A 144,179-nucleotide genomic window follows, 5' to 3' on the forward strand; every position below is an offset into this window, starting at 1 on the left:
AGTTTTCCCATGATGCTGTGCACTGTAGGACTGATGTTCCATAAATTGGCTTTTCCATATGACTAAAATTCTCTCCAGACAGGAAGATGGATGATGGATGTGGAGGCTTCGCTCTGCGTACAGTCTGTCTGAGCTGCTCAGTGGGAGGAGCAGACATGACTTACATTGACTGGACTCCCGGCTACTCCATTAGCATTCCCGAGGGGATACCAACAGATTCACTCCACTCGCCATACCAGTGCCACTTTGTTCTTTCATACTGTAGTGCCATCTTTGTAGTCTTTGAACCTACTAGACCCTTTTAAGCGATATGAAAACAGGGATAGAAGATTATGAAGTTAATCGTCTAATTGAGGCAAAACAAAGCAGAAAGCAAACACCCTCGAGGTTCGCTTTCATCCTCTGCTATCTCCCACCATGATCCCATCACTGTGCATGTCTAACACGGCTACTTCAAATGCCAGAGAGAGGCTTTGAACACGTCTGTTGTGGTGTCAGAAATAGTTGTAACAGAGCCTGGGAATTTGCACAGCGATTGTAGTCGCTCGGGGAGTTTGTGGGACTGTCAATGAGGCTGATTTGGATTCATGGGTGCTGCAGAGAAGCTGTTTCAGTCTGAAGCAAGAGAGCAGATAAATCTTTACCCTGGGGTAAATTTAATTATCGTGAATGAGCTGGAGAGATACAAGAAACAGCCGGTGATCTCATTTCTGGAATGTGTGTTTTCTACATTACTTGACTCATCAGTGACCAAAAGTGTCCCTTTATGTTGCACATTTCTCTCCTCCATTAATCCCTTTAAATTGATTCAGAGGAACCACTAAACCTGCACTGCGTTCAGTGTGGCTGTTAAGCTGAAATGGAGAGGAGGAATGAATATTTAATTGCGGATGTTAAAAAGATGATGCTGTGATAAAGGAGATGCTTTGCATGGTCAGCGATCATTCAAATACCTGCTCTGACCTTGTGACCTTTAAGTACATCCTGTACAGGACACGGTGCGATGCTATGGATTTTTTGCACACGCACTTTTAGCTGTTTATTTAGCATGGTTGCACTTTTATTTTGGGCATTTTCATTGCATTTTGATGCATTTACTGAATGCAATCACATTTTCAATCTGTTGCCTCTGTATATAAAGAGTTTACTTGCAACACAGGGGCGCATGGAATAAATCGCTAAGATTTCAGAGATCATTATCGTGTGTGTGTTTGTGTTTTGTCCTGTGGTTTAACAAATTAATATCCTGTGGTTTACATTGCTCCCAGACCAGAGGAGGTGATCGGCAATACACACAAAGGGATAATTCACAGCCACTCTTTTATTAGGAGGCAGTGGGAGCGCATTAGAGGTGCCCTCATCCTTATGCTGTCTCAGGGGACGCTGAATAAATGGGATGCTGTACTAACAATGAAAAACCATAGGGACTATTTTTTGCTGCAGTACGCAAGACAAAATGTCCTTTTCCTGCAATGTGGAGATTTTTTAAGGGTGCAGACTGGGAATGAAATCTTCAGTTATAGTAACTAGAAAAAACCAGGAGAAGATGGGGCAGGTTGACACGCGGCTGTCAGGATATAATGAAGTGCGGGGACACTTGATATGCTCGGGCTCGTGGTGCCAAATCCTTAGAGGAGCAATAATTACTGTAAGAGCCACTTCCTCCTAATGATGATAGTGAAGCAGCTGTGAACCCCCAGCTCTTTGCGATCATCACTCAAATGTGTGTGGTGTGGTGTGGTGTGGTGGGGGCTGGCTAAAAATGTCATGCAATTATTTTACTGAGCGATTTTTCCTGGGTGTCCTTCAGGGTGGCAAGGTTAAATGGAAATCCTGATCCAGAGCGGTCCTCTGGTTTAAGGCAAGCGCTGGTTTGGATTTTAATGGAGGACCAGGTGCTTTATCTTGCTGGTTATAACAATGATTATTAATTAGACTACTTTATGGTCAACAAACCTTATGTGTTTGCTTTTCTATTAATAAAAAGTAACACAATCAATCAAACATAGCAGTGGAAGGGTAATTTATTATCGTCACCCGAAGAATTTTTAATCTCAGCCAGCTAATTGAATTTCCATTGTTGATTGAACACTGTGTAATTGCACCCAACGCTGACCTTTGACCCTATTGGCGTGTCACCTGGCTTGAAGATAATGTATGAGTCAGTGAGGGATTGACTTTAAATTTTACAGACTACAGTGTGTCAATACATGGGGAGAACTACTTTTGAGGGCTGAGGGTGAACGCTGAAGCCGCTGCGTCGAGCACCGTGTAGCCTAGTCTGCGCATGGGGCGCCCGCTCCACTGAAGGTGCTAAACAAGCGCCCCATTCTTTACTTTTCTTTTATACAATGCCTCAAAGTGGAACTAATGGGGCTTTTATATATTCACTATGCAATGGGAAATGCTGCTGGCCTTGGAGGAAGTGTTGATTTACTACTGTGGCTGTAAGCTAATTAGCCTGACATGCTACTGTTTGCGGCTAGCACAGACACACGGTTTAACATCAATTCCTTGTACTTTCACTCTTTAATTGTGGTTTTAGAGGGTAAAGAAAGGGGGGAAGCACCATCCATACTCTAAACTACTTAATGTTTTGGTTATGGAATTGTTTTTCGTAACTATTGCTACAGCAGAAGCAGCTTTATCTAGTGTCGTGAAGTATTATGTTGTCACCTCGTTCCAGACCTCTAAATATGTCAAATATTCCAGGTTTTTTCACATAGCCAGTCTTGCACACCTTTCAAGGTGTTTATAAGATTGCAGGGAATAATATGACGTGGTAAGAACTAAATCAATAAGCTTTGTTATCCTTTTCAGTAGCCATATGCTAACTGGCTAACAAGCTAACAAGCACATGAATGATGCTCATATGCCCTGAACCAGGCATTATCAAGTCAAGTACATAGGTTTGTAGACCTGGAGTTGTAAAAGTTACGGCTTCAGTGAGATTGTAGGAATTTTAAAGGTTATGATGCTTTCATGTATTAGAAGAACAGTGGTTCTTATATGCCTGTACCGAGCATCTTCTCAAATAAACGTTTCTGCCCAAACTGTTTGGCTGCACTCAGTGTTTCCTCTCTGAGAGTTTCTGAGAAAACACTCGTCTTGTTCACAGTTCACTGCCCTCCCCTCGGTGCTCCTCTTCCTCCTCTTGTTTCTCTCCCCTTTCCCTCCCCTCTTCTCCCCATGCCTCTCCCATTAGGAGTCCGTGCAGCTACCGCTCAGGTTGACCGGGCACTGCTTGTCCAGTTCATTCCTATGTGCAGCTACATCATTTCTGCAAGAAGCTTTAATGTAATGTAGTCTTTAGTTTGTAATATACAAACTGTGATGTATAAGAAGCTGAGAAAAGTTCCTTGTGAATGTTTGAAGTGGACCTGAGCTTGGCCATTTGTGTTGGAAAGTTTTAGCCTCCAAATGGTTGGAATTAGCTGATAATTATTCTAAACAAAGAAGTCCTTCAGTTCACTTACTTACATGAGGGGCTGGATTGTGATGTTATTCCACCTGTTACACAATCATGATGTCATGGATGTGTAATTTGGAAAAAGTGACTCCCACTCAAACCCCAATCCTCTTTATTACTATGACATGTTGTCTGTTCCTTGTGCCAAATCAATATACTGGATGTGTTTGTCTCTGTGAACAGTCAGACATCTGCTTGAGCTATTCACTGTATTCAGACAGTGTCCATTTTTCTCTGATGTCACTCTAAGGATATGGAGGCTCAAAAAGTGTCATATTTGTTGGACTGCTGTGTTCCAGGTTGTAAGTTGTATAAACATAAGGTGTTTGACAAGTGGGTAGTGAAATTCTTGAAGGTCATCAAGACGCATTTTCTGGTTAAATGACCTATTAAATACCTAATTAGCTAGCAAGAGCTAATGTTAGCATTCAACACTTTCAACTGTCAGCCCTATCTTCTTAGCTTAGTCTTTCCTGTCATATCTTGTGTTAGATGGTAATGTTAGCATTTAGCCACTCCCTATCTAATAAATGAGCTAGGAAGAGGCTAAATGCTAACATTAGCTGTTGTCTGACGGTAGCTAATGTGTAATTAAAAATGTGGTTTAAACTTGAAATACAGTCAAATGTAACTCCATGTAGCTTTTTCTATTCATAGCCTTTTCAGTTGGTGATCAAACTGTTAGCTGTTAAATGATAATGATTTATTCCATACATTTATTCGAATTACAACCAGAACACACTAGCACACTAGCTTACTTGCAACTAGCTTAGTTTTCTACCCTGAGAGTGAAAATGGCTGCCATATGAATAGTGCAAATGTTCTGCCTGCATCTGCGGTTTGATTTAGTTTCACTTTTTGAAATTAACTCAAGAAAGGAAAGTGACTAGTTTAGTCATTTAAAGTTTTACATGTAACTAAATCACTTGAAGATGTTCAAGTATGGCAGCCGTGACCACAGTTAAATAACCTATTTGAAAGGTCATTAGCTACCAAGAGCTAATGCTAGCATTCAACACTTTAAAGATAACATTACCGTTAGCTTAGCTTAGAATCTTCTTAGCTTAGTCTTTCCTGTCATATCTTGTGTCAGATGTTAGCATTTAGCCACTCCCTAGCTAATAATGGGGCTAGAGGCTGAATGCTAACATTAGCTGTTGTCTGATGGTAGCTAATGTGTTATTAAAAATGTTGTTTAAACTTGAAATATGACCCATTGTACCTCCAGATTTTCTCTACCTTTTTTGCATTTAGTTTCACTTTTTCATCACCAATTCAGTTTTGTTTTTAAAGCAAATTAAACAATATGGTTATTTTCAGTTGTCAGTTCTTCAGGCTCACTAAATCACTTGAAGATGTTCAAATACGGCAGCCATGACCAGAGCAGGTCCAACAACTATCACTCCCACTTGTTAGTCAAGGCTGCAAGTTGTTTGCATGCAAACAAGGTCTATATTGAGGACAGGCACTGCTGGTGAATGAGGCTTCTGTTCGCTTTAATATAACAGCTGACAGCTTCTGCTCAGGGACCTTTTCTTTTAGGAGGGCCGCAGGAAAAGCAGCTTGGTTGTGAAATTCAAAAATCAAGATTTACGAGGCTTTGATGATTTTATGATACAATAAAAGAAAAATATGGATTATTTCTGTAAAAGCTACAGTCATGACACAGTGTTTCCTTGAGCTGCAGTTTTATGGTCCCATTGATATGCCTGCTTGTGCTTTTCCAGGTTTCATAAAATATTGAACAACGTGGTTTTTGTATAATGCTCCCAACGTGTACCTTCAGAATGAAAGGGGAAAATCGGCACTTAAAGTTTAGATATTTTAGGCTTGTTTGGTCCTGATTTAAAGGATAAAACCTGCATTAAGAAAGGCAGATGGTACTGGAAATATAAAGCAGAGGGAGGCTGGTGTTGTTTGGTTCTGCTGACCTCACTGACTGAGCTGCTCTGTCTCTGGATAGCAGATGTTCACTCGGAGTGTGTGTGTCTTCATTTCATAGGGGAGTTGAGGCCTGAGTAGCCGGTCAGGGTCAGCCTGGGTCTTAAGCTCTTCATTTAGCAGCTTGCCAGGAGACGCTGCCGAGCTGAAAGAATGTGTGAACACTGCCCAGTTTGTGATTTAAAGGCTGCCCGGGGTTTTTGCCTCGGCCGCTGTGATACTATTTATACCGGTAGCTGTCCTGTCGGGGCTGAATGAGCTGGGAAACATCAGCAGATTTTTCATCCCAAAGCCCAGAAAAAAAAACGTAAGCACTGTGGGAGCAGAGGCTTTTGTTTTTTCAAGCTCCTGTTCACAAAAATTCAAGCATGAGAGAGAGTCTTTACAAGTCTCAGGCAGCGCCAAATGAAAGAATGTTTTCTCTCTCTTCTGCCTTTTCCCAGCAGGATTTTGGAAGATAAAACTCTTTTATAATCACATTTATTCTTGGCTTTGGCGTACGAAAAACAACTAAACATATTCTCACATAATGCAGTAGCTTTGATGTGCACACACACACACACACACACACACACACACACACACACAGACACAGACACACAGTTGATAGTGCTCTATTAATTATTGGTCTAATTAGCCTTTTTATCTGATGCATTATTATTGCACACTATCAGGACGCATTACTATCATCAGTGCTAATCCAATTCACATAAGTCTGGATCCTTTTCCTCTCTTTATCAGATGTTGTAAATGTTGTCTTTTTTAACATTTGCTCAGACTTATAAGGGATTTAACGTTAATCTTTACAACTAATCTTTCTAAGCAACGCATACAGACCAAACGCTATTGGTGCTTTCACACGTTCACATAATAGAAAAACACACATTCCAGACATTTTGCTGACAAACACTCTCTTGACCACACTTCCACTCTGATACTGCATAATTTTCTCACAGCTGGATGCTTCTCCCAACTCCACCTTAAGAAAGAAACTACTGGTGGTGCCATAATGAAGATGCTGCTTTTAAGTGCCGTCGGAATTATTTAGATTACACACAGCCTGTACTGCACTAGATTGACCCAGTCCTCAAATGTGTGGCTAGTAGATTTCTGAAATGTGTACAATCATTCTGATTCTGATTTGGGTGTATATTTCCTTTATTTATTTATTTATTTAAGCATTTGTTAATTATTATGAGATTCAACTTGGTTCAACCTTTAAAACATTATTGTCTTCTTCAGTACATTGCAACAGAAAGTTAGACTGAGCTGCTTGAATTTGGAAGTGCAATAGCAACCCATAAGTTACCATTAAAAAATAACTATTTTGTTTTTTTCTACCTAAAGTGTGAAATGCAGAGAGATACTTTCATGTATGTCTATTATTAACAAAAGAACACTGCCTTTTACCTACTGCTGCTAACTTACTCCATCAATGAACAAGTGACATGGGCACAGAGAATCATTGAGAAAGAGGGTAGTCAAGAAAAAAATCCAAACGTGTTTATATGCACTGCAATAGTTTCATACTATAAAACCACAATTATATGCTGTTTGTCAGTACTTCTGAAAGGGAAGTGTATCCCCTTTAAGACACACCACTATAAGACTTAAACTTAACCACAGGATTTAAAAGTTATGGAAAACGGAACTTTTAAAAAAAGTCGGTTTTCTCTGTTATGTTGATTTGTTGTATAACCCAGGAGTCGAGTACCAAACTTTTTGTGATGCTAGCTGAAAAATCCTGCTAACTAGCGTTTAAGCTACTGATATACCATATTTCCTACATAAAAAACTGGCACTGTTTGACGGTGTTTTAGAGATACCAAAAAGTAAAAGCTTTTTACAGTTTAAATTTGCATTATTATATATAACATACCTCACTTAAGCCTCTTTTCATGCGCTGGTAAGTATTAGTTTGTCAATTGACAGTGTACTCTTTTGACTGGTAAAGCAGCTGAAGGCTTGAATGCAACACATAACGTACAGAACTTAAAAGTTTCCGAGGAGTCTGTGAAGGCAGCATGAGTTCACGCCTTCCATGAATCCTGATTGGCCAGCTGGTGTTCCCCATTGGCTGCTGCGCGTCCATTGAATCCCCTCCTCTACCTTTGTCAATTTCTTGCGCTCCCGTTGAAACGCTTGGTTGTTGTTTCCCCGGGCGAGGAGGAGGAAGAAGTTGTTCACCCCGCTCAGTCGGAGGATTGGGAACACCGAGAGAGGATAAAGGACTCAAACCAAGGAAGCTTTACTTTCTTCTGTTACCAGAGGACGACCTTTGAACGTGAATGGAAAGGGAGTAGTGGGTTGAAAGCCAGGAGGGATATAACCTACCCATCACCTTGTTGGAGCTCCGCGCGGCAACTCCTCAACCCCGCGTGTAACACCGCTGTATGTGGATTGAGTTAGGAGCTCGCGAGGGAATGACATAAACATACCCAGAGATGGTTTACTACTACACGCAGGGACCTTCAGAGACATTACTCTTTCTGCTGCTGTGAACTTTTGCTGTGCTTAAACTGAACGTGGGATTACAGAAAGTGTTTCTTCTTCTTCTTATCAGCAAAGGGATTAATTATGCCGGACCAAATAACCGTTTCAGAGTTTGTGGCAGAGACGAATGAAGATTATAAATCGCCTACTGCCTCTAACTTCACCACCAGGATGTCCCACTGCAGGAACACAGTGACTGCTCTGGAGGAGGTGAGTGACTCTGATGGGACTGATTGTAATCCCTATAAACCCTAATATGAGCAAAATAAGAACTATATTTTCTTTAATATTCCCATGGTTCTTAAATAACACTTTATCTTTATTTGTAAAGATTTATGTCAGCTCAAATGGGTAACCTCAGTCCAATTTTTAAAGAAAAGCCATTGTTTATCAATGTATTTATAACTGTTCTCTGTCTGTATTGCGCCATTATACAGTAGTTTTCATCAACAAGTTCTATTTGTTCTCTCCTCTCAACAATTAGCCTGGAGCAAGTCAAGGCAGTTATGTTTTAAAGCTCAAAATCATATAGTTGCCTCAAAGTCGATAACACTCTATTGAAAATACCATCCCTTCTATCTGAGCCCCCTAATCTGGATGAGGAAAAACTACAAAAAAAGACCCCTAAATGGGGTTAACAAGAGGAAACAGGAGGAATCCCTCATCCAGGACAAACAAACATGCAACAAAAACATGAGAAACACAATGGCAGTATAGAGTAAACAAAGTCCAGACATCAACAGTGGCAAGTTAGAAAAAAAGGACCATCTTCTATCTCACTCTTGGTCATCTTTTCGGCTAAATGATCACTTTCATAGTGAAAGAGGAAAAGAGTCGTCTGCATCCCCTGTCTGTGCACAGAGAGCACTTTGTGTTCTTCCTTTGCAGGTCATCAGGAGGAAGGACACTTCCGCTTTGTTCCCTGACAGCCCAGCACGCCTCCCTCCCTCTCTTGTTATAGTTTCCCTACTTTGTGTGCTGAATGGCAGAGCCTCGCCCTGCCTGATGGTAAAAATAGAATTTCCCACATGAGCATTTTAGTGTATTATGTGTGTTAGTGTGTCTCTGCCCGCTAAGTTTGGACACACTTGCAGATGTGGATTATGGATTGGTTAAAGTTGTCATCTATAAGGGAATTGTAACAGGAAATCTTGCACCCTGTTTTTTTATTATAGTAACAACGTCTGAGTCCATAATATGTGCAGAGCAGAGAGAGGTAGTTGCCGTCTTATGTCGGCTTTACTCCAGCTTTATTTTTAACCTGCGTTTGTATGGGGCTGAGCCAGGCAGCCAGACATACACCTGCTCAGGCTGACAGGTGCTTCACTCCAGCATCAGACGCCTTGTTAGGCTCTGTTGTGTTCAAACCACGGCTGCTGCTGGATTAAAAACAGCAACTACTCTGCTGTTTTGAATGTTTTCATCACTAGAGCCTAATTTGGCTTTTCTTAAGCAAACAATTGTGTGGATTTTAATCCTTTTTTAAATAACACTTCTGCACACATCTGTAGGTAATCAGCTATTTTAGGCTTGTAATGTTCAGTTGATCAAACTCAGCACTTTCATTTCAGAGACAAGCCGCTGTTGAAGCTGCTGCATTGTTGCTGCAGGGACGTGGAGTAGCGCGTTGTTGTTTCACATTGACCTCCCCACGCTCGGGCTCAGGAAACACAAGGCCTTTATTGTTGGGCCAACAAGTCCTCGCTCACTTTGGTCTGTTTGACCAATTAAACGCGGCAGTGGACGGGGAACACTTCCACTTATTGTCCGCAGGCCTTCCTGGAATCTCAAACACATGCACGCAAACATATATAGGCATCCACAAATATAGTGTTTATTAAGTTGAAAAAAATCTGCCCTTTTATATTCAGGATACAGTCTCGGAAAATCGGAATGACTCTTTCACCCTTGAGATTAATAATACATGGGCATATCAGACTTTGCTGTTTTCAGCATTGTGCTGAGTTTTGAACATTGTGCTGATTCTGACTTTCTCTGGATCTGCAGTTTGTTGTATAAGCACTCACTTTTAGCTTTTACCCTCAAACTGACAGCTGAGGACAGGCTGATTGCAGCAGCACTGTGTCCTGTAATGCTACAGTGGGCTGGTATATCATTTCACAAGATGCCATGTTTTGTGAATGGGCACCTCTGGGTTATTATAATGGGCTGTCTGCTTTGTTGCTGACTTTTGCACAAAACCTCCCCTTTGCCAAGTGTTCCTTTTGTTGTTTTCAGGACACAAGTATTCTTTAGAAATGGTCTTTAACACTGTGCTTGTGCTTGCTTGAGAATATGCATCTTACAGCATATTTTACAAGTGCAAAAAAGTAAATAACAGAAGAGTAGGACTGTATCTCCACCGCTTACTTAACTTTGTGGGACTCGTGATGGAAAGATTGACAGTGCGACAAGTGCGCTTGAGGCAGTTTATCACACTTGAACTATCTCTGGAGCAACAAAGGACTTTATAATATGTTGTCTGTTCTTCTCCCTAAGACCAGTAAACAGAGTTTGATGTGTTAAATCAAAGCCTCCCATTTGGCACCCTCTAAATCACTAATATCCTCTGTTTGATTTACTTACACTGTTTCAACACAAGTTTACTTTTTATGTGGTTGCAAATTGTCGTCAAAGGAGACGAGTAATTCATTAGTAGAGGGGTGATTAATGTGTAAATCTGTTGTTCCAGATGGCTTAAGTACAGCTTTATAGCCTGGACAAATGACATATAAGTTCTGCCCCCAAGTGTTGTTCACAGTAAGAAGATAAGAGATAAACGCATACACATTTTATGTACTGTGTTTTTTATGGGCGGCCTGGTAATTCCCATTTCTGGCAGTGAGTTCCTAAAATCAATAACTAAGATCAACAATGTAATGGATAAAAACACAGTACAAAGTACAGCATTTTTTCTGTTCAGTCTACAGTGTAGTTTTAATCTGTATGTTCAATACTTAATTGTCAATTTAACTGTTTAAAGCTACTTTGAAGACCTGTAGTGCTGTCGTCAGTTTCTTCATTGCTAATTCTCTTTAAAGACGCGCCTCTCCATCTCTGTATTTCAGAGCATCTCACTTCAAATGTATATAATAGAGAGCGACTAGTCCTTTTGTATTTCTAAATTGAGCTTGCATTACTTTAAAATAGCTAACGCACTTACATCCTCATCGTCTTAAAAGACCTTTTAGATCAGGTTGTTTATAGGGAGCCTTTAACACATTCACGGGAGAGGAGGCTACTCGAGCACTCAGACGTTTTAAGGAAATGGCTGCACAAATTTTGCATAATTACTTCTTTCTAAACTTAATGGCATCTGACACAGCCTTAATTAGGCTAGTAGTTTTAAACTGCTGGCTATTAAGAGGCCATTCAGAGAGCTTATGCGTGTGTCTGTGTGCTCGCATGTTTGTGTGTGTGTTGTTAAAACCACAGCAATAAAACCTGTTTATCCAGTAAGAGGATGTTGGGATTTGTGTCCTGACCCCCCTTTATGTTCTTGTAAAACACGGCTTTTCTTGCTCACCACTTGTTTTGACTTTCCTCTGGCAAGCCCAGACATAAAGAAGGATTTCCAGGATCTGGTTTCCTCTTAAAAGTTGCATTCAAAATTTTCTGAATTGCAAGTTATGACCACTCTCGTACGCTGGGAAGCACTGGGAAAATTCAAGTCCAAAGTCCAAAATGCAAATACACTGCAGTGTTGCAGGATACATACAATTGTACTGAAAACACCCATTTTTTTTCATCAAGTAAACCTCTTCCACACCCAGACAATTGTATCCTCAACTTTCTGCCTCAAAACATGACCTTGCAAGTTTCCTTTGAAAGAAGCGTCAGGCCCCGAGGGCAGAGCTGACCTCTGTGTTAAGTATTGATCTCTATAAAAATGCCCCAGTGCTTTTGTCTCACTAAAGAGAAACTCCTGAGGATGTCTGTCTGGCACACACTGCAGTCGTCTTAAGTCTATTTTTGCATCTCGGACTGCTTTTATGCCCCAGTTCCTGAATCCTGGCGGGCAGAGAGAGTGATTCCTGAAACGATGCAATCAATAGTTGTCTCCTGTAACAGATTTCAAGGGCACCCACTTCCAGCTCAAGTATAAAGACAGAAGGTTTACTTTTTGTTAAGCTTTAACCAACTGAATACAAAGGTATGCATTGGATACAACTCATTCTATAGCCTGTAGGATTGCAGAGTATTATCGCTTGTAGCTTTAAAGAGCCGTCACTACTTGACATTCAAGACATGCTTTTGTGTCGTCAGCAGTGAAGCCCTTTGATCACTCTGTCAGCCGCATATATAGTTTCTCAGACAGACATACAATATGTTTCATGACTTTACGGCTGCTTTGTAATTTACAATTGCTTGACAGGTAGAGTGCCCACTTGTTATGCAGGCTTGGACGTTCCCTGCTATTGTTGCTTGAATACCAATATCCTCAAGTTGATTTAGATCGTCCTGGCCCATAAGAAAAGTTCTGCACTGGTTCTATATTTACTTGATGTTAATTTTCATAGGGACAGGTCTATAGCGTCCACCCAAATGCCACATACCACTGCAATCATAAGGTAAGAGAATTTGCAACACGTGTCCCTAGAAGTGCCTTTGTACAAATACACAAAGCACAACAAAGGCACCCGAAACTGCACAGTTCAGAACAGTACTTCAGCGCAAAGCACCATAAAATCTTCCTGAAAGGCAACCTGTCTGTTAGATCACTGTTGAGTTCCCTTTCCTTTTCAAACAGGGAAAGATACATTGAAAGTGTGTATTTTGGAGAAAGGAAAGTGCTTCAATTCCTTTTTGAAACCCAGGGGACTTATCAAGAAACTCAAAGTCACTGTGCACCTAATTGGCCTGGTCATAAGGCCATCTTAGAACAAGTTCTGCATTTGCACATTTAATAGAATGTCAAGATTTATGACATTTGATGTCTTCAGTCCTTGTACTGGTGGGATTATTGGCGTTCTGTCAAATTCTAATTACATGTTTGGTTGTACAACATTTTATGTAGCCTAATTTGAACTGTTTGAGATCAACAATTTGGTACCTCTTGACTATCATACGCCCAATTAATCATCAACCAAACAAATCTGATGCCTGTATCCCTTGAGAGAAACCTTAGCAGCTACATGCCCACCCATCCACTCGGCCTCTCCCTCCATCCTTTCTCCCATTGTCCAGTTTATTCATTTTTCGCCAATGAATAACGGTTATTTATAGCCTAGTCAGCTTTTCATGGGCCAGTTCTTGTGTTGAGGGGGGTTGGGGGAGACTCAGTCCTGAGGGCTTGCATCATTACTCTTCAGTCTGGCAATTATTTCATCCAACAGAGGGTCCATCATGCTGGCATGCCGGCTATGCAGTCTTAAGGCATGTCTACTCGCTGCTTGATTTTGCTGAGAGATTATTAGGTGGTACCTCTGGGAATGGTGATGGTATTCACGGCATCCACAGGCAACTGTTAGCCCTGGCTGTGCAGGCCTTACGTCTGGTTCTCACAGGCTGTTTTAGTTTTCCTAGATGGTAAACAACAAGGTAATGGGACTTAGATTCTCGATTAACTCTTGAGTGTTAGAAAAGCAGTTGAAGAGTCCCTGCTGTGAGCGTCTTAAGGGTCTCATCTCTTTATAGCACCTCTTAGCTTAATCTCTCGATGTTTGGGTTTGTGCTTTACCTTCACGTGAACCCTTACCTTCTCTTAACATAAGATGTTGTCTCATATAATTTCCACCTGCCTCGGTGGCTAAACTTCTGTCTTAACATACCTGTTTGTTGCAGAACAAAACACTTGCTCTCGACAGCTGCTCTCTGCTGAAACGTCTCATTTAATTTGCAACAATTCATTGCTGATATTTTAACATCCCATGGCAAGTGCGCTCTCGTAACTCTTCTGCATGTGTCAGTCTGCCAGCTTGTGTTGATGTTGTTGTAGTTCCCGGGCCAGGGGAAAGCCTACCCTGGTTCCCCCCACCCCATTCCACGCAAGGATGGCGGGAATGGCTGTGACCTGGCAGGGGGCAACAGCTGCCTCTCTGCAACAGGTGGCCTGGAGGAAAGTTTTAACAAGGCTTCAGACAGAAGGATTATCAATGCAGAGACAAGCCACATCTAATAGCTTTAGAGAAATACACGGGTGGATCTATGAGCTCTCACGCACACATGGCCTTAATGTGCAGACTGGCCCAAGTGAGCAGTGCAAACCCCCTGACACTCTGGCCGGTCTTCAGCTCACCACCTAAGAAGCTTAATGCTTCCTATAATTGAAATGGGATTTCTGGCAGGATCACTGCTATAATGTCTCCTCCCTTCAGCCTCACTCTACATCTACTGTCTCCGCTGTCCCTTGACTTTGCCTTACTGTAGTTAATCCATGGGAGTAGCGCAAGTCCATTGAAGCGAAGCCAAGTACAACCATTCTTCCCAATCCTTAGGGAGAACTTTGGTTTTTTGGAAAGATTTTTCTCACACGGTCCTTAAATGATAATCAAGTAAGTGTCTTCGTTTGGGTCTTGGACAATCTCGGAACTGACCGGCTATCGTATGATGATATAGCCTTTGGTAGTAACAGTCAATTATTTGGGGCTTATGGCATAGCCAGTGGTTACGATAAATGGCATCCAGCCAAGTCTTGCTTTTCTGTGCACTCGTCACAGTTTGCGGAGTTTGACGACTTCTTAGCAGGGATGTTATCTGTACTTGCGTTCAGTTGTCTGTTTATAGAGATTATTTAGAAGCTGAAGAGTCATCAGATGCCTTATGGGTTTCAGTATTGTGTTACAGATGATCGTTTGGCTTCTTTTGCTCTTTGAGTGTTTTCCTGCATGAAACCAATGCTTGCAGAAACGCTAGTGGATAATACTACTCGGACTACAAATGGAAACCAGATCGCTTCTGACTCTAAAAATCACATCACTTACCTACAGACTCTGCATGCAGGTATCAATTTATAGAAGCCAGGTCTTGGATAATAGTGGACCAGAACTTTGTAGTTGGGCCCAGGCATCATGTAATCATATTGCTAGCTACAAAGCTGTGCTAACCTGGCCAGCAGTGTTTAATTATCAATTAAAACCTGGTAAGATAAGAAACCTTGAACTACTTGGCAGCCTTTTGAATTTATTTATGCGTTTTCCAAGAAGTGAACAGTAATTGAACTATAGTTGGTTAATAAGCGTACAGTTCTTTGGTTTTAAGGACCCACTGAACAGAAACATTTTGACCTAATATTTGTCCTTAACAGTTCAGGACAACATGTACCACAACACACCTAGTTCGGAATTCTTACTTTCTGTTTCATTGGTGGATCACTCTAATCCTGGTCATAGGAAAGTCCTCCTGTCCTGTGTTCTCTGATGTGTTACCCATTGGATCTTTGTTTGAAATTATCCAGCCTCCAGGGCTGGGTAGAACGGGTCTGTGTTATCATCCACAGACAGGCTCTGACCTGGCCCTCATTATGATGCGGCAGCCCTCCCCGTGGATCTACTGGGGCCGAAGGTCACGGTCCTGTCCCCATCGATTCAAAGCCACGATCTCTCATATTCCCTGATAGGATTGGACTGTTTGGATATGATGAGTTTTCTCACTCTCCTCTATTCTCTTGAGTATAGATGGTGGGATATTGGATTGATGTGATTGGCAATTTTTTCGGTTCTGGTAGATTTGTTTGGTTTGGAGGAGTCTTGTTTGCGCTGAAATGATCATGAAACGTCCAGCAGACTGGAGAAGATTGAGCTGAAAGGGGAGACTGGCTGCTCTGTGTCCCACACAGAGGTTAAGGGTTGGACACTGGGGGCACTGGGGGTAAATGGGAACTTAAAGCTCACATCATCCATCAGAGTGTCCCGGCCCAGATTGTGCGAGACGTCTCCTGTTGACGGCTTTTGTTCCCTGACAGGCCTTGCCTCTTCATTAATGAACTCCACCATTGATTTGTAGTCGTGGCCACTCTGCTCTGCTTGGGGCCAGGGTTGGGGTGGGAGGGGTGAATCCTCACAGTTGTGTTATCCTGCTGTCACTTTCACTCAGGGAACGGAGCGGGACTTCTCTTTTGGGAAAATGTTTTAACATGAACCCCTTGGCGGTTTTCGCGGGAGTTTATGTCCAATAGCTTTTGACTAAACTAGATCAGTTGTACTGTATGACGCCGCAAGAAGACATTTTCATTATCATGTTATTTAGGTTGTTTGCTACATGTTAGGATTCCAAATGCTCTGATAATTCCAGACCCTTTCTGTCTTTTGCACAATATATTAGGACTTTGCAAGAGTTGTAGCCCTGAAAACACTTTAATATTTCAAATGAAACTTGATCTAATGTTCCTTATGGAGGTTTTATCTGCAGCGACTGTTGGTAAAGATCTCCTTAAGTCAAAAACCCTTCTGATTGTCTTGGTTTTTTGGAGGGCTGGGTTTATCTCGAACAAAACTCTTTATTCTCCAACTTCTCAATGACTCCAAAAGGACTTGGACTTTTTGTTCTTTGCTAAGTGTGCTCTGCAGCCCAAAATAAAACAGTCATACTTTCTGTAGTGTTTTACTGCAGCGTTTTCCAGGAGAAAGGAGGTAATTTTCCCTCTTTCTCTCTCAGGCATCATCACTCTTTATAGAACTGTGCGGTGACTTTTTGGCACCTTGCTTCTGGCACTTCTGCTTTGACACCATGAAGTTGACACATACGTCTCTGTGAAAAGAGCCAAAGAGGAGCTCCAAGGTGAAGTCAGAGGACTTTTTTCTCTCCTCAAAGCGCAGCACATTTGGTCCTTATTTCCCAGCCCCTCCTTCCAGCTTGGTTTTTATCAGTCTCCTGCCAGTTTATGGACTTCATTAAAGACTACCCTCAAAGTCAAGAAGACCATTTTAACAGGTTTTAAACATGGCGCCATTGGGTCTCCACTGGCTTTTATTCATTGTGTTTTTGGTCGCCTTAAATTTGAAAGACCGGTTCTTGTGCTTACTCCTCACTTACTCCTCCTTTTTTTATGTTTTTTAAGGGTGGTTGAGGAAATGCTGGAAGTACATTTGAAACTTGGTTATTAAAAGGTTTGGGCTCGGAAAAGTCGCTATAGTATTCTCACCCTCAGACAACACGGCCCTCTGGGAAAACCAAACGGAAACGAAGGTTCTGCCTGAAATTCTCACCTTGTAAAATGTGAAACGCCCTGAACAACTTCAGCAGTTAACATGAAAGTTTGTTTTCTCTAACACCTTAAGGACTCCAGTTGATGTTGTCATCCCAGTGTGATTTCTGGCAGCAGGCAGCCGAGGCTCTGGTCCAACAGCGGCCTTTGTAGCGCTCACCGAGGAGCCGTAAAGCACCAAGTGTCCTCGTGCTAAAATACCAGGAGGCTTTTAGGTTGATGGGATGTTTGAATAACTCTCAGTAAGGCGGAAAAACCTGCACAGAAACAGAAAGAAATCCTATCCTATTGAAGTGTGTTGTCTCATGCAACTCTCTTTGCTTTGTGGTGCAGTGTGTACCTTAGCCTGCGTGTTTGTGTGTTAATGAGCTCGTGTCAGACGGTCTTATGACATAGTAAAAAAGCCCCCTCCCCCTCCCTTTCATTCTGTCCAACACTCCCACTGAACTTGCATGCTGGAGTTTTCCACGCTTCCCCCGGGGCGGCTGACTACACACATCTCAGCTGTCTGAGAGAACAGAGAAACCCTGCAGCCGTGGCCTGTTAGCGTCCGGCTCCATGGAGCCCACTTCTGTCCAAATATTGACTCGGCATGGAGAAAAGTTGTGAATGAAACACTTCAAGGAGTGTTTTACGATTTTTTTTTAAACAGTGGATTTGTACTTCTGAGTCCATTGAGTGAATTCAGCCTGTAGTGAGAGTGGGTCTTGCAGTGGTTTAGCAGATGACTTGGTTGTAATAGAACCCTGACTCGAGCACATCTTCCTCGAAGATCAGCCGCCTCTTTGATGCCTAGAGGGTGGAACTGTATATCTGACATATGTTTTGAATGAGTCACAGCTTTTCCTCTGTGGATGTTGAGGTAGAAAGAGAGTGCTCTTCCTGTGTTTACGCTGACTGTTCCACATGTGGAGCTGTAGACAGCAGACCTGTGTCTGGTCAGCAGTACGTATACACCGCCAGGCAACCACTTTGACGCCACACCTGCAGAAAAGCTGACGTGTCTCGTTCTGCACTGTAGCCAACAAGACCGCCTCCCCACTTTATGTTTTATTTATTTTTTTGCAAGAGATATTCCAAAGATTGCTTTCAGATGACCTTAAACAGCTTTTGGTAGCCATATGGGAGAACAAGATTACAGTATTTTATGCTGGTCTTTTATGTGTAACACCCAGCAGTGATGATATGTGCTTTGGCTATGCTGGCAAGGGTTAGTTGGGCAACAACCTTGAACGTCTCTGTGATGTACTGTGCCTTGAAAGGATAACTTCGGGATTTTTCAACCTAGACCCTACTTTCCCATGTGTTTGTGTGTAAGTGACTAGTGGAGACAACAGTTATTGAAATCAATCTAGTATTTAGGGAGGGAGCACCGGCCGGCAGCCGCGAAATTAGATACAACGTAACTAAACGGGGCACCGGGCATACCCCAATACACAGCCACTAAAAGCGCTTGTTTTTTCTTCTGACAGGCTCAGATCGTTATAATAAGTGTCTGACAACACTGTGGCAGCCATGCTACTTTACCTTATGCTCTCTGTTGTTGTCTGTAACCAAGTCTCGCTCACGGAGAAGTCTGGCGCTGCAATCTCGCGCGAGACTGTAGTTGTTGCAGGAAGAAGGAGAGAGGAGTGAGAGAAGACGAAGAGGAAGAGAGGATCTTCAGCCATGACAATCTTTTAGACAGCACTGAGCAACGCTTTCTGTACTCCTACACAACAAACAGCACTTCTCCCTCTTCGTCTTCTCTCGCTCCTCTCTCTTTCCTGCAACAACTACGGTTCAGGCTGAAACGAACGGGTTCGTACAGCAAAGGTGGTTACAGCTGTTTTAAATAGCCAAGCAAAAAGCCTGCAGTCATAAAGGGGGCAAGAGGTGATGAATAAAAAAGCATTGTGATAACATTAAGGCAATCTCATTTGTGCAGTTGAGTTGTGTGCGAAAAAGGGCACAATTATCTATTATTCAGAAAAATTGTTGTAAATTCCAATGCCACCAAGATATGGGGGTAAAGGGGTTACAGATGCTGTTGGATGATCTGACAACACCTTTGTAGGCAAACCAAACAAACAATGATATAACTACTGTTAACACCATGATGCACTGCTGGTGGTCTGACCTATTAACATTTCACATCTCATCTATGACATTGTGGCGTGATGCTTTGCATCTGAAAGAACGGAAATGGTGAATGTGTCACCGCCAGTGGCAGTTATTGATCTGCCAATTGATCAAACAGGAAAATGGATTAGACGCGTCTCGCTGAGAGATCCTGTTTCGCTTTATTATGCTTCTCCAAACAGCACGGGCCGAACACGCAGCGGTGGTGACGTGAAAGATTAAGATTATGTCATGTCTTAAAGCCAGCTCTTTTTAATTATGCTCCTACTGTTTGAGTACATGTGAGTTGCACAAGCCATAGCCATTTTTACACTCTCTTAGATGTTTTAGGAGTTTCTTCTGAGGAGTGTTTGTTTTTATTGTGCAACATCTGGTACAGTCATGAAACTTTGTTTACAACCCACCACAGCCATCTCAGACAGTCGACCGTCACAAGCATCAAATAAATTGGATAATCCCAGACTGCCGCCTTCTTATTGGCTGACTTTCAACAGTGTGTGTAAGACTGTTTCCTCGCATGACCGTCGCAGGCGGGGGACTTAAAGGGTTAGGAGAGGTTGGTAGACAAGTTATAAAGAGATCTGTTTGTGTGTGTGTAATTTAAGAAGTGTGTGGTGATGACAAAAGCAATACTACAGACAGGGAGGACTGCTTGGATTGTGTTTTGTTAAAATTGAACATGTGTGTGTGCTTGTGTGGGGATGGGGCCTCTGAGGAGTGCAGGACAGCGTCTTTCCAGGCAGACATGCTGTCATCAGCAGATAGTTAGTCTGCAGGAACAATGGGGCCGGGTCTTTGTCCCGTCTGTCAGTCACTCCAGCGTGCAATCATCCAGGAATGTTTTTCTTCTTCAGGCGGCCGAGTAAGACGCAAAGAGCACTGCGATACAACTGGCCTGTTAGCCGGACTCATATTTCATGTAGTCAGCGGCGTCTTGACATCCTCCCTGTCCCTCACGTGTTCATGGGAGGTGTATTTTTTTTCTTAAAGATATTTGTTAGAAAATAGAAGTGTTCGTTCTCTCAGTATTTGAAGGTTCTGACCTCTCACACACAAAAACACTTCCCTTCACTTCTGTTTTTAGTCAAATTTAGACTGAAATGATTATTCCATTTTCCAACTTGATTAGTTGATCATGAAAAAATGTATTGGCAATAATTTTTTATTTTTTTTTGTAAACAAATTATTTTCTGTTAAAGTGTTAACTAGGGGTGGGACAAAATATCGATATCGACAGCAATATATCGTCACGCAATACATGCTCATGACATGAACGAGGGTAACGTGAACGGATATTAATTGGCCAAAGTAGAAGTTAATCAGATATCGTGATGTTCCGTTATATGATTGTATTATAATATATCAATAATTGCAGAATCACTGTATCGAGATATTATCGTTATTTTTCAACCTCAGTCCTATCATGGTATTATGGGGAGCTAACGCCATTATGGTACAAAAAAATTAAGTTTCGCTCTGTGCCTTTGGAGGACGATATCCGCTTCTCCAATGGGCCCTGGAAAACCTCCGCCAGACTACGTAAAACATGTAGTCAGGGAGCTTGCTAAACTACATTTCCTCAATCGAAGTCGCCCGCCTCCGATGTCATGTCTCGTTCAAAATCGTCAGGTTTGAAATGCAGACCTGAAGATTTTATAGACGAGCCACCGTATTCTCGTAGTATTTCAGATTGTTTCCAGAGCATTGCCTGCAGCGATCAATGTCCTTGACTGGAAAACAGTAGTATTTCACTCCAGCAGCTCTCGCTGGGCCGTTCCTTTCAGAGGGAGGGGCGCAATGCATGCTGGGTGTTGTAAGAATGTAGAATGGGCAAAACCACAAGCTGTTTGTACAACTTTCTCCACAGCTATGGCGCCAATTTTAAATATTATTGCTTCTATTGATTACAGAGAACACCTGCTTTGACTGACAGTGCCTTTTTCCAGGGGTGAACTGCTCCTTTAAGATCCATTTGTCTGCATTTGGTGGCAGTGCTCTCACCAGGAAACAAGTACACTTTTTAGGGAAACAAATTTCCTGACCTTCTTGGGTCTCCAGAATTAGCTTTGCATTCTTCTTTAGTTGCAGCCATAATAAGGCATTTCCATGTTTTATGAGGACAATGGCTGCACCACGAGGAGACTTTGTGACCCTGTTTGGTGAATTTTCTCTTCTTGCGTTGGTTTCGAAGCATGCCGGATGCATTTGCTCTGGTTGTAGTCAAACTTTGTGCTTGCCAGCTGAGACAGCACTCAAAAATGCTAGCTTATGCAGAAATCAGGCACCTATTTTGTGGCTCTAGTGTGCTTACACAGGTTGTTTCTGTGTAACTGCCAAGCCAACAGGATGTGGTTATGAAGCCTGAGGAGAGACTCACTTCTTCAGGATTCACATCATTTAATTTTGCTTTACATTCTCTTAATGTCTGTCTTTCTTAGTTAGATGGAACAACTTTTTATGAAGTCCAAAGGGGTATATACTCAGGATGGAAAGATTGTCCGCTGCATCTGATTTCAAAGCGTCCATCTGAGGATCCGCAACTTTAATTAGGTTTACAGTATCTTCTTTCCCTCCCTATCTGTAGATATTATCTATCTATTCTGAGCTCACAGAGTATCAATAACCCGACACATTACTCTACCATTCAGGAAATGCACGACTATAAGTGAATGGATCCCTGTAGGAACGACCCCCGTGACCCTACAGTGTTGTTATAGTCTCTGTAGATTGGCTGCAGCAGATGGTGCCAGATTGTAATCACAATAATGATGATAAGGATGATGATGTCATGCATTAAGAAGAGGATTAATTCATTTCCTCAGTTTAGGTCCCTCCTCCTCCTGCTGCTGCTCCTGTCGGGCTGCAGGAAGGGAGAAAAAAAAGAAGCGGCTCTGGTTAGTTTACTAGAGCTGCTATCAGGAGAGGAAAACGCTGACATTGCAGCAACGTCGTATGAAGTGTGCTTGTGTAGCAGCTCCACACTCGAGCCTCGGCCTATTGTGTGAGGGTTCAGCTCTGATCCTGCGCTGCTCAAACAGCACACAGCGGTGGAATTCCCCCTCTTACTGTACAGAGTTTTAGGGTTAAAAGTGACTACTTTAAAGCGGCCTTTGCTACAGACAAGAGGGCTCACACGTACAGTACGTCGGCCTGGTGCTTTGAGAAGAGTCACCCTGAAGAGCTCGGCAGAGTGGAAATGTGTGAAAGTGATTGAAGAGTCCTGTGTGTGTGCGTGTGAATGATTTAGAGCTGTGTTTTTGTTGTGTTCAGCTGGGATTGGTTTATTACCCCGCCTTGTCTCACCCCTTTCCCTGTCAGACCCCTCTTTACATATTGAAAGGGTCTGCTGGAGCGTGATACTGCCTGATTGGTGTGTGTGTGTGTGTTCGTGTGTGAGAGAGGGCGAGACAGACCTTTGGTTGACTGAAGCTGTGATGTCCATGTCCGTGTGTGTGTGTGTAAGGCTGCGGCTGGTCAGCTTGATTCAACCAAGCGCTTAGATCTTACCGTGAGAGTTGTATTCACGGAAAGACTGTTGATAGCTTTACCGACTTATACTCAGAGGAAATGATGAAAAAAATCTTATAAGACCTTTCAAGAGCCACCGTCTGCATTTTGTTGTTATATGGAGCTGTTAGTGCCTCCTCTATTTGCTTTTATACATTGCATTGTGGGACAATGGTGAATACCCAATAGAACAGGCAGATTTGGTGCATACTGACTTTTTTGAGTGTACTTGATTTAGTCATTTTCCAGGTGTTAAAACATCAAGCATCATGTAAGCGTCAAACCTGCTTCTAGTTATTACGGCTGGGTATTGATAGGGATTTCTCAATTCGATTTGATTCCTATTCACAAGGTACGGATTCGATTCGATTCGATATCGACTTGGTTAGGGGTATTTCAATTACAGTATCAATGCACCTCTAACCTGGTGCATTATCAACATTTTTAATTTTTAAGAATTAGAATTAAGAATTAACCCCAATTTAACATGTCAAACACACAGCAGTCAAAACAACATTAACAATTTTATGAATTAGACAGCTTATGAACTTTTTTTCTAGTTTCAGATTTTCAGTCTGTACATCTGGCTCATGGTTTTGATTAAACGAACTGGGCTTCAGCTTGTGCAAGATTTGGCCACGAGATCTCAGTGCGAAGAACAAAACCACACAAGGCTAAGAGATGCACCATAACGTTGTTTACCAACCGAAACACCACAAGAAGAAGAAGAAGATATGGGGAAAGGCATATAGTACAACAACATGCTGGAAATACACTCTCGGCCAAAGCCGACGCTAACAGAGAGGAACATAAACATCAGTGCAAAACTAACTGACATATTCATGGACGCACACACGATAAAAAGAGTCCGTCGGCGATCACTGATGTCTCCGTAGTAGGTGCAGTAAACAAGTCCGGGCATGTCTCTCTCACTACCGTGTTTCGAGGGATGCGCTGAGTCATGGTACGTTCAGGAGCGCTCAGAAACGTGAGTGATCAGACATGTTTTTACACATATTTTTAAAGATCGATCTGGGGATTTATTAATCGATAATGGGTAATTCAAATGAGAATCGAATTTTTAAACCCAGCCGTGGTTATTATGTTAAAATTGGTTTAACTCTGAGAGCTGCAAAATGTCACATCTCATCTGGTGTAGTAACACTGTTCTATGCAAAGATAACGTTCCTGTTAACACAGTTCAAGACACTCATTCTAGGTAGCTTCACCAATAACTTTATTAACCAAATAATTTTTTTGGGGGAAAATTAAGTTGTTACATTTTTGACACATCACAAGGCTGCCTTTAATTATATTATAAGGATTCAATTGAACAGAGGGTCATCAGGTTGTAAACCAACCAATGATGAAGGGTTGCACAGTTGCAGTGTGCTATGGTCGCAGTTGGAAGAACATGTTAAGAAACGCAGTTTCATGTTAATGGACCCGAACACGTAGCTGCCATCTGACTGCGTTGATGCAGCATATGCACCAAAAGCTTTGGTCACAAAGTGAACAGATTGCTATAAATCTCATGTCCATTTGGCTCGTCTTCCTCCACAGAAACATTAACGCTGCTGCCAGGAGGTCCAGCTGAGAGGGTCGGAGAGCTGCGTTTCTATTTACCTCCTCTTTGTATGTAGAAGTGAAGTATGATACCATGCTTTAAGCCTGGACGGCACATTACATTGATTTTGTTACAAGCTTTGACTTCAGTAGCTCACCCTTGTTTGACCTCACATCCACCACACCAAACACATTAACAGCATCTAAAAATCAATCAATAAATGATGATTCAAGGATGTTTTACAGGCTCATTTTACGACTGTTTCCTGCAACACGGAAGCTGTTTTTCTCTGAAATGGATATTTTATTCTATCAAGATTTTTGAGCCTGATAATCCTACGCTCAAGGTTGAACGCAGAGAGCAGCAGCAGAAATGCCTTTTAGTGAAAGCTTTGACCACTGGCAGAAGATGTCTAAAAGTCTGTCTGTGTTTGGATGGTTTGACGGTGTAAGCAGAGATAGTACTCTGCTTAATAGGACATCTGTATTCCTCTCATTCTTTGACTCTGCGTCTGTTTTGAAAGTACCTGTCTAACAGTATGCAAACACGCCGGGATGTGTGGGGTCTGAGCTCCAGTCAGGGAGTCTGTCTGAGCCAGACGCAGCTAATGGGATGATGACATATGTAACAGATGAGTCATTTAACAGGAGTTGAAGGAACTGGAACCGCAGCGCTGTTAGTCCTACTTTTACTCAGAGGAACAAGACGCTTCTGGTCGGCTTCTTTTAATTTGCACAATTTCCAGTGTAAAAGGCGTTACTTATTTTGAGCACTTCTTTGGGCAATTTAGTTTATGATCACTTTTATATTTGTTTGTTTTTAGCTAAAGCTTCAGGTCAGGGCCTTATGCGTATGTGAATGTTACTTAAAGGTATGAAAGCTTAAGAAGTTATAAAGCTACAAACATGAATGTAACCAACCAGGAAATCGAACTATTCCACTTCCTAAAAATGAGGTGCCAGCCACACTAAGAAGTAGGGGTGGGAATCGCTGGGTAACTCTCGATACGATACGCGATACGTTGCTCACGATAACGATAATATCACGATACAGCGATTCTGCGATAATTAATATATTGCAAGACAATCATATAACGATACATCACGATATCTGATTAACTGAAGAATACAAAATGCCTCTAAAAAGGTGAAGTGCAGAATGAATGTATTATTCGCCGCAAATTGGCAGGGAGATCCGTTTAGAGCGCTGAATTTTAAAGAAATTAAAATATCGCTATTTTGCGCCAGCGATACGATAATTGTATCACACCAGTCGGGATGACGATATATCGCAATATTTTGTCCCACCGCTGCTAAGAAGTGTTGCATTGATGCAACAGAAGTTTGACAGAGATTGGTGCCATCCATTTCTTCTTTTAATATCTTGAATATTGTAGAGCAACATGCCTTGCAGTGGAGAGCTGGCTAGACAGATCAAGGTTTGCCCTCAGAAACAGAATTCTTATTACAGTGATTAATGATTGTTAAGGCCTTTTCATTTTTACTTGTCACTGTAGGTCAAACACTGGTGTCAGTGAAAACATTAACATTGTTTCCATTCTATTTAAGTGTCATAAATTAGCATCTGAATGTGACTGAGTATTGGTCTCTACTTTTCCAACTTGTGAAAAACTCAACTCAACATCAAAGCTCAGACAAATGCCGGTGCATTTTTTCTCTTGTGGTACAAGTCACTAAATGCGGTTATTTGTTTCAACATTCACCTCAGTCAGTAAATGGGTGGCTTGTGGTGTGTGATGTAGCACCGATGCTTGTTTTCCCTAATAAGGCTGATATTTCATAAAATGTGTAAAGGGGGACATCAAACCACAAGAAAAGCTTGTGGATGGCTTGGTTTCATAGCTTTACCCCTCAAAATCGAGACAAAATCTGCACAGTAGGATACATGTTCAACTTTGTACAACCAATATACACTCGAATATAAAAAAAATTGCCATTTTCTCCCCTCTCTGCTGAGGCCGCACAGTGTAAAAGTTCAGGCTAAAAGGCTGACTGGATCTCCCTCATAGCTGGCCTTTATGAGCTGCTCCGACCCAGCTCTGACAGAAGAGTTAAAGAGCACAGCGTCCTCGTCTCTGCTCCTCTTTTGTTCTCCTCATCTCTCTACCACAGCACTTAACATATCCGTCATTTTCCCTTCAAAGTCACTTATTCCTTTCTGTCTCTTAGTAATCCCGGGGGTCATATTTCACACTCACATAAAGGGAACAAAATGCTGAGCGGTTCTTCCGTTTTGCGACATCAAAGTGCTCTTTGCTTTAATATTAACACAACACTGATTTATAGATTTAATACGTTTCATCCTCACATCCAGTGGTGTTGGAAAGAGGACAGAATGGGTGTGTACAGTATGGGTGCAGTTGAATGGGCGCCATTGTGTGTTTTTGTTTTCAGAGGGTCCAGGGGATCTGATACGTGTCAGTCAGCTGGGGAGCAGTGAGGGAAAAGTGGCGCCGGCTTTGGCCCGGTTGGGCGGACGTACTTAATAAAGCCCCTAAAAACTCATTTCCCCAAAATCCCCCTCATCCCCAGAGACTCCCTCACTCATCACGGGTACAGTGCTGCATTGTCTCTGCTGACTTTCACTGTTTGCTCCTGTGGTAGTCTGGGGCTCAGTGCATGTGAAGTGTGTGAGGTTTGTGTGTGTGTGTGTGTGTGTGTGTGTGTGTGTGCACCTCTCAGAAAGATTGTCCTTCAAGTAAGAGACCTCAGATGCTCGCTGCTCCTGTCCTACAAGCTATTATACTGATAAACACACACACACACTAACACAATAACCGACGAGGGAGCGCAGGTCTATTCTTAGCTCTGCCTTGAATAATTCATTACTAGCAGCCAGAGTGCAGTGTCACACACACACACACACACACACACACACACACACACACACACACACACACACACACACACACAAACTGTACCCACCACATGGAGGCATTCAGGGCGTGGAAAAGAAAAGCAGGAAGACCAAACAATATAATTCAACTCTGTGTGACCTTAAGAGTGACAGCGGAGTTGAATGGACATCTCTGTGGGAGTGTTCGAACATTATGAACTCTTTATCCTTTTACACGGTTAGCTACCTAGCAACATTTAGGTGGATTAGCATCAGAAACATGGCAAAAAGCTTGGATAGCAGTGACGCAGCTGTGCAAGAATTACAGCTCCAATATTGACATGTGCATTTAATCAACATAATTAATGTTAAGTAAGACTAGTGACCGCTTCTGAAGCTTCTGTGCCAGCTAACATAATGTTGCAGGACATACGGTATGTGTCACTCATAACTAATTGGTAAGACAAAACACTCCCCTCTCTCAACAGGACAGCGGCTAAAATGAATGTCAGGCCCATTGAGTGAACAAGCTATACTGTATAGTCATGCAGGCATTCCTGTTATATTGTACATGCTGTTTTCCATGTTTTTACACGTTCACATGTCAGATGCTCAGCTGAGGGACTTGTGTCCTCTGAATGTTCTTTCAGAGCCCCAGAATACATCAAAGTAGTTAATTAAAGTGCTCTAAGTTGAAGATGAATACTCAGCGTCTCCCTCTTTGTGTGTCTCTTTAAGGCTCTGGATGTGGACCGCAGTGTTTTGTACAAGATGAAGAAGTCTGTGAAGGCCATCTACACGTCCGGTCTCGGTGAGTCCTCCTGTCCGTCCTTTATGTTGGGATTTTCATGTCCTCCTCTTACCACTCTTGCTTCAGTGACTAGCCTTCAAAGATGCTTGATATTACAATTTACAGCGAGTTCTTTTGGCTGGAAACTACTACTACTAACTTTAAAAGTGACTATGCAACAACTTTTTGTTCTGCGATATTTGTTGCGTAAAAAAAAACAAACATGAAATTATCCCAGATAGCTGCAGTGTGTTTATGTACATATACAATTAATCATCATACTTTTCTCAAGTCTATTTTCCTCCAACAAAACAACCCCCCCTTTATACATACTCTTTGTTCAAAGACTCTGACACATGCATGAAAAAGTAGAGAGCGTTCAGGTAGAGCGCTGCATTTGTTTTGTGGGCTATATTTGCGTTACTTATACGGTGTGTCATCTACCGTTTGATGTTCAAATATATGTTTTATCAGCGTGACCAGCTCGGTGATGGTAACTTTTGGAAACAAAATCTCACTGTGTCCTTCCTGTCGGCACACACATCCTCACGCCGTGTGTGCGCTGCAGGTGTAGCCGCTACAAGTAAACACTCCGCGGCACGTCTACTCCGTTACAAGCCGGTATGTGTAGCCACATCGTTAACGATCATGGTGATACACACACTGAATAGCTCCCACGCAAAGAAAAAAGTCTGACTCGATCATCTGTCCGACATTATCTGTGACAGCAGCAGCATCACGTGCTTGTTTACAGTTTACAGGCAGGTGACACACAGACTCTGCATGCACAGCGGTCACTTTACTCTGTGCTCTGTGTTGCACTTTGCTTCACTTTCGCACATCCTGCGTTGTGACTATGGCACATGCGCACATTGTTTAAACAATTTACTGTGCAACCCTGTATCTTATAATTAGTTATATTATTTTAAGTAGAAATGTTTGGGGTTTTTCTTAGTGGCTGGATAGACTAAGGAAGCAATTTCAATACAATTTTTGGTGTTTTAATGTCTTAGTTTTTTCTGTTTACACAATTACTATTATTATTTCCCACTGCCTTTTAGACAGATGTAGGCAGGGGATTTTGTGTGTCTGTGTGTGTGTTATTACCGTGCTCATTGAGGCTGTCTGTGCCAGTGTTGGGTGTTTCCAGTGTCTTTTGTTTGGCCTGCCTGACAGAACCCCGCTGAGAGAGAGAGAGAGAGAGAGAGAGAGAGAGGGAGAGAGACCTCTGAACAATGTGCTGAGCGGTCTTTTTTTTCCGAACAGTGTGGGCTCTGTTCAGACCACAGGGACAGCTGTCTGATCCAGACCCCCAGAGGAACAGCTGGGGAGGGGTGCGCGCTGTGTTTGTGTGTGGGTGCTGAGGCATGGAGACACCCATGTTCTCACTTCACCTCACTGTTTAACATGCATCTACACATATACATGTTGCCTTTGTACTGCTGCCAGACTCTTTGTCATCCAGAGACATTAAAGGCGTGTGATTGTGTGTTCAGGTGTGCATTTTAGGAGAGAATTCCCACAATGCTCAGCTGAACAAAGTGAATACCCCTGTTGTTTTTAATCACCTTCATTTGAATCTGTGTGGTTGATTCAAGCAGGGGTTGAGGTTTGCAGGTGTTTGAGGCAGTGGAAACATGTTTTTATTATGAGCTGTGGGAAATATTAGGAAGACGCAACCAGGCGTATGCATGCTCTGAAGTGATTTCTATCTGTGTTTCCAACAGAAACACTGTTTTATCTGTGAATGCTGTCGTTTCTGTTCCTGCAGGGGACGATCACATTAACTGAGGTCAACTTGACCTCAGTGATTCTGCAGACTCTGATCTGTTTTCAATACGAGATGACTCCATGAAGCTCTCTGTGCCTGTGTCAACCCTGTATCTCTAAGATAAAGACATGGGTTCAAAAATAATGTTGATAATATAGTCTTCTGTTTTACCCTCATTGCTACCAATACTGAATGAAGGCTGACTCCCGAGTTCTCCTCTGCTCTACAGAGTGTTTCAACATCACACGAGGCTAAAGGAGAGAGAATATTGGACCTCCGTTTATCAGACGGCTGGAAAAATGATTCCAAGAAATGTCTTCAGCTGCGCCATTTATGACAGATGTGAAAATAGCAACTGTTTCATAGGATGATAATTTGAAAGTGTTGTCTCTAAACTGTGTTCGGCTTCTCCATGTTGCACATGTTGATGACGTCATAGTGTTGCATTGCGTGTGTGTCAAACCTGAGAAAATCGGACATGATCTCGCCACAGATGATCGTTGTTTGCATGTTTCTGTTTAAGTTGATCTAAAGTAAAAGCCTTTATAGGCATATAAATTATATCACAAGAAGTAAAATGACCAATGTAGAAACTGACCAACCATTCGGAGTCCTAAGTGCACGTAATCAATGAGTCGTAATCAGTACATTTAGTCTGGACCTTTTAAATCAAACATCAGATTAATTACATCTAGTTTCAGCATCATGCACTTGAAAATGCACAGTAACAGTGTAAAGTAGTAAAGTGCTAAACTTGCAAACGCACTGATAATAAAATGAATACTTCTAATGATATAATATCATCTAGGGGTATGAATCGCAGGGTAACTCACGATGCGACATGCGACACGTGGCCCACGCTAACGATAATGTCACGATACAGCGATTCTGTGCTAATTTATATATTGCAAGATAATCATATCTATGATACATCACGATATCTGATTAACTGAAGAATAAAAAATGGCCCTAAAAAGGTGAAGTGCAGTTCTTTTGTCCCATCCCTATTATCATCAATATATTTTTTTTCAAGATGTTAAACAATGTGAATAAATTCAGGTAAGATTTCACACTAAATTGTATTGCGGACATTAAAATGAAACTGTGACTGTAGATGCTGTCATGTAGAGAAGCAGTTGTGTTACAGTATCTAAAGCAGATCTATGATATTGGAGGGAATATGTGAAAGCAGAAAGTTGCATTCATATTCTTCAGAGAGGATGCTGGGAAAAGCCTGAATACTAATACACACAACAGGGAGCCCAAACACTGACTGCCCTAAGAGTACACTCCTGGTTTGACTGACTGTCGAGCACACAGATATTTTAGGCTGACTCGAGGAATACTAATGATAAGGATGTGGATGGGGGAAGATGGAGGTTTTATTAACAATAGTGAAGAAAAATAAACAAACAAAAAAAAGAGAGAAACAAAGGGGCTGAGCCAGCACTACAGTATAAGCTGGTACCGGAGTGTAAGGAAAAAGAGGTGGAAACGAGAGAGAAAGAAAACTGCAGGGAAAGCTGCACAGCCCAGTGTTGCTGCAGGCACCTGACAGGTTGTCAGCTTGTGGGTTTTGATGAATAAACCAGCAGCAGCATCTCGAATCCCCCCCGAAGAACCTGGAGCTGATGGAGCAGAGCTGTAAGGACGGGCCTGCCAGAGAGCGGCTCAATGCAGACGAGTGAACGCTGTGCACCCGCTGCTGTACCTCTATAGTAGGCAGGAGGGCTGCATAGAGCTGCTGAATATTGCAGAACTGGGCCTGCGTTGCATCAGGAAAATGCTGCATTCAATGGAGTCTGATCCTGTAATGTCCTTCAGGTCGTGTATTTCTCTCCTGGTAGCCAGGTATTAAAGAAAATAAGACTCCCACAATCACTAATGTGATTAATCTGGGTGGATGTCAGAGGAAAAAGACTAAAGGAGACAAAGAAATAAAGAAGCACAAAAGAATGTGTAATGAAAATGTAAGACACAGTCACCTCTATTTGTACAGGACTGTTTGATGCTTTGGAAAATAGAATTAGTTGCTTTTTTCCCAGAGATAGATTAGAAGATTGATGCCACTCACATGTCTTATTTCTAGTGGTAACTGTGGCAACTTGTAGCGTAGCGTAGCTTAGCACAAAGACAGGCAGCTGAAGCGCTCATTTAGACATTATATCCCGTTCTAAAGAGTATTTTCGGACTGTTTCTTGGCTGGATTAGTGACCCAATGAGGTTTAGCGATTTTTTTTTTTTACCTTTGTTTGAGCCCAATGTTGCCAGTCTTCATGCTAAGCTAAGCTGAATCCATCTATGAAGCAATTTGAATCTTAATCTCTAGGATCTCTTATTGTATCAAAGTAGTTTAAACTAACAATCTTGATGATTTCAGTTTCATTCTCTTGGGCGCCCCCTCATGGTGCTAGTATACTTCCCAGTTTAACCAGACGTCTACGGTTGGCTCCCTTTGTCACGATTGTAACTCTTGATTTTCCTCGCTGATGGTCGCTTTCCTTTTTAGACTGTTTGCCTTCACCTGAGCGTCAAATTGAAGTTGTATCTGTAGTCATCTATCTTTTCTTTGTTTGTTCAGCCATAGTAGATTACTGTTTACTCGCAACACTTGCAGAGACCGGAAAAGCAGCCGCTTAGCTCCGCCTACCCTCTCTGGCAGACCAACCACTACTGGCTGATGGAAAACGCGTCACTAACTGGGCGCCGCTTGTGATTTTTTTCGCGAATGTTGCGAATGTAGTAGTGTCACTTTGATACTTATATCACAGAGATTCTTGCCACATTGTTCTTACTGCTCTGTGACTTTTATTAACTATTAATGTGACTCAATTTATTTTGCAACTCATTGGGGGGGGCTTTGCTGCAGCTGCAGACACACAAACAACACTGTGGAAATCTATCAATATTACGCTATCAATTGGCAAATATGTCAATTATTATAATTTTTTTGTTGTACACACAGATGTGAAGAAAAGTAAAAAGGTGTGTTCCGGACCTGTTTCCCCTTTTTTGCGATGTTGAAACATAAAAATAACACCTTCCTGTAGTTTACCTAAAATAAGTTTGGTGTTGGAGTTGATCTAATCCCCACCCATCCAAAGTGGCAAAGCAGCTTTTTACTTCATGTTGAAATAGTTGTTTTAACTGTCACAGAAACTGAATGCAGTGTTACACAGGTGGGAGGCAGACAGCGTGTCATACTCACCCAGCTCCTACTTTCACAAGTTTCAAGGTAGATAAATATACTACTGAATGACTTGTTGTTATTACCCTTCCACAGATATTTTACAGTAATTTATAAGAGTCTGAGTCCGATCATGTTTGAATGTGTCCCCATGTTTTAACGTTCCAGATGGATGTAGTGTCAGGAAGAGGTAAATTAAATTTTTGTTCATTATCCACCGATTTTGGATATTTAACCAGCTTGTAACCATATAAAGAATGGTATCCAACCCTTCATATATACAGTGCATACACTATTTGACAGTGGTTTCAGTCTTTCATAAGTAATCCTCAGCAGAAAAGCAAATAAGAGCGTTCCCCAAAATGTCAAACTGTTCCTTTAATAATTTCCTCTCTTTCCTTTTTGCTGTCTTACGTCCTATAAATCTTTGTTCCTGTCGTCTGTGGATTAAAGTTACTTAAACTCCCCTCCCTCAGTGGCCATATATTTCTAAGCGACCGCCGAGTCCGGTGGTGTTTTCACTGAGTCCGTGGAGAGATGTGGGATTGATCTGAGGTCGGCCTCACATTGTGTCAGCGAGCGAACGCAGCGTCAGCAGAGCAGGCCCGATGGAGCCGAGTGTGAGGGAATGAGTGTGGGAGAGACCGAGAGAGGAAGCAGAGGCCGGTCTGGTATCTGGTGATTAAACTCTATGTGTGTGTTTACTGCGTGTGTGTGTTTGTGTGTGTGTGACATAGTGAGATAGAAGGAAGCTGCAAAACAAGCCTTTGGGATGTTAGGTAATCCTCAGCAGACGCCTGTAAGCTGTACATTATGTCTTTTCTGTGTGTGTTTAAGAGGGTAGATACAGTAAAGGATGTTGTGCAGAGTAACAGGCTGTTTGTGTCTGTGTGTTGAACAGAATAATGTCCTCTGTGCGCCAGAGAACACAAGGTCATCATTTCCTGAGGTCAACACACACACCATTTACCGTCATGCCACCTCAAGCATTTATCTGAACCATAAACTGTTTTATATTTAGCTTCTTTTAGACGTTGTAAAGCCCACACACACAGTTTAAAAGGTTTAAAAGAAAATGTTAATTTGAAAGAGTCTATAACTGTAGTAGTAGTTGGTTATGCTGAATGTATGCACGATGGTTGCAGACATTCATGTTGCATGACGTGGTTTTTAAACTAACATGGTTCAAAGGCTCAAACATTGCTACAGAGAGAGTCGCAGTGAGGAAAATAAGACGACTATTAAAAGTGCTTGAATTACAGTATTTTATTGTTTAATTTTATTGTTTATTCTAAAAGCCAGAAATGACAATTATTTAGTTAAATGACGAATGTGAATGACTGTGTGTTGGAATTGGTTGTACAGAATAGGCCCCAACATGTTGCATTTTTTTAATCTGTTTAAGCAGCAGTAGGTTTGATATGTTTCTACATTTACCTCCGTATCTTCTGATAGTGGATATGGAATATTTTGTGCTTCTCTCATGTATTTGCATTAATTTATCTGACGTGAGCTTTGATTTCTCAAACTATTTATTTATTTACTATTTATTTTACAGAAGGCAATTTTTTTTACACTTCGGGGGAATAAATACAGGTTTGGCTCGGTTGGTGGAGCGGGCGCTGCATGTGCGGAGGCTACGGTCCTCGACGTGCTGATCGCAGATTCCATAGGTGAAGAAACTCCCGCTCACTGTCTCGCTTGTTGCTGTTAATATTTATTTAATATAATCAACGTTTCGGTCGACATCAGGTTGTGAGTCCAGCATCTCCGTGCCTTACCATATATAGGCATAAGAGAGCTGCCTAATTACACAATGAGCCAACCAGAGGACCCCACACATTCGGGTTGATTCCAAACATCTCCTTGGTGATGAAACCTGGACGAACTGCTGCCGCTCCCATGATGCAACTGCTGATCGTTCAGTGCATGTCTTCCCCCGTTCTCTGCTCCCCATGTTTCCTGTCTCTCTTCAGCTGTCAGCTTAAGAAAAAAAAAAAGTAGTGCCACAAGAGGGCTGCGAGATAAACTTTTGGTGTCACAGGGTGATTAAAAACTGGAGGAAAATGGTTAAAACATATTTTACCTACTTTTAATTGTCCGATCCACGTGTTTTCTATTGTACTGATGATGAGAGGTCATAATAACAAATTGTTTAGTTCTCAGGTTAAAAAAAAGTCTGGAACCACCGATCCAGGTTATTTCAGAATCAAGAGAGGATGTTCTTCTTGAATAATAGTTCACAAAAAAGGCATAAAACAGTTTCTGAATGTCTTTTTAACAGGTTTAAACCACACTAAGCTCGTGTGCCTCCAGGAAATCCCCTGAACACCAGTTTTATATTTCATCAACAGTGAATTAGCAGCTTCTGTTGACACTATAAACTACAAAAGAGCCCGCCTCTGTCCTCCTGTCTTACTCTCCATTGCTACCCATAAACTGGTTCAGCGTGTCGCACGTCCTTTGAGGTTCAAAGCCGCTCTCTGCTACAGTCTGCATGTGTGATGTGTTGAGGTCATGTTACAACAAATACTCATGTAGTCACCGAGCAGCCCAGGGGGGGCGTTCGGCCTCTCATGTGCCACTTCAAAACCAGCAGCAGGCCACCGCCCTGTCGGCTCTGAGGCCCGGCGGAGACGCAGCCACACAGCTGGAGCTGACGTGTGAAGAGTGCGGCGAGGGTCAGTGTGCGACACATTTCAATGCTTTCACTGTCTTTATTGTGTGTTCTGTCGATTACTCGTTGTATAAGCAGTGTTAGAAAATAGAGTCACAGGTTTCTAGTGGCCTCAATGACTCCCCACAAAAAGGCCCACTTCGTTCAAACTGGGATTCGAACCATAAACCTTCTAAGTGTGAGGCAACAGCACAAACCACTGCACCACCATGCCCAGAATTGATTCAGCACTTACAAAACATAAAATCCTGATGCTCCAGTGCATCAACATTTTCTTACACCCCTATTAGAAGCTATTTAACGCCCTCATTTTCCACTTGTGCTCTGAGTCTCGGAGGAGTTTTATCATCCAGCTTCTCTTTTGTAGGTAGTGACTCAGAAGCTTTCAGCTCCCCTTTTAATAACATGATGGATATCTCTGCAGCCAGACATGAGCTAACCCAGCCTCATCTATAAACCTGACACATCTGTGAACCTGTTATCTCTGTGTGCGTGTGTGTGTGCGTGTGTGACTCAGATAAAAAGCTGAGTCATGATGTGGCAGCAGGTGTGCGTCCTCATATTTTTACACCCCTCCTCTCTCATTTTTCCTGAGTCCCTCCCTCAAACGCACCTCTGTCTCCATCACATCGCTTAGCGAGTGTCGTCATAGCAACAGTCACCAGTGCCCCATCCCTCTCTTTCCCAGTGGCATTAGCTGTTTTCAGCTGCCTGGTGTACCGTGAAGTGTATTAAGTGGAGTCATCCAGGCCGAACCCCGGGGTAGATCAGGTCGTCTTTAGACACGCAAGGAGTCTTTGGTCACGGCCAGTTTAAGGCTCTTCCTCTGACTGGTAACTGACTGATGGTTTGTTCAGTTTGGGGGCCAACATGGTGTACTTTTCTTTTCTCCTTCCTCTCCATCTGCAACTTAACGTCCCCTTTTAATCTCTCTCTGCCTCCCTGAAGGCGTCGTTATCATCTCTCTCAGGACAATCGTTATTTAAATACGTATCAAGATGTTGTTTTACCCCTGGTTTTTCTTTTGTGAATTGAAACACAAATAAAGATAAAAAATGTGCGTCCATTCACAGCTAATGGTGAAAGAGATTTCAAGATCATTGCTATTACACATCTGCATGAAGGGAAATAATTGTAACCGCTCACATCGCTCCTCTTTTTCTCATTTACATTCTTACATGCTTCTCTGCTGTATGATTGTGTGAAGCTGGGTGATAATTAACCTTTTTTTTTTTTCATTTTTCACAGATTTTTTTTTTATGTAAAATGTTTGTCATGCTTATTGCGGTATATAATTATATTATATATTTTTTAATGCACGTTCGACCAAAAGCCCAAAGAGAGTAGAGGACAGAGACAGAAAAAAGCAGCTTTTCTTCGCACTGGAGAAGCTTCAACCGACACTGTTTTTGCTTAAAGCTCCTGTTATTGGCTGACTGCCGGGGTCAGGTCTGTATCTGACTGACTGACTGAGTAAGAGACTGACTGATTGAGTGACGGTACTTTCACAGCCGTAGAGAGAGATCATAATGGCGGGTCATGGAGCATATTGGACCTCCACTGACGCGACTCTCTTGCTCATCCTGCTTTCTTTAACAGCCATATGTATCACTCTTGTTGCCCTGGGAAATGTTAACAAAGGCAGCGTGCAGTTAATCGCGTCGTCTGACACCTACCCACCAGCCAGCAGTTTCAGGCATTAAAAATAACTATATAGAAATAATCAATCTTTTCGCTGACGGTCTGGTTTGCTTTTGTAGCTCATATAGAGTAATCATGATTAATTTTAGTCTGTTTCATAACCAGCGAAAAACTCCTCTCTTTAAAATGACTTAATGGCTTAATAATTCAATTATCAAAACTGCTCCAAAATAACTTTCTGTTGACGTATTAATTGATTTAACAAATAATTTCAGCCGTAGTCAGTGCTTGTGATCAACACGCAAAGATGGAAACAGTCCTGCCTTCATCGTGAGTCGCAAGCTTCAGGGTTTCCTGCAGCGATTTATGACTCACCTGGAATAAAAAGCGCTGATGCCCTTAATATGTCAGTAGAAGTTTTTAGACCGAGTGTTATGAAACATAATATTGGGCTTATAAAACTTTGGGGGAAATGAGCAGCAGCACTCCAGAACATATTATTGCACAGGCCATTGATTTAATGAGCTGACTGCAGAAACTCTCTTTATAAAAATCCAAAAACGGCTTCGGTAAGAGGAGGACTAAATGATCTAGGTGATTGACTTTGTATTTTCACTTTGCATAAATAAATCAGAGCAGGAGGTTGCAACGTCTGGAAAATAAAGTCAAACGGCCTTATTCTCTTTGGAAAAACTGTAATGGAGAGACTGACTGGCAGGAGCGGTGGATCTTTGCTCCCTGAAAGACTACTATGCATTATTAATACTGAGCTGTGAGAGACCTGAGTGTGACTCCCTCTACCTGTCAAAGCTGACCTCTGTGTGTTTGTGTTTTCCAGCCCACGTAGAGAACGAGGAGCAGTACACCCAGGCCCTGGAGAAGTTTGGAGAAAACTGCGTGTACCGAGACGATCCCGACCTGGGTTCAGCTTTCCTCAAGTTCTCCGTCTTCACCAAGGAGCTCACTGCGCTCTTCAAAAACCTGGTGAGTCTACGCAGCGTGTTTAAAGTGTGTATTTGTGAGGTAAAATCTTCAGGGACAAAGACAGATTTCCATCCTGTCCCTAATTGTCTCAATCCCCTGGAGTCTCTCTGTGTGTGTTCTCTAAGCTCCGGCTGGAACCTGAAGCCCTCAGGAGGTAGCTCCAGTTTTCCACTGAGACGGCCAAAGAGCCACCAAATATCTGCTGGATCTAAACCAGCCTCATCCCGCTCAGGTTTTTGTATGGAGGCCGAGGCTTTATTGGAATAATCTGACACTATCATGTGTGGTCCGTCGCCGCGCCTGGACACTGTATCGACTCACGCAGAGACCAGGAGCTGGAGATGCTGTATTAGTGTTATCTCAACACCTTTTATTAAAGAAATATGAGCTGCAGCCAGAGCTGGATGTGAAGATGTAATCTCTTAAAGCCTCCTGGATAATGTGCAGCTTTACAAACTGAGCCTGGCCTCATAAAAACAGGGGAGTTACTTGTCCCCTGATGGATGGTTTAAGCCTTTAAATAACATGAAAATAACGCCGCTCAGAGTGCAAACTTAAACTGAAGTTAATTCATCGCTTCAGTAGGGGCTATTTTCTAAATTCCCTTACTTTATTTAGCTCATCGTGCCTCTTAATAGCAACATTTACTGACTTAAAAAAAGAAGGAAACTCAAGCCCCTCTATAATTGGACAAACTGCACACACACCCAAACAACACACGAAACTCCAAAAGGATTACGCCACAGTGGCGTCGGGCAGCTTTAAATCCTCTGATATAACCTTCCAACTCTTATCTGTCTCTCTCCTCACCCTCCTCCAGTTCCAAAACATGAACAACATCATCACGTTTCCTCTGGACAGCCTGCTGAAAGGAGACATGAAGGGCGTCAAAGGGGTAAGGAAAGGAAGCTGCATGACCTCATGTTACTCTGCCACTGAACAGGAAGTGTAATACAAGTGGATGAATGGAGTTTAGCGCTGTGCTGAATCATGCCTGAGCTTGAAGAAAGAGACAATTTTCGGATATAACAAGATTGATAACAAGCTGCTTGAATCTGCCTCTGGTCACTTTCCACATGGTAACTTGATGAGGGCATTAGGTGTGCTTATGTTTTCATGTGGAGTCTTGGATCAGTCAGTGTTTGTTCAAGTTTTGGCCAAAGTGTGCAATCACTCAACAGAACACGTGAAAAAAGAGTGAGTATGTAGCCTACAATAACTCATGGTTTTACAAGAAGCATCTGTGTGAACCACTAAAGCCACTTTTACTAAATGATTGCTGAGTTCATGGTCCTATCAATGAGTATGTGTATTAAACCAACAACATGTCAGGCCATGTCCACATGTACACAAGTATTTGTCAAAGCTTTTTCTCTGCGTTTTGGCCTTTTGTTCACACACAAACGCCGTTTAGATCACTGAAAACTTATCTTTTGTAAAACTCTGGCCAGGGCGAAGACTTTTAGAAACTCAGTTTCCACGGAGACGTGTTGACGGGTTAAATGGCGTTTTTGGCTCGTGACGTCAGGCTGTGCGCCGTTATCTCCTTTTTGAGGCGTCACAAATGAGGCGACATGCCTTGCAAAATGACGGACGTGACAAAAACAGAGACACTTCTGACCCTACTAACAGGACTTTTTACATGTTTACACTTTATGTGTGCAGTTACTCGTCCACTTTATTGAGGAACAGAGGCGTCGGGATGCACTACTAGATTTTTTCAGACTTTTGACTGGTCGTAATTCTTCTTTTTCTTCTTTGCATGACCGGGTTATATCGCCACCTGTTGGTGTGGCATTCTCATGACAGCATTTCTGTTTTGTTTTTGCGTTTTTGTTTGGACGGGGATTTTTTTTATAACCGTGCTTGTGTGGACATTTTTTTTTTTTTTTAATGGAGGGAACCCCCGTGTACGTGTAGACCTCGTTACCCAAACCGGAATCGTCTAAGAAGGTTGGAAAGTTTTTTGAATGCTCTTTCCAATATTGAAGTGTCTTTTGGAATGCTCCAATTTTTTAAGACCTTACATTGAAAAACATGTGTTTACTGTTTTCTTACGATAAAAAAATAGTTCCTGAATATTAAGGGAACTATTTTCCGCTGGTGCAAAGTGGCATTTAGTGCAGCACAACTGTCAATGCTAGTTTTCTACAGTTACTTTCCCACCCAGCGCCCGCACTGTGTGAGCAGCAAATGTACTTGCACCCATCTGTGCGCCTAAGGCTGTGTTGGCCTTAAAATGAGTTGTGTTCAGGGTCATTGCTGCTGCATGGCTCACAGGCTTTAAACTTTTCACACCAGCAGATTCGTTTCCTCAGCAAAAAAACATTTACATCTTCAGCTTGCTGAATCCGACATTTAGATAGCAATGCGCCAGGTGCAGGTGCATATTTTTATGCCTTTATTTGAGCTGACAGATGGGAGATCACAGGAAACAAGGGGAGAGAAAGATGAGGAATCATATTCAACTATCTCAGGTTTTCATGGTACTTTCAATCTGAAGGCCACCAGGTTGCCCCTAATGTAGACTAAATGGAGATAGACAACACGAACTGTTTCGATCAGAGAAGAAGTAAACAAACAGACAAATCTGACCCGACATTAATGCCAGAACATTTCCAATACTTACTGCTACAGACGCATTTCCATCTGCACCTAAAAAGTATTGAAGTTCAATAAAGAGCCCTGTCCTGTACACTAATGCAGCCCATTAGTGAGTCAGCCAGCCGGTCATGTGTCTCACCAAACGGACTGAACGCAGACAGACACTCGTTAACGGGCCCTGCAGCTCCGTAATGAAATCAGCACTCGTTACTGTCCGCAGCGCTCCGTGACCTTTCACTCCGCGGGCACATGATTGGCTGCTGTTTTCACCGAGGTATGATGCAATTAAAGCAGCTCTATAATGAGGCCGGTCGCCATAGAAACTTTGGTTGTCCCCATGACCCTTGGCTCGGGCTCGACTTCTGAACTGTCCTTTTGCTCTTTTGCACGCCTCTCAAGTGTTTTCTTTTCACCCTCTTTCTCCTCCATGATTTCCTCTCTTTGTCTCCTCGTCTCCCTCTTAACTCCACGTCTATCCCCCCCGTCTCCCTCACCCCCTCACCCCCCTGTCTGGCAGCCAGTCACATCTGTAATGCTTACCCTCTTATTGCTCATTAGCTTTCCGATGCTTCTCATTACCCCAATGACACGGGGCTAATGAGCGGCTGGTTATTTTATACCTCCGGACACACACACACATTTACACACACTCACGTAAATGTCACCACTGTCGTAATTGAGCCGTAATAAAGAAAATAGGTCAAGAGTCATCCAGAAATGTCATCAGGGTTACACCCATCAAGCGACCTGTTGCTCACCTCCGCAGCCCAAAGGCAGATCCCTCGTCCCTCCCTCCCCCTTCATCCTCCTTCCTCCTCCTCCTCTGTCATTATCCTGCTTCTCCTCTGCTGTCCTCTCCCGGGGGAAGTACCTGTTAGGCGAGGGGAAAGCAGGAAGAAGTCCAGACCTGCATGACAGGCTGTTAAGACTGCAGGGAGAGAAGGAAAGAGATGAGCTAATGAGTCGATGCTGGTGTCCAGAAAGAGGAAGAGAGATGTTTTTAACATGACAAGAGACACAAATAAGTCCAGATATTGATAGAAAATGTGCGTTCCATGATCCAGAAATGAAAATAAGATTTATAAATGATGATATATGAGTTATTTACGGCGTTTTCCAATACAAAAACAAGAAGAACAACCCATATGAGAACATTTTTATAGATATATACAGCTTTAATAAATGTCATCGGCATGTAAAAACACTAGTATAGTCTGTTAATTTAAAGATGCTGTAATTAAAGCCCCCAAAACACCAGAATATTACAAGTAAAACATGCATTCCACCAGCACTTAAACGCATCATGCATTTTTTAGTTGAGAAAACAGTCTCTGCACAATCCACACGTGTCAGCCGAATCATGCAGACACATTCATTGAAATTTAAATAGATGCTAAACTAAGGCAACTTTGTTCCATGGAGCACACAGGGGGCAGGAAAACACGTTTAGAGGTGTGATAGGCTGCAAAAATAGCCAACTCTTTAAATTCACTCCTTATTTTCTTTCACCGATAAAAAGTGCAATTTAATATCTCAAAGTTCTCCACAGTTACTGCGGCTGTGTGTCAGCTATGATAGTAACAGGTCCTTTGATCTGATTTAACTCCCGACTTAATGGTTTTCTGGTGGCCGTTGTTCCCCTCTGAGCTTGTTAATATTCTGCCAGCGCTGTCTTTGGCGATGAGTGCGTCGATGAACTTACCCCGAGGGAGGCTGCCGCTAATGGCTCTGTGATTAGAGGGCTACAACCTGGCAACCTGTCACTGCTGTTGCTCAGATAAAAACCTACATTTTCCACCTCATATAACTCCATTTCACTAAAGAGGGAATTAAGACTTCATACGTAAAAGGTGACCTTGTCATTTTTAGGCTGGCTTAGTTCTTGCCTTTTAATTTCTGTGCTTTCTGAAGTGTAGTCTTTTAGGGCTTAGTGTTTTGAAAGAACTGAAAAGGAGTCTTTGTCTGAGGAGGTTTTGGGATACAGTCAGAGCAGTACGAGCAAGAAAAAGTCTGGGGTGGGGTCCCTGGAGGCCCCAGTAGTGTTATTACTGAAGATAAACACACAGACACTCTCCACTCGGTGGAAAATGGAAAGTGCTGAGACAACAGCACCGATCTGCTAACAGCCAACTTTCAGAGGCATGATGTCATGCCTGCAGCCGACCCCCTCATCCTCTGCTTATTGACCGCTCTGTTTTTTCTAACCCACCGTGAGTCATATCAGCTCATCACTATTCAGCTACAGTGTCCGGACAGAATCGGCAGAGTTTGTTAAAGTGAGAGCAGAGAGGTCTGTGGTCGTGCTGCACCCGCTCTTATTGTGGTATCTTTTTTCTATATTTCAGACTAGAGCAGAATAATTATAAAGGCTTCCTCATTTGTTTGCAAACTACCTAAGAGATGTCTGTCTGTCTTCTTTGGTATTCTGCCTCAATTCCTAATGTGACCAAGGTGGAGGGAATTGCATTAGAGGAGCAATTTGCCCCTGGAAAAAGCCACTGTCAGTCAAAGATGGTGTTCTCTGTAATCGATAGAAGCAATAATAATTGAAATTGGCGCCATAGCTGTGGAGAAAGTTGTACAAACAGCTTGTGGTTTCGTCCTTTCTACATTCCTACAACACCCAGCATGCATTGCGCCCCTCCCTCTGAAAGGAGCAGCCCAGTGAGAGACGCTGGAGTTAAATACTACTGTTCTCCAATCAAGGACATTGATCGATGCAGGCAATGGCTCAGAGCGGTACAAAATCTGAAATACTACGAGAATGTACCGGTGGATCATCTAAAAACTCTTCAGGTCTGCAGTCTACATTTCAAACCTGACGATTTTGAACGAGACATGACATCGGAGGCGGGCGTCCTAGATTGAGGAAATGTAGTTCAGTGAACTCCCTGGCCTCCGCCAGATGACGCGTTGTACATAGTCTGGCGGAGGTTTTCCAGGGCCCACTGGAGAAGCGGGTAGCGTCCTCCAAAGGCACAGAGCGAAATTGCATTTATTTCCTACCATAATGACGTTAGCTCCCCATAATAGCATGATAGGACTGAGGTTGAAAATTGTCAAACTGGCTCTTTTAATAGTTTGTGGCATGAAAAAGGACCTGTTTTTGTCTTGTGGATTATCCAAATTAAAGCTTAAAACTGTGAGGCTGCGCTGATTGTTTTCAGTGTAATAGCAAACTTAACCTCTTTGACTTTTCGGCTGTTTGTTTGACAACACACTAACATTTTTCTCTTCACTTTATTGGCCAAGTGGTTAACTGATTATTCAAGAGAGAACCTGGCAGACAATAATCAGTGGTTTCAGCAGTCCAAGATAAGGATGCTAAACATCTGCCTATCATCCAATATAGTGTTTCACAGACGTCACCTGACACAGCGTCTGTGATGGTCACCATCTCCTGACAGCACTAAGCTTCTCCACCCTGGTGTAATTCTTTCTATGACAGTAGGCCTTTAATATGCATTCCTCTGCATACATGTAAGCATGTCATGGAAAGCAGATAAATGGTTGTGTCAGGTGGAACTGAGTTCTCAGTTTGTCTGCGTCCTTCCTGATCACCAAGTCATGAGAGACGGCAAGCCATGATTGGTAGGGGTCTTCAACAACAATGAAGGACACATTGACCTCCCTGAAAGACAAAAATATTCTGTAGTCTGATCTTATCTTACCACAGGCTCTGTTTATGTGAACAGAAGTTGTTGTTTATTTAGCTGTTAAAAAGCTTTGACCTGCTCAAATCCTTCCATTGCTTTATATTCAGTGGAGGCTGAATGGTCTGAAAACGAACGTAAGTTTTCTTTGTGCCTAAACATCACCAGTTAAGTCAGAAATGTTAATGTGTACCAGCGCTACAGAACCAAACGAAACTCAGCCTTCGCTGCTGTCGACCAGGTTGTACATTCATTACCGAGGTGGGAAAAGGTGTGAGGAATGTGAAACAGGAAGTGCTATTCCTGGACATGTGTGGCTGCAGGTAGTAGGAGGTGGTAAGTTTGAAAAAGGAGGCCCTTGTCAAGGGCATGACATTCCTCCTCCGTCCTCTGGATTCAGACGAGGAATCAGGGCGCGGAGAGCTCTCTGCTCTCTCAGGGAGTGTGCTGCCCCGAGCTTTGGCCTATTCTGCCCTGCCTCTCTCTGCCCGGCCGTGCCTGTGTCTGGTATTTTTAGCCATTGTTACCATTTTTCTCCTCTCCCTGGCTCTGACATTTCCTTCCGCTAACCCGCTCTTTTCTCCCTGGCTCTCTCTTGACCTGCAGCTTGCTCTTTTAGTGGCTGCTTCCTCTTTTGCGTTTAGTCATGGGCTCGCTCTTTCACTTTGGTTTCGGCTTCTTTTGTACTTTTATAGTCTTTTATGTCCTCTTTCCTCTGGTGGTTTCTGGCCTCGAGCTGGTCGGCTGAATGTCTGAGTGCTCCTCGGCTCGGCCCAGTGAACCAGAGCGTGATACTGAGGGCTGACAGGTTGAGCCTGCCCCTCCTCTGCTGTTGAAGCGGAGGTCAACACGGTCCTTTCTGGCGCTTGAACAATGAACTGAAGCCATACGACATCTGTCCACCTGAGCATCACTTAAAAACCATGATTCAACAGGTGCTTACTGTAGTGTAAGGGGAACAGTTGAGATTTTTTGTTGTTTCCTCACATTCTGGCTCTCATATTCGTCACAATTAGTTCTGCTGATTTGTGTGTTTTAGGGAATGACACGGCCAGTTGCACCCACTGATGTCTACTTTTGTTTGCTCTAATCGCCGTTTAATCATCACTGCTGTAAACCGATCGTGTTTAATCAAGCGCGCGGCTCAAGCAGCTGTTGAAAGTAAAACTATGAGGATGAGAAATCAGCACTGCGTGTTGGCGCTGTTAGAGGAAACCACATTACTTATGCCAGATACAATAACATGGTGCTTTATACTCTCCCCAAAAACCCTTAACTGTAACTTCGCCCAGCTCCCTGCTGAGACGGCTGAGGACTCCTCTGCATCTGTGAGGAGGATGATTCATCTGACTGATTCACACACACCTGCGAATGCACGCACGCACACGCACATACACAAACTGCAATAAAGTAGCTTTGTTCTTATTTCTGAACATGTGACATCTTGGTGAGTCATTGCTCCTCTAAATGGTTTCTCTGTACAAATTCCAGCATGCAGGCACCATGTGTGTGTCAGGTGTTTTTCTGTGTCTCTTACTTGGATCTTTTATTTTACCAACAAGATTTAATGTTTCAGGAGTTAGATCTATACCACTTTTGTGTTAGTTAATAGCCGCTTAGCCTAGCCGCTTAGCCTGGCTCTTTCCAAGGGAAGCAAAATCAGCCAACCAACAACTGTACAGCTCACAAAGTCACTGGTCCAGCAAATAATGTCTCATAAAACTACCAATTATACATAGTGTACCATCAGGATGTGGACAGGTGAAAAAGGAGATGGAACATGTTAATTGGGGAGCTTTGGCAGTGCTGCTATGTGGGTTTTGCTGCTTTTGGACTAGCGCTGCTGGCTACTTCTATTGTTAGGGTGAACTAAGCTTATCAGCTGCTGGCTTCAGCTTCAATTTTACAGGAGAGTCATGTAGTATCGATCTCCTTATCTAATTGTTTGGCATGTTCCCACAATGTCAAACTATTCCTGCAACAGTTTGGCCTGTTAAGATTTGAAAACATTTAGGTAGGGGTTGGACAAAATGTCGGCAATATATGGTCGCCCTGACTCGTGTAATAAAATTATCGATAGGCTGGCGCCAAATATCGATATTGTAATTTAAAAATATATGGCGCTCTAAACAGATTTGCCTGCAATTTTGACTCACTACTTCATGATTCCTCGCAGTGATGCTCATGACATAAATGAGGGTAATGTGAATGGCAACTGATTAGGGATAGACCGATTATCGGCGCCGATATTTGGCATTTTGACGCATATCGGCATCTGCCTTTTTTCCGATGGCCGATGAGAGATCAATTTAAAACTGGGTTATTTTGGCTCTTATGCAGCCGCGCCTCTCTGTCTGCAGTCACTACTCTGTCTCCAGCATTGTCCCACCTACAGCACTGATTGGTTACACGCAGAGCCATGGCACAGGTAACAGTCAATCAGCAGTGAAAGCTGTGCATGCAGAGTGCTCACACACACGGCGGAGAGGAGAAAAAGTTCATTTCTTGCTAATTTTATTTAACTTTGTTTTATTAACTTTATAAAACTTCAGGAAGTTATTGATTTATTTATTTATTTAAATTTTCAGTTAACTTTATAAGAGATGCTGCTGACCCTGGGAACTCCCTGCGCTTTTTGTTTGTTTGTTTAATAAACATATGCTTAAAGGCATTTAAACAAAGTTAAGTGTTGGAGTTTGTATTATTCAAAATTTTGACGCTAATATTTTCACTTTTACTGCAAATCAGCTCCAAATATCGTTTATCGGCCTCCTTGACTACTAATGATTGGTATCGGTATCGGCCCTGAAAAAAACGTATCGGTCTATCTCTCCAACTGATTGGCTGCAGAAGAAACTGCCAGAAGTTATTTGTTTCTACAGTTGTTCTGTAGTTCTGTAAATTGAATTTACAGACTGAAAACACACACTTTGTTTCATCTCAGTTTGTGTCAAATTCTGTGATACTGACACCAGATTGCAGAGAATAAATACATTATTCCTGCACATTTCCTTTTTAGAGGCATGTTGTATTCTTCAGTTAATCAGATATCGTGATGTATCGTTATGTGATCGTCTTGCAATATATCAATTATTATACAACAGTTAGTTCTGACCAAGTAATCTGATTGGACAAGAGGCATTCCATGAGTGCTGATATAGAGAACAACATCACTGGGACTTTTCAATCTGTGTATCACTCCGCCTCAGCCAGGTGTTCTGAATACTGTTAATTAACGATACAGCAGAACGTGTATGTCTACATTAATCAAGCTGGTACCTCTGAATCACACAGCAGACTCTTATTTCACTGGTTGCTTTATAAATTAAATCAAGCATAAATATACAGCATACAAAGTAGCTGATCTGTGGTAACCTGGAGACACCGAGTGCAAAAGAATGTTCGGGTTGCTTGGCAACAAAAGTCCACTTTCAGTTAAGTTGTGGAACTAGTTCAGTTGGTGGAGCAAAAAAACAATCTGTTGTTGATTGTTACTTTTTACTACAATTTGCCGCTTGTTTAACTGTTGTATAAAAGCAATATTACACTGGAGGTTGTGATGTTATACTGAATATCATCACGGCTGTGATTCAGTTGTAGATAATCACCTTAATCGCAGAATCACTGTTTTGTTATATTATTGTTATCATGGGCCATTAAGCGTATCGTGAGTTACTGCCGCCCCTACATTTAAGTATTCCACTTACAATGATATAAAGCCGAAAAAGAAAGAGCAAATTGTTACATGCATGAAGCTGGAAACAAACAAATGTAATTCTTGACCCTGAAAAACGGCATTCGACTAAACAATCTCAACTAAAAGTCAGTTACGATTGAAAGTTAAACCAATAATTTCTGCATTATTTCTATTGTTTAACATTTATCTTCTTTGTGTTGTTTTTTGTAGGATCTGAAAAAGCCTTTCGACAAAGCCTGGAAGGACTACGAAACAAAAGTGTAAGACACCTGATAAGTTTACCCAACAGCTCTTATATCATTGTCTATAGATAAAACCAGTCATGTGATAGTTAATTGTATTATAATTGTTCGACATGCTGATCCAGTTATTACACCTTGTGTTTATAAAGCCCTTCATGTCAGTTGATATGTTAAATGAAATGTGCAGTATGTGTCTGTCTGTCTCCACTAACCGCTCTCCCCTCTAACCTCCCCTCTTATCTGTCAACACATCCATGATAATGTGAATAACCAGCCCTCACCATCACCTCCACTCCTCCACACTGACACATTGTGACTGTGCATGCTGGGAACACATGATTTTTTATAGCACTTTCATATATTTTACAAGCTGCAAAGGACATTCTTTACTGAAAGGGTAATACATCTCCTCTCCCGACCGTTTCGATCGGACAGTACGGGCTTTGTACTGACATCGAGAGCTCGGCCGGATGCTATGTGACTGTTCCTGACCATCCCGAGTTATTCCTATGATTTGACTCTATTGATGGCCAACGAGAAGCCATCAATAGAGTTCAGTTTTCTGCCTGATTGGGGAAACAACCCAAAAGACCTGACATGTCTCTGATCTCTCTGCTGTCATTAAACAATATGCCTGTTTTCAAAGTCAAAGACACAGAGAGATTTATTATTTCAATCTTTACGTAGTAAGGATTTCTAATTTCCTTATTTGGTTTGCAAGCTCTTTGCATCTTTGAATTGTGTTTTCAGTCTGCAGGTTAGTTTCACTTTCAATGCTGTTAATTCAGGAAGTGTTTATCCTGAAATCAGACCTTTTTTACTAAATTAAGATACAGAATTTATCTGTGAAAACTCAAATTACAGCATCTTTGTCTTTACTTCCTCATTGGTAAATCCCTTCCTGGACTGACAGCAGTGAAAGTGAATCCTCAGCCGAGTCATCAGACGAACAACTGTCAGTTTGGCTGTCGTCCAAGCAGCCGGGCTCACATGTGTCTCTCTATTAGCCACAGCCCTGATGATGCTGTAATGCTGTCAGGGCTGTAGATTCATGTGCTGACAAAGGCCAGCAGTGTTACTCTCAATTACATTTAACTTGGTTTGTTCACACTGACAAAAAGACCAGTTTCCAACCAAAACTAAAGGCTACTATTTGTGTCTTTGTTTGTAACCTTGGTAACAAACGAAAAGAACAAATAGATCACAGCCAGAGTTGATGTCATTCAACTAAAAAACTTAGTGTGAATTGCAGCATATAACACCACCAGTGTGAACACTCCAAACGTTTTATTTCAAGTATCCGGCCCGCCTGATGAATAATATTGACAGAACAACCACAGCCTGAAGTAGCTGCGGTGTAAAGTGTGAGACGCAGGCAGGATGTGTTGTCATAATAAGGAGGAAAACTCAAACAACTTTACGTGAGGGACGCTACATATTAATTGTGCAACAGCAAGAATAGGGGAGAATTTCAGGTTTTCCCTTCCTGTATAAAGTGGTGCAACATCATGAGTCATAAAATAAACAGAGTTACATGATAGATGAGAAGGAACAGCTCGACTTTTAGCAAAGAATGCGTTTTGTTTTAAAGTTAGATGAGAAAATAGAAAACATTCATATTTGTTTGATAAAAGTAAAAAGCTACATCCAGGAGATGTTAGCTTAACTTTGACTGCAGACCAAAATAAGACCAGCTCCACTGGTTGCAAAAAGAAGTGATGTTTGTCTTTAAAAAATACAGTCGCATTAAAAAGACAACAAAGCAAGTTTAAGGCATGAAAACCTTTAACAAGTGGCGACCATGGCAATCTGTAAATCAGTATAGAGCAGAGCAATGCCTTTCTACTCTCTCGCCCATGTGTGGTCACTTCTGGCTCCAAAAAAACAAGATGGCAGTAAAGGCTTCAAAACATTAGTTGACAGACCAGTGGATAACTTTATAAAGGCTACGTCCAAACAAAGTGACAAAGCGTCCCAAACATCCCCCGCACATCGCTTAAGTCAACTTATTCCTTACAGGCCAATGCAAAAGCTCAAGTCTATTTCTTTGTCGGCCTGGCTGCTGGTTAAACAGATTATACAGTTGCACATGAGGAAGGGAAGCCTGTCTTCGTGCGCATGAGCAGCTCTCGAATGGCTCGTCGACATTAACATCGTCTCTCTCTGAGAGGGAACAAAGTGCTGCATCCTTTTTGTAGGAATATGCTGTCAGAAACAGCATATGGAAAAGAATGCCCTGTTGCATGGATTGGATGCCTCCCCTCCCCTCCGCGTGTGTGTGTTTTCCTGATTGCCTGTGTGAGATCGTGTATGCAGAGATTATGGTGTTAGTGAAAAATCAGCCCTGAATACTGACTGTCAGGCAGCGTGGCATGTAAACACTACATAACCCGTAATCAAAACCTTTAACCACTAATGCCATTTGCTCATCATCCCTCTAAAGCACTAAACCCACACTAACCTTTAACATCTTTACATATCAATACCTACACATATCAAAATAACTCTTGTACATCAGTTAGAAATTATATGGTATAGAAGTAGCTTAGACCGCCTCAGTCAGCGAGAGACTGCTGAGTTTAGTATCTCGCTCTGGCTGACATCTGCTCCATGTACTCTTTTTAACAACCATCATCAGTGAGAAAAAACAAGTGTTAGATTTTGGAGGATTATATCATTAGCATAAAGCTTGTTAGCAAATCTCTGATTGAGCATCGTGCAGTTTAACTCCTCTCTTGGTGATTCTGCTTTAAGAAGTTCAAACAACACTTAACGCTACTTTAGTGGAATCAATGCAGCTTCTGTGCGATTAGCCAGATGTTTCTCCTTCACAAATGTCGTGCTTATTTCTGTAGGTTGTACATCTGGAAGTGCAACACTAGAAAAACTGTCTGTTGTCTTGTGTGGACCCATTGTATTTAAACCAATCCTTAACATCCATTAACAGCAACATGATTTTGCGATGATAAAGATGTTGTATTGGCAGTGTTAGAGGAAGACAATTGATTATGTGAGTCTTGGCTTAAATGCAAAGATTGCATCACCCAACAACATAACTTATTATATGACTTCTTATGAAAACACTGCTCACCACCCGGAGGCTAAAATGAAACTACACAGACACTCCACATTTCTTCTCTTATAGCTAAACTAACCATCTTTAACCTGTAACCATTTAATAAATAGAAAACACAACAAGGCCACACTTTATTCTCCCAGACAGCATTAGGGCTGATTTTACACAATACCATGCTGTTTATGTTGCTGTAATGTATGTGCCGAGTGCTCTTTGACCCCTGTGATATCACTTGCCCGCCAGCACCAAGATAGAGAAGGAGAAGAAGGAGCACGCGAGGCAGCACGGGATGATCAGGACTGAAATCAGCGGGGCGGAAATCGCTGAAGAGATGGAGAAGGAGAGGAGATTCTTCCAGCTGCAGATGTGTGAGGTCAGTCGGACCTGTGATTGGGAGTTAGATCACAGCTTGTTTTAGTGTGTTTGCTAATCAGTTGATTCAAAATGAACACGTAAATATGCAGCAGAAAAGATGAGACCAAGAAGGCTGATCCATACCTCTTTATTAGAAGGTGTTTTCCTTTGAAGTGTCAGGATACGAGATGAAAGGGGTGTATGTGTTTTAAGATTGAGCTCAGGGTTGCCTCTCGCTGCGCCTGAACTTTGTCTCACCCTGTCTGACTGAATCTGTATTCAATATATTTACAGTATCTCCTCAAAGTCAACGAGATCAAGATCAAGAAGGGGGTGGACCTGCTGCAGAACCTCATCAAGTACTTCCACGCACAGTGCAAGTAAGACGCACACAACCTGCACACATCAAAAGTGTGATTATAGTAGATTACATTTTAGTTCATTATAGTTGCTTTTATCTGTGATTTTTCCAGTGTTGTGACCTTAAAAGTGTCCCTCTATACAACTTGTATATAACTGCAGATCCAGCCATGTGATGCTAATGTGCTCTTTTTGTATTAATGTCATCTACTTCCTGTTCAGTTTCTTTCAGGACGGCCTGAAGGCCGTGGACAACCTGAAACCTTCCATAGAAAAACTGGCCACAGATCTGCACACGGTGAGAAAAACCAGCAGCCCTGCTATCTCGTCTCTAACTTACATTTCTATCGTATATGCATCATCTCTTCTCCGCTCTTCAGATAAAGCAGGTGCAGGATGAGGAGAGGAAACAGCTCACTCAGTTACGGGACGTCCTCAAGACGGCGCTACAGGTGGAGCAGAAGGAGGTAACACACACACAAGTACGCAAACATACGGTGCTGTCAATGTCAAAGAATGCATTAGTCATATATCACATTATATATATATACAGTATATATTTGATTTGACTCTATCAGGGCATGATCAACACGAACTATGCATTAGATTCAAGAGCACATCTGTAACTAAACCTCTGAGTTGTTTCCTTCTTTCTTCACGCATGCTATTTTCCATTTTCTTCCCGAATGAGTGGACGTGATTTTTAACTGGCGTCTGGCCGGCTTTCAGTGAACTAATCAATGTGTTATCCTCGGTCTCACCTGAAGATTGTTTTCTTCTTTCCCTCTCTGCCTCCGTCTTTTGTGAAACAAGTCTAGGAGAGTAAGTCGACGTCTTAAAAAGCCCTTCTCTGTGGTTGTATTTTGTTTTTTATTGTGGTGTTGTAGTTGTCGTGCTCGGTCATTCGTTTGTTTTCTGTTCTTTTACAGCAGCATGTTTCACCCATTTCCTCGCGCTTTGCCGAATTTTAGATGAGCTCTTCTTTTTAAATGACTTCCAATTGTAAGAGCTGGAGCTGCATTCCTGCTCCCCCGAGATTATCCTGTTTGCAGCGTGTGTGTCTGCTGATAACAGCACACACCAATAAAGCCATTAAAGCCTTCAGAAGACTCCCTCCCTCTTTCTAGTAGTGTTTGCAGAGAGGAAATGACATCACTGATGCACACAACTGCCCTTTGCTTGGTTTCATTAACACATATTCAAAATATATGTTATAACTGCACCTGGCTCATAATAATTTCGGCCACCTGCTGTTTCCCATGAGGTGGAAAAGCTCTTCTCATCCCCATGTGTACAACACTGTTCAGGCAGCAGTCGTCCTCTTGTTGCCCGTACTTGCTTCAAATTCTCATCGGAGCAAGAGAGAAAAAGCCGAGTGCAAATCCGAGCCATTTAACGCCTCAGCGGCTCCCACTAGATTGCTATTTGGATTTGCAAATCCTACATGCAGCGCCTGCTTTTTATTCTGCTCTTCATTTGCATTAAGGCTCTGATTTCTATTTGTCTGTGATTGTTTTCTCAGGAATCACAGGTGCGGCAGAGCACCACCTACAGCCTGCACCAGCCACAGGGTAACAAAGAGCACGGCACGGAGCGCAGCGGCTACCTTTACAAGAAAAGTGACGGGTGAGCCGTTCGCAATGATTGATAAAGATTAGTTGTGGTACTGAAGAAGGTGAAATTAATACTAGTTTACTTTAAATAACTATTGCAGATGCAAGTATTGTTTTGTACGGTGTTCTAAATGTGTTATAAATACAGTGACATTTTTTTTGTCATTTTGATTTAATGTACATAATAACTTATCTTTTATTAGTTTTTATTATTCTATAAAATGTCAGAAAATAGTAAAATAGCCCATCAAAAATTCCCAGAGCCCAGGTGATGCGTTCAAATGTCTTTCCAAACCGCAAAGATTTTAAATTTACATGATATAAAAAAAGAGAAAAGCAGATAATCCTCGTGTTGGAGAAGCTGGAACTGGAGAAAAATTCACGTTAATCAAAACATCAATTAAGGAACTATTTGTTTCAGCTCTAAAATAAATGATGCATCATTTTAAACATAGATGTGACTGCACTGCTCATCCTGCATCATTACTAATGCATGTGTTCTGTAAAATAACATGTGATCATGATAAATATTTCAGCAGCAGTGTGTGCTGCCGCTGTGTGTGTGTGACATACTAATCACTGTCCTCTCTCTGCGCAGGTTGAGGAAAGTGTGGCAGAAGAGGAAGTGCACAGCCAAGAACGGATACCTCACCATCTCACACGGCACAGTCAGTAAACACTTTTGTTTCCGAACCCTGTAAAGACTGTGAAATATACACGACAGGATCGATGTGTTTGCTCTGAAATACAAGACTTTAACTCTAAAGTGCAGGTGCTTGCGAACAGACCTCACAGCAGTTACAGCGTCCTGGCTAAAGGCCTTCTCCACAGTCGATCAATATCTTCACCAGTTAGCCATGAATATGTTCGCAGACGACAGCAGAGAGCACAGGCGGAGTTCACATCTTAGCATTCCTCTCACATTACCTCAACTAGCTTAAACTCCTACCATCGCCGTTCATCTCACACGTAGCAGCTCAGATGTTTCATTTGGCTTCAACACAACACGCTCGCTCATTGTCGTTGTTATTCCTCTCCCTCTCCTTCTTTCTCTGTTCTTCCTCTCTCTCTCTCACAGGCTAACCGGCCGCCAGCTAAACTCAACCTGCTCACCTGCCAGGTGAAACACAATCCTGAGGAGAAGAGAAGCTTTGACCTCATATCCCGTAAGTCCAGCTCTCTCTGCCTTCAGTTTACCTCCTTTTTTCTTTTATATTACGCCTTCCTTATCTTGTCTGCTCACCGTTAGCCTCCCCTTTTTCCCTCTCCAATCTGTGAACGCTGCACTTAAATGCCTCTTTTTAATCAGCTGCATTCATCCACGACACAGCAGGCAGAGATTTGTTCTGCAACAGCGGGGATTTTAAATGGTTTTTCTGTTCTCTGTTATTATTTCAAATACACATTAACACATTAAGCATATCTCAATCTAGCTTCCAGTCTCAAACCTAGAATAAAAACACAGCAAGAAAAGAGACGTTACAGCTGGAAATTGATTCGTCAGTCCCTGTTAATGTGATTTTGAAGGCTTTTGTTTGTCCCTTAATAGTCCAAGAAAATTAGTGACAGAACCTGTCAATTAAATGTAGCTAATTAGATGTTTTTTAGGGGGAATTTAAGTGTTTTTATTACCAAGTTGGCAGTAGAGACATGACAGGAAGTGATTGGGAGAAAAAGAGAAAGGACATGACATGCAGAAAACATTTGGCCATTTTTCCACACACAAGACGTACTAGCACAGAGCTGGAGAGGCTGGACTTTTGTCACTGGAGGCATAGCTGAAGTAGCTTTGGATACAGTGGGTTAAAAATAGTTCCCAGTCTCCCCGGTTATTACTGAGTGATTCACATCTGAAGACAAAAATAAAAGCTTTTTGTTGTTGTGTGTTCAGCAGTGTGCCCTCAGTCTGACCCGTCAGTGAGACACTTTAATGCCCTCTGTAAGGAGACGCTCTGAGCTCTTTACTCCGTCACAACAGTGCTTTTATTCATGTCCTCTTCTTTTTACTCTCTTCTGTTGTGTCATTCTTTTTTTTGCTTGTTTCAGACGACAGAACGTACCACTTCCAGGCCGAGGACGACCAGGACTGTCAGATGTAAGTTCCTATTCCTTCCTTCCTTCTTTCTGTATGTGTGTGTGTTTTCTTAGTGCATCCTGTTTACAACCTCAGTCACTTTCCACGCTCTTACTACCTCACACCCAGTCAGACGCCTGGCCTCGTCTGTCATTATTCTCATTTTCATCCTCTCCTCCAGCTGGATCTCGGTGCTGCAGAACAGTAAGGAGGAGGCGTTGAATCAGGCCTTTAAAGGGGACCAGCATGTCGGGGAGAACAACATCGTGCAGGAGCTGACCAAGGCGATCCTGGGAGAGGTGAAGAGGATGACGGGGAATGACGTGTGCTGTGACTGCGGAGCACCAAGTGAGTGACAGTAACAGAATCCTGATTTATGATTGCCAGCAGAGAATGAAAACGCGTCATAAATCGTTGAATGAGGTAACACAGTGGTGATTGAGCCTGTGGCCCACTGATGAAAGCCTTTGCATTTGCAGTATATAGTATTATTACAGACTGGGTGTCTGTGGCGACATTCACGGAAAAAATCACAAGCGGCGCCCAGTTAGTGACGCGTTATCCATCACCCAGCAGTGGTTGGTCTGCCAGAGAGGGAAGGAGGAGCTAAGCAGCTGCTTTTCCGCTCTCTGCAAGTGTTGCGTGTAAACAGTAATCTACTATGGCTGAACAATTAAAGAAAAGATCGATGACTAAATTGGACGCTCAGATGAAGGCAAACAGTCTAAAAAGGAAAGCGACCGTCAGCGAGGAAAATCAGCCGTAACAGAGGGAGCCAACCGTGGAAGTCTGGTTAAATTGTGTAAAAAGTGTCCTCCCGCAATTACCGTTTATCGCCATAAGGTGGTGCCAAAGAGAACGAAACTGAAATCTTAGAGATAAGAACTTTAAGGAAACCTCAATAAGCCCTATATTTCCAACATTTCAGACTTCTGGTACTTTTTAATGCAAAGAAATAACAGAATCCACATTGTTTTCTAATGACATCCATGTTAACTTCTTGATTCTTATAACTGACAACCAGGTAAAGTTTTAAGTAGTAAACTAAAAGCAAGATAATTCTTCAAATCAAGACGAAACATACTTTTAAAATTGGTCCTTGCCATAATTGGGTGTTGGAAATGGAGATGTCTGGATTTTGTGGCACGATCTGCATGATCCAGGGATTTTTAGCATTTGTGAGCATGTTTATCCTCCCAATGTTATTCACAAGTATTTGTATGTAATCTGCGGTTTAGCAGAGATGTCAGAAGTGATGCTCTTTTTGGTTGGATTATGTACTTTATGTGATGGCAACTGGTATGTAATTAACTCAGACACTGTAATAATATTTGCATTTCTAAATTTAGGGAGGTGCTGTTTGTGTTTTATGCAAGATCGCACAGCAGCTGTATTTTCAGTTATTATTCAAATCTCCCGACATGGTGACAGGATCATTTAGGATCTAACCATGATTATCCACAGCTTTGAGGTTCGAGTCACATTTCATTTATGGCAAGAAATCCCAGGAATCCTAGAAATCCCAGAAGTATATGTGATACAGTCTCAGGAAGTATTGACTTTAAAGTCAGGGGGAAATCCTTAAAACCTTCATCTTCACTTCCTGACTTTGTTTAATGATAATTCCTACAACATGTACGCAAACATTTAAAGCAGGTTTGAGGGAAGGAAATCAGTCTAAAAATGTGTGGCATGCTTCTGCAGAATGTGTTAGCGGTGATGTCAATGCATACTTATGAGCTGAAACATGTTAAACCTCTGCTCTGGTCCTCTCGCAGACTGCACCCTCTGAGTTTAGGGAGAATCCGTTTTTCCTCGATGTATGCATAGCCCAAATACTTTCTCTGAAATCCTGTGAAATCCCTCCTGCAGGCGTGTGTGTACATTCACGTGCTGTACATAGCGTACACATACAGTATACACACTGAGTTTCCAGGCCAGACTTAGTTACAGTTCGGCTTGGTCACTTTCCTCTGACATTGTGTGCTGCTTGATAGTAAAAAGCCCTCCAGGCTGCCATTAAATTTCCAGAGCTCACAGCTCTGCACAAGGACACATCAAAGTCGGCTCATGTGCTGCAGAAATGACTTTTACTTTAGTGTTTTTTTGCCAGAGGACTGCTTGTCGTCCATATTCATTTCTCCCTCTTCTCCCTTGTGAGTCGTTTACCTCCTCTTGACTTTCCTTATCTTTTTTCTCAGACCCAACATGGCTGTCGACCAACCTGGGCATCCTCACCTGTATTGAATGTTCGGGGATCCACAGGGAGCTGGGAGTCCACTACTCCAGGATCCAGTCCCTCACGCTGGACGTACTCAGCACCTCAGAGCTCTTGGTAAATCACCTCCTTCATTGTCCGTCTTCTTGCTGAATCTCCTCACGGCTCCTGTTTTTTTACGCAGTTTTAGTCATTTAATTGTATTGATTTTTGGTACAAATCAGTTAATAGAGAGTTGAAGGCAGGGTAAAACTGAAGGAGAGGACCGGTGGGAGCAGATAGAGCACGGAGGAAAGGAAACAAGGACGGTAAATGAAGAGTAGCGTCCTCCAAGACCTCTGGAAGTCTCCACGCTCAGAATAGCTCAGATTTTTGTTTGGCTTTCCTAATCACAGTTCGGTGCAGAGATTTACCGCCTGTGGGACGTTCTGGATTAAATGCTTCCAATCTTTGTGTAAAGACGCCACTCATGTTAGCCACAATCAGACGGGCGTTGTGCAGTTTATGAGGCTCCACACGCACAGTTAAACAACCCGTACCGCATCCTAATGGAGGTGTGAGTTAAACTAGCAAAGATGATGACATTTAAATGAGTGATCGTGGTTCTGTAAAAGCCGGATATTACTAGAGTTAATATGTGTGTGTGTTTGTGTCTATGTCTGTGTGTGTGTGCTTCGCAGCTGGCCAAGAATGTGGGGAATGCAGGCTTTAATGAAATCATGGAGGCTTGTTTAAATGCTGAAAATGTGGTGAAACCCAACCCAGGCAGTGACATGTAAGTCAGCCCTCCACCGTCTCTCCTGCACACTCCATCTCTCCCCCATTCATCTTTCCATTGACTCCCTTCATTCTGACTGTATGATTAGCAAATTACCAATATGATTAACTTTCTAGATATTTTACAAATTTGCAGATTGATCGCTAATGTTCTTTGCAGAGCTGCTAAACTTTTTTTCCTCACATGAAAGAGTTAATTTCACAAGGAAGGATTCTTAAAATAGAGCACACAGCCGTGACTTCCTCTCTACATCTCCCACCAGGCAGGCGAGGAAAGACTTCATCACAGCCAAATACACCGAGAAACGTTTCGCCAGGAAGAAGTGTCCTGACGCGACGTCGCGGCTCCACACGCTGTGCGACGCAGTCAAAGCCCGAGACATCTTCTCCCTCATCCAGGTCTACGCCGAGGGAGTCGACCTCATGGAGCCCATACCCCTCGCCAATGGACACGTCAGTATACGGACTATTTAACTCAAAGTCTGTCCTTTAGTGGTGACTTTGAAACTTTCTCCCAGTAGCTTCTCCAACAGGAGTTTGACTTCATAACACATTGTTGCATCCTTTCTTCTTCTCCTATTATTCTTGCCACGTATTCCCAGAGGTATCGTGCGAGTGATTCATCTTTTTTTTATTGCAGGAACACGGGGAGACGGCCCTTCATCTGGCAGTCAGACTGGTGGATAGAACGTCTCTTCACATCGTCGACTTCCTCACTCAGAACAGGTGAGACAAAACAACAGAGGAGCACAAAGGAATTACCCTCACTTAAGTTATTTGTCACTTAAAGAATGAATTATGCAGGAATGTGTCTCGACTGTCCATCCGACTGTGCAGCAGGTATTGAATGCACCACCAGACCAGATGTGTGACTCCTTAACCGTTCCAAATTCTGCTTTCTTTGTTCTACTTTTCAAATATTCAATAAAACTGGTGTTTAAATATTTCCATATATAACACAGGGGATATAACTTCTTTAAAATATTCTGGCCTTGGCTGAGGATACTAGATATTTAGGCGGGCTTTACGGCTGGACGTGAGAAACCAAAGCTTCATTATTCAGCGTTGGGATTAAACGTTCTCCCCTCTCTGTCTGTGTCCCTCTGCAGCTTGAATCTGGACAAGCAGACGGTGAAAGGCAGCACAGCGCTGCACTACTGCTGCCTGACCGACAACAGCGAGTGTCTGAAACTGCTGCTGAGGGGGAAGGCCTCCATAGAGATCGGTAAGCAAACACCAGCAGCGAGTGTGGTGCATTCACTGTCACTCTCTTTCTTTATTCTTTTCTCTTAAGTTCTAATATCGATCAATTCTGAGTTTATTTATGTTTCAAGGGCTCTGCACTCCCAGGGTGTTACGCCACTCCAATATCCTCTATTAACACGAGAAGGAAAGGGGTTTTAAGCCATATTTAGCCGTATTTATTCCCCTGGTAGATCAACCACCTAGACCTTAAAGCTCACTGATGTTATTCTGCTTGAAACCTACGTCCCCAAACTTGCAGGCAGGAAGGTTCTGGTCTTTAGACAGTAGCCCTTTTTTACACCGCGGTTCCACCTCAGCGCCGTAACGCAGCTCCGCCATCATGCAGCCTCTGCCATTTTTCATTGGACTAAGCAACGACTAAGAATGCTAACCCTACCCGGAAGCAAATGTGCACGAGGTGTAAACGAACAGCTTATGCTTCAAATACACACACGGCGCTGTTCCGCCTCTGTTACTACCTCAGACGCCGGCTCAGATGCGACTTCGCTCCACCATTACACCTCTGTGCCTTCTACATAGAAGACGGAACGTAAGGTGCAATAATCCTGCCTTGAACTGGCAGTGTAAAGAGTGCTATTGACACATTTCCCCAGTTGCTGGATGGATTTTCGCCTGCATTTGAAACATCTCCCTTTGTTTGCTATTAAAACTAATCTTTCCTATCAAGGCATTTAAATCTGGAATTTAAGTTTAATCTCATACATTATCTATAGTTTTTTTAAAGAGTGAAAAAGGTCTAGTACAATGTTTCAATATGTTTCAATGCAGATTAACATGTTTAGCAATTTTCTAATCAGAAAAAAAACAATTTAGGAAAATAAATCTTATTTTTCTGCCCTTTTTTGGTTTGTTTTAAGTTAGAAAACATCTTAAAATATTAGATTAAGAACAGGTTAACATATTGAGACTACACTGCAAAATATAACACAGAAATGTCTTCATAAAGTTTGTATACACTATATTTAATATACAATCACCATGACACCCTACCTACCTACTGTACTGTTAGCATTTTTATGCATCAGTGAAAATAATCCTGCAATATAACACTATGGATGGGGATATTCTACAAACAGGTACTCATACCTTTAAACTAGGTATAAATTGATTGAGTGTTTTTACATTGTTGTAGTATTGCTTGCACTGTGTAAACAATCTACATACCTTTTCCACCACTGCCTCCCACACATTTTTCTCCCCTCACTCATCCTCACTCGCCCTCAGACACACACACACACACACACACACACACACACATACACACCGCTTGGTTCAACTCTTTCAGGTTTGGTTCCCAGAGGTGCGGGCTGTGCCAACAGACCATAGCAACTCTTTCTCACAACACTAATCTTGCTGCTCGGCTCTGACATCAACAAAACAGGCAGATAAAAGATACAGTCAGGAGGAGGACAGAGGGAAACTAGAGAGCTGTATACTGTGGGAAACGCTCTAATTACACATTTCTCATGTCGCAGTGAAAAGGGAGGAGAGAAAATGGCCTGTGTGTTTGTGCTCATGTGGCTTGTGGATCCAACAGTGATTATATGTTTCTGTTGTTTTCCCCTCCAGCTAATGAGGCCGGGGAGACTCCGCTGGATATCGCTCGCAGGCTCAAACACCTACAGTGCGAGGAGCTGGTGAGCGCACCATGTTTAGACTTCTGCATCCAAACATATATCTCTTCCTGAAGCCACGTTAGAGCCGTCAGTCATCTGTGTTTATATACGCGTGTGTGTTTGTTTGTGTCTGCAGTTGAACCAAGCGCTGGCAGGGAAATTCAACGCCCACGTCCACGTTGAATATGAGTGGTGCCTGCAGCACGAAGACTTGGATGAGAGTGATGAAGATCTGGATGAGAAGGTGAGAGACGCCTCTGTCAGCAGAAGTTTACTCAGTGATGTGCAGTTAGGCGAAATAAAGAGAATGATCAAACAAACAAAAAGGATGTATTTAAAATAAGAGAGGGTGATGAAACTTAAAGAAAAACCATTGTTTTGTTACTAATAAACAAAACATTTTTCCTCCTGAAACAGAAAGCTGAATGTATTATTCCTTTTGAACTTCCAAAGCCGTTCTCTTGGCACAGAAAGCAGTCCTGCTGCCTCACAGAAAGTACAGAGAACACTGAACTCGTAGTGTAGATAAAGCACTGTACTCCAACTTACTGCGCGTTATTTTTGTGTAATTTTCTTCAGTCAAACTGGAAGTTTTTGGAAGTTTGTGAATAAAATACATAAGATTGGGAGTAAGCAGCAGTGGGGTCGAGTACACTGAGCGTTGATAGTTCAGTTTTGTTTTGTTTTTTTATCTGTAGTTTGATTCAACCTGAGCCATTAGAGTTGCTTCTGGATTGGATGCTCAGTGTGGAAAGTGCTGTGATAGGCAGGTTATAAAATCCATTTAAATCCCATGGGGCTATTTTAAGAGAATGACTGTAGCAACTGGTATCGCAGTAGCTAAATATGAACATCCTCAAGTTGGAAAAAATTATAAGTTGACTAAGTTATTCAGGTAACAAAGTTGTCCTTGTTGTCCTGATGACTTAACCCCGAATTGCCCCCAGGGGATTAATTAAGTAATTCTGATTCTGAATAGACTTCTAAAATTTACATAGTACACAGTAAAGTGAAATCAAACTCACAAACCGAATTGAGTTTTTATGCTCGATCATAAAGTAAAATGTATCTAAGTGCTTACGTTTTCTAAAGAATCAGGAGCTCCTAAAAGCTGCTGAAAGGAAGAACCCTTTCGATTTGTTACTAATAAATTAAAGTTGGTTTGATTAGACGTGAGCTCAAACAAAGCTATCATGATACCAGTGTCTAAAGTGACTACAGTTTCATAATTACCTGCTTTTGAATCTTATATGTTCTTATATAATCTTATGTTATAGGAATGCACTCAAATTAAGTGTTTGTCGCGAATTACAGAATAACTCATAATTAAAGTCATAATCTCGAAGATCTCAATTTCGTTCTCTTTGGTGGCACCTGTGGTGATAAACGGGAATTGCAGGAGCACACTGGCCAGATATCCAGACAGTGTTGCATGTGTGACGTCCACGGTTGGCTCCGGTTGTAACTCTTGATTTTCCTGGCTGACGGTCGCTTTCCTTTTTAGACTGTTTGCTTCATCTGAGCGTCCAATTTGTTTCTTTTTCTTTGGATTTTCACTTATTTTTGAAGTTGTATCTGTAGTCATCGATCATTTCTTTGTTTGTTCAGCCATAGTAGATTATTGTTTCCTCAAAACACTTACAGAGACCGAAAAAGCAGCCGCTTAGCTCCGCCTACCCCCTCTGGCAGACCAACCCCTGCTGGCTAATGGGAAACGTTTCATTAACTGGGCGCTGCTTGAGATTGTCTGTAATTCTGCAAATGCAAAGGCAAAGGCTTTCATCAGTGGGCCATAGGCTCAATCACCATTGTGTTACCACATTCTTAATGAACATACAGTTCAGAGATCAAACCCGATAAACCCAGTGACCTAATGCATTCTCTCATTACCTTCTTTACATGTTTGCTGTACCCTTTCACTGGCCCACACTGACCCTCTCTGTCCTCCTGCTCCCCTGCAGCCAAGCCCTCATCGCAGAGACGAGCGTCCGGTCAGCTGCTACACGCCGGGCAGCAACTCCCACCTGCAGACCGGTCTGTGCTCCGCGAGCCGGGACGCTGTCGGCCTCACCAAGGACAAACAACGCGCCTACATTCCCAACCTGGTCAACAATGAGACTTACGGCACCATCCTAAACACCAACAATCAGCCTGCCACCACGTCTGCTCCACCGCTACCGCCAAGGAACCTGGGTAACGATCAGAACTAGAAGAACAGATCATTTTATGACATTGTTAAAGCTTATATGGAAGAAGAGATGAAAAAGATGTTAATCATGATCCAGATAAACCAGATAACCTTTGTGACCTAACTCTGAGCTCTTTGCCTGCCTTTAGGTAGCAATAATTATTACTAATGCCGCAGAGGATCAACCTCATTTAGGTCTCCAGTATCTGTGAACGGCCCCGCCTGATTTGGCCCTGATTCAATGGTTTCTAAGGGCTTTGTGTTAATTACTACACAGGTCTTATTGACTCTCTGACCTGTTTCAGCACCACAGATGTCTCTACCTACCGGTGCAGAGAATGTCACATTGAAGACAGATGGAGAGGCAGCGGAAGTTGTTGACCTCCTTTTAAGTCCAAATAATCTCAAATCTGAAGGGTAGATTTTCACTGACGTTGTTTTGGGATACAGTTACATGAAAAAAGTGCTTAAAAACTTGTGATCTAAACCCTTTAAAGATATTTTCTGTGTAAGTGTAATCTTCATTATAGCTTGACAGGCATACAGACAGTCATTTTTTTGATAACATTAGTGGCCGTCTGGAGTGCAGCCAACAGAGCGGAGGAGAAACGACCAGCTGTGTCGCCCACCTCGCCTCACCGCAGCCCTGACATTCTGCACATTCCCACAGTCTCCTCATTAACTGTCGCTCTCAATTACACTCAGATGGAAACAGCTTGACTTTTAAAACAGACGCTGGTGCTAGAAAAGTGCAGCAAACTCTCCTCTGTCATCTCAAGACCTGTCTCTTCCTCTGCTCCTCTTTCTCAGCTCAGCTATCGGGTCTGGGAGGGATGACTCAGTCGTCAGCGTCCAGCAGCTGGAAGGCCGGTAATTTAGACCTGGTTGGCCGACAGAGGTCGTCATCAGACCCCCCCAACATGCACCCTCCTGTCCCCCCCTTGAGACTCACTTCAACTGGAGGTATGACCCTAAACAGACCCATTCATAATCATCAAACTAGCTCATTGCTACTGAAAGAACACACACCATTTAGGCTGTCCAGGGTTTGCTTAGATGTGACTTTAAAGCTAACCCTCTGTGTGCTGCAGGTCTGGGTCTTGCTCCCGTGGCGAAGATGGAGGCCATGAGCATCCAGTCCAAATCCAGCCAGGGACCACTTGGCTCCAGAGCGGCGCCGCCTAAATCCCCTGCTGGGTAAATCTGCAACTATAAATCCATTGTAAACGTATAAAGAGCCAAGTCTGCAGTTCAGAGCTGTTTCTGCAGCTTCATTAGCTGCACAGGAAAACAATAGATTCTTATAATTCACTACAAACACACAGAAACATCCAGCACTACCCCGGGGCTGTGTATCTTGCTGTTTCTGGATGCTTGTCTTGTAATGTGGTGTTTTTTTCCGCCTAAGATAAATGAGTCTACATGGCTGCTGCTTAGCCGCTTCATTAGCTTCCAGGCTAAAGCTCCGCGTCGAGCCAGACGAGCAATAACTCTCCTCCACAGCCGCCCTTTAGTCTCTTTATCTCCCACAGGGCTGGTAGTGCTGTAATAAATCTATATCAGAGCTGCTGAGAGTCTGGACAGTTTTCTGTCAGATGTCTCTCTTCATCTTTCTGCTGAGAGAGTGCAGTGTTTTAGATTCTTTTTTGTTTTGCAGCAATGATAAAAGCTTCAGCAGAGGACCTCTGAATCGAACGCAGTCTATCGAGAGACCAAGTGAGTAAACAGATAAGAGCGAGTGCTCTGAAAGTAACCCTCCAGTTGTTTTTCCATCTGTCCGCTCCCGTTTCTTCTGGAAAGTTTTGTTGTCGTTGTGATATAATTTCCTCTTCCTGTTCCAGCTAAGGAAGTGCCCGGATGCCCCCAGAACTCCATAGGTCAGTCCCTGGCTCCGGCCCCCATGCCGAGGAAGGCCTACCCGGTGAGTCCCTCGCTCTTCCTCTCATTATCACACGCAGATCGTTGATTGTAAATTTAGTCATTTTGTTGCGTGGTCACTGGCTGCTGATGCACCAAGTCATGTTTTCTGTTACGAGTGTGTAATTCCCTCCAGTACGCTGCGGGTCGACCCATTGTCTCAATGTTTCCAGCGTCTTCTCACGCTGTAAATTTCCTTCCTGCACTCGAACAGGCAAAGAGCTTCTTTCTCAGACTTTGGAGAGAAGCTGTTTGGCCTTCTTTAGGATTTGTAAAGTGGAAAGAGGGGATTAATTTAAAACCCTCTTGCCTTGAATTGTTAAAAACAATTGTTTCAGTTAATTGTTTCTCAGTCTGTGGAGAACGTTGGGATTATAACAACATTTATTTTTGCTTTCTGTCTGTTGTCTCACAGCCTGTGCTGCACCAGTTATATATTATCACTGGACAAATCAGTGGTTTTAAAGGTGTTTTAGCTGCTGCTTTTCTACCATGTCTATTGTGAAATTCAGATTAAATCAGACACACTTTTGCAATATTTTGGATGAGTTTCACGATTTACTTGCAGACATTTTTTTCCAAATGTAGTTTTCAACCTTTCCTGTTTCATGTTTCTAACTTCAGATAGCTTTAATAGCAGTACAGATGAAAATATTCATACAAGAGACATCATCTGGAACAATTCTGTTCTTTCTGATTTGAGGTACAATGAAGCGTTTTGGTCACAGCAAGAGTCATTTTGAAGACAGAAAGGTCATCTTGGGCTCAAATTGAAGCTTATGAATTTTATTAGAATTTTATAGTTATTTTTAAATAAATAAATGTGATAAAAATCATCTTTTTTTTAATGAGAATTGGTCAATTTGTAATTTTTTGTCTTTTTGAAGATCTTGTGGGTAATTTTTAGGGATGCATGATATTGGATTTTTTGCCAATAACTCGATATTTTCCAACACTTTTTGCCAATTTCGATCCCGATATATTAGGCATGTTTTTTACCACCTAATTGCAAAGAACATCAAGTCTCCCCTGTAGTGGAATTGATATCATGCCTACTCTTATTGTAATGGCCAAAAACTGCCATACCGCAGACATCTTGCACCTTCTTCACGCTTGATGGAAGAGGCGTGCGCGCACACTCGTGCCGAGTTAATGTCGTAGCATAATGTGAAGCTTTTTTAGGGAATCATCGAGCATTTAGGCAGAATTAAAGCGTTGTTTTATCGGCAGAAAAATGACGATGCCGAGATCATTTTCAAGCCATAATCTGCAGATACCGATAACGTGCCGATAATATTGCGCATCACTGGTAATATTCTAAATATAATGGTAGTGAGCCCCTAAATCTTATTTTGTTACTTTCCATAAGTGTCAGGATACTTCCTGCCAAATGTAATACCTGTAAGACTGTTTATGCGATTGCAGTACCTTCATATGTGCACTGATATCATGTAGCCAAAAGCATCGTTCAAAAAAGGGTTTTTTTGGGCCCCTGAGACCAAACGGCCCCGAGTTGGGAGTGGTCCCAGGGAATAAGCTAACACAAAATAATAGTGGGAAAAAAAGGTAGCAAAAAACATCCGGAGGGAGTCGCTTTATTTACTGAAGGAATAAAAATGTGATGCCAAAATGTTAATGGCTTCAAGGCCAAAAATAACAAATCAATCTGCCTCAATGGATTTTACAATCTTAACAACTACACCCTTTGTTCTCAGAAGCTCTGTGCAGAAACAGAAAAACTCTTAAATTAGGGGTTATAAAAGGAACAATCCTAATTTGCCTCAGTTCCCACTCAGATTGTAAGAAGTAACATGCAATGTAAGAAGGCTGAATGCACCATGAGTGTGTTGCTGCATTTAACACACACAGTTTTCTTCCACTTCTGCACAAACTTGACTAAACCTGTTTATTTGCTTCGTTTCTTCTCTCAGAAGCAGAGGCCGAAGCGAGTAAAAGCGATCTACAACTGTGTAGCCGACAACCCGGACGAGCTGACCTTCTCTGAGGGCGAGGTGATCGTGGTGGACGGAGAGGAGGACCAGGAGTGGTGGGTCAGTATCTCTGAGATATGTTCTGATACTGTAGCACAAAGCGCTCCCAGTCCACCTCGTGTCCCATTTTTCACCCAGTCGATGTCAGTGCACTCGGTCACCATGGTGGCCAAAGCAAAAAGCCATGATCTCATTCCGGCCGATATTCCCCCTCCTCCTCTTTTTCCGCCTGCTGCTGCTTCCTCTGTGGAGCCTCTTGTGTGACCCTCGACCAGCTGCAGCTTGTTTTCCTGCGAGCCACCTCTGCAGATATGACCGTATTTAGTCAGTCTCTGTTTCTGTGGCCCTGCGCGGACCCTGAAGTCCCCCGAGGTCCCCGCCATGCTTCCTCTATGTCCTGCATTCATCTGCGTTATCACTCTTTGAGCGTTTTGAAATAATCAAAATGAAAACACAGTGAGGAGGCAGCATGAGGAGGCAGCGTGAGGAGGGGAGGAGGTCAGCTGGAGTGAGTGTCTCTGTGGTGATGTAGCCGGATGTTAAGCTCGACTTTTAGCTGGAACTTTTTATGTGTCAAGCTACCACGCTTTGTTTTGAATTCATTAGCTTAAAAATATGTAACTTCAGAAAAGAATAATAAATTCCAGTCGGATGTTTTGTTGCCTGTAGTAGCAGTGTTTATATCTCTGCTGTGGTTCCACTTCAGACTGTATCCACAACATTACTCTGTATTTACTTCCTCAGTAGTGTCGTCATTTGTCCCTGTTAGCCTCATATAAACATGTTGGAGCACAAAACATGTCCTAGCTTTTTATTTTCAGGTGTAGACGACCTTTAAATCACTTAAACGGACATATAAAGTACTGTCTTCAGGTAATATTATAATGTAGAATGTTATTTAGATATTCATGGTGTTTTAGCCCCTCTTAGTCCACTCTACTCTACGTGCTCCTTTAGGTGGTGGTTAGAAGAGCTGATCTCCTGGTTCAGTTTAGAGTCCAGATTTGAGTCCATTTTTTTGGACTGAAGATAAACCTACATCGGATAAAATATTATAAAATGTTAATGTAATAAAACAGTTCTCAAATTATTTTTCACGATACCATTATCAGTGTTACCCCCACGATACTGCACGAAATGTGGTGTCTGGTCGCGTCAAGTGTGCCAATCAATCGACCCATTAGCCCCCAAAAAATCTGGTTTTGATCTAATTTGTGTGACAAAAATGAACGTTTACAGTGATGCAAAAAGAGAATGTAATCTTAGTCAACCCTAGCACAATTTCAGAACTTATCGCCAGCTAACGATATAGTCTCTGGGAGCAACGGTGAACGGTTTAGCCAGCGTTTAGCGATAATAACTATCAGCCACTTCCAGTCCTCAAGAGGAGAAGAAAACTACTTCTAAAGTGCTTGTTTGGAGGTCAGATCGATCATTTCTGATGCATTCAAGGAAGTCGGGAAATCTAAACGTTGAACAGTTTTGGTAAAACAGCGTCAAGCAAATATGTCTCACGTTGAGATTTTTGATCTAGAACAGATCGTTAGCTGCAGATGTCTGTTTATAGAGATTAATAAGAAGGGAAATCGTTGTAAGCCTACTTTTGCTCCCCACACAGTTTTTCCTGCATACGCCGCAGCCTGCTGATGTGTGATTGGTCAATACCACTCGGATTACAAGCGTAGCACAAACGGAAACCAGAACCAGACATCTGGTCGCTTGTAAATAGAGATTAACACTAGCATAATATCAGTGTTCTTCACAAATAATACTGATATCAGAGGAATGCACGGTATCGGCCTAAACTCAAATCTCTGCATCTGAATCGGTATCAGGAAGAAAAAATAATATTGGAACATCTCTACAAATTCAATACAATTATTTTTATACCCAACATAAACAGCCATCATACTTTTAGTGTAACGAACTAAACTGAACGAGTTTCTGTAAGTTGTAAAATTTCAACTAGTTAGACACTAAAAAAACACTATATTTATTGCAAATGTTCACATATTCACTGCTGAACTGGCAGATAAATCTTTTTATAACCCAGCCCTTGTTCTTGGTGGTGTTTTAGTTTTGTGTTTGCGCTCTAGGTGACTTATTTTTTTATACAAGTGTTTCAGTTTCATTAGAACAAACCAACCCATCCTCACCTCTGTCTTCCTCCCTCACAGCTGGGCCACATCGAGGGCGATCCGATGAGACGAGGAGCCTTCCCCGTCACTTTTGTTCACTTCATTGCCGACTGAACCCTTGTCATCTCCGGGTCTCGGGAAGCGTCACTGTGTCTCTGCGTCCCTCCTCCTCCACCTGTCTCTGTCTGAGCCAGCCAGCAACTCATCCACCGTCGTCCTCGTGTCATCCTCCTCACTGGCGTCATCAGCGAGTCACTGCTGGATCATCACCTCTGCTGCAACTATTCTGGGTGTAACTGTGGCAGCTCTTTTTGGTGAAGTCTGGGTGTCATACGTTGCAAGGACTCTTGGGACTGTTTGAAGTTTGAATGCTTGCTGTTGATGTTTCTGACAAAGACTTAAGAATCGAAGATTGTAGTAAATGACCTCTCGCAATAAATGCACTTTCCTTGTCTTCATCCTCGTTACAACATGAGACGACATGTGACATAATGAAGGTTATATGTACAGTATTCATTTCCTCCTAGCCTTGTACAGACAATACTAAGGACTACAGCGATGTATTTAAGTTACTAACAACTATAAATGTGAACATGCTTACTTTCCACCCCCGTGCATGAGCGATTTAAGATGCCTATCTGCTTTTAGGTGCCACTGCTCAACTCTAAACTAGGCCTCCTGTGCGGAGGTTGTCCTAATGGTGCTACAGTAACCCTGACATATGCTAAAAGCTGCAACAAAAGGAGCGCTTTGCTGTCCCTGTTTCACTCACAGACTGCCATTAAAAGGAGGGGAATGTAAAAAAATATTGTTCAGGATTATATTGAACTTCAGCACTGCAGTTCTTCCTCCTGTGCTGTTTTGATGAAGCCGACTGGAGCGAGTAATTACCTTCATGCCGAGTCTGACGCCTCGGGCTGCCGTCGCCTGTCATCTGCCTTATTAGAGGAATAGGTGTGTGTTGTGTGCGTGCGTTTGTCGTCTGTACAGAATAAGCTGAGAATAAAAGAATATTGAAGTAAGTGGAAGTGTGATGAAAAGCAGGAGGGAGCTCTGTGACTTTTGTTGCTTCCTCCCGCCTATTAGAGCACTCAGACTGTGACAGGTTGATTCTTTTTCTCACAAATGAGCTGAATTTAGTCTCCATCTTTGACGCTCTCTGCACCCAGAGAGAGAAAAGCTTCACCCTCTCCCACAGGGTCCTATAATGAAAGAAGTATAAATGTAATTAACTTCATTTTGGTTGCAGAGCAACTTTCCTTTCTGTTCATAATGTTGATATTGAGGCATTTAACCTGAAACCGAGAACCTTCCATGGATTCGTGAATGACAAGAAGAGACGTGTTTGTAGCTCGCGTGCTCTCTTCATCGTGTTTCATATGAACTCACTGGAAACGGGAAGATTTAATAATCTATTTGTGTAAATAGTTTTGTTTTGTTGATATTTAAATGTTTAAAAAAGGAGCTAACCTGGTCATTAAATGTGTTTTAATGCGCTGAGGTGACGAGCAGCTACAGACCACCTCAGCTGGACCTGTGCGTGTGCTGAAAACACAGACACACACACACAACTGGGAAAATAACTAATTCATTCTCTTTAAGTGTCTGTGGTTCACTGCATCGACTCTTTAACTCTTATGTGCAAGCCAATGGGAAAATGAAACTGGAACAATAAAATATGAAATAATAAGAGGTCTGTGGTGTGTTTCTTACAACAAAAAAGAATCTATTATTAATGCTTACTTTTACTAAATCAAATAGAGATAATAAACAGAATTATTTGACTGGTGTGATTCTTATCAAATTAAAAGATGTATCAAGAGCTCCCTCTGGTGGAGGATATTTCAGACAGTCTGCACTGCAGTGTAAAAATATAAATTGTGCTGTATATTGGGGGAATACTAATGAATAATATTGTAACATATTTAAAATAGTTTTTATAAATTATGTTAAATTAATATTAATTATATAAAATGTATATAAATAGAAATCTTTCTTAGCAATCATTTCAAAATAAAAGCACGCTTTAGACACTCAAAAGGACAGATGAAACTAAAAGAAAAAACACTTTTATCAGTAAAAAACTATTAAAACCAAAAGCTTTCTGATACTGTTTTGAACCATCACAATCTTTTATTTCCTTATTGTCGCACATTTTTACATCATTCTTAATGTTAAAAAGGAGGACAGGAAAAAGGGGCTTTCATTATGTACAAGGGTGAAGTCAAGTCAGTACCACGACTGTAAACATGTTTATCCTCCAAAAACAAGTAAGTCTAATGGATTGAATGCGTTTGAATCAGTACCACAACACAATCAGAAAACAGTTTAAGCTTTTGGTACCAAGAACGTTTCAGTATAAAGACATTTAAATAGGTACAATAAAAGAAAAACAGTCATTGAAAATGAGTTAATCCAACAAATTAAGTAAAAAGTAAGACTCCGCTCACACAAGGTGATAAAATAATGGATGTGGGCCACAGTTAAAACATCTTTAAAAAGTACCTTTGAATTAAAAGTGGCTGTAACTGTACCTGTTTGCTTAAAAAACACGACAAAACATGTTTCCTTATGAACCGTCTGTGTACCTGCTGATGAATCCCATTATCAGCCCGTATGCTGGCACGGCAGGGTGGAGATGTGTTACATTAAGTACCATCATGTAAGTTAAGTATTATTTTCATTACACTGCTGAAAGCTGAGCACTATATTTCAATGCTTATTTTTTTAATGCAACCATTTCCCCTTTTGCTACACTTTCCTCATTTCTTCAGGTTATGTGAGATGCCAAAGGAACGAGGAAGTTGAAGGAAAGGAAATGATTCAGACAAATTCACAGTCTGAAGGATGATGATGAAGAGACTTTTGATAAAAAGGTTTGTATCATGTTTTTCCTGCAAACTGACTTGGAAAACAGGCTTTTCCTGCACTTATCTGTCTAACAAGAAAACAAAAAAGGGAAATGGCTGCACATATTGCGTCATGGTTGTGTCCTGATTCACTGATTTTGCAGATGTTTCATCCCTCTTTCTACAAACATCTCAGCTTCCGCCCACACCACTTGCCTCAGGACTTTTCCGACGTCAGAGCGCAGTCAAAAGACGCCGACAGCACCTTGCAGATGGACTGAGCCTGCTCCTGTTCAGACAGAGGATAAAATAAACAGCATTTATATAAAGAAGGCAGACGACTTTAAGCTTGTTTAATGTTCTACTTGATCACACTCACTGAGCTGCTGCACTGGTACACCCAGATGCTGCACTCCTCCTGCTGTGCGTCAGTGGTTTTGAGAGCCAGGAGGTTCTTCCCCGCGCCAAGGCCGTCATCGTAACACAGCATGCGCACGATCAGGTAGAGAGGGTGGCGGTGCAGAACGTCCTGGTCGGAGGGACAAAAAAAAGCACTTAATATTGACCCCTTAGACTCAACCCAACTATATTTATACAGAACCATTCCTACAAACATGCCGCCTTAAGTGCTTCACATACGAACAAACAGATGTAAAATGAGAACAAAAAGTAACAATAGAGGAAATTTAAGAGTAAGAAAATGACAAAAATTATATTAAAATAATAAAATCAATGAATATAAAAGTTAAATAAGACAAAGTAAACAGAAGGATCAAAACTACTGTAAAAAGCAATGTTAAAAACCAAGGTTAAAATATTTCTCCAAAATAAAAGCCTGATTAAAAAATAAGTACACAAAATATCCTTAGATCCTTATTGTATTATATAGTTTAGAAAGATGGGTCGATGTGGTTTCCATCTTTAAGTTCAACACATTCAGCTCTCTGTGCACCAGTTCAGATAAGATGGGTACAGTCAGTCAGCAAAAATATAAATTGATGCTGAACTGTGCTGTTTTGGCTGCATTGGTGACGCAGCAATACTGCATAGTCTAATCAATAACCATTCTATTTCAAGTACAGTAGATCATGTTTTTATTGTTCTCCACTCACACACTGGTCCAGCGAGGCCACTTTGACGCCGTACTTCGACACGCACAGGATCATCTCCTCGTCTCCCGGCACGAAGGGCAGCTTTCCATCTTGCTGTGAAAAGCAGCAGAATATTTACAGCACCTTTTCCTCTGTGATGTTGTGAATGAATGATGGTATATTGATCGCTCTAAGCCCGGAGGAAATTAAATCCTTGCTACTAGAAGCAAGTTCCTATCGCTCCCTCTCCAGATTCTCACCTGAGCAGCATCGATGTAGTTGATGAGGTCCAAGGGCTCCTGCAAGGTTCGGCTCATGTCAAACTCTAACTTCTCAATTGCTCCCACATACTTTACCTTGAACTCGGCGCATGCTTCAGAAGTGCTGTTACCTACATGGGGCAAACATTACATAATCACTTAGAATGAAAAGAAAGAAAATGGGAGGAATGGGAGAAGACGAGGAGGAAAGAGAGGCTGACCTGAGCTTTTGGTGGAGTCAGTGTCGAGGCTGGCGACGGTGCTGGATCTGGAGAGTCCTCCCAAACTAGAGTCTACAGACTACAAAGAGCAAGAAACACAAGAGAGTGTTGTTTATACTCACTACGGGAGAAAGTGTCTCTGTCATACCACGTGTGTGTTTGTGTGTGTGTGGTTTTGTACTTTGCTTTTGGTGCTGATCTCACTGCTCTGCGAGCTGCTGCTGCTGTGGCGCTTCTTCACTTTCCGAAACATCGTTCACCATGACGACCACATCCAGCCTGCCAGCCTCATCAGCCTGAAACATCAGAGACCAGCGTGTTAAACACACGACAAGACGGTCCTCTAAAGTCTCAAAACTGACGACGAATAATTTAATGTAGATAATGGTGTCTAAATTTTAATCTATGGGTAAATGAGATTGTGAACCTTAGGCTTTATAGTAATGCCTTTGCTACCCTTTAGCTAGCTAGGAGGATAAGTAAGTTTTACTGAAAACTGAAATTAAAATTAACCTGTAAGAGAAAGATCTGAGAACAGACAAAGAAATCGTGACAATAAAAACGATAAATATTATTTAAAACATAAGTAGGATTTTGTTTTAAACTACAGTAGTAAAGTATAATTAGCCATATTTTACTTTGTAAGAGTGTAGTTGACTTTTAGATAGAGAATATTTTATTGATTCAGAATTTATAATTCCTATAATCATCTCTGTAACTCTCCATTCAACAGGCTGGGTTAGAGTACATTAAAGGGAGGAAATAAAAAATAACACCTACGCATTAAAACAATCATAAAACAATATAACACTGTAATACATACTACTTTTCGGGTGCTTATGATATGGCGTTGATTATTCAAAAGATGCTGGTAATTTTTAAGGATGTAGTGTGTGAAACAATAAGAAGTAAGAGATGGGGTCACAAAGGGAGCGCCAGTTAAATCGGAAACCACTTTATCTGTTACACCTGCTGCTGTAACAGTATCTTCAACCTCCATCATGTAAACGCAAAATATTACTTAAGATCTTGATGGTGACCAATTAAAATGTGCACACCAAAATCAACAGGTTTCATGAGACTTCAAGAAGTAGTTTATCCAGCTCATCCACATGCTCAGAGGGAAATGTTTAAGCTACACCTTAAAAGAAACTCGAGTTTTTTTTTACTCCACCTTAAATATCGCCCGTCGCATTTATTTTCACAATGAAGTTATAAAAACAAAGACTTTCACGTGGTGTTGGCAAACACAAACGTAAGGTAGTCAATGAAGTTAGCTCTAAAAAACGTACCTTTTTGTACAGTCACCGTTTCACCGTTAGTTATCTTCAAAGAAGCTTTCTGTTTACCTCCAGTTTGATTCTCTGGTGTCTTTTAGTTTCACAGCCTACACCCAACACGACTTAAAGGGGACGCAGCGAACTAGTCAACCGAAAAAGTATTTCCTAAGTTGGATATTGACCCGAGAGTGCGGTGGATAATGTATATTAAGTATGTCCAAAGGTTTTTAAAAGCATATTTATTATTAACGTTTCCATTTCAAAGTTTATTTATTTTATATATTTAAATTTGATTAAGCAAAAAAAGACCAACGTCTCTAACGGAATATTTGTCAGCACTTGTTTTTCATCGGCGGTGTTTTGGCGCAACACCGGAAGTGTGACGTTCTGCGAGAGAATCCGCCCCCTCTCATTCATTCAACAAACACAATATGAGCGGAAATTTGTTTTCTATCATAAAATTGACCTACAAAATTTAACGCTCATGGCTACAAAACGCAAAGTAGAGGTGATTGTCCCCGCAGAGGAAAGCGACCAGCTCCTAATCCGTCCGCTGTGAGTTAATGCGTTTTAATTTTTATTTTTTATTAATAAATGTCAACAGCTAATTTTATTACAAATAAATGTAACGCTTAGATGCTATTGTTTCATGTTACTACAGGGGTGCTGGTCAGGAGGTTGGGAGGTCATGCATAATCCTGGAGTTCAAAGGAAGAAAAATTATGGTAAATATATCTGTCTTGTTTATATAACAAAGTATTTAATTGCAACTGTATACTTATGTGTGACATTTTATAAATATCTCATTCTATATTAAAATTCCCTACAAAACATATCCGCGAGTAATATTCAGCTAAGTAATAGAACAGCTATTATTATAATATAAAGCTCTTATTGTATGATTACCACATGCTGTTCTTTTATGCAGGTTGTCTTTTTCTCTGTCTTTCATCGTCTATTTCACTATTTTAATGTGTTTATTTGAGTTTACTTTTTTCTATTGTTGTTAGATTCTGTCCTGTAATGACTGAGGTACCCGTCCCTGGAATGTAATACCATACCGAGTGGAATATTCTGGGCGAAATAAACAAATTAATATTTGTGTTTGGCAGCTGGACTGTGGCATCCACCCTGGCTTGGAGGGAATGGATGCTCTTCCTTACATAGATTTGATCGACCCAGCAGAGATAGACCTCCTGCTTATCAGCCAGTGAGTGTAATTATTCGGCTTGTAAGCTGTCTTAACTATGTTCTCAAACAAAAGGGTATGTCATTTGATGTTGATGTATCCTCTCATCAGTTTTCACTTGGATCACTGTGGAGCTCTGCCCTGGTTCCTCCAGAAGACCAGCTTTAAAGGCAGGACCTTCATGACCCACGCCACTAAGGCCATCTACCGCTGGCTGCTGTCAGACTACGTCAAAGTCAGGTAAGAGCAGGAGGAGTCATCATTGTTGAACATTCTTCTGAATAAATAATTGTGTTTCTTACATAATTTTTTGTCTTTGATTTATTGCAGCAACATCTCTGCAGATGACATGCTGTACACTGAGACCGACCTGGAGGAGAGCATGGACAAGATCGAGACCATCAACTTCCACGAGGTCAAGGAGGTGGCTGGAATCAAGTTCTGGTGCTACCACGCTGGTCATGTGCTGGGAGCTGCCATGTTCATGATCGAAATAGCTGGAGTCAAGGTAATTAATCTGTTTTGTTCATTTAGTAATGTGCTATTGATGCATTATAACTAAGCTTAGTCTTTTTTCCCCCTCCGAAGCTGCTGTACACCGGAGACTTCTCTCGCCAAGAAGACAGGCACCTGATGGCAGCTGAGATCCCCAGTGTCAAACCTGACATCCTAATCATAGTAAGCTAAATAACAATTTACAACTAATGCTTTTTTAAAGGATCTTAAGGTGATCACATCAGTGTAAATCCTGTCATTCTTTGCGAAGGAGTCGACCTATGGCACCCACATCCATGAGAAGAGGGAGGAGAGAGAAGCCCGGTTCTGTAACACCGTCCATGACATCGTCAACAGAGAAGGCCGCTGTTTGATCCCTGTGTTCGCTTTGGGACGGGCCCAGGAACTGCTGCTCATTCTGGGTAAGAAATTATGTGTCACTCTCTGATTAGGATTATACTGAATTTCCCCAAAATCCAACTTTGTGAAGTTTTGTCTGTTGTATCTACATATTATTACATATCATCATCATATCATCCATGTTCTCTTGTAGATGAGTACTGGCAGAACCACCCAGAGCTCCATGACATCCCCATCTACTACGCCTCATCCCTGGCTAAGAAGTGCATGGCCGTGTACCAGACCTACGTCAACGCAATGAACGACAAGATCCGCAAAGCCATCAACATCAACAACCCTTTTGTCTTCAAGCACATCAGCAACCTCAAGGTGGAGAGTGCGACAGTAACCCAGGAAGTGTTTTGAAAATGCTGTTGAATATTCTGAAAATAACTGTGGTTCTTTTCAGAGCATGGATCACTTTGACGACATCGGTCCCAGCGTGGTGATGGCGTCTCCGGGTATGATGCAGAGCGGACTCTCCAGGGAGCTCTTTGAGAGCTGGTGCACCGATAAGAGGAATGGAGTCATCATCGCTGGATACTGTGTGGAGGGCACACTAGCCAAGGTCAGACAAAAACAAGGCCATAATGGAAGTGTCTACAGCTGTGTTTTGGTCATTTAAGTTTAAATCATATGAGTCTGATGTAAAAGTGAATTTTTTAACTGCAGCACATCATGTCTGAGCCGGAGGAGATCACCACCATGTCAGGACAGAAGCTGCAGCTGAAGATGTCTGTGGACTACATCTCCTTCTCCGCCCACACTGACTACCAGCAGACCAGCGAGTTCATCAGGGCACTCAAACCTCCACATGTGGTAAAAGAAGAAGAGTATTTATGCATAATTTGTGTTTAAAATTCTCAGCTGTCTGTACCCTTCAGTAATATTACTCTGTCGCGTGTTGTCTTCAGATCCTGGTCCACGGGGAACAGAATGAGATGGCCCGTCTGAAGGCGGCGCTGATCAGGGAGTACGAGGATAACGACCAGGTTCACATAGAAGTCCACAACCCTCGAAACACTGAGGCTGTCACCCTCAACTTCAGAGGAGAGAAACTGGCTAAGGTGGATAATCTATCGGTCTTTTTTCTATAATCTGAAGTCACTGTGGGCTCCTTTTGGCACAGTCATGCTTATCGTATTGAGTAAAGTTACTGAAAACGCCTCCTCCTGTCAGGTGATGGGCTCTCTGGCTGATAAGAAGTGTGCTCAGGGCCAGAGAGTGTCAGGCATACTGGTGAAGAAGAACTTCAACTACCACATCCTCAATCCCTCTGACCTTTCCAGTAAGTATTTATGTATAGAATATAATTTTCTTTTAATATAGGACTAACAAATCAGGCACCATGAAGTCACCCCTATGTGTTTTGCAGCATACACAGAGCTGGCAATGAGCACAGTGAAACAGTCTCAGGTCATCCCCTTCACTGGACCTTACTCTCTGCTCGTCTGCCACCTGAGGAACCTCACAGGTGACTCTTCCGTATTTGTGTACTTTAGTTTTGATGTGTTTACTTTTAGTTTATACTGTTTACACTGTATGGACTGATCGTGGTGGGGTTTCTGTTCTCGTCTCAGGTGACGTGGAAGAGCTGGATGGAACCGAGAAGAACACCTTGAAGATCTTTAAAAACATCACGCTGATTCACGAGGTCGGCATGGTGATGCTGGAGGTGAGTGTATAGCCGTCAGCTATAGTCTAACAACAACATAGCTTCTGGGGACAACGGTGAACATATCGGGCATGTAGCCAGTGGTTAGCAACAAACGACTTCCAGTCAAGACTTCCTTCCTTTTCCACATGCTGCATTTTTTACAGAAAAATAACCAGTTTTTCTTGTGACTGACTTTAATTAAGGGGCCTTACCTTTGCTGAAATTTGAACATCATGATGCAGATTTTTAAAAAGTAAAAGTGAAGCTTTTTCAAGACGAGAAGAAAAAATTACTTTTAAAATGCTTCTTTGTTGAACGGAGGTCGGATAATTTCAGATGCATTCGAGGAAATCTGGAAATCTGAATGCTGAACGGCTTTCATGACACAGCGTCAGGGAATTTATCTCAAGTTGAATTTTAGATCTAGAACAGATTGTTAGCTGAACTTGCTGCAGATGTCTGTTTAAAGAGATTATTAAGAAGCTAAATCATTGTCAGATAGCCGCTGATGGGAGCCGGGATGTCATTACAGCGCATTACGTTCCGCCTGATTTTGCTGTTCACACCGACTGTCATGTCCCTGCCTACAGATTCTACATCTCTATGTAGAATCTGTAAATAGAGATTATCCCAACCTCAACACTGTTTCTCTTCTTCTCCTGTTTCAGTGGATAGCGAACCCTCTCAATGACATGTATGCTGATGCTGTCACCACTGTAGTGCTGGAGGTCCAGTCGAACCCAAAGGCTCAGAAAGGTTGGTTTTAAATACTTATGAACTGTAGAAGGAATGAAACAAATTACTCATGCTTCATTTGAATGTTTTCTATTGTGTCTCATTAATGCCGCTGGATTTTGTTTGATTTTGATTTGATTCATTTGTGTTTTATCAACAGTTATGGAGACCCAGAGTGCCATCATGGACATGGATGTCTTCCAAACCAGATTAGGAGTCATGTTACAGTGAGTCAAACACTCCATACTATCTTATTTAAACATTGTATACATGAACTACTGTGCTGGAAAGGTAAATAGTATGATTAAATGGGTATAATTTGTTCTGTTTCTGTTTTCAGGGACATGTTTGGAGAGGAGTGCGTGGATTTCAGTGACTGTAAAAACATCTCTTTGACAGTAGACGGGAAGACAGTTAATATCTGCTTGGAAACAAGGGTGAGAAGCTTTAAGCGTGTCATTTCAAAACACAGTACGTGCTGCATCATTGTTTTTTACTGACTTTCTCTCCTCTGATCAGTCTGTGAGCTATGAGGACGAGTGCACAGAGGACGACTCTCTCAGAGAGATGGTGGAGCTGGCGGTGCAGCGGCTCTATGATGCCCTTAACCCGGTCATCTGAGGGCGGAGACAGGACTGAAGACATGACTTTTGAACTAAAGAGGGACAGAGTTAATCAAGCTCAGACATCACAAGTATACAGAAAAAGAGTACTTCTACAAATCTGTGACGAAGGTTAACAAAAAGATTGCGTTTGTGTGCTTAAACCTGGATAACATGCAACCCCTTGAATCATAGTGACTCGTTTATCAGACACCCATATTTCTGCTCTACCAGGATCCAGTGTTTTAGCTACTTTTATCCCTGTACATTATTTAACTATCAATGAGCACTTGTTCTGTCTGGTTCGTCTGAGTGACTGCTTAGACAACCAATCACCGTCCACTTTGTGTTGTTTGAAAACACTTCTTTGGCCTTTTACTAATTTATTGAACATTAAAGAAAGCGTATGATCTGTAGCCAGAGAGCTAGCATGTTAGGAAGGAAATACATGAGCTGTGTAAGTAGGATTTGTTTCATATATTGTGTTGTTGTTTGTTTTTTGTTATACGAGCACTTTTAATTTTATTTAATACGTTTAATATGTTCATTCAGCTGCACTGAAGGATTTGTTTGTGACTGATGTGCACTGATATCAACTTTAAACTTTGTGAACTGTGAATTTCTACATGCACATGTTTGTGTTCATCATATAATGTTTGAGAAACTTTTTACAATACAATGTGTCTTGAAACATTGAGTTACTTTGGTGAGTTATTTCATCGGCTTGTGTTAGAATTGTTTTAATTTAAAGTGGATCGATGCTCATGACTAACAATGGTGCTAAAAAAAGAACAAAGCAACATTTCTTTCATTGTGCTCTGACAGGCACTGCTCACAATTCATTTATTAGTTTAAATCTTGACAATAAAACCAGTGATTTATACTTTAAATATCATTAAAGGCACTTTCTTTACTTGAACCATCTGAACATAACACCACAGTTCGTATAATGTGCCTGTTTAAAGGGCTCCCAAATACAACTCATCCACACATCCCTCATTTTTTATACTGCTACAAATATTTCAAATAAATAGCAATACATTTAAACACAATAAACACGTTATTCACAATTAAAAATAAAGAAATCATCAGAACAGATGACTTTATAAAAGCCAAAGGAGTTCAACTGTAGCACAATCAGGTTGTAAATCAACCACTGTATCTTCCTCTGTCAGTGTGTTCATTGAGATTCCGGGGATACGTTAAATGACAGCATCAGTGGCACAGTGGGAGATTCCAGACTCCTCCGTAGAGCTGGGCCTCAACCCTATTTGGATGCTCTGTACCAGAATTTCAAAGTTTAATAATCTTGTTACTTTAAATGATATTTTTGTTATTTTTAACATTTTTTCATCTGCCGCTTCTGTTTGGAAACATTGAGCATTTCAGTATTTTGGCTTCTTTGGTTCAACACATAAAAGTCCTCCAATTAGGGAACTATTTGGGGGAAAAGACTTGATTTGGCAACCTTAGAAGTAGCAATGGCTACACCCAGCTGAAACCAGCATGCAGAATCACGTCAACAACTAAAGAACACTGCTAAAAGAGAAGTTTACAGTACTGTGATGCAGACTTAGTAACTTTAACATAAGCACATTACAGTGTAGTCTTTCATTTTGAGGTTTTTAAAGGAAGTAGTTAATCTATTATATTGCACATGTCGTGATGACCCCAAGATATACATTTTGCGTCATTGTTCATGTCTACCTGCATAAGAGGTCTGAGGACAAACAGAGGGTGTTTAAAGCCTCTGTGAGGAGCTTTTCCACTGGTTATGAAACAGGATGAAATTAATTCTGATCACTCTATATGACCTACAAAAGCAAACCAGACCATCAGCAACAAGATTGATTATTTCTATATAGTTATTTTTATTGCCTGGAGCCGCTTGTTTGACGAAGTGATTAACTGTACTTTTTAAACTGTAAATGTAAAACTCTTTGTTTACATTTTCCAGGGCAAAAATTTAAAGTGAGTGTTACATATGACTGTTAAAGAAAGCACGATAAGATTTTTAGAAGATTGTTAAAAATCCCCACTTAAGCATGAACAGGACAAAATCTGCAAATAGATAAGAGGTGTGAACTTTAACTCCGCCTAACGCTGATCAGTAAAGTCACAGCCATCATAAGCATCAACAACAGTCCCACCTCCGCAGTCCTGCCCAGCTTCTTGTCCACAAACGACTCCTGCTTCTTCCTCAGCATCTCCTCTTTGCGGTCTCTGATGTCTTTCTGTTTCTGCAGCAGCTCGCCGTAGTGCTCCTTGAAAAATGTGTCGAAATTAAAGACTCGGTTGTCTGTGCCCACCACAGACCGTGGGCTCCCGGTTTGCTGCTTCGCGGAGCTCCCTGAGGTGTCCCTGGTGGATGAGGGTCTGACTGTGGCGGTGAGGTCTGACTGACTGAGGAGACCCCGGTCGTACTTCTTCCTCAGGGCCTTGTTTCCCAGCACGGCGTAGGCCTCGCTGATCTCAGAGAAGCGGACAGTGGCCTCGTCGCTGCTGGCGTTTCTGTCCGGGTGGTAGATGAAGGACTGTTTGTAGTAGGCTGTTTTTATCTGTGCTTGAGTGGCTTTAGATGTCACCTCCAGGATTTCATAGTAGCCTGTTTTGGTTTTGTAAAGGGGCTCAGAGTAAGATCCGTTGCCGCTGTAAGCCCTGCCAAACTGTCCATGTCCACAACACAAACACAGACTACCGAGGCTCTGTTGAGGAGCAGTCCCAAGGGTGCTGAAAGTCCTCCGAAACATGCCATTAATCCAGTACTTAGGAGTACTTCTTTCTATGTTTTGAACCGGTGTCTTGTTAGAAAGCAAATCATCTTTTAGTCCAATATAATATTTAAATTCGACGTATTTTTCCTTCTCCCAAGCATGGTCCACATTAACAAACATTGGTGTAACCCTTTCGTAACCGTCCTGTAAAACTCCAGCGGTCACTCTCTCAGCCGCATTTTGCGCTCCAAACAATTCGCCATTTTGAATATCATCCAACAGAAAACCAGGTGATAGCGTTAATGTCCGTATTGTACTTTTACTTAGTTTTTTCTGACTTTCCAGGCGGTAACGATTACATATTTTGAGTGCAAAGTTGTACGCACCTCTTCCAAACCGTTGCCTGACCTCCGCCATTTTTAAAGGAAGCAGAAGAAGAAAGCTTTTTTCCGGATTGCTATTTGGGACTCGTCGACCTCCAGCGCCCCTAGTGGTATGCATGTCAAACTAAGTAAAAAATAAAATACTTCGATGTATTGGAAAGACTTTCCTGTAGAACAAGCGATATCCAAACAAAAATACCTTTTTCTTTTCGGCATTTTCAAGTCACACACCAGCGTCTAATTACATTGATTAGGCCTACTGACAAACAGGGAATGCATCATTTTATCTCATTCTGCAACGCCTTGTAGTATTTTTTTAAACAAACAAGCAATAATACAGCTTCTATACCTGTCGTCCTGCTGTGTCGTCTGACTGCGTCGTTATACCTGTCGTCCTGATGTGTTCACTGACTGCTTAATTATACCGGTCAGCTTGATTTGTGGATTAAATTCTTCACTGTACAAATTTGTGCATTCAATTATTGTATTTGTATGATTTTAAACATTGTATAAAGTGTCATTTTATCATTTATTTATATGACAATAATGATTAAATCAGTCAATTACATATTTCGACACATATTTAAATATTTGCATTTTTGTTTATGTCTATTTAAAAATGTATGCAACTTCATGTTGCTGTTGGCATACATTTTATCAATATATACAAAACAGTTTAACAATAGGGAAAGTTTAATTTGATCAACTTAACAGGACAACAGGTATAACGACACAGTCAGGACGAAAGGCTAGGACGACAGGCATAAGGACGCAATCAGACGACACAACAGAATGACGGTCATAAGGACGCAATAAGACGACACAACAGGACGACAGGTATAGAGACACAGTCAGACGACACATCAGGACAACAGGTATAACGACACAGTCATAGGACACAAAAGGACGACAGGTATAACAACGCCGTCAAACAACACATCAACGAGAGGTATAACAAAGCAATCATTCGACACATGAGGACGACACAACAGGATGACAGATATAACGACACCATCAGTCGACACAACAGGACGAGAAGTACAACAACGCAGTCAGTCGACACATCAAGACGACAGGTATAATGACGCCGTCAGTCGAGACAATAGGACAAAAGATATAACAACGCTGTCAAATGACACAACAGGACAACAGGTATAATGACGCCATCAGGCGACACAATAGGACGACAGGTATAACGATGCTGTCAAACGACACAACAGGACAACAGGTCTTACGACGCTGTCACTCGACACAACAAGACGACAGGCATAATGACGCTGTCAGGCGACACAATATGACGACAGGTATAACAACGCAGTCAGACGACACAAAAGGAGGACAGGTATAATGACAGCGTCAGTCGACACATCAAGACGACAGGTATAATGACGCAGTCAGTCGAGACAATAGGACAACAGATATAACAACACTGTCAAACGACACAACAGGACAACAGGTTTTACGACGCTGTCACTCGACACAACAAGACGACAGGTATAATGACACTGTCAGACACAGGGCGACAGATATAATGATGACATCAGTCAACACAACGACAGGTATAATGACGACAGGTATAACAACGCTGTCAGTCGACACAACAGGACAACAGGTATAATGATACAGTCAGTCGACACATCAAGATAACAGGTATAATGACGCAGTCAATCGACACAGTAGGACAAAAGGTATAATGATGCCGTCAGTCGACACAACAGGACGACAAGTATAATGACAGCATTAGTCGACACAATAGGACGACAGGTATAACAACGCAGTCGGTCGGCACAACAGGACGACAGGTATAATGACGCCATCAGTCGACACAACAGGATGACGGATATGACGACACTGTCAGACAACACAACAGGACGACAGGTATAATGATGCCGTCAGTCGACACAACAGGACGACAGGTATAGTGACGCAGTCAGTCGACACAACAGGTCGACAGGTATAATGACGCAGTCAGTCGACACAGCAGGACAACAGATATTACGACACAGTCAGTCAACACAACAGGACGACAGGTATAATGACGCAGTCAGTCGACACAGCAGGACAACAGATATAACGACACAGTCAGTCGACACAACAGGATGACAGGTATAATGGAGCAATAAGTCGACACATCAAGACAACAGGTATAGTGATGCCGTCAGTCGACACAACAGGACGACAGGTATAATGACGCAGTCAGTCGACACAACAGGTCGACAGATATAACGGCACAGTCAGTCGACACAACAGGACGACAGGTATAATGACGCAGTCAGTCGACACATTAGGACGACAGGTATAATGACGGCTTCAGTCGACACAGCAGGATGACAGATATAACGACACAGTCAGTCGACACAACAGGATGACGGGTATAACAACACTGTCAGACATCACAACAGGACGACAGATATAACGACACAGTCAGTCGACACAACAGATATAACGACACAGTCAGTCGACACAACAGGACGACAGGTATAATGACGCCGTCAGTCGACACAACAGGACGACAGGTATAATGACACAGTCAGTCGACACAACAGGACGACAGGTATAATGACGCCGTCAGTCAACACATCAAGACGACAGGTATAACAACACTGTCAGACATCACAACAGGACGACAGATATAACGACACAGTCAGTCGACACAACAGGACGACAGGTATAATGACGCCGTCAGTCGACACAACAGGACGACAGGTATAATGACGCAGTCAGTCGATACAACAGGACGACAGGTATAATGACGCCGTCAGTCGACACATCAAGACGACAGGTATAACGACGCAGTCAGTGGACACAACAGGACGACAGGTATAATGACGCAGTCAGTCGACACATCAAGACGACAGGTATAACGACACAGTCAGTCGACACAACAGGAGGACAGGTATAATGATGCAGTCAGTCGACACATCAAGACTACAGGTATAATGACGCAGTCAGTCGACACAACAGGACGACAGGTATAATGACGCAGTCAGTCGACACAACAGGACGACAGGAATAACGACACAGTCAGTCGACACAACAGGACGACAGGTATAATGACGGCGTCAGTCGACACATCAAGACGACAGGTATAACGACGCAGTCAGTCGAAACAACAGGACGACAGGTAATGAAATCTGTATTTGATAACCACCCCGGCCCTGTCGTGAAAAATCGGGGTCAAAAACTGAAGTCAGAAATCGACCTGAAATCTGAATGTGAGAAACCACCCCCCCTGTCGTCAAAAAACAGGGTCAAAAACTGAAGTCAGAAATCGACCAAAAATCGACCTGAAATCTGAATTTGAGAAACCACCCCCCCTGTCGTCAAAAAACAGAGTCAAAAACTGAAGTCAGAAAATGACCAAAAATCGACATGAAATCTGAATGTGAGAAACCACCCGCCCGTCGTCAAAAAACAGAGTCAAAAACTGAAGTCAGAAAATGACCAAAAATCGACCTGAAATCTGAATGTGAGAAACCACCCGCCCTGTCGTCAAAAAACAGTCAAAGACTGAAGTCAGAAAATTACCCAAAATCGACCTGAAATCTGTATTTGAGGAACGCCCAGGCCCTGTCGTGAAAAATCGGGGTCAAAAACTGAAAAATCGACCTGAAATCTGAATTTGAGTAACCACCCCCCCGTCGTCAAAAAAGAAGGTCAAAAACTGAAGTCAGAAATCGACCTGAAATCTGAATTTGAGTAACCACCCCCCCTGTTGTCAAAAAACAGGGTCAAAAACTGAAGTCAGAAAATGACCAAAAATGGATCTGAAATCAGTATTTGAGAACCACCCCGGCCCTGTCGTGAAAAATCAGGGTCAAAAACTGAAGTCGGAAATCGACCTGAAATCTGAATTTGAGTAACCATCCCCCCTGTCGTCAAAAAACAGGGTTAAAAACTGAAGTCAGAAAATGACCAAAAATTGACCTGAAATCTGAATGTGAGTAACCACCCCCCCTGTCGTCAAAAAACAGAGTCAAAAACTGAAGTCAGAAGATTATCCAACATCGACCTGAAATCTGTATTTGAGAACCACCCCGGCCCTGTCGTGAAAAATCGGGGTCAAAAACTGAAGTCAGAAAATGACCAAAAAGGGACCTGAAATCTTTATTTGAGAAACACCCAGGCCCTGTTGTGAAAAATTGGGGTCAAAAACTGAAGTCTGAAATCGACCAAAAATGGACCTGAAATATGTATTTGAGAACCACCCCGGCCCTGTCGTGAAAAATCGGGGTCAAAAACTGAAGTCAGAAATCGACCTGAAATCTGAATTTGAGTAACCACCCCCACCTCATCAAAAAACTGAAGTCAGAAAATGACAAAAAATCGACCTGAAATCTGTATTTGAGAACCACCCCGGCCCTGTCGTGAAAAATTGGGGTAAAAAACTGAAGTTTGAAATCGACCAAAAATCGACCTGAAATCTGTATTTGAGAACGAACTCGGCCCTGTCGTGAAAAATCAGGGTCAAAAACTGAAGTCAGAAATCGACCTGAAATCTGAATTTGAGTAACCACCCCCCCTGTCGTCAAAAAACAGGGTCAAAAACTGAAGTCTGAAATCGACCAAAAATGGACCTGAAATATGTATTTGAGAACCACCTCGGCCCTGTCGTTAAAAATCGGGGTCAAAAACTGAAGTCAGAAATCGACATGAAATCTGAATTTGAGTAACCATCCCCCCTGTCGTGAAAAATCAGGGTCAAAAACTGAAATCGACCAAAAATCGACCTGAAATCTGAATATGAGTAACCACCCCTCCGTCGTCAAAAAAGAAGGTCAAAAAATGAAGTCAGAAAATGACCAAAAATGGATCTGAAATCTGTATTTGAGAACCATCCGTCGTGAAAAATCAGGGTCAAAAACTGAAGTCGGAAATCGACCTGAAATCTGAATTTGAGTAACCACCCCCCGTGTCGTCAAAAAACAGGGTCAAAAACTGAAGTCTGAAATCGACCAAAAATGGACCTGAAATCTGTATTTGAGAACCACCCCGGCCCTGTCGTGAAAAATCGGGGTCAAAAACTGAAGTCAGAAATCGACCTGAAATCTGAATTTGAGTAACCACCCCCCGTGTCGTCAAAAAACAGGGTCAAAAACTGAAGTCTGAAATCGACCAAAAATGGACCTGAAATATGTATTTGAGAACCACCCCGGCCCTGTCGTGAAAAATCGGGGTCAAAAACTGATGTCAGAAAATGACCAAAAATGGACCTGAAATCTTTATTTGAGAAACACCCAGGCCCTGTCGTGAAAAATTGGGGTCAAAAACTGAAGTCAGAAATCGACCAAAAATCGACCTGAAATCTGTATTTGAGAACCACCCCGGCCCTGTCGTGAAAAATCGGGGTCAAAAACTGAAGTCAGAAATCGACCTGAAATCTGAATTTGAGTAACCACCCCCCCTGTCGTCAAAAAACAGGGTCAAAAACTGAAGTCAGAAATCGACCAAAAATCAACCTGAAATCTGTATTTGAGAACCACCCCGGCCCTGTCGTGAAAAATCGGGGTCAAAAACTGAAGTCAGAAATCAACCTGAAATCTGAATTTGAGTAACGACCCCCCCGTCATCAAAAAACAGGGTCAAAAACTGAAGTCAGAAATCGACCAAAAATCGACCTGAAATCTGAATTTGAGAAACCACCCCCCCTGTCGTCAAAAAACAGAGTCAAAAACTGAAGTCAGAAAATGACCAAAAATCGACATGAAATCTGAATGTGAGAAACCACCCGCCCGTCGTCAAAAAACAGAGTCAAAAACTGAAGTCAGAAAATGACCAAAAATCGACCTGAAATCTGAATGTGAGAAACCACCCCCCCTGTCGTCAAAAAACAGTCAAAGACTGAAGTCAGAAAATTACCCAAAATCGACCTGAAATCTGAATTTGAGAAACCACCCCCCCGTCGTCAAAAAACAGAGTCAAAAACTGAAGTCAGAAAATGACCAAAAATCGACATGAAATCTGAATGTGAGAAACCACCCGCCCGTCGTCAAAAAACAGAGTCAAAAACTGAAGTCAGAAAATGACCAAAAATCGACCTGAAATCTGAATGTGAGAAACCACCCCCCCTGTCGTCAAAAAACAGTCAAAGACTGAAGTCAGAAAATTACCCAAAATCGACCTGAAATCTGTATTTGAGGAACGCCCAGGCCCTGTCGTGAAAAATCGGGGTCAAAAACTGAAAAATCGACCTGAAATCTGAATTTGAGTAACCACCCCCCCGTCGTCAAAAAAGAAGGTCAAAAACTGAAGTCAGAAATCGACCTGAAATCTGAATTTGAGTAACCACCCCCCCTGTTGTCAAAAAACAGGGTCAAAAACTGAAGTCAGAAAATGACCAAAAATGGATCTGAAATCAGTATTTGAGAACCACCCCGGCCCTGTCGTGAAAAATCAGGGTCAAAAACTGAAGTCGGAAATCGACCTGAAATCTGAATTTGAGTAACCATCCCCCCCTGTCGTCAAAAAACAGGGTTAAAAACTGAAGTCAGAAGATTATCCAACATCGACCTGAAATCTGTATTTGAGAACCACCCCGGCCCTGTCGTGAAAAATCGGGGTCAAAAACTGAAGTCAGAAAATGACCAAAAAGGGACCTGAAATCTTTATTTGAGAAACACCCAGGCCCTGTTGTGAAAAATTGGGGTCAAAAACTGAAGTCTGAAATCGACCAAAAATGGACCTGAAATATGTATTTGAGAACCACCCCGGCCCTGTCGTGAAAAATCGGGGTCAAAAACTGAAGTCAGAAATCGACCTGAAATCTGAATTTGAGTAACCACCCCCACCTCATCAAAAAACTGAAGTCAGAAAATGACAAAAAATCGACCTGAAATCTGTATTTGAGAACCACCCCGGCCCTGTCGTGAAAAATTGGGGTAAAAAACTGAAGTTTGAAATCGACCAAAAATCGACCTGAAATCTGTATTTGAGAACGAACTCGGCCCTGTCGTGAAAAATCAGGGTCAAAAACTGAAGTCAGAAATCGACCTGAAATCTGAATTTGAGTAACCACCCCCCCTGTCGTCAAAAAACAGGGTCAAAAACTGAAGTCTGAAATCGACCAAAAATGGACCTGAAATATGTATTTGAGAACCACCTCGGCCCTGTCGTTAAAAATCGGGGTCAAAAACTGAAGTCAGAAATCGACATGAAATCTGAATTTGAGTAACCATCCCCCCTGTCATGAAAAATCAGGGTCAAAAACTGAAATCGACCAAAAATCGACCTGAAATCTGAATATGAGTAACCACCCCTCCGTCGTCAAAAAAGAAGGTCAAAAAATGAAGTCAGAAAATGACCAAAAATGGATCTGAAATCTGTATTTGAGAACCATCCGTCGTGAAAAATCAGGGTCAAAAACTGAAGTCGGAAATCGACCTGAAATCTGAATTTGAGTAACCACCCCCCGTGTCGTCAAAAAACAGGGTCAAAAACTGAAGTCTGAAATCGACCAAAAATGGACCTGAAATCTGTATTTGAGAACCACCCCGGCCCTGTCGTGAAAAATCGGGGTCAAAAACTGAAGTCAGAAATCGACCTGAAATCTGAATTTGAGTAACCACCCCCCCTGTCGTCAAAAAACAGGGTCAAAAACTGAAGTCTGAAATCGACCAAAAATGGACCTGAAATATGTATTTGAGAACCACCCCGGCCCTGTCGTGAAAAATCGGGGTCAAAAACTGATGTCAGAAAATGACCAAAAATGGACCTGAAATCTTTATTTGAGAAACACCCAGGCCCTGTCGTGAAAAATTGGGGTCAAAAACTGAAGTCAGAAATCGACCAAAAATCGACCTGAAATCTGTATTTGAGAACCACCCCGGCCCTGTCGTGAAAAATCGGGATCAAAAACTGAAGTCAGAAATCGACCTGAAATCTGAATTTGAGTAACCACCCCCCCTGTCGTCAAAAAACAGGGTCAAAAACTGAAGTCAGAAATCGACCAAAAATCAACCTGAAATCTGTATTTGAGAACCACCCCGGCCCTGTCGTGAAAAATCGGGGTCAAAAACTGAAGTCAGAAATCAACCTGAAATCTGAATTTGAGTAACGACCCCCCCGTCATCAAAAAACAGGGTCAAAAACTGAAGTCAGAAATCGACCAAAAATCGACCTGAAATCTGAATTTGAGAAACCACCCCCCCTGTCGTCAAAAAACAGAGTCAAAAACTGAAGTCAGAAAATGACCAAAAATCGACATGAAATCTGAATGTGAGAAACCACCCGCCCGTCGTCAAAAAACAGAGTCAAAAACTGAAGTCAGAAAATGACCAAAAATCGACCTGAAATCTGAATGTGAGAAACCACCCCCCCTGTCGTCAAAAAACAGTCAAAGACTGAAGTCAGAAAATTACCCAAAATCGACCTGAAATCTGAATTTGAGAAACCACCCCCCCGTCGTCAAAAAACAGAGTCAAAAACTGAAGTCAGAAAATGACCAAAAATCGACATGAAATCTGAATGTGAGAAACCACCCGCCCGTCGTCAAAAAACAGAGTCAAAAACTGAAGTCAGAAAATGACCAAAAATCGACCTGAAATCTGAATGTGAGAAACCACCCCCCCTGTCGTCAAAAAACAGTCAAAGACTGAAGTCAGAAAATTACCCAAAATCGACCTGAAATCTGTATTTGAGGAACGCCCAGGCCCTGTCGTGAAAAATCGGGGTCAAAAACTGAAAAATCGACCTGAAATCTGAATTTGAGTAACCACCCCCCCGTCGTCAAAAAAGAAGGTCAAAAACTGAAGTCAGAAATCGACCTGAAATCTGAATTTGAGTAACCACCCCCCCTGTTGTCAAAAAACAGGGTCAAAAACTGAAGTCAGAAAATGACCAAAAATGGATCTGAAATCAGTATTTGAGAACCACCCCGGCCCTGTCGTGAAAAATCAGGGTCAAAAACTGAAGTCGGAAATCGACCTGAAATCTGAATTTGAGTAACCATCCCCCCTGTCGTCAAAAAACAGGGTTAAAAACTGAAGTCAGAAAATGACCAAAAATTGACCTGAAATCTGAATGTGAGTAACCACCCCCCCTGTCGTCAAAAAACAGAGTCAAAAACTGAAGTCAGAAGATTATCCAACATCGACCTGAAATCTGTATTTGAGAACCACCCCGGCCCTGTCGTGAAAAATCGGGGTCAAAAACTGAAGTCAGAAAATGACCAAAAAGGGACCTGAAATCTTTATTTGAGAAACACCCAGGCCCTGTTGTGAAAAATTGGGGTCAAAAACTGAAGTCTGAAATCGACCAAAAATGGACCTGAAATATGTATTTGAGAACCACCCCGGCCCTGTCGTGAAAAATCGGGGTCAAAAACTGAAGTCAGAAATCGACCTGAAATCTGAATTTGAGTAACCACCCCCACCTCATCAAAAAACTGAAGTCAGAAAATGACAAAAAATCGACCTGAAATCTGTATTTGAGAACCACCCCGGCCCTGTCGTGAAAAATTGGGGTAAAAAACTGAAGTTTGAAATCGACCAAAAATCGACCTGAAATCTGTATTTGAGAACCACCTCGGCCCTGTCGTTAAAAATCGGGGTCAAAAACTGAAGTCAGAAATCGACATGAAATCTGAATTTGAGTAACCATCCCCCCTGTCGTGAAAAATCAGGGTCAAAAACTGAAATCGACCAAAAATCGACCTGAAATCTGAATATGAGTAACCACCCCTCCGTCGTCAAAAAAGAAGGTCAAAAAATGAAGTCAGAAAATGACCAAAAATGGATCTGAAATCTGTATTTGAGAACCATCCGTCGTGAAAAATCGGGGTCAAAAACTGAAGTCAGAAATCGACCTGAAATCTGAATTTGAGTAACCACCCCCCCTGTCGTCAAAAAACAGGGTCAAAAACTGAAGTCTGAAATCGACCAAAAATCTGAATTTGAGTAACCACCCCGGCCCTGTCGTGAAAAATCGGGGTCAAAAACTGAAGTCAGAAAATGACCAAAAAGGGACCTGAAATCTTTATTTGAGAAACACCCAGGCCCTGTCGTGAAAAATCAGGGTCAAAAACTGAAATCGACCAAAAATCGACCTGAAATCTGAATATGAGTAACCACCCCTCCGTCGTCAAAAAAGAAGGTCAAAAAATGAAGTCAGAAAATGACCAAAAATGGATCTGAAATCTGTATTTGAGAACCATCCGTCGTGAAAAATCAGGGTCAAAAACTGAAGTCGGAAATCGACCTGAAATCTGAATTTGAGTAACCACCCCCCCTGTCGTCAAAAAACAGGGTCAAAAACTGAAGTCAGAAATCGACCAAAAATCGACCTGAAATCTGTATTTGAGAACCACCCCGGCCCTGTCGTGAAAAATCGGGGTCAAAAACTGAAGTCAGAAATCGACCTGAAATCTGAATTTGAGTAACCACCCCCCCTGTCGTCAAAAAACAGGGTCAAAAACTGAAGTCAGAAATCGACCAAAAATGGACCTGAAATCTGTATTTGAGAACCACCCCGGCCCTGTCGTGAAAAATCGGGGTCAAAAACTGAAGTCAGAAAATGACCAAAAAGGGACCTGAAATCTTTATTTGAGAAACACCCAGGCCCTGTTGTGAAAAATTGGGGTCAAAAACTGAAGTCTGAAATCGACCAAAAATGGACCTGAAATATGTATTTGAGAACCACCCCGGCCCTGTCGTGAAAAATCGGGGTCAAAAACTGAAGTCAGAAATCGACCTGAAATCTGAATTTGAGTAACCACCCCCCCTGTCGTCAAAAAACAGGGTCAAAAACTGAAGTCTGAAATCGACCAAAAATCTGAATTTGAGTAACCACCCCGGCCCTGTCGTGAAAAATCGGGGTCAAAAACTGAAGTCAGAAAATGACCAAAAAGGGACCTGAAATCTTTATTTGAGAAACACCCAGGCCCTGTCGTGAAAAATCAGGGTCAAAAACTGAAATCGACCAAAAATCGACCTGAAATCTGAATATGAGTAACCACCCCTCCGTCGTCAAAAAAGAAGGTCAAAAAATGAAGTCAGAAAATGACCAAAAATGGATCTGAAATCTGTATTTGAGAACCATCCGTCGTGAAAAATCAGGGTCAAAAACTGAAGTCGGAAATCGACCTGAAATCTGAATTTGAGTAACCACCCCCCCTGTCGTCAAAAAACAGGGTCAAAAACTGAAGTCAGAAATCGACCAAAAATCGACCTGAAATCTGTATTTGAGAACCACCCCGGCCCTGTCGTGAAAAATCGGGGTCAAAAACTGAAGTCAGAAATCGACCTGAAATCTGAATTTGAGTAACCACCCCCCCTGTCGTCAAAAAACAGGGTCAAAAACTGAAGTCAGAAATCGACCAAAAATCAACCTGAAATCTGTATTTGAGAACCACCCCGGCCCTGTCGTGAAAAATCGGGGTCAAAAACTGAAGTCAGAAATCAACCTGAAATCTGAATTTGAGTAACGACCCCCCCGTCATCAAAAAACAGGGTCAAAAACTGAAGTCAGAAAATGACAAAAAATCGACCTGAAATCTGTATTTGACAACCACCCCGGACCTGTCGTGAAAAATTGGGGTAAAAAACTGAAGTTTGAAATCGACCAAAAATCGACCTGAAATCTGTATTTGAGAACCAACTCGACCCTGTCGTGAAAAATCAGGGTCAAAAACTGAAGTCAGAAATCGACCTGAAATCTGAATGTGAGAAACAACCCCCCCTGTCGTCAAAAAACAGGGTCAAAATCTGAAGTCAGAAAATGACCAAAAATCGACCTGAAATCTGTATTTGAGAACCACCCCGGCCTTGTGGTGTCAGAATTCGACAACAAGACAACAGGTATAATGACGCCGTCAGTCGACACATCAAGACAACAGGTATAACGACACAGTCAGTCGACACAACAGGAGGACATGTATAATGACGCCGTCAATCGACACAACAGGGTGACATGTATAATGACGCCGTCGGTCGATACATCAAGACGACAGGTATAATGATGCCGCAGTCAGTCAACACAGCAGGACAACAGATATAACGACGCAGTCAGTCGACACAACAGGACGACAGGTATAGTGACGCCGTCAGTTCGACACATCAAGACGACAGGTATTATGACGCTGTCTGTTGACACAACAGGACGACAGGTATAATGACGCCGTCAGTCGACACATCAAGACGACAGGTATTATGACCCCGTCAGTCGACACAACAGGACGACAGGTATAATGACGCCATCAGTCAACACATCAAGACGACAGGTATAACGACGCAGTCAGTCTACACAACAGGATGAGATGTATAACGACGCCGTCTGTCGACACAACAGGACAACAGATATTACGACACAGTCAGTCGACACAACAGGACGACAGGTGTAATGTCGCCGTCAGTCAACACAGCAGGACAACAAATATAACGACACAGTCAGTCGAAACAAAAGGACGATTGGTATAACGACACAGTCAGTCGACACAACAGGACGACAGCTATAACGACACAACAGGATGACATGTATAACGACGCAGTCAGTCGACACAACAGAATGACATGTATAATGACACAGTCAGTCGACACAGCAGGACAACAGATATAACGACACAGTCAGTCGACACAACAGCACGACAGGAATAATGACGCCGTACGTCGACACATTAGGATGACATGTATAACGACACAGTCAGTCGAAACAACAGGACAACAGATATAATGACACAGTCAGTCTACACAACAGGATGACATGTATAATGATGCAGTCAGTCGACACAGCAGGACAACGGATATAACGACACAGTCAGTCGACACATTAGGACGACAGGTATAATGACGCAGGACAACAGGTATAATGACGCAGTCAGTCGACACAGCAGGACAACAGGTATAATGACGCAGTCAGTCGACACAGCAGGACAACAGGTATGATGACGCACATTAGGATGACATGTTAAACGACGCAGTCAGTCGACACAACAGGACGACAGATATAATGACGCTGTCAGTCGACGCATCAAGACAACAGGTATAATGACGCAGTCAGTCGACACAGCAGGACAACAGGTATAATGACGCCGTCAGTCGACACATTAGGATGACATGTTAAACGACACAGTCAGGCGACAAAACAGGACGACAGGTATAATGACGCAGTCGGTCGACACAGCAGGACAACAGGTATAATGACGCAGTCAGTCGACACAGCAGGACAACAGGTATAATGACACAGTAAGATGACAGCCAGGACGACAAGTATAATGACGCAGTAGGATGACACATCAGGACAACAGGTATAATGACGCAGTAGTATGACACATCAGGACAACAGGTATAATGACACAGTAAGATGACAACCAGGACGACAGGTATAATGACGCAGTAGGATGACACATAAGGACAACAGGTATAATGATGCAGTAAGATGACAGCCAAGACGACAGGTATAATGACGCAGAAGGATGACATATCAGGACGACAGGTATAATGACGCAGGAAGATGATAGCCAGGACGACAGGACGACACATCAGGACAACAGGTATGGTGACGCAGTAGGATGACACGTCAGGACAACACGTATAATGACGCAGTAAGTTGACATATCAGGAGAACAGGTATAATGACGCAGTAAGATGACAGTGAGGACGACAGGTATAATGACGCAGAATGATGACACATCAGGATAAAAGGTATAATGATGCAGTAAGATGATAGCCATAACGACAGGTATAATGACGCAGTAAGTTGACAGCCAGGACGACAGGTATAATGACGCAGAAAGTTGACACATCAGGACAACAGGTATAGTGACACAGTAAGATGACAGCTAGGATGACAGGTATAATGACGCAGTAGGATGACACTTCAGGACAACAGATATAATGACGCAGTAAGATGACAGCCAGGACGACCGGTATAATGACGCAGTAGGATGACACATCAGGACAACAGGTATAATGACGCAGTAAGTTCACACATCAGGACAACAGGTATAATGACGCAGTAAGATGATAGCCAGGACAACAGGTATAATGACGCAGTAGGATGACACATCAGGACAACAGGTATAATGACGCAGTAAGATGACAGCCAGGACGACAGGTATAATGACGCAGTAGGATGACACATCAGGACAATAGGTATAATGACGCAGTAAGATGATAGCCAAGACGACAGGTATAATGACACAGTAAGATGACAGCCAGGACGACAAGTATAATGACGCACTAGGATGACACATCAGGACAACAGGTATAATGACGCAGTAGGATGTCACATCAGGACAACAGGTATAATGACGCAGTAGGATGACACATCAGGACAACAGGTTTAATGACGCAGTAAGATGACAGCCAGGACGACAGGTATAATGACGCAGTAGGATGACACTTCAGGACAACAGGTATAATGACGCCGTCAGTCGACACATCAAGATGACGGGTATAACAAAGCAGTCAGTCGACACAACAGGACGACAGGTATAACGACGCCATCAGTCGACACATCAAGACAACAGGTACAATGACGCAGTCAGTCGACACAGCAGGACAACGGAAAAACGACACAGTCAGTCGACACAACAGGACGACAAGTATAATGACGCAGTCAGTTGACACATGAAGACGACGGGTATAACAAAGCAGTCAGTCGACACAACAGGACGACAGGTATAACGACGCCATCAGTCGACACATCAAGACAACAGATATAATGACGCAGTCAGTCGAAACAGCAGGACAACGGAAAAACGACACAATCAGTCGACACAACAGGACGACAAGTATAATGACGCAGTCAGCTGACACATGAAGACGACAGGTATAATGACGCCGTCAGTCGACACATCAAGATGACGGGTATAACAAAGCAGTCAGTCGACACAACAGGGCGACAGGTATAAAGACGCCATCAGTCGACACATCAGGACAACAGGTATAATGAAGCAGTCAGATGACAGCCAGGACGACAGGTATAATGACGCAGAATGATGACACTTCAGGAAAACAGGTATAATGACGCAGTAAAATGACAGCCAGGACGACAGGTATAATGACGCAGTAGGATGACACTTCAGGACAACAGGTATAATGACGCAGTAAGATGACAGCCAAGACGACAGGTATAATGACGCAGTCAGTTGACACATCAGGACAACAGGTATAATGGCGCAGTAAGTTGACACATCAGGACAACAGGTATAATGAAACCGTAAGATGACAGCTAGGACGATAGGTATAATGACGCAGTAGGATGACACATCAGGACAACAGGTATAATGACGCAGTAAGATGACAGCCAAGACGACAGGTATAATGACGCAGTCAGTTGAAACATCAGGACAACAGGTATAATGACGTCGTAAGTTGACACATCAGGACAACAGGTACAATGACACAGTAAGATGACACATCAGGACAACACGTATAATGACGCAGTAAGTTGACATATCAGGAGAACAGGTATAATGACGCAGTAAGATGACAGTGAGGACGGCAGGTATAATGATGCAGAATGATGACACATCAGGACAACAGGTACAATGATGCAGTAAGATGACAGCCAGGACGACAGGTATAATGACGCAGTAAGATGACAGCTAAGACGATAGGTATAATGACGCAGTAGGATGACACATCAGGACAACAGGTATAATGACGCAGTAAGATGACAGCCAGGACGACAGGTATAATGACGCAGTAGGATGACACATCAGGACAACAGGTATAGTGACGCAGTAGGATGACAACCAGGACGACAGGTATAATGACGCAGTAGGATGACACATCAGGACAACAGGTATAATGACGCAGTAGGATGACACATCAGGACAACAGGTATAATGACGCAGTAAGATGACAGCCAGGACGACAGGTATAATGACGCAGTAGGATGACACATAAGGACAACAGGTATAATGATGCAGAACGATGACAGCCAGGACGACAGGTATAATGACACAGTAAGTTAAAACATCAGGAAAACAGGTATAATGACGCAGTAAGATGATAGCCAAGACGACAGGTATAATGACGCAGTAAGTTGACACATCAGGACAACAGGTATAATGACGCAGTAAGTTGACACATCAGGACAACAGGTACAATGACACAGTAAGATGATAGCCAGGACGACAAGTTTAATGACGCAGTAGGATGACACATCAGGACAACAGGTATAGTGACGCAGTAGGATGACACATCAGGACAACAGATATAATGACGCAGTAAGATGACAGCCAGGACGACAGGTATAATGACGCAGTAAGATGACAGCCAGGACGACAGGTATATAGACGCAGTAGGATGACACATCAGGACGACAGGTATAATGACGCAGAAAGATGACAGCCAAGACGACAGGTATAATGATGCATTAAGTTGACACATCAGGACAACAGGTATAATGACGCAGGAAAATGACAGCCAGGACGAAAGGTATAATGACGCAGAATGATGACACTTCAGGACAACAGGTATAATGACGCAGTAAGATGACACATCAGGACAACAGGTATAATGACGCAGTAAGATGACAACCAGGACGACAAGTATAATGACGCAGTAGGATGACACATCAGGTCAACCGGTATAATGACGCAGTAAGATGAGAGCCAAGACGACAGGTATAATGACGCAGTAGGATGACACATCAGGACAACAGGTATAATGACGCAGTAAGTTCACACATCAGGACAACAAGTATAATGACGCAGTAAGATGACAACCAGGACGACAAGTATAATGACGCAGTAGGATGACACATCAGGTCAACCGGTATAATGACGCAGTAAGATGACAGCCAGGACAACAGGTATAATGACGCAGGAAGATGACAGCCAGGACGACAGGTATAATGACGCAGAAAGATGACACTTCAGGACAACAGGTATAATGACGCAGTAAGATGACAGCCAAGACGACAGGTATAATGACGCAGTAAGTTGACACATCAGGACAACAGGTATAATGACACAGTAAGATGACAGCCAGGACGACAAGTATAATGACGCAGTAGGATGACACATCAGGACAACAGGTATAATGACGCAGTAGGATGATACATTAGGACAACAGGTATAATGATGCAGTAAGATGACAGCCAAGACGACAGGTATAATGACGCAGTAGGATGACATATCAGGACGACAGGTATAATGAGACAGTAAGATGACAACCAGGACGACAAGTATAATGACGCAGTAGGATGACACATCAGGACAACAGGTATAATGACGCAGTAAGATGACAACCAGGACGACAGGTATATAGACGCAGTAGGATGACACATCAGGACGACAGGTATAATGATGCAGTAAGTTGACACATCAGGACAACAGGTATAATGACGCAGGAAAATGACAGCCAGGACGACAGGTATAATGACGCAGAATGATGACACTTCAGGACAACAGGTATAGTGACGCAATGAGTTTACACATTAGGACAACAGGTATAATGACACAGTAAGATGACAGCTAGGACGATAGGTATAATGACGCAGTAGGATGACATATCAGGACAACAGGTATAATGACGCAGTAAGATGACAGCCAGGACGACAGGTATAATGACGCAGTAGGATGACACTTCAGGACAACAGGTATAATGAGGCAATAAGTTTACACATTAGGACAACAGGTATAATGACGCAGTGAGATGACACATCAGGACAAAAGGTATAATGACGCAGGAAAATGACAGCCAGGACGACAGGTATAATGACGCAGAATGATGACACTTCAGGACAACAGGTATAATGACGCAGTAAGATGACAGCCAAGACGACAGGTATAATGATGCAGTAAGATGACAGCCAGGACGACAGGTATAATGACGCAGTAAGATGACAGCCAGGACGACAGGTATAATGACGCAGTAGGATGACACTTCAGGACAACAGGTATAATGACGCAATAAGTTTACACATTAGGACAACAGGTATAATGACGCAGTGAGATGATACATCAGGACAACAGGTATAATGACGCAGGAAGATGACAGCCAGGACGACAGGTATAATGACGCAGAATGATGACACTTCAGGACAACAGGTATAATGACGCAGTAAGATGACAGCCAAGACGACAGGTATAATGACGCAGAAAGTTGACAGCCAAGACGACAGGTATAATGACGCAGAAAGTTGACACATCAGGACAACAGGTATAATGACACAGTAAGATGACAGCCAGGACGACAAGTATAATGACGCAGTAGGATGACACATCAGGACAACGGGTATAATGACGCAGTAGGATGACACATTAGGACAACAGGTATAATGATGCAGTAAGATGACAGCCAAGACGACAGGTATAATGACGCAGTGAGATGACAGCCAAGACGACAGGTATAATGACGCAGTGAGATGACAGCCAAGACGACAGGTATAATGACGCAGGAAGATGACAGCCAGGACGACAGGTATAATGACGCAGTAGGATGACACATCAGGACAACAGGTATAATGACGCAGTAAGTTGACACATCAGGACAACAGGTATAATGACACAGTAAGATGACATCCAGGACGGCAAGTATAATGACGCAGTAGGATGACATATCAGGACTGCAGGTATAATGAGACAGTAAGATGACAGCCAGGACGACAAGTATAATGACGCAGTAGAATGACACATCAGGAGAACAGGTATAATGACGCAGTAAGATTACACATCAGGACAACAGGTATAATGACGCAGTATGATGACAGCCAGGACCAACGATATAATGACGCAGTAGGATGACACATCAGGACAACAGGTATAATGACGCAGTAAGTTCACACATCAGGACAACAGGTATAATAACGCAGTAAGATGACAGCCAGGACGAAAGGTATATAGACGCAGTAGGATGACACATCAGGACGACAGGTATAATGACGCAGTAAGTCGACACATCAGGACAACAGGTATAATGATGCAGTACGATGACAGCCAAGACGACAGGTATAATGACGCAGTAGGATGACATATCAGGACGACAGGTATAATGAGACAGTAAGATGACAGCCAGGACGACAGGACGACACATCAGGACAACAGGTATAATGACGCAGTGAGATGACACTTCAGGACAACAGGTATAATGACGCAATAAGTTTACACATTAGGACAACAGGTATAATGACGCAGTGAGATGACACATCAGGACAACAGGTATAATGACACAGTAAGATGACAGCCAGGACGACAGGTATAATGACGCAGTAAGTTGACACATCAGGACAACAGGTATAATGACGCAGTAAGATGACAGCCAGGACGACAGGTATAATGACGCAGTAGGATGACACATCAGGACAACAGGTATAATGACGCAGTAAGATGACAGCCAGGACGACAGGTATAATGACGCAGTAGGATGACACTTCAGGACAACAGGTATAATGACGCAATAAGTTTACACATTAGGACAACAGGTATAATGACGCAGTAGGATGACACTTCAGGACAACAGGTATAATGACGCAATAAGTTTACACATTAGGACAACAGGTATAATGACGCAGTGAGATGACACATCAGGACAACAGGTATAATGACACAGTAAGATGACAGCCAGGACGACAAGTATAATGACGCAGTAGAATGACACATCAGGACAACAGGTATAACGACGCAGTAGGATGACACATCAGGACAACAGGTATAATGACGCAGTAAGATGACAGCCAGGACGACAGGTATAATGACGCAGTAGGATGACACATCAGGACAACAGGTATAATGACTCAGTAAGATGACAGCCAGCACGACAGGTATAATGAGGCAGTAGGATGACACTTCAGGACAACAGGTATAGTGACGCAATGAGTTTACACATTAGGACAACAGGTATAATGACGCAGTGAGATGACAGCCAAGACGATAGGTATAATGACGCAGAATGATGACACTTCAGGACAACAGGTATAATGACGCACTAGGATGACAGCCAAGTCTACAGGTATAATGACGCAGTAAGATGACAGCCAGGACGACAGGTATAATGACGCAGTAAGTTGACACATCAGGACGACAGGTATAATGACGCAGTAAGATGACAGCCAGGACGACAGGTATAATGACGCAGTAGGATGACACATAAGGACAACAGGTATAATGACGCAGTAAGTTGACACATCAGGACAACAGGTATAATGACTCAGTAAGATGACATCCAGGACGACAAGTATAATGACGCAGTAGAATGACACATCAGGACAACAGGTATAATGACGCAGTAGGATGACACATCAGGACAACAGGTATAATGACACAGTAAGATGACAGCCAGGACGACAAGTATAATGACGCAGTAGAATGACACATCAGGACAACAGGTATAATGACGCAGTAGGATGACAGCCAAGACGACAGGTATAATGACGCAGTAGGATGACACATCAGGACAACAGGTATAATGACGCAGTAGGATGACAGCCAGGATGACAAGTATAATGACGCAGTAGAATGACACATAAGGACAACAGGTATAATGATGCTGTTCGATGACAGCCAAGACGACAGGTATAATGACGCAGTAAGATGACAGCCAGGACCACCGATATAATGACGCAGTAGGATGACACATCAGGACAACAGGTATAATGACGCAGTAAGATGACAGCCAGGACGACAGGTATAATGACGCAGTAAGGCGACAGCCAGGACGACAGGTATAATGATGCAGTAAGTTGACACATCAGGACAACAGGTATAATGACACAGTAGGATGACAGCTAGGACGATAGGTATAATGACGCAGTAGGATGACACATCAGGACAACAGATATAATGACGCAATAAGATGACAGCCAGGACGACAGGTATAATGACGCAGTAGGATGACACTTCAGGACAACAGGTACAATGACGCAATAAGTTTACACATTAGGACAACAGGTATAATGACGCAGTGAGATGACACATCAGGACAACAGGTATAATGACGCAGTAAGTTGACACATCAGGACAACAGGTATAATGAGGCAGAAAGATGACAGCCAGGACGACAGGTATAATGACGCAGAATGATGACACTTCAGGACAACAGGTATAATGACGCAGTAAGATGACAGCCAAGACGACAGGTATAATGACACAGTAAGATGACAGCCAGGACGACAGGTATAATGAGGCAGTAGGATGACACTTCAGGACAACAGGTATAGTGACGCAATGAGTTTACACATTAGGACAACATGTATAATGGCGCAATGAGATGACAGCCAAGACGATAGGTATAATGACGCAGAAAGTTGACACTTCAGGACAACAGGTATAATGACGCAGTAAGATGACAGCCAAGACGACAGGTATAATGATGCAGTGAGATGACAGCCAAGACGATAGGTATAATGACGCAGTAAGATGACAGCCAGGACGACAGGTATAATGACGCAGAATGATGACACATCAGGACAACAGGTATAATGACGCAGTAAGATGACACAACAGGACAACAGGTATAATGACGCAGAATGATGACACATCAGGACAACAGGTATAATGATGCAGTAAGATGACAGCCAGGACGACAGGTATAATGACGCAGTAAGTTGACAGGCAGGACGACAGGTATAATGACGCAGTAAGTTGACACATCAGAACAACAGGTATAATGACACAGTAAGATGACAGCTAGGACGATAGGTATAATGACGCAGTAGGATGACACATCAGGACAACAGGTATAATGACGCAGTAAGATGACAGCCAGGACGACAGGTATAATGACGCAGTAGGATGACACTTCAGGACAACAGGTATAATGAAGCAATAAGTTTACACATTAGGACAACAGGTATAATGACGCAGTGAGATGACACATCAGGACAACAGGTATAATGACGCAGAATGATGACACTTCAGGACAACAGGTATAATGACGCAGTAAGATGACAGCCAAGACGACAGGTATAATGACGCAGTAAGTTGACACATCAGGACAACAGGTATAATGGCACAGTAAGATGACAGCCAGGACGACAGGTATAATGACGCAGGAAGTTGACAGGCAGGACGACAGGTATAATGACGCAGTAAGTTGACACATCAGGACAACAGGTATAATGACACAGTAAGATGACAGCTAGGACGATAGGTATAATGACGCAGTAGGATGACACATCAGGACAACAGGTATAATGACGCAGTAGGATGACACTTCAGGACAACAGGTATGATGACGCAATAAGTTTACACATTAGGACAACAGGTATAATGACGCAGTCAGTCGACACAACAGGACGACAGGTATAATGACGCAGTCAGTCGACAGGGCAGGACGACAGATATAACGACACAGTCAGTCGACACAACAGGACGACAGGTATAATGACGCCGTCAGTCGACACATCAAGACAACAGGTATAATGATGCAGTCAGTCGACACAGCAGGACAACAGGTATAATGACGCCGTCTGTTGACACATTAGGATAACATGTATAACGACACAGTCAGTCGACACAGCAGGATGACATGTATAACGACACAGTCAGTCGACACAACAGGACGACAGGTATAATGATGCAGTCAGTCGACACAGCAGGACAACGGATATAACAACACAGTCAGTCGACACAACATGACGACAGGTATAATGACGCAGTCAGTAGACACAGCAGGACAACAGGTATAATGACGCAGTCAGTCGACACAGCAGGACAACAGGTATAATGACGCTGTCAGTCGACACAGCAGGACAACAGGTATAATGACGCAGTCAGTCGAGACAACAGGACAACAGATATAACGACACAGTCAGTCGACACAACAGGGCGACATGTATAATGACGCAGTCAGTCGACACAACAGGACGACAGGTATAATGACGCAGTCAGTCGACACAGCAGGACAACAGGTATAATGACGCAGTCAGTCGACACAGCAGGACAACAGGTATAACGACGCCGTCAGTCGACACAACATGACAACAGGTATTATGACGCCGTCAGTCGACACAACAGGACGACAGGTATAATGACGCAGTCAGTAGACACAACAGGACGACAGGTATAATGACGCAGTCAGTCGACACCACAGGACGACAGGTATAATGACGCAGTCAGTCGACACAGCAGGACGACAGGTATAATGACGCAGTCAGTCGACACCACAGGACGACAGGTATAATGACGCCGTCAGTAGACGCTTCAAGACAACAGGTATAATGACGCAGTCAGTCGACACAGCAGGACGACAAGTATAATGACGCCGTCAGTCGACACATTAGGATAACATGTATAACGACACAGTCAGTCGACACAAGAGGATGACAGATATAATGACGCAGTCAGTAGACACAAGAGGACAACGGATATAACGACACAGTCAGTCAACACAACAGGACGACAGGTATAACGACGCTGTCAGTCGACACATCAAGACGACAGGTATAATGACGCAGTCAGTCGACACAGCAGGACGACAGGTATAATGACGCAGTCAGTCGACACCACAGGACGACAGGTATAATGACGCAGTCAGTCGACACAGCAGGACGACAGGTATAATGACGCAGTCAGTCGACACCACAGGACGTCAGATATAATGACGCAGTCAGTCGACACAGCAGGACAACGGATATAACGACACAGTCAGTCGACACAACAGGACGACAGGTATAATGACGCAGTCAGTCGACACAGCAGGACGACAGGTATAATGACGCAGTCAGTCGACACCACAGGAATACAGGTATAATGACGCAGTCAGTCGACACATCAAGACAACAGATATAATGACGCAGTCAGTAGACACAACAGTACGACAGGTAAAATGACGCAGTCAGTCGACACATCAGGATGACATGTATAACGACACAGTCAGTAGACACAACAGGACGTCAGGTATAATGATGCAGTCAGTCGACACAGTAGGACAACGGATATAACGACACAGTCAGTCGACACAACAGGATGACAGGTATAATGACACAGTCAGTAGACACAGCAGGACAACGGATATAACGACAGTCAGTCGACACAACAGGATGACAGGTAAAACGACGCTGTCAGTCGACACATCAAGACGACAGGTATAACGAAGCAGTCAGTCGACACAACAAGACAACGGATATAACGACACAGTCAGGCGACACAACAGGACGACAGGTATAATGACGCAGTCAGTCGACACAGCAGGACGACAGGTATAATGACGCCGTCAGTCGACACAGCAGGACAACAGATATAACAACACAGTCAGTCGACACAGCAGGACGACAGGTATAATGACGCCGTCAGTCGACACAGCAGGACAACAGATATAACAACACAGTCAGTCGACACAACAGGACGACAGGTATAATGACGCAGTCAGTCGACACAAGAGGACGACAGGTATAACGACGCCGTCAGTCGACACATCAAGACGACAGGTATAATGACGCAGTCAGTCGACACAAGAGGACGACAGGTATAACGACGCCGTCAGTCGACACATCAAGACGACAGGTATAACGACGCAGTCAGTCGACACAGCAGGACAACAGGTATAATGACGCAGTCGGTCGACACAGCAGACAACAGGTATAATGTCGCAGTCAGTCGACACAGCAGGACAACAGGTATAATGAGGCCGTCAGTTGACACATTAGGACAACGGATATAACGACACAGTCAGTCGACACAACAGGACGACAGGTATAATGACGCAGTCAGTCGACACAGAAGGACAACGCACATAACGACACAGTCAGTCGACACAACAGGATGACAGGTATAATGACACAGTCAGTAGACACAGCAGGACAACGGATATAACGACAGTCAGTCGACACAACAGGACGACAGGTATAATGACGCAGTCAGTCGACACAACAGGATGACAGGTAAAACGACGCTGTCAGTCGACACATCAAGACGACAGGTATTATGACGCAGTCAGTCGACACAGCAGGACAACAGGTATAATGACGCAGTCAGTCGACACAGCAGGAAAACAGGTATAATGACGCCGTCAGTCGACACAGCAGGACAACGGATATAACAACACAGTCAGTCGACACAACAGGACGACAGGTATAATGACGCAGTCAGTCGACACAGCAGGACGACAGGTATTATGACGCAGTCAGTCGACACAGCAAGACAACAGGTATAATGACGCAGTCAGTCGACACAGCAGGACAACAGGTATAATGACGCAGTCAGTCGACACAGCAGGAAAACAGGTATAATGACGCCGTCAGTCGACACAGCAGGACAACGGATATAACAACACAGTCAGTCGACACAACAGGACGACAGGTATAATGACGCAGTCAGTCGACACAAGAGGACGACAGGTATAACGACGCCGTCAGTCGACACATCAAGACGACAGGTATAACGACGCAGTCAGTCGACACAACAGGACGACAGATATAATGACGCCGTCAGTCGACACATCAAGACAACAGGTATAATGACGCAGTCGGTCGACACAGCGGGACGACAGGTATAATGACGCAGTCAGGCAACACAACAGGACGACAGGTATAATGACGCAGTAAGTCGACACAGCAGGATAACGGATATAACGACACAGTCAGATGACAAAACAGGATGACATGTATAATGACGCAGTCAGTTGACACAGCAGGACGACAGGTATAATGACGCCGTCAGTAGACGCTTCAAGACAACAGGTATAATGACGCAGTCAGTCGACACAGCAGGACGACAAGTATAATGACGCCGTCAGTCGACACATTAGGATAACATGTATAACGACACAGTCAGTCGACACAAGAGGATGACAGGTATAATGACACAGTCAGTAGACACAGCAGGACAACGGATATAACGACAGTCAGTCGACACATCAGGACGACAGGTATAATGACGCAGTCAGTCGACACAACAGGATGACAGGTAAAACGACGCTGTCAGTCGACACATCAAGACGACAGGTATAACGAAGCAGTCAGTCGACACATCAAGACAACGGATATAACGACAGTCAGGCGACACAACAGGACGACAGGTATAATGACGCAGTCAGTCGACACAGCAGGACGACAGGTATAATGACGCCGTCAGTCGACACAGCAGGACAACAGATATAACAACACAGTCAGTCGACACAACAGGACGACAGGTATAATGACGCAGTCAGTCGACACAAGAGGACGACAGGTATAACGACGCCATCAGTCGACACATCAAGACGACAGGTATAATGACGCAGTCAGTCGACACAGCAGGACGACAGGTATAACGAAGCAGTCAGTCGATACAACAAGACAACGGATATAACGACACAGTCAGGCGACACAACAGGACGACAGGTATAATGACGCAGTCAGTCGACACAGCAGGACGACAGGTATTATGACGCAGTCAGTCGACACAGCAAGACAACAGGTATAATGACGCAGTCAGTCGACACAGCAGGACAACAGGTATAATGACGCAGTCAGTCGACACAGCAGGAAAACAGGTATAATGACGCCGTCAGTCGACACAGCAGGACAACGGATATAACAACACAGTCAGTCGACACAACAGGACGACAGGTATAATGACGCAGTCAGTCGACACAGCAGGACGACAGGTATTATGACGCAGTCAGTCGACACAGCAAGACAACAGGTATAATGACGCAGTCAGTCGACACAGCAGGACAACAGGTATAATGACGCAGTCAGTCGACACAGCAGGAAAACAGGTATAATGACGCCGTCAGTCGACACAGCAGGACAACGGATATAACAACACAGTCAGTCGACACAACAGGACGACAGGTATAATGACGCAGTCAGTCGACACAAGAGGACGACAGGTATAACGACGCCGTCAGTCGACACATCAAGACGACAGGTATAACGACGCAGTCAGTCGACACAACAGGACGACAGATATAATGACGCCGTCAGTCGACACATCAAGACAACAGGTATAATGACGCAGTCGGTCGACACAGCGGGACGACAGGTATAATGACGCAGTCGGTCGACACAACAGGACGACAGGTATAATGACGCAGTAAGTCGACACAGCAGGATAACGGATATAACGACACAGTCAGATGACAAAACAGGATGACATGTATAATGACGCAGTCAGTCGACACAGCAGGACGACAGGTATAACGAAGCAGTCAGTCGATACAACAAGACAACGGATATAACGACACAGTCAGGCGACACAACAGGACGACAGGTATAATGACGCAGTCAGTCGACACAACAGGGCGACATGTATAATGACGCAGTCAGTCGACACAACAGGACGACAGGTATAATGACGCAGTCAGTCGACACAGCAGGACAACAGGTATAACGACGCCGTCAGTCGACACAACATGACAACAGGTATTATGACGCCGTCAGTCGACACAACAGGACGACAGGTATAATGACGCAGTCAGTAGACACAACAGGACGACAGGTATAATGACGCAGTCAGTCGACACCACAGGACGACAGGTATAATGACGCAGTCAGTCGACACAGCAGGACGACAGGTATAATGACGCAGTCAGTCGACACCACAGGACGACAGGTATAATGACGCCGTCAGTAGACGCTTCAAGACAACAGGTATAATGACGCAGTCAGTCGACACAGCAGGACGACAAGTATAATGACGCCGTCAGTCGACACATTAGGATAACATGTATAACGACACAGTCAGTCGACACAAGAGGATGACAGATATAATGACGCAGTCAGTAGACACAACAGGACAACGGATATAACGACACAGTCAGTCAACACAACAGGACGACAGGTATAACGACGCTGTCAGTCGACACATCAAGACGACAGGTATAATGACGCAGTCAGTCGACACAGCAGGACGACAGGTATAATGACGCAGTCAGTCGACACCACAGGACGACAGGTATAATGACGCAGTCAGTCGACACAGCAGGACGACAGGTATAATGACGCAGTCAGTCGACACCACAGGACGTCAGATATAATGACGCAGTCAGTCGACACAGCAGGACAACGGATATAACGACACAGTCAGTCGACACAACAGGACGACAGGTATAATGACGCAGTCAGTCGACACAGCAGGACGACAGGTATAATGACGCAGTCAGTCGACACCACAGGAATACAGGTATAATGACGCAGTCAGTCGACACATCAAGACAACAGATATAATGACGCAGTCAGTAGACACAACAGTACGACAGGTAAAATGACGCAGTCAGTCGACACATCAGGATGACATGTATAACGACACAGTCAGTAGACACAACAGGACGTCAGGTATAATGATGCAGTCAGTCGACACAGTAGGACAACGGATATAACGACACAGTCAGTCGACACAACAGGATGACAGGTATAATGACACAGTCAGTAGACACAGCAGGACAACGGATATAACGACAGTCAGTCGACACAACAGGATGACAGGTAAAACGACGCTGTCAGTCGACACATCAAGACGACAGGTATAACGAAGCAGTCAGTCGACACAACAAGACAACGGATATAACGACACAGTCAGGCGACACAACAGGACGACAGGTATAATGACGCAGTCAGTCGACACAGCAGGACGACAGGTATAATGACGCAGTCAGTCGACACCACAGGAATACAGGTATAATGACGCAGTCAGTCGACACATCAAGACAACAGATATAATGACGCAGTCAGTAGACACAACAGTACGACAGGTAAAATGACGCAGTCAGTCGACACATCAGGATGACATGTATAACGACACAGTCAGTAGACACAACAGGACGTCAGGTATAATGATGCAGTCAGTCGACACAGTAGGACAACGGATATAACGACACAGTCAGTCGACACAACAGGATGACAGGTATAATGACACAGTCAGTAGACACAGCAGGACAACGGATATAACGACAGTCAGTCGACACAACAGGATGACAGGTAAAACGACGCTGTCAGTCGACACATCAAGACGACAGGTATAACGAAGCAGTCAGTCGACACAACAAGACAACGGATATAACGACACAGTCAGGCGACACAACAGGACGACAGGTATAATGACGCAGTCAGTCGACACAGCAGGACGACAGGTATAATGACGCCGTCAGTCGACACAGCAGGACAACAGATATAACAACACAGTCAGTCGACACAGCAGGACGACAGGTATAATGACGCCGTCAGTCGACACAGCAGGACAACAGATATAACAACACAGTCAGTCGACACAACAGGACGACAGGTATAATGACGCAGTCAGTCGACACAAGAGGACGACAGGTATAACGACGCCGTCAGTCGACACATCAAGACGACAGGTATAATGACGCAGTCAGTCGACACAAGAGGACGACAGGTATAACGACGCCGTCAGTCGACACATCAAGACGACAGGTATAACGACGCAGTCAGTCGACACAGCAGGACAACAGGTATAATGACGCAGTCGGTCGACACAGCAGACAACAGGTATAATGTCGCAGTCAGTCGACACAGCAGGACAACAGGTATAATGAGGCCGTCAGTCGACACATTAGGACAACGGATATAACGACACAGTCAGTCGACACAACAGGACGACAGGTATAATGACGCAGTCAGTCGACACAGAAGGACAACGCACATAACGACACAGTCAGTCGACACAACAGGATGACAGGTATAATGACACAGTCAGTAGACACAGCAGGACAACGGATATAACGACAGTCAGTCGACACAACAGGACGACAGGTATAATGACGCAGTCAGTCGACACAACAGGATGACAGGTAAAACGACGCTGTCAGTCGACACATCAAGACGACAGGTATAACGAAGCAGTCAGTCGACACAACAAGACAACGGATATAACGACACAGTCAGGCGACACAACAGGACGACAGGTATAATGACGCAGTCAGTCGACACAGCAGGACGACAGGTATAATGACGCCGTCAGTCGACACAGCAGGACAACAGATATAACAACACAGTCAGTCGACACAACAGGACGACAGGTATAATGACGCAGTCAGTCGACACAAGAGGACGACAGGTATAACGACGCCGTCAGTCGACACATCAAGACGACAGGTATAATGACGCAGTCAGTCGACACAAGAGGACGACAGGTATAACGACGCCGTCAGTCGACACATCAAGACGACAGGTATAACGACGCAGTCAGTCGACACAACAGGACGACAGATATAATGATGCCGTCAGTCGACACATCAAGACAACAGGTATAATGACGCAGTCGGTCGACACAGCAGGACAACAGGTATAATGACGCAGTCAGTCGACACAGCAGGACAACAGGTATAATGACGCAGTCGGTCGACACAGCAGACAACAGGTATAATGACGCAGTCAGTCGACACAGCAGGACAACAGGTATAATGAGGCCGTCAGTCGACACATTAGGACAACGGATATAACGACACAGTCAGTCGACACAACAGGACGACAGGTATAATGACGCAGTCAGTCGACACAGCAGGACAACAGGTATAATGACGCAGTCAGTCGACACAGCAGGAAAACAGGTATAATGACGCCGTCAGTCGACACAGCAGGACAACGGATATAACAACACAGTCAGTCGACACAACAGGACGACAGGTATAATGACGCAGTCAGTCGACACAGCAGGACGACAGGTATTATGACGCAGTCAGTCGACACAGCAAGACAACAGGTATAATGACGCAGTCAGTCGACACAGCAGGACAACAGGTATAATGACGCAGTCAGTCGACACAGCAGGAAAACAGGTATAATGACGCCGTCAGTCGACACAGCAGGACAACGGATATAACAACACAGTCAGTCGACACAACAGGACGACAGGTATAATGACGCAGTCAGTCGACACAAGAGGACGACAGGTATAACGACGCCGTCAGTCGACACATCAAGACGACAGGTATAACGACGCAGTCAGTCGACACAACAGGACGACAGATATAATGACGCCGTCAGTCGACACATCAAGACAACAGGTATAATGACGCAGTCGGTCGACACAGCGGGACGACAGGTATAATGACGCAGTCAGGCAACACAACAGGACGACAGGTATAATGACGCAGTAAGTCGACACAGCAGGATAACGGATATAACGACACAGTCAGATGACAAAACAGGATGACATGTATAATGACGCAGTCAGTTGACACAGCAGGACGACAGGTATAATGACGCAGTCAGTCGACACAACAGGACGACAGGTATAATGACGCCGTCAGTAGACGCTTCAAGACAACAGGTATAATGACGCAGTCAGTCGACACAGCAGGACGACAAGTATAATGACGCCGTCAGTCGACACATTAGGATAACATGTATAACGACACAGTCAGTCGACACAAGAGGATGACAGGTATAATGACACAGTCAGTAGACACAGCAGGACAACGGATATAACGACAGTCAGTCGACACATCAGGACGACAGGTATAATGACGCAGTCAGTCGACACAACAGGATGACAGGTAAAACGACGCTGTCAGTCGACACATCAAGACGACAGGTATAACGAAGCAGTCAGTCGACACATCAAGACAACGGATATAACGACAGTCAGGCGACACAACAGGACGACAGGTATAATGACGCAGTCAGTCGACACAGCAGGACGACAGGTATAATGACGCCGTCAGTCGACACAGCAGGACAACAGATATAACAACACAGTCAGTCGACACAACAGGACGACAGGTATAATGACGCAGTCAGTCGACACAAGAGGACGACAGGTATAACGACGCCATCAGTCGACACATCAAGACGACAGGTATAATGACGCAGTCAGTCGACACAGCAGGACGACAGGTATAACGAAGCAGTCAGTCGATACAACAAGACAACGGATATAACGACACAGTCAGGCGACACAACAGGACGACAGGTATAATGACGCAGTCAGTCGACACAGCAGGACGACAGGTATTATGACGCAGTCAGTCGACACAGCAAGACAACAGGTATAATGACGCAGTCAGTCGACACAGCAGGACAACAGGTATAATGACGCAGTCAGTCGACACAGCAGGAAAACAGGTATAATGACGCCGTCAGTCGACACAGCAGGACAACGGATATAACAACACAGTCAGTCGACACAACAGGACGACAGGTATAATGACGCAGTCAGTCGACACAGCAGGACGACAGGTATTATGACGCAGTCAGTCGACACAGCAAGACAACAGGTATAATGACGCAGTCAGTCGACACAGCAGGACAACAGGTATAATGACGCAGTCAGTCGACACAGCAGGAAAACAGGTATAATGACGCCGTCAGTCGACACAGCAGGACAACGGATATAACAACACAGTCAGTCGACACAACAGGACGACAGGTATAATGACGCAGTCAGTCGACACAAGAGGACGACAGGTATAACGACGCCGTCAGTCGACACATCAAGACGACAGGTATAACGACGCAGTCAGTCGACACAACAGGACGACAGATATAATGACGCCGTCAGTCGACACATCAAGACAACAGGTATAATGACGCAGTCGGTCGACACAGCGGGACGACAGGTATAATGACGCAGTCAGGCAACACAACAGGACGACAGGTATAATGACGCAGTAAGTCGACACAGCAGGATAACGGATATAACGACACAGTCAGATGACAAAACAGGATGACATGTATAATGACGCAGTCAGTTGACACAGCAGGACGACAGGTATAATGACGCAGTCAGTCGACACAACAGGACGACAGGTATAATGACGCCGTCAGTAGACGCTTCAAGACAACAGGTATAATGACGCAGTCAGTCGACACAGCAGGACGACAAGTATAATGACGCCGTCAGTCGACACATTAGGATAACATGTATAACGACACAGTCAGTCGACACAAGAGGATGACAGGTATAATGACACAGTCAGTAGACACAGCAGGACAACGGATATAACGACAGTCAGTCGACACATCAGGACGACAGGTATAATGACGCAGTCAGTCGACACAACAGGATGACAGGTAAAACGACGCTGTCAGTCGACACATCAAGACGACAGGTATAACGAAGCAGTCAGTCGACACATCAAGACAACGGATATAACGACAGTCAGGCGACACAACAGGACGACAGGTATAATGACGCAGTCAGTCGACACAGCAGGACGACAGGTATAATGACGCCGTCAGTCGACACAGCAGGACAACAGATATAACAACACAGTCAGTCGACACAACAGGACGACAGGTATAATGACGCAGTCAGTCGACACAAGAGGACGACAGGTATAACGACGCCGTCAGTCGACACATCAAGACGACAGGTATAACGACGCAGTCAGTCGACACAACAGGACGACAGATATAATGACGCCGTCAGTCGACACATCAAGACAACAGGTATAATGACGCAGTCGGTCGACACAGCGGGACGACAGGTATAATGACGCAGTCAGGCAACACAACAGGACGACAGGTATAATGACGCAGTAAGTCGACACAGCAGGATAACGGATATAACGACACAGTCAGATGACAAAACAGGATGACATGTATAATGACGCAGTCAGTTGACACAGCAGGACGACAGGTATAATGACGCAGTCAGTCGACACAACAGGACGACAGGTATAATGACGCCGTCAGTAGACGCTTCAAGACAACAGGTATAATGACGCAGTCAGTCGACACAGCAGGACGACAAGTATAATGACGCCGTCAGTCGACACATTAGGATAACATGTATAACGACACAGTCAGTCGACACAAGAGGATGACAGATATAATGACACAGTCAGTAGACACAGCAGGACAACGGATATAACGACAGTCAGTCGACACAACAGGAAGACAGGTATAATGATGTAGTCAGTCGACACAACAGGATGACAGGTAAAACGACGCTGTCAGTCGACACATCAAGACGACAGGTATAACGAAGCAGTCAGTCGACACAACAAGACAACGGATATAACGACACAGTCAGGCGACACAACAGGATGACAGGTATAATGACGCAGTCAGTCGACACAGCAGGACGACAGGTATAATGACGCCGTCAGTCGACACAGCAGGACAACAGATATAACAACACAGTCAGTCGACACAGCAGGACGACAGGTATAATGACGCCGTCAGTCGACACAGCAGGACAACAGATATAAGAACACAGTCAGTCGACACAACAGGACGACAGGTATAATGACGCAGTCAGTCGACACAAGAGGACGACAGGTATAACGACGCCGTCAGTCGACACATCAAGACGACAGGTTTAATGACGCAGTCAGTCGACACAAGAGGACGACAGGTATAACGACGCCGTCAGTTGACACATCAAGACGACAGGTATAACGACGCAGTCAGTCGACACAACAGGACGACAGATATAATGACGCCGTCAGTCGACACATCAAGACAACAGGTATAATGACGCAGTCGGTCGACACAGCAGGACAACAGGTATAATGACGCAGTCAGTCGACACAGCAGGACAACAGGTATAATGACGCAGTCGGTCGACACAGCAGACAACAGGTATAATGACGCAGTCAGTCGACACAGCAGGACAACAGGTATAATGAGGCCGTCAGTCGACACATTAGGACAACGGATATAACGACACAGTCAGTCGACACAACAGGACGACAGGTATAATGACGCAGTCAGTCGACACATCGAGACAACAGGTATAATGACGCAGTCAGTCGACACAGCAGGACAACAGGTATAATGACGCCGTCAGTCGACACATTAGGATGACATGTATAACGACACAGTCAGTCGACATGTATAATGATACTGTCAGTCGACACAGCAGGACAACAGATATAACGACACAGTCAGTCAACACAACAGGGTGACATGTATAACGACGCCGTCAGTCGACACAATAGGACAACAGACATAACGACACAGTCGGTCGACACAACAGGACGACAGGTATAATGACGCAGTCAGTCGACACAGCAGGACAACAGGAATAACTACACAGTCAGTCGACACAACAGGACGATTGGTATAACGACGCAGTCAGTCGACACAACAGGATGACAGGTATAACGACGCAGTCAGTCGACACAACAGGACGACAGGTTTAATGACGCCATCAGTCGACACATCAAGACAACAGGTATAATGACGCAGTCAGTCGACACAGCAGGACAACAGGTATAATGATGCACTCAGTCGACACAGCAGGACAACAGATATAACGACACAGTCAGTTGACACAACAGGATGACATTTATAATGACGCCGTCAGTCGACACAACAGGATGACAGATATAACGACACAGCCAGTCGACACAACAGGACGACAGGTATAATGACGCCGTCAGTCGACACATCAAGACGACAGGTATAACGACGCAGTCAGTCGACACAACAGGAAAACAGGTATAATGATACAGTCAGTCGACACAACAGGATGACATGTATAATGACGCCGTCAGTCGACACAACAGGATGACAGATATAACGACACAGCCAGTCGACACAACAGGACGACAGGTATAATGACGCCGTCAGTCGACACATCAAGACGACAGGTATAACGACGCAGTCAGTCGACACAACAGGAAAACAGGTATAACGACACAGTCAGTCGACACAACAGGATGACATGTATAATGACGCCGTCAGTCGACACAACAGGACGACAGGTATAATGACGCAGTCAGTCGACACATCAAGACAACAGGTATAATGACGCAGTCAGTCGACACAGCAGGACAACAGGTATAATGACTCAGTTAGTCGACACAGCAGGACAACAGATATAACGATACAGTCAGTCGACACAACAGGACGACATGTTTAATGATACAGTCAGTCGACACAGCAGGACAGCAGATAAAACAACACAGTCAGTCGACACAACAGGATGACATGTATAATGACGCAGTCAGTCGACACAGCAGGACAACGGAGATAATGACACAGCCAGTCGACACAACAGGACAACAGGTACAATGACGCCGTCAGTCGACACATTAGGATGACATGTGTGGCAGTTTCCCCTGCCACTGGTAACACACCACACCAGCACACCACACCATCACTCATTTCACATGCCACATGTTAGCCAGGTAGCATGCTTCTGATAGTTTAGTGGGTGCACTCACTGAACTACGTTTAACATCACAATAAGTTGCCTGTGCTATTTCCCCCATAAAGTTTCACAGAAACACATTTAAACACATTGTTGTGGTTTTGAGTTAAATCTTTATTGTTCAAAGTTGGTGTATCATGAGTTTGTATCTAATTGTTTTTCTTTTCTTACCACAGTGCTTCCTGGTGCTGGGCAGTGACAAAGGACCTGAGCATAGTTTGAGGGTGTCTTTTATAGTGCCTGAGTAAAAGTATGGAGCATGCTCAGTCCATCTTACTGCATCATACCAACTGATGGGAGTGTTTAATGGAGTTGTAAATTAATTCTTAGCTTGGATATCATGTGAAAGCTTTGATGACTCCTTTAATTTGTGGTAAATAAATGTAAATAGACTTTGTAATGGGTTCTGATGTTGAAAATAACATGTAGGGTTAAATTGATTACTTAATTGAGTTCAATTGAAGATGGTATGGTCCAGTGGGAGGGGCTTAGCCTTTAAATGGAGGGAACCTACACTGCCTCAGCAGTCAGTGAAGGATTGTGGTGCTGCATGGAGGTCCTGGCCTGTGGATGTAAATATTTTTCTACTGCATTTTTGTGTCATTTGCTCAGCTGTCCCTTGACTGTCTTTGAAGAGCAATAAACCACTTAATTTTTTGCATCAACTGGACTTTGTCTTGCTACCCTTTTTGAACATTTTGAGGTTAAATTACACCTTTTTCAGTTAGCCTTTAGACCTACTACCCTCACTCTAGGTCAGAGTGTGACATTTGGTGGCTCCAGTCTCTCAGCAGGTAAGAAGGTCATAAGTTTACTAACTATGGGACGCAGGGGAAGGTGGGGGTCAGCAGAGGTGGACAGCAGGCTGGTGCCAGTCAGGGGACTTGGGGGGCTAGTAGATATGGGCAGCAGGCTAGTACCAGTCGTGGGGAAATCATTTGTTACTACTACCAGCAGCCTGGCCACAAGGCCTCAGACTGCCCTCTCAAAAAGCCTAAACTGTCTGGTTACTGCTATGTTCCCCGCACAGAGGTTGGTAGACAACCAGGTCCCACGTGCTCAGGAGATGCCTCATTTCATCCAGTTACTGTTCATGGGGTACAGGTGTTGGCCTTGTTAGACAATGGGAGTACCATGTCACTGATTAAGAAATGTTATCTGACAAACAGTGGTATTGACTATGGGAACAAAGCTGACATTGAATGTGTTCATGGGGACCAGAAACCCTACCCCACGTCTAAGGTTACCATAGCTGTAGATGGGCAGGCATTTTTGCTACAAGTGGGAGTTATTGACCATCTGGCCTGGAGCCCCTCCCAGATCTTGATGATGATCTGTGTGAGGGTGGTTCCAAAGGCCCAAGGAAATCACGACGACTTCGTCGCATTGAGAAAATGCAAGGCACTTCCTCTAAAGTAGAAACCTATCCTGAGCCTGTGAGTGTCAATTGGGACATTCCCAATGACATAAGCCCGTTGCAAATGTCTGATCCTACTGTCTTTCTTGTCCAAGCAGGTTGAGGATGGGGAGGGGAACCAAGACTCTGGTCCAAGGTTTATGGTTGAAAATGACATTCTGTATGTAATTGGGGATGCAGGTAAACGCTTAGTGGTACCAACCAGTTGAAGGCCTCTTGTCTCACATCTGGCACACACAGTACCATGGGCTGGCCATCTAGGGCTGCAGAAAACCTACATGAGGTTGGGGTCACGGTTTTACTGGCCAACAATGTTTAACGATGTCAAACATTTTTGCACCACATGCCCAGAATGTCAGGTTACCACACACCGCAAAGCCAAGCAGGTTCCATTACACCCCTTACCTATCATCAGTGCCCCTTTCCGGCGCATAGCCATGGATGTGGTTGGTCCACTGGAGAAGAGTAGCTCTGGTTACCAGTACATACTTGTGATCTGTGACTATGCCACACGATTCCCAGAAGCTTTTCCTCTCTGAAGCATAAAGACACCAAAGATAATCGGTGCCCTTGTTCAGTTTCTCTCGTGTAGGGGTGCCAGATGAGATCGTCACGGACCAAGCTACCAACTTCACTTCTGGCACGATGAAACAGCTGCAGAAGGAACTGGGCATTAAAGGCATACGAACGACTCCCTACCATCCCCAGACTGATGGTCTGGTTGAGCGATTCAACCAAACGCTGAAGCAGATGCTACGTAAGTTTGTCTCTGACACTGGCCGTGATTGGACAAGTGGTTACCTTTTGTCTTGTTTGCCTATAGGGAGGTGCCGCAAGCATCAACTGGCCTCTCCCCGTTCGAGCTCCTTTATGGATGGCCAGTGCAGGGACCACTGGATCTCCTGAGGAAGGAGTGGGAGGCCACCAAGAAACCAGCACCAGAAGGTATCCTGTCCTACGTACTCCAAATGCGTGAACGCCTTGAGAGGTACCGTGAGGAGGCCCAAGTCCACCTGGAGAGGGCGCAGCAGGACCAGAAGTGCTGGTATGATAAAAGGGCTCGACAGAGGGAGCTGACACCAGGTCAGAGGGTCTTGATCTTACTCCCAACCAGCAGCAACAAACTGTTAACCAAATGGCAGGGGCCTTATGAGGTGTTGAGGAAGATGGGACCAGTGACATACGAGGTGGCTCACCCAGACAAGGGGAAAGTATCCCAGGTCTACCACATCAACCTGCTCAAAGAGTGGAAGGAGCGTGAGCCTGCCAAGGTGTTACTGGTGCGCCAGGTCAAGGAGGAAGATGGTGAGTCTGACTCTAACGTGCAACAACTCCTTCAGCCAAAAACCCCTCAGCTGGAGCATCTGTCCTCTCAAAACCAGCAGAAGTTGCAGAAGCTGTTTCAGGAGATGCCTGGGCTGTTCCGAGATGGTCCAGGGCGAACGACACTGATCCAGCACACCATCCGTCTCCAAAAGGCAGACATTCCTCCCATTCGTCAGAGGCCGTACCGCATTCCAGAACGGTTGGTGGGGCCCCTGAAGGATGAGGACCAGAAGATGCTTGATCTCGGGGTGATAGAGCCATGTAACAGTGAGTGGTCCAGTCCCATGGTAATGGTGCCTAAGAAGGATGGCTCTCAACGGCCCTGTATTGACTTCAGGAAGGTTAATGCTGTCTCCTGCTTTGACGCTTATTCCATGCCTTGCATAGATGACCTGGTGGAGCGTGTTGGGACTGCAAAGTACATAACCACGCTGGACCTTTGCAAAGGGTATTGGCAGATTCCCCTGGAGGAGACCTCAAAGCAGTACACCGCTTTCCGTACTCCATCAGGACTGTACCAGTTCACGGTAATGCCGTTTGGACTGCATGGAGCGCCTGCAACGTTCCAAAGGTTGATGGATGCTGTTCTCACAGGGTTTGACTCTTTCAGTGCTGCTTACCTTGATGATGTCGTCATCTTCAGCCATTCCTGGGAGGACCATCTGCAACATCTGAGACAGATCCTGACTTGCATCGAGAGGGCCGGCTTGACCCTCAATGCTCAGAAGTGCGAGTGGGCTAAAGGTGAAGTCCAATATCTGGTGTTCCAGCTTGGAGGGGGTCACATCCGCCCCCTTGTGGACAAGGTCGAAGCCATCCGTAATGCCCAGCGCCCCCGCACCAAGAAGCAGGTGAGGTTGTTTGTAGGCCTTGTAGGGTGGTATTCTAATTTCATTCCCCACTACTCCACTCTTGCTACCCCTCTGACTAATCTTACTCGGAAAGGGGAACCTAACCCTGCAAGATGGTCCACAGAATGTGAACAGTCCTTTACTGCTCTCAAGAATGCCATGTGTTCGTCACCTGTTCTCTGTAGTCCTGACTTTCAGAAGCGCTTCATGGTCCAGGCAGATGCTTCTGATGTTGGCATTGGAGCTGTGTTGGTACAAGGGGACGAGGGAGAGGAGAGGCCATTGTTGTATCTCAGCCGTAAGTTGGAACCCCGGGAGTCCAGGTATTCAACAATTGAGAAGGAGGGCTTAGCCATTAAATGGGCTTTGGAGAGTTTGCACTATTATCTCCTTGGAAGGGAGTTCGACTTAGAAACAGACCACAAAGCTCTATTTTGGATCAACACAATGAAGGATCGCAATGCTAGGATCACACGATGGTATCTTGACTTGCAACCCTTCAGTTTCAGGATCAGGCACAAATCCGGCAAGACCAACCTGTTGGCAGACTCTGTCTCGGTTGACCACCACGGCTGCGCCACGAGAGGGGGAAGATAATGTGGCAGTTTCCCCTGCCACTGGTAACACACCACACCAGTACACCACACCATCACTCATTTCACATGCCACATGTTAGCCAGGTAGCATGCTTCTGATAGTTTAGTGGGTGCACTCACTGAACTACGTTTAACATCACAATAAGTTGCCTGTGCTATTTCCCCCATAAAGTTTCACAGAAACACATTTAAACACATTGTTGTGGTTTTGAGTTAAATCTTTATTGTTCAAAGTTGGTGTATCATGAGTTTGTATCTAATTGTTTTTCTTTTCTTACCACAGTGCTTCCTGGTGCTGGGCAGTGACAAAGGACCTGAGCATAGTTTGAGGGTGTCTTTTATAGTGCCTGAGTAAAAGTATGGAGCATGCTCAGTCCATCTTACTGCACCATACCAACTGATGGGAGTGTTTAATGGAGTTGTAAATTAATTCTTAGCTTGGATATCATGTGAAAGCTTTGACTCCTTTAATTTGTGGTAAATAAATGTAAATAGACTTTGTAATGGGTTCTGATGTTGAAAATAACATGTAGGGTTAAATTGATTACTTAATTGAGTTCAATTGAAGATGGTATGGTCCAGTGGGAGGGGCTTAGCCTTTAAATGGAGGGAACCTACACTGCCTCAGCAGTCAGTGAAGGACTGTGGTGCTGTATGGAGGTCCTGGCCTGTGGATGTAAATATTTTTCTACTGCATTGTTGTGTCATTTGCTCAGCTGTCCCTTGACTGTCTTTGAAGAGCAATAAACCACTTAATTTTTTGCATCAATTGGACTTTGTCTTGCTACCCTTTTTGAACATTTTGAGGTTAAATTACACCTTTTTCATTTAGCCTTTCGACCTACTACCCTCACTCTAGGTCAGAGTGTGACAACATGTATAACGACAGTCAGTCGACACAGCAGGACAACAGATATAATGACGCTGTCAGTCAACACATTAGGATGACATGTATAATGACGCAGTCAGTCGACACAGCAGGACAACAGATATAACGACACAGTCGACACAACAGGACGACAGGTATAATGACGCCGTCAGTCGACACAATAGGACAACAGACATAATGACGCAGTCAGTCGACACAACAGGACGAGAGGTATAATGAAACAGTCAGTCGACACAGCAGGACAACAGATATAACGACACAGTCGACACAACAGGACGACAGGTATAATGACGCCGTCAGTCGACACAATAGGACAACAGATATAATGACGCAGTCAGTCGACACAACAGGATGACAGGTATAACGACAGTCGGTCGACACAACAGGACGACATGTATAATGACGCCGTCTGTCGACACATCAAGACGACAGGTATAATGACGCCGTCAGTCGACACATCAAGACGACAGGTATAATGACGCAGTCAGTCGACACAATAGGACAACAGATATAATGACGCAGTCAGTCAACACAGAATGACAACAGATATAACGACACAGTCGGTCGACACAACAGGACATGTATAACAACGCCGTCTGTCCACACAACAGGACGACAAGTATAATGACGCCGTCAGTCGACACATCAAGACGACAGGTATAATGACGCAGTGAGTCGACACATCAAGACAAGTATAACGACGCAGTCAGTTGCGACAACAGGACAACAGGTATAATGACGCCATCAGTCGAACCATCAAGACAACAGGTATAATGACGCAGTCAGTCGACACAGCAGGACAACAGGTATAATGATGCAGTACGATGACAGCCAGGACGACAGGTATAATGACGCAGTAAGTTGACACATCAGGACAACAGGTATGATGACGCAGTAAGATGACAGCCGGGACGACAAGTATAATGACGCAGTAGGATGACACATCAGGAGAACAGGTATAATGACGCAGTAGGATTACACATCAGGACAACAGGTATAATGACGCAGTAAGATGACAGCCAGGACGACAGGTATAATGACGCAGTAGGATGACACTTCAGGACAACTGGTATAATGACGCAGTAAGATGACAGCCAAGACGACAGGTATAATGACGCAGTAAGTTGACACATCAGGACAACAGGTATAATGACACAGTAAGTTGACACATCAGGACAACAGGTATGATGACACAGTAAGATGACAGCCAGGATGACAAGTATAATGACGCAGAAGAATGACACATCAGGACAACAGGTATAATGACGCAGTAGGATGACACATCAGGACAATAGGTATAATGACGCAGTAAGATGACAGCCAGGACGACAGGTATAATGACGCAGTAGGATGACACATAAGGACAACAGGTATAATGATGCAGTACGATGACAGCCAAGACGACAGGTATAATGACGCAGTAAGATGACAGCCAGGATGACCGGTATAATGACGCAGTAGGATGACACTTCAGGACAACAGGTATAATGACGCAGTAGGATGACACATCAGGACAACAGGTATAATGACGCAGTAAGTTCACACATCAGGACAACAGGTATAATGACGCAGTAAGGTGACAACCAGGACGACAAGTATAATGACGCAGGAGGATGACACATCAGGACGACAGGTATAATGAGACAGTAAGATGACAGCCAGGACGACACATCAGGACAACAGGTATAATGACGCAGTAGGATGACACATCAGGACAACACGTATAATGACGCAGTAGGATTACACTTCAGGACAACAGGTATAATGACGCAGTAGTATGACACATCAGGACAACAGGTATAATGACACAGTAAGATGACAGCCAGGACGACAAGTATAATGACGCAGTAGGATGACACATCAGGACAACAGGTATAATGACACAGTAGGATGACACATCAGGACAACAGGTATAATGACGCAGTAAGATGACAGCCAGGACGACAGGTATAATGACGCAGTAGGATGACACATCAGGACAACAGGTATAATGACGCAGTAAGATGACAGCCAGGACGACAGGTATAATGAGGCAGTAGGATGACACTTCAGGACAACAGGTATAGTGACGCAATGAGTTTACACATTAGGACAACATGTATAATGACGCAGTGAGATGACAGCCAAGACGATAGGTATAATGACGCAGTAAGATGACAGCCAGGACGACAGGTATAATGACGCAGTAGGATGACACTTCAGGACAACAGGTATAATGACAAAGTAAGATGACAGCTAGGATGATAGGTATAATGACGCAGTAAGTTGACAGCCAGGACGACAGGTATAATGACGCAGAAAGTTGAAACATCAGGACAACAGGTATAATGACGCAGTAGGATGACATATCAGGACGACAGGTATAATGAGACAGTAAGATGACAGCCAAGACGACAGGTATAATGACGCAGTAAGTTGACACATCAGGACAACAGGTATAATGACGCAGTAAGTTGACACATCAGGACAACAGGTATAATGACACAGTAAGATGACAGCCAGGACGACAGCTATAATGACGCAGTAGAATGACACATCAGGACGACAGGTATAATGACGCAGTAGGATGACACATCAGGACAACAAGTATAATGACGCAGTAAGATGACAGCCAAGACGACAGGTATAATGACGCAGTAAGTTGACACATCAGGACAACAGGTATAATGACGCAATAGGATGACATATCAGGACGACACGTATAATGACGCAGTAGGATGACACATAAGGACAACAGGTATAATGATGCAGTAAGATGACACATCAGGACAACAGGTATAATGACGCAGTAGGATGACACATCAGGACAACAGGTATAATGACGCAGTAGGATGACACATCAGGACAACAGGTATAATGACGCAATAAGATGACAGCCAGGACGACAGGTATAATGACGCAGTAGGATGACACATCAGGACGACAGGTATGATGACGCAGTAGGATGACACATAAGGACAACAGGTATAATGATGCAGTACGATGACAGCAAAGACGACAGGTATAATGACGCAGTAAGATGACACATCAGGATAACAGGTATAATGATGCAGTAAGATGACAGCCAGGACGACAGGTATAATGACGCGGTAAGTTGACAGCCAGGACGACAGGTATAATGACGCAGTAAGTTGAAACATCAGGATAACAGGTATAATGATGCAGTAAGATGACAGCCAGGACGACAGTTATAATGACGCAGTAAGTTGACAGCCAGGACGACAGGTATAATGACGCAGTAAGTTGAAACATCAGGACAACAGGTATAATGACACAGTAAGATGACAGCTAGGACGACAGGTATAATGACGCAGTAGGATGACACTTCAGGACAACAGGTATAATGACGCAATAAGTTTACACATTAGGACAACAGGTATAATGACGCAGTGAGATGACAGCCAAGACGACAGGTATAATGACGCAGTGAGATGACAGCCAAGACGACAGGTATAATGACGCAGTAAGATGACAGCCAGGACGACAGGTATAATGACGCAGTAGGATGACACATCAGGACAACAGGTATAATGACGCAGTAAGATGACAGCCAGGACGACAGGTATAATGACGCAGTAGGATGACACTTCAGGACAACAGGTATAATGACGCAGTAAGATGACAGCCAGGACGACAGGTATAATGAGGCAGTAGGATGACACTTCAGGACAACAGGTATAGTGACGCAGTAGGATGACACATCAGGAAAACAGGTATAATGACACAGTAAGATGACAGCCAGGATGACAAGTATAATGACGCAGTAGAATGACACATCAGGACAACAGGTATAATGACGCAGTAGGATGACACATCAGGACAATAGGTATAATGACGCAGTAAAATGACAGCCAGGACGACAGGTATAATGACGCAGTAGGATGACACATCAGGACAACAGGTAAAATGATGCAGTAAGATGACAGCCAAGACAACAGGTATAATGACACAGTAGGATGACATATCAGGACGACAGGTATAATGACGCAGTAAGATGACAGCCAGGACGACAGGTATAATGATGCAGTAGGATGACACTTCAGGACAACTGGTATAATGACGCAGTAAGATGACAGCCAAGACGACAGGTATAATGACGCAGTAAGTTGACACATCAGGACAACAGGTATAATGACGCAGTAAGTTGACACATCAGGACAACAGGTATGATGACACAGTAAGATGACAGCCAGGACGACAGGTATAATGACGCAGTAGGATGACACATAAGGACAACAGGTATAATGATGCAGTACGATGACAGCCAAGACGACAGGTATAATGACGCAGTAAGATGACAGCCAGGATGACCGGTATAATGACGCAGTAGGATGAAACATCAGGACAACAGGTATAATGACGCAGTAGGATGACACATCAGGACAATAGGTATAATGACGCAGTAAGATGATAGCCAAGACGACAGGTATAATGACACAGTAAGATGACAGCCAGGACGACAAGTATAATGACGCACTAGGATGACACATCAGGACAACAGGTATAATTACGCAGTAGGATGTCACATCAGGACAACAGGTATAATGACGCAGTAGGATGACACATCAGGACAACAGGTTTAATGACGCAGTAAGATGACAGCCAGGACGACAGGTATAATGACGCAGTAGGATGACACTTCAGGACAACAGGTATAACGACGCCGTCAGTCGACACATCAAGACAACAGGTATAATGACGCAGTCAGTCGACACAGCAGGACAACGGAAAAACGACACAGTCAGTCGACACAACAGGACGACAAGTATAATGACGCAGTCAGTTGACACATGAAGACGACGGGTATAACAAAGCAGTCAGTCGACACAACAGGGCGACAGGTATAACGACGCCATCAGTCGACACATCAGGACAACAGGTATAATGACGGAGTAAGTTGACACATCAGGACAACAGGTATGATGACACAGTAAGATGACAGCCAGGATGACAAGTATAATGACGCAGAAGAATGACACATCAGGACAACAGGTATAATGACGCAGTAGGATGACACATCAGGACAATAGGTATAATGACGCAGTAAGATGACAGCCAGGACGACAGGTATAATGACGCAGTAGGATGACACATAAGGACAACAGGTATAATGATGCAGTACGATGACAGCCAAGACGACAGGTATAATGACGCAGTAAGATGACAGCCAGGATGACCGGTATAATGACGCAGTAGGATGAAACATCAGGACAACAGGTATAATGACGCAGTAGGATGACACATCAGGACAATAGGTATAATGACGCAGTAAGATGATAGCCAAGACGACAGGTATAATGACACAGTAAGATGACAGCCAGGACGACAAGTATAATGACGCACTAGGATGACACATCAGGACAACAGGTATAATTACGCAGTAGGATGTCACATCAGGACAACAGGTATAATGACGCAGTAGGATGACACATCAGGACAACAGGTTTAATGACGCAGTAAGATGACAGCCAGGACGACAGGTATAATGACGCAGTAGGATGACACTTCAGGACAACAGGTATAACGACGCCGTCAGTCGACACATCAAGACAACAGGTATAATGACGCAGTCAGTCGACACAGCAGGACAACAGGTATAATGATGCAGTACGATGACAGACAAGACGACAGGTATAATGACGCAGTAGGATGACACATCAGGAAAACAGGTATAATGACGCAGTAAGTTCACACATCAGGACAACAGGTATAATGACGCAGTAAGGTGACAACCAGGACGACAAGTATAATGACGCAGTAGGATGACACATCAGGACAACAGGTATAATGACGCAGTAGGATGACACATCAGGACGACAGGTATAATGACGCAGAATGATGACACATCAGGACAACAGGTATAATGACGCAGTAAGATGACAACCAGGACGACAAGTATAATGACGCAGTAGGATGACACATCAGGACAACATGTATAATGACGCAGTAGGATGACACATCAGGACAACAGGTATAATGACGCAGTAAGATGACAACCACGACGACAGGTATATAGACGCAGTAGGATGACACATCAGGACGACAGGTATAATGACGCAGTAAGTTGACACATCAGGACAACAGGTATAATGACGCAGTAAGATGACAGCCAAGACGACAGGTATAATGACACAGTAAGTTGACACATCAGGACAACAGGTATAATGTCGCAGTACGTTGACACATCAGGACGCCAGGTATATTGACGCAGTAAGATGACAGCTAAGACGACAAGTATATTGACGCAGTAGGATGACACATAAGGACAACAGGTATAATGATGCAGTAAGATGACAGCCAAGACGACAGGTATAATGACGCAGTAGGATGACACTTCAGGACAACAGGTATAATGACGCCGTCAGTCGACACATCAAGGTGACGGGTATAACAAAGCAGTCAGTCGACATAACAGGACGACAGGTATAACGACGCCATCAGTCGACACATCAAGACAACAGGTATAATGACGCAGTCAGTCGACACAGCAGGACAACGGAAAAACGACACAGTCAGTCGACACAACAGGACGACAAGTATAATGACGCAGTCAGTTGACACATGAAGACGACAGGTATAATGACGCCGTCAGTCGACACATCAAGATGACGGATATAACAAAGCAGTCAGTCGACACAACAGGACGACAGGTATAACGACGCCATCAGTCGACACATCAAGACAACAGGTATAATGACGCAGTCAGTCGACACAGCAGGACAACGGAAAAACGACACAGTCAGTCGACACAACAGGACGACAAGTATAATGACGCAGTCAGTTGACACATGAAGACGACGGGTATAACAAATCAGTCAGTCGACACAACAGGGCGACAGGTATAACGACGCCATCAGTCGACACATCAGCACAACAGGTATAATGATGCAGTAAGTTGAAACATCAGGACAACAGGTATAATGACGCAGTAAGTTGACACATCAGGACAACAGGTACAATGACACAGTAAGATGATACATCAGGACAACACGTATAATGACGCAGTAAGTTGACATATCAGGAGAACAGGTATAATGACGCAGTAAGATGACAGTGAGGACGGCAGGTATAATGACGCAGAATGATGACACATCAGGACAACAGGTACAATGATGCAGTAAGATGACAGCCAGGACGACAGGTATAATGACGCAGTAAGATGACAGCTAGGACGATAGGTATAATGACGCAGTAAGATGATAGCCAAGACGACAGGTATAATGACACAGTAAGATGACAGCCAGGACGACAAGTATAATGACGCACTACGATGACACATCAGGACAACAGGTATAATGACGCAGTAGGATGTCACATCAGGACAACAGGTATAATGACGCAGTAGGATGACACATCAGGACAACAGGTATAATGACGCCGTCAGTCGACACATCAAGATGACGGGTATAACAAAGCAGTCAGTCGACACAACAGGACGACAGGTATAACGACGCAGTCAGTTGACACATGAAGACGACGGGTATAACAAAGCAGTCAGTCGACACAACAGGGCGACAGGTATAACGACGCCATCAGTCGACACATCAGGACAACAGGTATAATGACGCAGTAAGATGACAACCAGGACGACAGGTATATAGACGCAGTAGGATGACACATCAGGACGACAAGTATAATGACGCAGTAAGTTTACACATCAGGACAACAGGTATAATGACACAGCAGGATGACAGCCAGGACGACAGGTATAATGACGCAGTAGGATGACACATCAGGACAACAGGTATAATGACGCAGTCAGATGACAGCCAGGACGACAGGTATAATGAGACAGTAAGATGACAGCCAAGACGACAGGTAAAATGACGCAGTAAGTTGACACATCAGGACAACAGGTATAATGACGCAGTAAGTTGACACATCAGGAGAACAGGTATAATGACGCAGTAGGATTACACATCAGGACAACAGGTATAATGACGCAGTAAGATGACAGCCAGGACCATCGATATAATGACGCAGTAGGATGACACATCAGGACAACAGGTATAATGACGCAGTAAGTTCACACATCAGGACAACAGGTATAATAACGCAGTAAGATGACAGCCAGGACGAAAGGTATATAGACGCAGTAGGATGACACATCAGGACGACAGGTATAATGACGCAGTAAGTCGACACATCAGGACAACAGGTATAATGATGCAGTACGATGACAGACAAGACGACAGGTATAATGACGCAGTAGGTTGACATATCAGGACGACAGGTATAATGAGACAGTAAGATGACAGCCAGGACGACAGGACGACACATCAGGACAACAGGTATAATGACGCAGTGAGATGACACTTCAGGACAACAGGTATAATGACGCAATAAGTTTACACATTAGGACAACAGGTATAATGACGCAGTGAGATGACACATCAGGACAACAGGTATAATGACACAGTAAGATGACAGCCAGGACGACAGGTATAATGACGCAGTAAGTTGACACATCAGGACAACAGGTATAATGACGCAGTAAGATGACAGCCAGGACGACAGGTATAATGACGCAGTAGGATGACACATCAGGACAACAGGTATAATGACGCAGTAAGATGACAGCCAGGACGACAGGTATAATGACGCAGTAGGATGACACTTCAGGACAACAGGTATAATGACGCAATAAGTTTACACATTAGGACAACAGGTATGATGACGCAGTAAGTTGACACATCAGGACAACAGGTATAATGACGCAGTAAGTTGACACAGCAGGACAACAGGTATAATGACACAGTAAGATGACAGCCAGGATGACAAGTATAATGACGCAGTAGAATGACACATCAGGACAACAGGTATAATGACGCAGTAGGATGACACATCAGGACAATAGGTATAATGACGCAGTAAGATGACAGCCAGGACGACAGGTATAATGACGCAGTAGGATGACACATAAGGACAACAGGTATAATGATGCAGTACGATGACAGCAAACGACAGGTATAATGACGCAGTAAGTTGACATATCAGGACAACAGGTATAATGACGCAGTAAGATGACAGCCAGGACGACAGGTATAATGACGCAGTAGGATTACACATCAGGACAACAGGTATAATGACGTAGTAAGATGACAGCCAGGATGACAGGTATAATGACGCAGTAGGATGACACATCAGGACAACAGGTATAATGACGCAGTAAGTTCACACATCAGGACAACAGGTATAATGACGCAGTAGGATGACACTTCAGGACAACAGGTATAATGACGCAGTAAGATGACAGCCAGGACGACAGGTATAATGACGCAGTAGGATGACATATCAGGACAACAGGTATAATGATGCAGTACGATGACAGCCAAGACGACAGGTATAATGACGCAGTAAGATGACAGCCATGACAACAGGTATAATGACACATTAAGATGACAGCTAGGACGATAGGTATAATGATGCAGTAGGATGACACATCAGGACAACAGGTATAATGACGCAGTAAGATGACAGCCAGGACGACAGGTATAATGACGCAGTAGGATGACACTTCAGGACAACAGGTATAATGACGCAATAAGTTTACACATTAGGACAACAGGTATAATGACGCAGTGCGATGACACATCAGGACAACAGGTATAATGACGCAGGAAGATGACAGCCAGGACGACAGGTATAATGACGCAGAATGATGACACTTCAGGACAACAGGTATAATGACGCAGTAAGATGACAGCCAAGACGACAGGTATAATGACGCAGTAGGATGACACTTCAGGACAACAGGTATAATGACGCAATGAGTTTACACATTAGGACAACAGGTATAATGACGCAGTGAGATGACACATCAGGACAACAGGTATAATGACGCAGGAAGATGACAGCCAGGACGACAGCTATAATGACGCAGAATGATGACACTTCAGGACAACAGGTATAATGACGTAGTAAGATGACAGCCAAGACGACAGGTATAATGACGCAGTAAGTTGACACATCAGGACAACAGGTATAATGACACAGTAAGATGACAGCCAGGACGACAAGTATAATGACGCAGTAGGATGACACATCAGGACAACAGGTATAATGACGCAGTAGGATGACACATCAGGACAACAGGTATAATGATGCAGTGAGATGACAGCCAAGACGACAGGTATAATGACGCAGTAGGATGACACATCAGGACAACAGGTATAATGACGCAGTAAGTTGACACATCAGGACAACAGGTATAATGACGCAGTAAGTTGATACATCAGGACAACAGATACAATGACACAGTAAGATGACAGCCAGGACGACAAGTATAATGACGCAGTAGGATGACACATCAGGACAACAGGTATAATGACGCAGTAGGATGACACATCAGGACAACAGGTATAATGATGCAGTGAGATGACAGCCAAGACGACAGGTATAATGACGCAGTAGGATGACACATCAGGACAACAGGTATAATGACGCAGTAAGTTGACACATCAGGACAACAGGTATAATGACGCAGTAAGTTGATACATCAGGACAACAGGTACAATGACACAGTAAGATGACAGCCAGGACGACAGGTATAATGACGCAGTAGGATGACACATAAGGACAAAAGGTATAATGATGCAGTACGATGACAGCAAACGACAGGTATAATGACGCAGTAAGTTGACATATCAGGACAACAGGTATAATGACGCAGTAAGATGACAGCCAGGACGACAGGTATAATGACACAGTAGGATTACACATCAGGACAACAGGTATAATGACGCAGTAAGATGACAGCCAGGATGACAGGTATAATGACGCAGTAGGATGACACATCAGGACAACAGGTATAATGACGCAGTAAGATGACAGCCAGGATGACAGGTATAATGACGCAGTAGGATGACACATCAGGACAACAGGTATAATGACGCAGTAAGATGACAGCCAGGACAACAGGTATAATGACGCAGTAGGAGGACACTTCAGGACAACAGGTATAATGACGCAATAAGTTTACACATTAGGACAACAGGTATAATGACGCAGTGAGATGACACATCAGGACAACAGGTATAATGACGCAGTAAGATGACAGCCAGGACGACAGGTATAATGACGCAGAATGATGACACTTCAGGACAACAGGTATAATGACGCAGTAAGATGACAGCCAGGACGACAGGTATAATGACGCAGTAGGATGACAAATAAGGACAACAGGTATAATGATGCAGTAAGATGACAGCCAAGACGACAGGTATAATGACGCAGTAGGATGACACTTCAGGACAACAGGTATAATGACACAGTAAGATGACAGCTAGGACGATAGGTATAATGACGCAGTAGGATGACACATCAGGACAACAGGTATAACGACGCCGTCAGTCGACACATCAAGACAACAGGTATAATGACGCAGTCAGTCGACACAGCAGGACAACAGGTATAATGATGCAGTACGATGACAGACAAGACGACAGGTATAATGACGCAGTAGGATGACACATCAGGAAAACAGGTATAATGACGCAGTAAGTTCACACATCAGGACAACAGGTATAATGACGCAGTAAGGTGACAACCAGGACGACAAGTATAATGACGCAGTAGGATGACACATCAGGACAACAGGTATAATGACGCAGTAGGATGACACATCAGGACGACAGGTATAATGACGCAGAATGATGACACATCAGGACAACAGGTATAATGACGCAGTAAGATGACAACCAGGACGACAAGTATAATGACGCAGTAGGATGACACATCAGGACAACATGTATAATGACGCAGTAGGATGACACATCAGGACAACAGGTATAATGACGCAGTAAGATGACAACCACGACGACAGGTATATAGACGCAGTAGGATGACACATCAGGACGACAGGTATAATGACGCAGTAAGTTGACACATCAGGACAACAGGTATAATGACGCAGTAAGATGACAGCCAAGACGACAGGTATAATGACACAGTAAGTTGACACATCAGGACAACAGGTATAATGTCGCAGTACGTTGACACATCAGGACGCCAGGTATATTGACGCAGTAAGATGACAGCTAAGACGACAAGTATATTGACGCAGTAGGATGACACATAAGGACAACAGGTATAATGATGCAGTAAGATGACAGCCAAGACGACAGGTATAATGACGCAGTAGGATGACACTTCAGGACAACAGGTATAATGACGCCGTCAGTCGACACATCAAGGTGACGGGTATAACAAAGCAGTCAGTCGACATAACAGGACGACAGGTATAACGACGCCATCAGTCGACACATCAAGACAACAGGTATAATGACGCAGTCAGTCGACACAGCAGGACAACGGAAAAACGACACAGTCAGTCGACACAACAGGACGACAAGTATAATGACGCAGTCAGTTGACACATGAAGACGACAGGTATAATGACGCCGTCAGTCGACACATCAAGATGACGGATATAACAAAGCAGTCAGTCGACACAACAGGACGACAGGTATAACGACGCCATCAGTCGACACATCAAGACAACAGGTATAATGACGCAGTCAGTCGACACAGCAGGACAACGGAAAAACGACACAGTCAGTCGACACAACAGGACGACAAGTATAATGACGCAGTCAGTTGACACATGAAGACGACGGGTATAACAAATCAGTCAGTCGACACAACAGGGCGACAGGTATAACGACGCCATCAGTCGACACATCAGCACAACAGGTATAATGATGCAGTAAGTTGAAACATCAGGACAACAGGTATAATGACGCAGTAAGTTGACACATCAGGACAACAGGTACAATGACACAGTAAGATGATACATCAGGACAACACGTATAATGACGCAGTAAGTTGACATATCAGGAGAACAGGTATAATGACGCAGTAAGATGACAGTGAGGACGGCAGGTATAATGACGCAGAATGATGACACATCAGGACAACAGGTACAATGATGCAGTAAGATGACAGCCAGGACGACAGGTATAATGACGCAGTAAGATGACAGCTAGGACGATAGGTATAATGACGCAGTAAGATGATAGCCAAGACGACAGGTATAATGACACAGTAAGATGACAGCCAGGACGACAAGTATAATGACGCACTACGATGACACATCAGGACAACAGGTATAATGACGCAGTAGGATGTCACATCAGGACAACAGGTATAATGACGCAGTAGGATGACACATCAGGACAACAGGTATAATGACGCCGTCAGTCGACACATCAAGATGACGGGTATAACAAAGCAGTCAGTCGACACAACAGGACGACAGGTATAACGACGCAGTCAGTTGACACATGAAGACGACGGGTATAACAAAGCAGTCAGTCGACACAACAGGGCGACAGGTATAACGACGCCATCAGTCGACACATCAGGACAACAGGTATAATGACGCAGTAAGATGACAACCAGGACGACAGGTATATAGACGCAGTAGGATGACACATCAGGACGACAAGTATAATGACGCAGTAAGTTTACACATCAGGACAACAGGTATAATGACACAGCAGGATGACAGCCAGGACGACAGGTATAATGACGCAGTAGGATGACACATCAGGACAACAGGTATAATGACGCAGTCAGATGACAGCCAGGACGACAGGTATAATGAGACAGTAAGATGACAGCCAAGACGACAGGTAAAATGACGCAGTAAGTTGACACATCAGGACAACAGGTATAATGACGCAGTAAGTTGACACATCAGGAGAACAGGTATAATGACGCAGTAGGATTACACATCAGGACAACAGGTATAATGACGCAGTAAGATGACAGCCAGGACCATCGATATAATGACGCAGTAGGATGACACATCAGGACAACAGGTATAATGACGCAGTAAGTTCACACATCAGGACAACAGGTATAATAACGCAGTAAGATGACAGCCAGGACGAAAGGTATATAGACGCAGTAGGATGACACATCAGGACGACAGGTATAATGACGCAGTAAGTCGACACATCAGGACAACAGGTATAATGATGCAGTACGATGACAGACAAGACGACAGGTATAATGACGCAGTAGGTTGACATATCAGGACGACAGGTATAATGAGACAGTAAGATGACAGCCAGGACGACAGGACGACACATCAGGACAACAGGTATAATGACGCAGTGAGATGACACTTCAGGACAACAGGTATAATGACGCAATAAGTTTACACATTAGGACAACAGGTATAATGACGCAGTGAGATGACACATCAGGACAACAGGTATAATGACACAGTAAGATGACAGCCAGGACGACAGGTATAATGACGCAGTAAGTTGACACATCAGGACAACAGGTATAATGACGCAGTAAGATGACAGCCAGGACGACAGGTATAATGACGCAGTAGGATGACACATCAGGACAACAGGTATAATGACGCAGTAAGATGACAGCCAGGACGACAGGTATAATGACGCAGTAGGATGACACTTCAGGACAACAGGTATAATGACGCAATAAGTTTACACATTAGGACAACAGGTATGATGACGCAGTAAGTTGACACATCAGGACAACAGGTATAATGACGCAGTAAGTTGACACAGCAGGACAACAGGTATAATGACACAGTAAGATGACAGCCAGGATGACAAGTATAATGACGCAGTAGAATGACACATCAGGACAACAGGTATAATGACGCAGTAGGATGACACATCAGGACAATAGGTATAATGACGCAGTAAGATGACAGCCAGGACGACAGGTATAATGACGCAGTAGGATGACACATAAGGACAACAGGTATAATGATGCAGTACGATGACAGCAAACGACAGGTATAATGACGCAGTAAGTTGACATATCAGGACAACAGGTATAATGACGCAGTAAGATGACAGCCAGGACGACAGGTATAATGACGCAGTAGGATTACACATCAGGACAACAGGTATAATGACGTAGTAAGATGACAGCCAGGATGACAGGTATAATGACGCAGTAGGATGACACATCAGGACAACAGGTATAATGACGCAGTAAGTTCACACATCAGGACAACAGGTATAATGACGCAGTAGGATGACACTTCAGGACAACAGGTATAATGACGCAGTAAGATGACAGCCAGGACGACAGGTATAATGACGCAGTAGGATGACATATCAGGACAACAGGTATAATGATGCAGTACGATGACAGCCAAGACGACAGGTATAATGACGCAGTAAGATGACAGCCATGACAACAGGTATAATGACACATTAAGATGACAGCTAGGACGATAGGTATAATGATGCAGTAGGATGACACATCAGGACAACAGGTATAATGACGCAGTAAGATGACAGCCAGGACGACAGGTATAATGACGCAGTAGGATGACACTTCAGGACAACAGGTATAATGACGCAATAAGTTTACACATTAGGACAACAGGTATAATGACGCAGTGCGATGACACATCAGGACAACAGGTATAATGACGCAGGAAGATGACAGCCAGGACGACAGGTATAATGACGCAGAATGATGACACTTCAGGACAACAGGTATAATGACGCAGTAAGATGACAGCCAAGACGACAGGTATAATGACGCAGTAGGATGACACTTCAGGACAACAGGTATAATGACGCAATGAGTTTACACATTAGGACAACAGGTATAATGACGCAGTGAGATGACACATCAGGACAACAGGTATAATGACGCAGGAAGATGACAGCCAGGACGACAGCTATAATGACGCAGAATGATGACACTTCAGGACAACAGGTATAATGACGTAGTAAGATGACAGCCAAGACGACAGGTATAATGACGCAGTAAGTTGACACATCAGGACAACAGGTATAATGACACAGTAAGATGACAGCCAGGACGACAAGTATAATGACGCAGTAGGATGACACATCAGGACAACAGGTATAATGACGCAGTAGGATGACACATCAGGACAACAGGTATAATGATGCAGTGAGATGACAGCCAAGACGACAGGTATAATGACGCAGTAGGATGACACATCAGGACAACAGGTATAATGACGCAGTAAGTTGACACATCAGGACAACAGGTATAATGACGCAGTAAGTTGATACATCAGGACAACAGATACAATGACACAGTAAGATGACAGCCAGGACGACAAGTATAATGACGCAGTAGGATGACACATCAGGACAACAGGTATAATGACGCAGTAGGATGACACATCAGGACAACAGGTATAATGATGCAGTGAGATGACAGCCAAGACGACAGGTATAATGACGCAGTAGGATGACACATCAGGACAACAGGTATAATGACGCAGTAAGTTGACACATCAGGACAACAGGTATAATGACGCAGTAAGTTGATACATCAGGACAACAGGTACAATGACACAGTAAGATGACAGCCAGGACGACAGGTATAATGACGCAGTAGGATGACACATAAGGACAAAAGGTATAATGATGCAGTACGATGACAGCAAACGACAGGTATAATGACGCAGTAAGTTGACATATCAGGACAACAGGTATAATGACGCAGTAAGATGACAGCCAGGACGACAGGTATAATGACACAGTAGGATTACACATCAGGACAACAGGTATAATGACGCAGTAAGATGACAGCCAGGATGACAGGTATAATGACGCAGTAGGATGACACATCAGGACAACAGGTATAATGACGCAGTAAGATGACAGCCAGGATGACAGGTATAATGACGCAGTAGGATGACACATCAGGACAACAGGTATAATGACGCAGTAAGATGACAGCCAGGACAACAGGTATAATGACGCAGTAGGAGGACACTTCAGGACAACAGGTATAATGACGCAATAAGTTTACACATTAGGACAACAGGTATAATGACGCAGTGAGATGACACATCAGGACAACAGGTATAATGACGCAGTAAGATGACAGCCAGGACGACAGGTATAATGACGCAGAATGATGACACTTCAGGACAACAGGTATAATGACGCAGTAAGATGACAGCCAAGACGACAGGTATAATGATGCAGTAAGATGACAGCCAGGACGACAGGTATAATGACGCAGAATGATGACACATCAGGACAACAGGTATAATGACGCAGTAAGATGACAGCCAGGACGACAGGTATAATGACGCAGAATGATGACACATCAGGACAACAGGTATAATGACGCAGTAAGATGACAGCCAGGACGACAGGTATAATGACGCAGTAGGATGACAAATAAGGACAACAGGTATAATGATGCAGTAAGATGACAGCCAAGACGACAGGTATAATGACGCAGTAGGATGACACTTCAGGACAACAGGTATAATGACACAGTAAGATGACAGCTAGGACGATAGGTATAATGACGCAGTAGGATGACACATCAGGACAACAGGTATAATGACGCAGTAAGTTGACACATCAGGACAACAGGTATAATTACGCAGTAAGTTGATACATCAGGACAACAGATACAATGACACAGTAAGATGACAGCCAGGACGACAAGTATAATGATGCAGTAAGGTGACAGCCAGGACGACAGGTATAATGACGCAGTACGTTGACAGCCAGGACGACAGGTATAATGACGCAGTAAGTTGACACATCAGGACAACAGGTATAATGACACAGTAAGATGACAGCTAGGACGATAGGTATAATGACGCAGTAGGATGACACATCAGGACAACAGGTATAATGACGCAGTAAGATGACAGCCAGGACGACAGGTATAATGACACAGTAGGATGACACTTCAGGACAACAGGTATAATGACGCAGTAAGATGACAGCCAGGACGACAGGTATAATGACGCAGTAGGATGACATATCAGGACAACAGGTATAATGATGCAGTACGATGACAGCCAAGACGACAGGTATAATGACGCAGTAAGATGACAGCCATGACAACAGGTATAATGACACAGTAAGATGACAGCCAGGACGACAGGTATAATGACGCAGTAGGATGACACTTCAGGACAACAGGTATAATGACGCAATAAGTTTACACATTAGGACAACAGGTATAATGACGCAGTGAGATGACACATCAGGACAACAGGTATAATGACGCAGGAAGATGACAGCCAGGACGACAGGTATAATGACGCAGTAAGATGACAGCCAGGACGACAGGTATAATGACGCAGTAGGATGACACATCAGGACAACAGGTATAATGACGCAGTAAGATGACAGCCAGGACGACAGGTATAATGAGGCAGTAGGATGACACTTCAGGACAACAGGTATAATGACGCAGTAAGATGACAGCCAGGACGACAGGTATAATGACGCAGTAGGATGACAATTCAGGACAACAGGTATAATGACGCAGTAAGATGACAGCCAAGACGACAGGTATAATGACGCAGTAGGATGACATATCAGGACGACAGGTATAATGAGACAGTAAGATGAAAGCCAGGTCGACAGGATGACACATCAGGACAACAGGTATAATGACGCAGTAGGATGACACATCAGGACAACAGGTATGATGACGCAGTAAGTTGACCGCCAGGACGACATGTATACAGACGCAGTAGGATGACACATCAGGACGACATGTATAATGACGCATTAAGTTGACACTTCAGGACAACAGGTATAATGACGCAGTAAGATGACAGCCAGGACGACAGGTATAATGACGCAGTAGGATGACACTTCAGGACAACTGGTATAATGACGCAGTAAGATGACAGCCAAGACGACAGGTATAATGACGCAGTAAGTTGACACATCAGGACAACAGGTATAATGACGCAGTAAGTTGACACATCAGGACAACAGGTATGATGACACAGTAAGATGACAGCCAGGATGACAAGTATAATGACGCAGAAGAATGACACATCAGGACAACAGGTATAATGACGCAGTAGGTAGACACATCAGGACAATAGGTATAATGACGCAGTAAGATGACAGCCAGGACGACAGGTATAATGACGCAGTAGGATGACACATAAGGACAACAGGTATAATGATGCAGTACGATGACAGCCAAGACGACAGGTATAATGACGCAGTAAGATGACAGCCAGGATGACCGGTATAATGACGCAGTACGATGACACATCAGGACAACAGGTATAATGACGCAGTAAGTTCACACATCAGGACAACAGGTATAATGACGCAGTAGGATGACACATCAGGACGACAGGTATAATGACGCAGAATGATGACAGCCAGGACGACAGGTATAATGACGCAGAATGATGACATTTCAGGACAACAGGTATAATGACGCAGTAAGATGACAGCCAGGACGACAGGTATAATGAGGCAGTAGGATGACACTTCAGGACAACAGGTATAGTGACGCAATGAGTTTACACATTAGGACAACAGGTATAATGGCGCAATGAGATGACAGCCAAGACGATAGGTATAATGATGCA

At 43.4% G+C, this 144,179-nt stretch overlaps 4 protein-coding genes across 6 annotated transcripts; 2 read left to right on the forward strand and 2 right to left on the reverse strand.

Moving 5' to 3' along the window:
• The first annotated feature begins 7,582 nt into the window (after positions 1-7,582).
• On the forward strand, positions 7,583-71,223 carry asap2a (ArfGAP with SH3 domain, ankyrin repeat and PH domain 2a). 3 transcript variants are annotated; one of them, XM_069661654.1, is made up of 28 exons: positions 7,583-8,113; positions 27,838-27,910; positions 38,004-38,149; positions 38,970-39,044; positions 48,314-48,363; positions 51,665-51,794; positions 52,070-52,155; positions 52,358-52,433; positions 52,516-52,602; positions 53,658-53,761; positions 54,347-54,416; positions 54,827-54,914; positions 55,795-55,843; positions 56,004-56,170; positions 58,024-58,157; positions 58,721-58,815; positions 59,081-59,270; positions 59,458-59,543; positions 59,927-60,042; positions 61,653-61,720; positions 61,836-61,943; positions 63,661-63,892; positions 64,698-64,850; positions 64,979-65,084; positions 65,545-65,603; positions 65,729-65,808; positions 67,736-67,855; positions 69,973-71,223. In XM_069661654.1, exons 1-28 carry the CDS (start codon positions 7,988-7,990, stop codon positions 70,045-70,047), a joined length of 2,949 nt encoding a protein of 982 aa, XP_069517755.1. In that variant the 5' UTR covers positions 7,583-7,987; the 3' UTR covers positions 70,048-71,223. The 3 variants fall into 3 exon arrangements, with proteins under 3 accessions (XP_069517755.1, XP_069517757.1, XP_069517756.1); XM_069661656.1 differs by having other exon boundaries at positions 67,736-67,851; XM_069661655.1 differs by having other exon boundaries at positions 67,739-67,855.
• Positions 71,224-72,059: 836 nt separating this feature from the next.
• On the reverse strand, positions 72,060-75,757 carry itgb1bp1 (integrin beta 1 binding protein 1). The gene is made up of 7 exons (XM_069662091.1): positions 75,647-75,757; positions 74,536-74,650; positions 74,355-74,433; positions 74,134-74,264; positions 73,895-73,987; positions 73,162-73,311; positions 72,060-73,071 (listed from the first exon to the last, which is right to left on the reverse strand). The coding sequence occupies exons 2-7, from the start codon at positions 74,605-74,607 to the stop codon at positions 73,000-73,002; spliced, it is 597 nt and encodes a 198-aa protein (XP_069518192.1). The 5' UTR covers positions 74,608-74,650; positions 75,647-75,757; the 3' UTR covers positions 72,060-72,999.
• A 309-nt stretch (positions 75,758-76,066) lies between these two features.
• LOC138591280 (cleavage and polyadenylation specificity factor subunit 3) lies at positions 76,067-81,422 on the forward strand. Its single transcript, XM_069661820.1, has 18 exons — positions 76,067-76,189; positions 76,296-76,359; positions 76,747-76,844; positions 76,935-77,063; positions 77,154-77,331; positions 77,412-77,501; positions 77,590-77,740; positions 77,872-78,047; positions 78,127-78,285; positions 78,390-78,536; positions 78,632-78,784; positions 78,897-79,005; positions 79,093-79,191; positions 79,298-79,392; positions 80,043-80,130; positions 80,270-80,336; positions 80,450-80,546; positions 80,629-81,422. Exons 1-18 carry the CDS (start codon positions 76,119-76,121, stop codon positions 80,728-80,730), a joined length of 2,073 nt encoding a protein of 690 aa, XP_069517921.1. The 5' UTR covers positions 76,067-76,118; the 3' UTR covers positions 80,731-81,422.
• A 113-nt stretch (positions 81,423-81,535) lies between these two features.
• On the reverse strand, positions 81,536-83,670 carry LOC138591550 (dnaJ homolog subfamily C member 30, mitochondrial-like). Its single transcript, XM_069662183.1, has one exon. The coding sequence runs from the start codon at positions 83,603-83,605 to the stop codon at positions 82,799-82,801; it is 807 nt and encodes a 268-aa protein (XP_069518284.1). The 5' UTR covers positions 83,606-83,670; the 3' UTR covers positions 81,536-82,798.
• Positions 83,671-144,179: the final 60,509 nt, after the last annotated feature.

Source organism: Semicossyphus pulcher, unplaced genomic scaffold, assembly GCF_022749685.1.
Source record: "Semicossyphus pulcher isolate SPU_LCO1_2020_fin unplaced genomic scaffold, fSemPul1.0.p SCAF_14, whole genome shotgun sequence".
Classification (NCBI taxonomy): domain Eukaryota; kingdom Metazoa; phylum Chordata; class Actinopteri; order Labriformes; family Labridae; genus Semicossyphus; species Semicossyphus pulcher.

Excerpts from the sequence above, each read along its gene's own strand:
- itgb1bp1 (XM_069662091.1), bottom strand. The coding sequence starts at position 74,607 with ATGTTTCGGAAAGTGAAGAAGCGCCACAGCAGCAGCAGCTCGCAGAGC. Across the intron at positions 74,265-74,354 it reads TGACTCCACCAAAAGCTCAG|GTAACAGCACTTCTGAAGCA; the intron begins GTCAGCCTCTCT and ends TGCCCCATGTAG. Across the intron at positions 73,312-73,894 it reads TGGCCTCGCTGGACCAGTGT|GACGTTCTGCACCGCCACCC; the intron begins GTGAGTGGAGAA and ends CCCTCCGACCAG.
- LOC138591550 (XM_069662183.1), bottom strand. The coding sequence starts at position 83,605 with ATGTTTGTTAATGTGGACCATGCTTGGGAGAAGGAAAAATACGTCGAA.
- asap2a (XM_069661654.1), top strand. The coding sequence starts at position 7,988 with ATGCCGGACCAAATAACCGTTTCAGAGTTTGTGGCAGAGACGAATGAA. Across the intron at positions 54,915-55,794 it reads AAGCTTTGACCTCATATCCC|ACGACAGAACGTACCACTTC; the intron begins GTAAGTCCAGCT and ends TGCTTGTTTCAG. Across the intron at positions 65,085-65,544 it reads CCGCCTAAATCCCCTGCTGG|CAATGATAAAAGCTTCAGCA; the intron begins GTAAATCTGCAA and ends TTTGTTTTGCAG.
- LOC138591280 (XM_069661820.1), top strand. The coding sequence starts at position 76,119 with ATGGCTACAAAACGCAAAGTAGAGGTGATTGTCCCCGCAGAGGAAAGC. Across the intron at positions 78,537-78,631 it reads CACTCAAACCTCCACATGTG|ATCCTGGTCCACGGGGAACA; the intron begins GTAAAAGAAGAA and ends TGTTGTCTTCAG. Across the intron at positions 79,393-80,042 it reads TCGGCATGGTGATGCTGGAG|TGGATAGCGAACCCTCTCAA; the intron begins GTGAGTGTATAG and ends CTCCTGTTTCAG.